Source organism: Pieris napi, chromosome 5 (genome assembly GCF_905475465.1).
Source record: "Pieris napi chromosome 5, ilPieNapi1.2, whole genome shotgun sequence".
NCBI lineage: Eukaryota > Metazoa > Arthropoda > Insecta > Lepidoptera > Pieridae > Pieris > Pieris napi.
This window is the reverse complement of record NC_062238.1, coordinates 5,764,918-5,897,328: the sequence shown is the minus strand read 5'-3', so window position 1 is coordinate 5,897,328 and position 132,411 is coordinate 5,764,918. Positions and strand designations below refer to the sequence as shown.

The window sequence follows — 132,411 nt, the reverse complement described above, 5'->3', positions numbered from 1 at the left end:
ATTTAGGTTTAGTCTTAATAAAAATGGTGGTTACGACAACATTATTATTTCCGCCTAGCATGTGATGAAATAAATTCCTTAAAAAATATTATATTATTATATTATATCTATAACACATCAACATGTAATTAGCAACAATATTAATAAAATTAAACTTATAAACATAAACTAATAATAATAAAATAATATACATTAAAATAAATAACGAAACTAAACATAAACTAAAATATATCATTAAAAGGAGTCCCTTTAGGCAAGGTTCCGAAGATACTGGCAGCGTTCCCCCTTTGAATTGCTAGACTAATTCTTTGTCCGAGGTAGCTGCCAGATCTTCGGTCTCCTGTGATGTCGACTAACCTTTTTGAAATTTCTTTAAAAAGCCTTAAAGCTCTAGGACCCCACGGACCAAGGGTCTCGACACCGAATGGGACAAAATCATATTCAGAGCCCAGACCCCTGTATTTGCATGCTTTATTTTTTTCAGCCGCTTCACAAGCCGCACCAGCTCTGTAGTTGGTTCCATGTAGATGGGAAGGGGCCAGCGTGTCTGAACAGGTTGCATCCCATACCAGTACCCGACCCATCTTCCATGGAATCAAACTCATACCGTCCGGTCTCTTGCCATCGTCTCTTGCAATACCACTTGGCTCAAGAAGACTTGGCACGTTGACGGTGGCAAGGGAACGGCGTATGATATCGTTAAGTGCGGCATGTCTCGAGAAGCGGCCTGCACTTTTTTGGCATGACAGGCCGTGATGTCCTAACTTGTCGACATCACTGCCACAGGGACATATATGAGGAGCGCAGACCGGAACCCCAAGCCGTAGACAGGTTGCGATTCGAAGCGTGTCAGGCTCAAGAAAAGTTCCTGTATTTGACGATGGGTAAGCGTGAAGCCAGTAGCCGGCCTCATGCGTACCCACGGCCAAAAGCCTAGCACGCGCCGAACCTGTACTACGACTCAAAAGATCGTCAAAAGTCAACTTGCAGTGTATGTCATCCCAGCTCCTCTGTGAATTTAGAGATAATGGAAAATTTTGACCTGGGCATGCAATCAAGAAAGCGTTTCTAGCTTCTTCCAAGCCAGCAATCTCAAAGTTTGAAGGGGATGCCCTTAAAATTTTACTTATGAGATTTGCTGAACTATGGACAGAAGATAGAAAGGCTGGTAAAGCGACACTGGAAATTTTGCGAAAAATAATAATATATATAATTCCTTAAATATATATATGAACCCAGTTCAAAATGTCCTAAAAAGTATTAAATAACACTATTTACTTTATTTGGATTAATTGGCCTAAGAGAATTCAATGCTTAAAGTGTTAATTAGTAATTTTATATACAAGAGATATTACTATTACCTTATTAGGCAATTTTTTGGTAACCTAGGTAGTAGGTAGGTAGGATTGAATATACACAAAAAAAGGATTGTGTGGTTTTATGAAACCAAGGTAAAAGTGAAACCTTTTTTCGCATTTATAGATATTTAAATAAAAAATTTTGGGGTATAAAAATCGCATTATCAATATTTTTATTATTATTATTATTTATTCATTATTTTATACTTGGTAATTTGGAATGATTATGGGAAATAATAAAAGTAGACTAAGTAAGTCTCCGTCTAATATTTTTATTGAACTCTGTGTCTTATAGAGTACGACATACATAATACTTAACAATTATTTAGATTACATACACATATTAAATAGTAGTCTATACAATACACGTCCAGCCGCTGCGAACTATAGGCGCTGCCATATAGGCCTTGGCTGCTATGACGAGCGCCTTTCACTTTATCCCTACTCCGCGGCCGACCGTCACGCGACATGCAACACACAGACGAAAAAGTTTGAGACGATGTAATAAAATTTTCACTTTAACAACACTTATTCTTGACAAGGATCATTCATGTGATGTACATTAGGAGTTTCTCAAAGAAACATGCAAGACGTTTAATACAATTTAAAAATTACTTTAGTTACTTTTAAAAGTTATAATTCACAGATACATTGAAATAAATAACTAATCTTAACATATAATAACTCAAATATATTATTAAAAGGAGTCCCTTTAGGCATGCTTCCGAAAATACTGGCGTGTATGCTAGATACTTATAATTTAGCCTAACTTTAAATGTAAGGAAGGACCCAGGAGTATAAGAAACATTTCTATGTCAGTTCTTTGTGCTAATAAAAATATCTGGTGTCGTTTTTTCTATTACAAATGTTATTTTACCACAACTTCCAGACACAATCACAATTTATTGTAGCTTCGACATACACTTGATTGTAGTCTATATTTTCTTCAAAACATTTTATTTTACGACGTAAGTAATGTTTCTATTGTATTATAGTACGGGTAAATTGCGGTTACTTAATACTTCGTTACATATGCTTTGATATTTTCATTTTTTATTTAGATCCTACTATGGTAAAAACGATATACAAATTGTTTGTCTAGAAGAGATTTGATAGAACATTGTTTTCGCTGATTAAAAATATATAATATAATACTTTCAGGGTAATATTGACAGTAATATTAATAGTTACTGATTCCTCTTCTTTTGTTCTACGCCTGATTTGAGAAAATAACAATAACAACAGTCTAGGCTGCTCATTAACATGTTTTAATAATTGTAAATATTTATTGTTCTCACATGAATACAAAAAAAAAATATTTTTCTTGTTTTCTCTTTATAAAACCAAAAATATATCTAAAATAACATACATTTAAGAATAGCCAAGTGTCGAAATTGAACGAAACGTTGAACGAAAGCTCTTAAGAAATTAAATTTATTGTTAGGTATCTTCAAACTCAAACATTGGTTCAAAACTTAAAATCTATATTAAGTTCGACAATAATGGCAAACCACAGAGTTTTGCCCGTTTGAAGTGTTTACAAGTTTTCTATTAAATAAATAATACTGTAATCGATCCAAACGGGCGGTAGTCGCGGTTTTTGTTTCTAATCAATAATTTCCAATTAATTCTCCTTTGAAAACTTGGAAATGTGAAACCCGTTGAGGCTTTATTTACTTTGCCTTAAATTATGTTTAATAATCAAACAATTTTATAAGAAAGACCACATATATTTTCCTTCTATTTTTTTAATTCACACACACACACATCGAGAAGTGCACACTGCACAGCCGGTAGCGAACTATTCCTTAGTAATGAACAAAAAAATTACGTATATACTGTATTTTAAAAATAAATGATAGTAAAACAAGCTAAGTGAGAAAGAACATATAGCACTACTACTACCTAAATATATATTTTAAAATTCTTGATTGCTATAGGTAAATTTCTGTTTAGTCTCCTTCGCACCAAAGTCACATCATATAGCCATTTTTGAATGCTATCATTATCAGATAATATGTAGTTTAGAAAATAGAGTTTCTGGACACATAAATTTATTTTCATATTATATTTGGTTTACGATAGTACAATAAAATATATACTTCAAAATGCCAAATATGATTAACGTAACCCAACGTTTCAAAAACTTCTCAGCAATAGTGGTCAACGAGACAGTCTGCATTTAGTTAAATCATAACAATATCAAAATATAATTTTTAGAGCCGAATTACCACATTTTCTATTGCAAAGTTGTTCTTTCGTTAATTGCCTTCTTCCTCCTTCTGTTCTACCTGTTTAAGCTGGTGTTTTATTTAATTTACGAGCTGATGCTTTAATCTCTAATGTGTTACTTGTGAATAAACAAATGACGCTTCAAGAGAAAAATCCAGACCTGAAACAAATGGTGTGTATCAGATAAGCCGCTAAATCGGCTTAATTATAGCTTTCATTTATCGAGATTTCCTCTAATTCAGGTAAATACGCGATATATTAAGCGGATAAGATTCCGCTCAGTTGGTAATCGATTTTTAACGCTAATAAAAGTTTTTGCTATGGACCAGCTGCTTCTTGTAATAAAATTTGATTCTTAGAGGCCTTTACAAAGCCAGGCTTTTGTAATAGACACGTAGACTAACCCTATTTTTTTATAAAATATTACACTCTTATCAAAAGTGCTCCTTCGTTTCTATCTGTCGAATTGTTTTTTTTTTATAAAACAGCATACAGTAAACGGGAGGTTAATACTTAATACTAATAATATTAAAGTAATACCGCCCCCAATAGATACACTCAATGCCAGAGAGCTCGCAAATGAGTTTCAATTTTTGGTATGCTCTTTTTATGACGGACCCTAAGTCGAATTGATTCGGATATACTTCAGCGGATAGCTGGTTCCACGTAGTGGTTGAATTGCGGTGAGCGTCAAACACTGCCTTAAATATCACAATACTCAGTTGTGGAACGAAGGACGTCGAGGTGATACGGGTGGAATTTCGTATTCTGGCTCGACGTCCTATGATGAAGGCAGCCGGTATTTAGTCGAAAAACTCAGTGTTCAAAGACACTCTACATGGTAAATGCAGTAGAAGATGCAGATAGACCCCACATCGCCTTTTGATTGGGATCGGATATATATAAAAGCGATCCTCCAGCACTTAGGGACAATGCCAAGCGAGTTCAGGTACCGGAAAAGGCGCGCTACCTAGACCTGAGCCAACAAAGGAGCACAAATATCCAGCACAATGGGGGGGATGCCCAGGCATTGATGATCAGGCCCGCTTGACTTATGGATGTCTAATGAAGATAAGGCTTAATAGCACGTTTCACACAGCGCGATAATTGAATAAACGCATAAACGGTGGTGCCTTCCCTTGGTCTCAGAACGTCTTTTTTGCGGTATGGGCCTAATGTGTCATCTAATCTACCTTCACATCATTCACATAACTTCACTAACTATAGGTTTAGTGTCTCTTAGTACTATAACTTGCATATGTTAAAATCCAATACGTTATTACGTTATACGAGATGACTCCTGTATACCAATAACATTGGCTTAGTACTGTAACGATAATATTTGTATTTTTGTAAATAAATAAACATAACTATGAAGTTAACTCTAAGCCTACACAATCTTACACTATTGCGTGAGCCGAATCAGTTAGAGTCTAAGGTATGCCGGTTTTCTCGCTTTCTACACCATACAAGTGAGTGTTAACAGAAAGTGCACATAGACAGAAAGCCTATTGGTGCACAACCGGGGTTCCAGTCAGAGATGACAGTTGCTGAAGCCACTAGGCCAACATTGCCCGCATTGTGATGTACGATGTTACCAATATTCGAAAATCACGTTTCGTTCTAAACATTCCAAATTTAAATTACAAACATTTTACTCGTTATTTACTTCCGTCCACTCAATTATACGGGATGCGCCAAACGAAATCAGTTACGAAAAACTTTTACGACGGCATAAAACGAATCGCGTCAGAATGGAATTTTTAAAAGAAATGTCTCTTGAAATCAAACGGCTGAGAACGTTTTACGTCTGATGTAAATTTGTTTTATGTAAGCTGTTTGAATCTTTAAGATATCAGTCTTTTATTTGATACAATATATAGTTCACAAGTGGCAATACTGTTATTCTAATCGTGATTGCTCATTATTTAATTTCAATATTACCAGAAAATTCAAACCGAAGAAAGTTACGTAAAGAAGAGAGAAATACACTCAAAGTAATTGAGCATGATACATTAAGTTGTAACCTGTACATACATAAATGATTATTATTAAGCCTTTATTGCTGAAACCCAGTATAATATATTATTAACACTTATTTAAGTTACATAAAACTTAGTCTATACAGTATATATAAATAAAACCTAATCTAATACATCGTATGACACGTTTTTGGTAATAAGCGTCCTGTGACACATAGGCCTATTCTAGCTGCTTCAATTCTTTTATGATATTATCTCTTCTTGTCCAAGTTGTGCCGTGCCTCCTATTCTCATTATATCATCTGCTCATCTTTTGCTCTGTCTTCCTCTTTTCCTTTTTTCATCGCGTGGCTGCCATTCTGTAATTTGCCATTTCAACATACATAAATAACTGCCTTGCGATTCTGTAACTCACTTTTCGAACTCTCACAGCGGTTTTCGCAGCGGCGGACGCGCTCAAATCAGTCGTGAAGCAGTCATTTTACGATTTGGCATTCTGATGAACAATAAACTACAAGCTCCCTCCTTATCAGAGGAGTGAGTTGCAGAATAGCAAGGCTGTACCTAAGTAGTTATAGATTTGTTCTATAATTGACGTGATTAATCACTAGATGTATGTTGATGTATATTATTGAACTATATAGATCCTTAACTAGTTAGGAGTGGACAGTATATTTAGCCAAAACCGCCCCAGTTTAACAGATTAGGTGTAGTTTTAATTAACTGTTACGTTACAAGGTCGTAAGTAGATGACCTCAAAGACCAGTGTAGTTTATATCCAATTAGGATGGTGATAGAGCAGAAATACTAATCCTAAATCTTATTAGGGTAGTTTTAATACTCGCTTGCAATTGTGGTTTTGAAGATATGATCTAGTACATATTTATTTGTACAGTATCTGGGCCGCTATTAAGTTATAGTAAAGTAAAAAATTATTTAGTAGTATAGGTAACACAATGTGCAGTCATGAACGTCAAAAAAGAAATGTATATGAAATGCTTCTAACTGTACATTTAGTGACAGTTCTCAAATCAAGGGCGTAGAACGGAAGAGAAGAACTGGCAATAAACTCTTCGCCACTCTTTTTAATCGCCATGTTTTTTTACACACCGTTTGTAAGGAGCTGCAACCATTACACCATGTTCCACATGACATCTTAAGTAATTAATAATAATAAAATAAAAAAAAGACTTGTCCTCTATCAGCAGGAGGCATGGTGAAATAGAAGCACGCACTTACATTCTCGTGGGAACAACACGCAAACACATAGTCGAAATAACTAACATACACAAATTCAAGTAGTCACCACAAGTAGCACCCGTTCACGAGTATGACGCATGGCCAGCCATCGGCCCCCTCGCCATATTTTAGGGAGAGAGACCACCCGACGAAATTACAATTTAAACCCAGCCCATAAGAATATACGTGATGAATATAGTTCATTGGCTTATTATACTGTGAGTTTTATTTTATTGATTTGTGTAAAAAAAATGATCACCTTAACAGTTCCGAAACGTTAGTAAATTTAAGAGCAGCATTGGCGGAGTCGTGCCATTAAATCCTGGCTTTGCACAAGACGATTTTTCTTCTACGTGCGCCAATTGTGACTCGTACGACGATGGAAACCATCTAATTAACCTGGCATGTCTTAGGAGTAATAAATTTTACCTATAAAGAAAGATCACCCAAGCCTTAATGTGTATAATAATTATCGCAAGTTGGCACATATGACTTTTTGACTTTTACTATTTTTTCTATATAAAAAAAAGGGTGCGTGGACTTATGTAAGAAGTTATACTGCTTTGGTATTATTAAAAAAAGGTTTTGATTGCATGCAAATAATTAATTACAATTAAATAACCAAAGTCTGGAAAAGAAGTCATTATAGTCAATAAAGTTCAGTTTACATTTGAAAAACTAAATAAATAAATATTTATTAATATTTTCTAATATTAATAAGTATTTATTCAAATATTCAATTTAAATCACTTCTGATTATAATTCAGACGCACATATAAAATTCGCACTTGTATAATGAAAACAAAATGAAAACACGTGTTTTAAATGTAGAAACTCAAAGCATGTGGATAAATATTATAAATATAAATACACAGTGAACAGAGGTGTCGTGCGTGCCAACATGCGCCACTAACTTCATTCTGTTAATTTTGTGTCACGGTGCGCGCGCATCGTAAAATTTCACTCTCATAAAATTTTCATAACGCGCCTAAAGAAGTATAACTTCAAAAACAGACATAGAAGTATATTCACCCCATGCACTATCGAGTTAGGCTTTAAAACAGTTATTAGATTCGTTATTTATTCAATTCCAATAAGTGATTTTTATATACGAAACAATTTCATGTAACTTATCAAATGAAGCAAGAAATAAAAACGAGTGATAAAACTAAATGGTCTGGTCTCGAGGCATATATCAACGAGTTAATTACAGCGAGGAATTATTTCGGACTTAGCAACCTCTCGGGAGAGGAAAAATAACAAAATTCCAAGCTTATGTTGTGTGCCAACAACTCAGCTGAAATTCTTTCATAGTATGATATACATGAGAATGTCCGTATCGCTATCTGATCGCTTGTTGACTTATCTGTAGACCGTACTTGAATGGTATTATTTAGAAGTATTTAAACAAAGAATAAAGTCATACATTCAACAAACGTATAAGTGTGTTATGTGTAAATAATTTATTTATTACTATCTATTGGTATAGGGTATAGATATTATTTATATCACAATACCCTATACTATACCTGTACAGTGTACAACTTCTACATTAAAATAAACGATAAAACATTTATCTAACTACGTCCTACTAATAATAAAAGTTTCCTAATAAAAGCACAGTAGTAGTAGTAATAAAATTAAATCGTAGAGAAAATTATTCTGAGCTACACTCATCTTATAAAGTTGGTCAAAGGTGAGCGAATTTTTTGAATTCATTACAAGTCATTCCGTCTTTGTAAGGTCAACTCGCACTGGTACCAGTCATAAAGTATCTGAATATAACGCTGACACAAGTCTCGCTATCTAAGTTCTCGTTCTCAGAGGTTACGGTTAGGTGAAATGAGATTATTTTCAATGTGAAAATTGTTTAATATTAGTAGAGGTGAAAAAGTATATAGCCCAATATCAATATAGAATAGATCCGTGAAGTTATAATATAGAAGCATAAAAATCTATGTAGCCGTTTCTGGCAAAATAAACATGTTTTCGGTAAATGAATTAAACTTCGTGGGATCTACTACTAAACATAAACTTAGTTAAATGAATTTTATGGTTATGATATTCTGCATATAATTACACGATTTCCTACAAATAATGTGAATACACGTTCGTTAAGAATTCACTTATTTACAAGAGTATGAGCGCGGCCACACGTCGCAGTTACGGTGCGGTGCGGCGCCGGAGCGGTGCTGCAACGTCATCCTACATACAAATTACTATAGCTAGATTACTATAGATATATATTAATATAGCTATAAGTAATGTCATGTCATGTCCACCTGCGACGTAAAATCTGATATTCTAAAGATGCTCATCGGAGATCTTACCAGGCTAGAGAATTCCTAGAATCTGCATCGTTAACGAAGACCTATATTTATTGCTTGGTGGGTTTGGTACCCTTAAGATAAAATTATAAAATACATGTACAGTAGTGCGCGAAAGCCTTTCTTTGCCTTCGATATCTCATTTTCCTTATTCATTGCTGAGACAGCATCTTTGTAGATGAGTCAGTGTGCAACTGCAATATGAACTAATGCTTTCATGTTATAAATGTGAAAAACTATGGAGGAAAATTTATATTACTTATCAATTAATATAGTTTAAGGTACGATTCTCAACCTCGTAATGGAGGAGTTAAATTTGTTAAATATATTCTTCATAATCAAGCTTAGTCTCCTATGGCTTCCAAAGCTATTTTTTATTCACCGGAATCAAAAAATATCATGAAACCCATTGACTAAAAAAAAAGGGTTCGTGTACTTATGTACGCGCGTAAGAAGTTATACTTCTTTGGCATTATTAAAAATAGTTTTTGATTGCATGCAAATAATTAATTACAATTAAATAATCAAAGACTGGAAAAGGAGTTATTATAGTCAATAAAGTTCAGTTTACATATGAAAAATTAAATAAATAAATATTTATTATTATTCTCTTAGAATTTATTAAGTATTACATAATAAATTCTATTATTATTCGAATATTGTTTTTAAATTATGACCAATGCCGTAGCATCTTCCGTGAGCAACTTCATTCTGCTAATTTTGTGTCACGGTGCGCGCGCATCGTAAAATTTCACTCTCATCAATTTTTCATAACGCGCCTAAAGAAGTATAACTTCAAAAACTTACATATGTGTTTTAGCTTCTATTTTAATCAACAATAAATGCTCAAATAACTCTTTACAACGGGCAATTCGTGTTCATCTGTATTTTTTATCAATGTTGCACGTAAAAATTATACACCCTCTGAGGCCTACATTATTAGCTTCATTATGCGTGGCGAAGCAATGCCTATTTATTAAATTATTATTAAAAGCTCTCACGACAACAGGTTGCGTATTCGGTCGTGCTTTAACTATGTTAATTTGTAAGCCCTGCCACATAAATTAATAAGATATGCAGCTGACAGTAACACCGTTGCTGTGACACGTAAACTCATGAATACATAAAAGAGTTAGGTTGCACCATGAAAAATATATTTTTCCTAGCAGACCGGCCAAGCATTGCTATGGCTAAGGTTTTTGTTATATTACATAGTAGCAAGCTATTCAAGGGAAACGGTAGGAGAACACCAGTCATGGGGACCACCATGCTTTTTTGGTGGTTATGCCATTAAATTGTAGCTTATGTGAAACATTGGTCCTACTTTCAACACAGCGCCATCTGTTAGAGTTGGACTATCAAATAATAAACAAATATTTTGCAATAAAATAATATTGCGGGTATAAATTGAGATGTAAGCTATCCTATCTTTTAAGTTGTATCAAACTGATGACTATCCGAAAGATACACCGTGTGTGCAAATTTTATTGATATCGGTTCGGTAGTTTAGGAGTCCATCGCGGACAAACAACGTGACACGTAATTTATATATATTAAGAAGATTAGGAGACTTTTTTAGGAACCCTGAGTATTTACACCACTATAAAATTAATTGACATAATATTTTATTATGTTTGTCACTTTTTTACTACTAGTTACCGATGTTAGGTATTATGTTGAGGAAAAAAAGGGGTCGCCATAGCTTTTAATTAAATACATATGTTTTAAAATTCTAGTTAATGAAGTCATATGTTATCAGTGCACTGACATATAACTCTATAAATTTTTGTGCAATTTATATCACGCCTCGTTCCCAGTAGTGTACTTTGAGCGTTGTTCAAAATAAAATTGTAATTCCACACAAAAGGGAATAAGCTGAAATGAAAAGATCCACTCGTAAATTAAAAAAATCTTTAAATTCTTAAACAAATTTAAATTACAGTAGTATAATTAAGATATTTATGGAAATATAAATATTGTGGTATTCATTATTAAATTGAATCTTCTTTTATCATTTATTAAGACTTTTAAACATGGAATAAATATTATGACAGGTACGTATAATTTGTTATATTATAGTCTATCATGGGCGTCTGTATCCGATTTTAAGGCAAGGCACCAGTAGAACTATACACAAAGGATTGAAAAATAAACTGAAAATGAGAAGAAAGAAACTGAAAACCTTAAAGTGGACTTGAGTGTGCATTAAATACGACACGTCAGTTACAACAAAGGTCGTTTTAAAATTATCATTACATTTGCAGAATTAATATTCTTAAACAGAATCATTCTCTTACTAAAGCCTAGTATTGTCGTTTGACATTTTTAATTTGATTTAGTATCTGCCCTCGGCAATCTAAATAAAATTACTTTTTTATCTACGTCTCAAATAATGGATAAAACAAAAGGTACTTAGGATTAATTTAATGTGAAGTAAGGGTCTTCAATTATTTAAAAACAAGTCAAAGACGGTAAAAACCAGAGGAATCACTTTCTTCAAATTTAACAAATTCACATTTCTTTGTATAAACAAAGCAACGAAACATATGCGTTCTGACGAGGAGTCCTAAGCTGGACATTGGCATGTCGCATGAAAAATAATAAAAATATATATGACGGAGTGAGATAGGCGAACGGATTAAAGACTAAGGCCCGGCACTCATTATCGGCATAGGCAAGAAAAGGGATCCTTCAGCATTCCTACATGCAAGCGCACACCGTCGGAAACTATGTCTTGGCATGCTGCAACGTCCTTAGGGATGACGAGGCGTCCTTAAGCATGCCGCACCGTCCTCAAGTGTTGCCTCGGCGCCGGCAGCACGGCGGGCGATGGTGTACCGAAGGATCCCGAAGTATCCCAAAGCAGCCTCAAGCTTACCGAAGCGGTATTTTTGTTACCTCGATCATATATCATGGAAATTTCTACTTTATTGCCATGAAGTTAATGTATAATGCTTTTTATCACCTAAAATCCTCAGCCGTTCCGATGCCGATAATGAGCGGGCCTAAGAGTCACAGGAACGAGGGCAGCACCTAAATAATGGTGCAGAAAGGTCAGGATTAAGCGTCATGAAAGGAAGGTAGAAAGTAAAGGGCAGGAACTGACAATTAATAATCATGAAAAAGCAGAGTCTGAAGAATTACTAGAAAGCACGACCTGAATTTTAACATAAACAGGACGTGTGGATAAACGAAGATAATGACGTCAACATTGCCGACGTCATAAATTAGATTGTTGGCATCAGCCGTTTAATTTTAACATTAGAGGCTTTTTAAAGGCTTCTGCTTCGTTCGATCGCTTAATCGAACAGTCAGTCAGTGTCTGTATTTATAGAAACAGAGTCTAACGGCAGTTATAGAAACGAGTGTCAAAGATTATTTTCTTTAAGTCTCAAAGGTTTACAGTTGTGATAAATTACTTTTAATAACAACCATCATTCATTTATAGATCTAGCAACATTGACAAACAAAATAAACCACTAGTATTAACGATTTCGAACTAATTTCTCTTTGACTTTATTAAATTATTATGACAATGGCGGCTGACACTAACGCCATTGCTCCGACATTAATAATAATAATGACTGTGAAATTACTTTTACTATCAAATAAAAGGTAATTTGTAGATCTACTTATATTGGCAAATCGAATTTACCAAGTATTAACCGTATAAATCGGTATATAATGACAATGACATTGACACCAGCGCCATTGAACCGACATATTCAATACAGAATACTTCATATATTTATTAATTATGCTTTTCTGTTCGACACGAAAAAGTATAACTACTTCTCTCATTAACCAATTATCAGTATTTTAAATTATATAACCCGCAAAATAAAGTTAATCTTCAAAATAAAGAGTTTTTACTCGCATTTCTGAAGGTGCTTCAATAATAAGTAGGATATTTGCACAATACACAATAACCGATAAAATCTCCATACAAATAGCGTAATTTGGCAAAACCCTTGACAAAACTACGCTTATTACGTGAGAAAAAAACAAAAAATCTTGCGTCCCAATAAACATATGCTCAATATTTGGCATGTTTGTAATAATATACATGATTGTATTGACGACGTTTGTTTACTGTAGTGTACCCCAATTTGCGTAATTTGCCCTTTGCCCCAAATGTCGTAATATTTACGACTTCGGCTGATTGAACGAATGTTATACCATAGAGAGAACTAGTTGGAACTAGAGAGAACATTTATAACTTTCCTTTTTTCATCATATATAAATAATATATTCTTCTGTTTACTTTATCCTTTTTTTAATAATTAATAACAAAATTCTTGATTGTTTTAATTAATTAATTATTTTATATTCTAATTATATTATAAAATATTTATTAATTTTAATGAATGAGTCATAAGTCTTTAAGGTTCTCTTTGGAATACTGTCCTAGAAAAATATTCCTTTTTTGAGAAAGTCCTAACAACCTACCTACGACCAAATTACCGCAGGTGAACCTGCGGGGTACAAATGAGTGTAAAATAAGAAATTTGTATGTATTTAATAATTATTTACACTCAAATTACATTTTTCAATTAAATTGTAAATTAGAGACAGCACAATATTCCCCAATTACAGTTCAGGATAGATTCGAATAATTAGCCATTACCACTCAATCGACCATCGGGGTTATTGAAACGAGCCCTGACGTAATCGGCTTACTGACAGTTAGCGAGGTTATCTACAATTACTGGCAGGTATTTAGGGTTAAGTCCACCACACAGTATCAAATCTCGTCTATGTGAATCGTATATATTATATAAAGGAAACAAATGAGAAAATTGTCATATATACAGCGTTCACTGCATTCAAAATGTTATGCACATTCTAAATTCAAAAATAAATATTTGATTTGAATTGAGAATATCCAACACTGTATAATGCGGAGCGGTCGGTAGTATGATTCACAATTAAATACAATTTTTTTTGGTGTGTTAGTAGTAACTAGTACACTCTTAAAGTCTGCTGTGTCGACAATTTGTTTTACGCGTAGAATGATACAATATTTCTGGCTGTACTACGAGCCAAGGCTCATTCAGGTTTTTAAAGTTTTAAAAACTTGACGATTACCTACCTAAATTGTCTTTGTACGCTCCAAGAGTATTGCCAGGCGCAAGCACGCTCTTCAGTATTTTATAAGCATAGCATATCATTTTATTTCATAGCATATTATTGCATTAGGATTTCAATATTTAGCATTAATTTATTATTTTTGTAGTAATAAATACTGTACATTATTTTAAACACCTTGATCACGAACCGTACATATTTAGATCAAAAAATTTTATAAATAAAAACCAGCCGTAGCAGTTAATTACAATTTGACCATGATACTCCAGGTATCACGGTCTCTTTACAAAACCACTTGGTGTTCAAACGCGGGTCAAAAGCTGCTCCACCACTAGGTTCAAATAATTTAATTAATATATTAATAAAATTAACTGTGAGACAACTTTACCATAATATATAAATTCAGAGCCCAGAATAACTGTTTGGGCAACAGATGGCACGCTAACATTTGTCTTTTATAGATACAGTTATCGTATCTGGCGATGGGGAAGTCAATTATAAAGTTTTATAATGTAGTAAAAATATTATATAATATAAAATAGATATATGGTAAATAATTAAGTTACTGTATCTTAATTTTATAACAATATTGATACTAACAGAAATACTTACTCAATGGATTGAATAAATAATAAATAATTTATTCTAACTATTACAACTATCTTATCTATCTATTATGGAGCAGTGTTGGCCTAGTGGCTTTAGTGTGCGACTCTCATCTCTGAGGTCGTAGGTTCGATCCCCGGCTGTGCACCAATGGACTTTCTTTCTATGTGCGCATTTAACATTCGCTCGAACGGTGAAGGAAAGCAACAACAATGAAAGGCTTACCATAGACCCAAAATGTTGACGGCGTGCGTCAGGCACAGGAGGTTGATCACCTACTTGTCTATCAGATTAACAGATGATCATGAAACAGATACAGAAATCTGAGGCCCAGACCTAAAAAGGGTGTTGTGCCACTGATTTATTTTATTATAACTATCGCTTTTTTTTTCCTTTTTCTTTCTTCTTTTTGACGATCATAGGTGTACATTGTGTTACTTATATGATTAAATGATTCTTGAATTTGGAATTTTAGATCAAAAGGACTTTAGACCTACCTCTGCCTAATTGTTTTAGTGTTCAATAATAATAAAATATCAATATACTTATATCCTTCCTTCACATTTGTTATATAATATTGTTATACTGGAGTATATGAATAAAAAAAATATATTTCTGCGATGCCTCATAGCCGGAGAACAGAACCTGAAACGATAAGTCCTAATCAATGCGATATACAAACTTCAGTATGCACAATTTCCTATCTCTGTGGAGCAATAAGTAAGCGTCGAATAACTTTACTTCCAAAGTTCATATGACACTGGCTCTAAGATTTCTACATCGACATAGTTGATCCTAAATACTTTGAAACTATGCACGGTTGAGGATTAAGCTCAAGTAATTGTTTTATGAAGTTATATTATGAATATGATGCTTTCTGAATTATAAAGTTTTGCCTTTTGTATGAATAGATGTGCTAGATTTTGCTCTCTCCGATCATCTTTTGATGTTTCTTCGTCGTTGTTTTAACAATTTTCAACTCCCAATTCTTTACATAAGTAATGGATACGTGAAGTAATCACCGCGTATATTAATAAAATACCTAGGGTAGGCTAACAAAGAAAAGGTTAAAAAAAATAGAGAAAATTAAGAACCGTTACAAGTGAAGGATTGTGGAGAAGGCAACGATTAAAAGCGAACTAGTTTTTTTTTTATACAACGGTGGGCAAACGGGCAGGAGGCTCACCTGATGTTCAGTGATACCGCCGCAAATGGACACTCTCAATGCCAGAGGGCTCGCGAGTGCGTTGCCGGCCTTTTAGTTCCGCAGATTATATATGACGGAGAGAGTAATAACAAAGAACTAAGAAGAAAAATTACCACCTTAATAATGGTGCAGGAAGATATGCGTAAGATTACGCTTGGACAGAGGAAGGTAGAAAGTCAGAGGTAGGAACTGACAGAGATAGGAATATTGTCGTCTAGCGACAGGAAGGACGGAGGGGACAGAGACAGGGACTGATTGTTAACAAAGCAACAAACGATAACCTGAACAATGTCTCAAAAGCACAACCCGAAGTTTAACAAAAACAGGACCGGCCGATAGATAGTTGAAGATAATGACGTCAGCAATACGCACGTCATAAATTAATTTGTTGACATCAGCCATTTGATTTCGACATTAGAGTCTACTTTTTAAAGGCTTCTGCTTTGTTCGACCGCTCAATCGAAGTAAGGGCCGCAGTCCGCACGTTTCGTGACATTTCGTGTAAAACGGCAGTCATAGGAACGAGTGCCAAATATTACTTTAATATTTATTGTCAGTAAGTTTCAAATGTTTAGAGTTATGATACTTCTATTAATAATACTTTTAATAAATAATGACCATGGAGTCATTATTATTATCGATCGATTTGATGTTATTAAATTATAATGACAATGGCACCTGACACTAACAACAATGCTTCAATATTAATAATAAAGACTATGAAATTAACACAGACTAGCAAAAAGTATGTTAATTTGTAGATCTATTCATATTGGCAAATTTAATAAACCATATAACGGGTTTGAACTAGTTTGACATTGATGTTAATAAATAATAATTACAATGGCTTTATCTAGTCTTTATATTTTCCTATAGTAAAGTCACAACCAAAATATTAAAAGCTTTGAAACTGTATCGCTGCGGAGGAGATGCAAGTTACAAAGTTAGTGATATGGCAGTATTATTCAATATTCCCAGAGAGCTTGCCACTGCACTGTTTTGTTGAAAGGCAATATTCAAAGTGCCAAAGCGTAGTAAGTTTATTTTCATAATTTACTTGTTTTCTGATAAACTGAACGGTTTTAGTATTGGTTCCGTAACAATGGGTTGTAAATTCGTTATTTATGTTTTGTAAGAACGTAAATTTATTCGTAAAGACCTAAGCTGATGAAATAATCTTGTTTAAATTTTTGACTATCTATTTATTCTTAAAATGTAGTATACAACGTTAAACTATTTAGAGACAGTAACATACCATTAAACTTATTCTTAACACGTAACAAATATGGCTATATGTTATGGAGTTAAATTCGTTTTAGTTATTATTAAACTAAAATAATCTTATGTACATTATCATTTACTTTACTCTAGCACATAAAACAGATATTAAGAAACACATACAAAGAAGTGTGTATTGACGGCCTTATATAATAAGCGATCTCTTCGGAAACTGTCGGTATTAAAACAAACGAGTGCGAGAAATATTAAAAAAAAAAACAAGACAATCTTAGACCAAAAATACAAATCAAAGTATTTAAAAAATAACTGTGTAATATAATGTAACTAATTTAATCGTATTATAAAATTTACGCAAAAATCGTGTTTTTTGAATGTATTACAAAAAATTTAAAAGTACGATTTTTCATTTGATTTCGCAAATGCAGATGTACTATATCAAATAAAAGTTTTACATAAAAAATGCCAGAATAATCTAGATAAAAGTTAAAACCTAAATTGGTTTTGGTTGCATTCTATTTATATGCAGATGTGATGCAGTCTCTGCAATGCTAGATACGATTTTATTCTGCAATCAATCTTAACCTCCTGGGAATTTTATGCTCTTCATACAATTGATCTGTCCAACAATTAAAAACAATAAAAGTGAATACATTTATAGAGAGACCAGTAACGCTACAATCATTTATCTTGGCCTCAGATTTTCCTTTATCTGTGTTGTGATGATTTGTTTAATCTAGTAATCAGCCAGAAGGCTGAAGGTGATTGTTACAGAGACATAACACACGCTGTCGATTTTCTCACGATGATTTTCCTAACCCTACGAATAAGTCTAAAATAGACAGAACAGTCCATTGGGGCACAGCCAGGCTTTGAACCTACAACCTCAGGTAAGAGTGTCGCATTTTAGTTAACTAACCATTAAATATTACTAAAAGATTTCATGTGGAACATGGTGCAATGGTTGCAGCTCCGTACAAACATTTTGTAAAACAAAAAACTTGGCGATTAATAAGAGTGGCGGAAAGTTTCTTGCCAGTTCTTCTACGCCGTCCGTGCTACGCCCTTGATTTGAGAACTGGCAGTAAATATAAAATTAGAAGCATTTAATATGTATTTCTTTATAGACGTTCATAAGTGTATATTGTATTACCTAAATAAATAAATAATTTTGAATTTGCACTCGCAAACTACTTGGCGAACAGTGCTCTACGGCATTTATATTACCGGATAGGAATTTTGAAAATATCCGAACCCATGACTACAGAGACGTTTAACAACAACATAATATATAAAAAATAATAGCAGAAAAACTAGACCAGTCAACGGTTTAAGCCGACCCCAAATAAATATGGATCTTAAGCTGACATCACATTTATAGGGGTCCGTGTAAATAAAACCTAAAATTATGACGAGTTGCCATCTCCTAAAGCAGAGAGAGGTTTATAACTTATACATCTTTTATTCATTCTTCCGTTGCGATATATTTCGTAATAAAATGGAAAAATCTTACCGGGAATTCGGTAAGTGTACCCGTGTGGAGTTCATTGCATAAAAGTAATATTTTTTTACGAAACAAGGTTGGAGTAGAGGCTGTATTTTCATTATTAATATGGTATAAGGTTCTGTAAAAATTTGTTTCCCTTAAGCTATGTATATATATAGTAATCCAACAAAATACCACCACCAACTAATAAAGTTTATATTTTCACATCGAAAAGCACACTAAACGTTAAGGTAAATAAATAATATAATCATTCCATGTATATACACATATTAAAGAGGTTAGTATAGGTTAGAATTCATTACACATACATATATACATATTAGGAGGGAAATAATTATGTAATTTCAAGTCAAAATATTACAAAACTTATGTATTTCAGTCACAATATGTCTCGGGTGTATCGTATATGTATATGTGTCGGTATGTACTTTCTTTTAAAATAATTTTGTGTAATATAAAGCCGCAGGTTCATATTATATCTCAAATTATATAGACGAGCTCCAAACAATTGATATACAACACATTGTAACATTTAAACATATAAACCAAAAATGGCACATAATCATGTTATCACCACTAAGTATAGTACCGAAAGGATTCGCAAAGAAACAAATTATCTGCCAGTGTATACGAGCCCTAATATAACTGGGTGTTATCAAATTTCAGTTTCGCTTGAACGCCGGCAGAGAGCGCCCGTGTCCCTGTGATCCGCGCCGAAATCTTTCGTGAGATGTGAATTGTTTATTTTAATGGAATGTTTCAAAGTGCTGCGTAAATAATGTGATTGGATTATGTATGTGTGAGTCGCGGCAGTAAAAATGGTCGTGTTATATTTTATATCTATGTTTGTTGGTGAGTTGGATTTTTGTTAGTTTTAGTTTAAATCCATCGCAAACTAGAATAGACTGAATGTATAATGTCATATGGTATTGATATTTTTGCTACTCAGTCTCATCATGGAACCCATATATGGTAACAATTAAAATGTGCATAAAATTGTATTATGGGTTTGATCAAATAGCTAAGTACTATTAATTAATAATAATTCATCGGTGATTGTTTGTTATATTAATAGAGCATTAGCTGGCCCTTAAACATGTTTAATTAACCCAATTTTATAAATTAAGATAGAAAAATTCCTGATTTTTAATTCGAAGTACCATCATGTATACTTCACATTTATAAAAAGTCAGCCGCAATATTTTAGCGAGATATTTTAAATTAAAAGTAGTAATTTTACTGAATATCATCGTTTGATACGTCCCGTAATTTTGTGATATTTACTATATTCATTTTTAATTTCCTTCTTATGCAATGTTTTGTGTTATAAAAATGGCGGAAATAGTAGCAGTGTTTTAAGTTGGTTGGCTATATAAATACCACATGTTCTAGACAAAGTCATTCATCTTATAGTAATTTATATAATGTATTATAATCGTTGGATACACACTTTAGGCGTTATAATTACGTGTTACGATTCGTTTCGTATATGGTTACGGTGTAGCGCTGTAGGTATACTCGTAGACTAACGACGTAACAGCTACGGGCTACGTGTTTTTTGGTAAAAGCTTCTAAAATTTTTGTTTTACGTTTGCTACGTTTTTTGCACCGTATGTATTGCGCTCAAATAGCGAGATATTCTTAAATGGTCGAAGTAACTAGGTTTTTTATTCAGAATTTTATAATAATCACTAATTATTTTTTTTATAATAATCACTACGATAACCTTCTTTATTCGTCCATTTTAATTGGTAGGAACTAACAATTACTGTTTTGCTATATAAGCTTAATTTATTACTGTTAGTAAAATTTAACAAAGCTTCATTTAAAAAACAAATCCGTTGTTATAAGCATAGGCTTATGAGTCTACGTTTTTATTTTTCGTGGTCAGATTTCGTTATGTGCTAGCACGAAACTTACACACGCTACGTAAGTCATTTTTGATTAATATCACGTGAATTTTAATTTATAATTCGTCATTTGAAATTTCAATAAGTTATTTGGCATATAATATAAAATACTAATATTTCATAAATTCTCCCTTCTCACTCTCTCTCAATCGGTGTCAATCGCTCTTTCCCTTTTCTTCGACAAAAGCGCTGCACATATTCGTGACGTTCCGTAAAAATTACCCTCATGCGCCTAAAGAAGTTTAATTTCAAACAAACTATGACTCTAGAGTTATGTACGAGTGAATCTGAAGCGGGTCACTAGTCAATGTATAATTTTGATATCTAGTCTGGAAACTTGACAAACAAACACCGTAACACTATGCAAATAACAAACACTCAAGGGTGCGTGAACAAATAAGATGAATATGATTAACAAGTTTGGTATAGTGTAGATTGAGTTGACAAAATTATAATTACGCCATTGTGAACTATGCGCAATTTTTGAATATAGCAAGTCTGTTTTTGTTTGAATTTGGAACACATTACAGTCAAATTAAGTTCTTCTTTTAGAAAAATACTATATGGAAGTGTAACTTATTATTTAGCTTCCAAGCTAAGTAGAAAATAATTTGGCGTAATTTTCCTTTGAAGATCAAAAAAACGCGGCTAATTACCCAAAAACAAACTTTAAAAACGTTAAAGCGATAATAATGGTAAGTGTCGCTAACGTTATGTGATCGTATATAACATTAATTTTTCGAATGACCTTTGGACCCAATAAAAGTTGAACTTTGTCATAAATCTCGGGACGTAACTCTAAACTTTAGGGTAAATAGTTTTTGCTTGCGGGTACAAAATAGTTTGAAGTGCACTTAAGTTGGCCTTTATACATAAGTATGTAGCTTTTTCCCGCATCTACCTTTGTGGATTTTTAAACTTTTGAGCGGTAAACTTTTAACCGTATGACATCCAACGATCGAAGTTATATAAAGCTATAATAATGCAATTGTATATTAATTGTTTTGTTTTATATTGTCATTAATTTAGGCAAGTAGGTTAGGTTTTAATGCATTGAAAGACTTATTTTTATTTGAATTTAAACTGGTTCTTTGACATGGTATTGTAAATGTACTTTTTATTACTTATTTAATTCCCCCATATAGAATTCATAGTGAGGAATTTGGTCGCAAGCATTTCAATAGTAATGGTCAAGTGGTTTCAGCGTGCGCTTTTCAACACTAGACCCGAAGGAAAGTAAGGATATAGAAAAACACTATTTTTTACCGGATTGAAGTTATGTATTTTTATAAATTTACAATTATTTTACATAATTCTAAATTTAACCGACGTTTCGCGTGCTTTACAGCGTGCGTGGTTACTGTGACTGAAGACAAAAGGTGTTGAATGTCAAAAAGTATGACAGCTGTAGAAAAAGTTGCATTATCTGTATTTATTTCCCCGGAGTTGGTATCGACTAAAAGATGGAAGGTTTTGGCAGAAATGGCTCACGGTATGCTCTATTTTGAATTGTTTATCTTGGATATTATTGGATTCCAGAAACTTAAATACTTTTTGCACGCGAAATGTCGGTTAAATTAAAAATTATGTAAAATAATTGTAAATTTATAAAAATACTTTACTTCAATCCGGAAAAAAAGTGTTATTCTATGTGTAAAAGTTATGTCAATAAAAGACTATAATAAATACTAAGATATATTTGCAATCAAGATATTTTGAATACAAAAGATCAAAATGTTAGAAATATTATTAATATCTCGTTTAACTGAAAATAAAATTTACAGTCGCTTTACAAGCGTAGTGTCGTGGAAATAAAATCGAAGGTTCGTTATAAAAACTGAGATTCGTTGGAACGCCTGATATTCTAGGAAAGACACGCTTGGATGGTTCTACTCATTTACGATGTAAAGGAAAATAATTATTTATTACTTTTTTCATAAAGTTTTATGATAATTTATTTTTACAAACTGACTGTAGCTACTTCAGCCAGTAAGGTCAACCTCTTTTGTGCCTGACAAGTGGCGTAATTTTTTTTATCTATACCTATAATGAAACCCGCAAAAAATTATATTGATACACATTCATGATTTGAACTCGTGCGTTCAGGAAAACGACGTACCTAAGAGTAGATAGATTACATCAATTTCAAATCCTAAATTATCTATACAATGTTAAAATTCACACTTCCCAAACGCAAATATTTATAAAGGTTCTACCCGTGACCATGTTTGCTGCTGTCGCGCGTCTTACTTTATAAATTCAATTAATACCCATTAAATGTTTTATCTGTTTTCCTCTTGTATTTAGAATACATACATTAGTATAATTTGTATTTACAATTTTCTTAACCTACAAAGTAATAATAAAAATAATGAAAATTATTAAAAAGATAATTTAAACAAATTTAAAAAGTTTTGTCGCTGTGGCAGTGCACATTTAATGCTGGCAGCGGTTCCTCGCTGTATTGCGATACTTATTCGTTGAAAGAGGAAAGCACCAGCTATGGCATCACCGGTACTATCTACCAGGCGCCAACTTAAATCTTTAATAAGCGCCTGTGCACTTGAACCCCACGGCCCAAGAGTTTCTACTCCAAAAGGAACATAATCGAAGTTGGAGGAAAGACTTTAAAAGAATTCAATTAATTATATTTTTATTAAGACGTGTTTTCTAAAATTCTAAATACTATATTACTACATAAATAAGCACGATTAAAATTTTGCGCTTAAATCGCACTTTAGTTGAGGTGTTATGCAGATGCTAAGAGAATCAGAAAAGTATAGTTCGCAAGGTATGGAACAGGCACATTTTTCAATTTTCATTTTTCAATCAAATAAGTGTTCATTAGGAGAGTAGGTCTTCTTTCTATGCCTAACATACAACGACAATTGGCAGTCTATAGTATGCTGATTAATACCTTGTTAAGTACCAGTGACATCTGACGATAAAAGTGATATTTGAGCAAGTGAAAGAAAAATCTTTACCAAAGAATCCATTGGCAATTTTAATATAATAGATAAATTCAAATCTATCTTAATAATTTACAGTACAGATTAAAATGCATTAACAACCCAGATTTAAGAAATAAATAACAGAATAAACTAGGAATAGTGTTAAATAGAATGATAAAAATTTAAATGCTATCTAACTTTGACCTTTTATAGCGATCTATTAGAATCACCGGGGTCAATTGAATGTCAGCATCTTCTTTTCTCTTTTTTCTTTAACCATGTACTGATTAAGATAGTAAAAATAAACCAGGTAGCGTAGAGGATTTAATATGAATTTTCTTAAAAATAACTCACATTTCAGGGTATTTATTTATAAGAACATGGGTTGCCCGTGGCAAGCTATTTTTTTGAAATTGAATAGATTTTTTTAACATTATATCCAATAAGATAACTAATGCATGTGATCTCCCATCTGGTATAACAATATTCTTTTCGGTTAACAAATCGCCGCCTGTATTTTGTTAAAATAACTCTTATATTGTTTGGTACCAATAGGACTTATAAAAGTTTGATGTCCCTAATACTCAAATTCCGTGCATATAAAATTGAATCAGATAGATTCGCTATGATGGAACCTTTGATCCAGGTTTCAAATCATATGCATTAAACACTAAGCTATGGAGGTTGCTTTTAAATAGAGCCAACAATAAATATTTTTGCTAAAGAACCACTCAATTCATGATTTTTACCAGTTGCAAAATGTGTACGGTAACAAAAAACAGATAATTCTCACACAACTAAACAAAGGCACAGCTTTCAATATAGGGTGCGAATTTTAGCTGCGATATTTATTGAGTTATATGTTCACATTCGATAGCACATATTGTGCAGTATTTTATATAAAATCTGTTAGGAATAATTTAATAAACCTAACAATGTAACGGAGGAAGTTCTCTGTATATATTATAATTTCCAGGTACTTACAACGTATAATAAGTTAAGTGCATGTAAATTTATGAGGTTTAGGTGTTAACTGTAGGTGTTTCATAGTTAATCAGTAAGATAGTAGTTGAGAAGCGCTTCTTAACCCTTAGGTCGGGCGTTTTAACAAAAATATTAAAAGGAGATAAGAACGTATATTTTCTTAATACATATTACATATTATATTTAGTTCAAAGATTTTTACTACCTAATCAGGTTGACCCAAAGTATATCAACTTTTAAAAGTGACTTAAACATTTAACAACAATTAAACATATTAAAAAAAACACTTTTTTAACACTTTTTTAAAATTATGTAAAATAATTGTAAATTTATAATAAAACATAACTTCAAATCCGTTAAAAGTGTTTTTCTATGTCTAAAAGTTATGTCAAAAAAAAAAACTAAATAAAACATATATGTTTTCCAATCTTAGGTTTCCTATGAACATTCATACAAATACTTATGCCAAACATATTCTGGTTCTGTCAACTATCTGTTTGTGTGTATCAAAAACTTCAATGTGTTCTGTGAGAGACATTGTGATACAATATCTCTTTACTTGCTTTTCTGGTGTTATGTCCCTAAATTTATTTCAATACTGACGGGTAAAATTACATAAAAGTATCCCTAATTGAATCATGTTAATATCGTAGTCTTAATCATAAAAATCTCTGTTTTAGTTACATGTTCTGGAACACAGTGAAACAGATTCGTAAATCAGAGTTCGAAATTCGAATATACTTACTTAAAATCTTTTGAAAATATTCGTATCATTCAAATATTCAAGTTAAACCTTAACACGTATTTCGTCAAAGGAACTACTTTTCATATTACCTCCGCTCCGTATAAAACATTCAGTGAACTTCTCAATAGCAATGTGACGTACATAGCTGTACTGAGCTTTCGAGGCGAAACTGTTTGCATTATATCGTTCAGTTTTAATAAGAAACACAAATAGTTTTTTTAAATCCTCTTCTAGGGGAGTTACTACTTCACAATTTTTATTGTTGTTATAAAAATACTATGTATAGGTACTATAATTTTAAAAATTAATAGTGAAAACTTGGAGAACATTTCGCTATCGCTACTGACAGCTACGCGGTGACATTACCGTACTAACTGTCAACCTAATCCTAAAATTCAGCCAGCGATATTAAATATGACGATAAACCCAAAAAAAAAAAGTTTCTTTAAACTTATAAAAAATTACACTAAAATATAAAGAAGAATTTGTAACTTCCTTTTAAATTTCTTAACATATTCATTACATGCATAAATAATTCTAAAGCTTTTACATCTTATTAAAGTCAGATGTTTAACATTTTTCAAAGCAATTTTTGAAAGGGTTTTCTTATACGACCGTATGCTTGTGAAGTAGCGTTGCGTTTAGGAATAGCTACAACTAAATTAAATGATTACTTAATTTATTCAACATCTTGCGAACTCGAATATATAACATGTAAGAGTTCGCAATATGCTGATGTCTGATGCAATCTAAAAAAACTATTTATTTTAATAATTAATTATTAAAATCTAAATCTATTTTAATTCATATTATGGTTTATAAAAAAAAAACTTGACAACACTGCACCCTAATTCACGCAGGAGTTTGATCGCCATTATTGACCAGATTTTTGTATACTTGTTGTTAGATAAAACAGGATCATGTCATGTATTTTTTTAGTCCTAGTCTAAATAAAAAACTCAATAACTGGACTACCTGTTAAAAATAAACCTATACTAAATTTAAACTCGACAACGTTAAATGAAAACGGTGACATTCAAACAGCGGACGTGTCGTAGCGGCAAACTGTAAACGAGGTGCAACCTGCTTGTTTGCGTGCTTTGAGAATTCAACTGTATTTTTATTCTGATCTCAAATATAACGCAAGAGTCAATTAAGTTTCAACGATTATTCTTGCTTATCTTTTTTTAAATTCTGGTTTTGACAGCTTTTTTACCGTGTACATATCATTTGCGAGATAAGCCACGGGTTTATAAAATTGAAATCAATAATACTTAACAAGAAGTCTCAAATTTAAAACGACATTTTGCGTTTATATCTGCGTAGGAATAGGTTTCTATTAATGCTTATAAAAGTGTAATAAATAAATTTAAAAATTTATAAATTACCTGACTTTTACTGATTATTTAATAATGTTCTCCAGGCCGATGATGTCTTTTAAGATTAACCTGACTGATTTGATTTCAAATTAAAATTTATTTAAACAATTAGCCTAATCGAACACTTTTAACATCAATTTTAAAATAAAATAAGATCCTGAAACATATTAAAATGCACAATTGTTTGCCCAGTTGGGACAGCGGTTCGACACGACCGGATAAGATATGCTCATCCGAAACATGAGGTTTCCAAACACCACCAACTTCCTAACTCAGAGAACCATTGAATTTTTTTTCACCTAAATGGCAAACGCCTTTTGTTATTTTTCGGAACCCAGAATAATATTACATGTGCTTGATAAAAAGCTTCCTTTTGTATAGTCTGCGTGTTGGGCTAGTGGTTTTAATGGGCGATTCTCATCCCTGAGGTGGTAGGTTCAATCTCCGGCTGTGCACTAATGCACTTTCTGTCTCAATGCGCATTTAACTCTCGCTCGTACGGTGAAGGAAAACATATTGAAAAAAGCGGTATTTCTTCGAACCAAAAAGTTGACGGCGTGTGTCAGTCAAAATCTATTTGTCTATTGAGAAAAATAAATGATCCCGAAACAAATACCGAAATCTGAGCCCCAGACCTAAAAGGTTGTAGGGCCACTGGTTCCTTTTTTTTAGGGTCTCGTATCTTTAATTATTGTTCTGGATTGTACTCTTTATCATAAAAGTTCTCAACAGTATAAGTGAGATTATCTAATGTAAGCTAAACATAAAACTGAAAACATAATTTCTATAAAATTTAATTCACATAGAATCAGTGAAGTTAACCGAATAACTTGTGGAGGAGTTTGCTTGAATATAATTTGGCACTGCATGTTGCTACTCAAAACATTCTAAATGAACGCGAAATGAAAGCGCAGTACCTATTTACTTAATGGAATTTTCATTGAAATTTATGAATTAGCACAGAAAACTCTCGGAATATTTTAGAAATTATTAAGTTACATTACACAATATATATTGTGTAAAGTATGTTTTAATATCTACAAAATAAATAATGCTTTAGTAACTTTTGCATGACTATATTATATTCATCGAAATAGTTGAATAGTTACAATATTATTATACTGTGTTAAGTTTTTTATTAGTTTATTTTAAACTAGCTGCCCCCGCGAACTTCATTTTACTAGCCCATAGACTGTTTGCTTTTCCGGAATAAACATCTAAGTACTAACTAAATGGAACTATTTTTTTTCTCGCTGTAAAAACCTTACTATAAGGAACAAATAAATAAAAAATACTCGAATTGGTCCAATAAAATAACATTTTTTACATATAAAAAGCTTTATCTTTTTAAATTAAATTAAAAGCACAAAAATTTCACACTGTAACAGTCGTCAAAAAATATACTGAAGCCATATAAAATTATTTTATTTTGTGTTCCAAGTAATTTTTGCCATCGGCAGATGTCCCAATTTACGGTATTTTAGTAATTCATTATCACACCAATATTTTGTTTGATATTTATTTTGCATAAAATATTTTAAAACACGACAATACCTTCGTAATAAGTTAGTATTATTATTATGTATCGGGATTAGTTATTCCCGAGTCATTACCGAAGGTACAAGGTTACAGTGCCCGATCCTTTAGAAAGCTTACGTTGGCACACTGGTCCAACATTCCGCTGAATGTAGGAGGCAAAATTGGCTAATGTGTAGTGTAGCACCAGCCTCAGCCTCCCCATGAATGCTCTAGATTATTGCAAAAATATGAAAAATTACTTTGTCTATTGACTTGGTGGACTGGGATTCGGTACTCTTGGAAACTATGGTGTCAACTTTTTACTAAAGTATTAGTAAAAATGAAAATTGGCAGACGGTAACTCGCCATTTCGGTGGATGGGCCCTTGAATCAGCTGCCAGATATGGCAACAGAAGGTAACATCGGCTGAATCGGCTAGAGGAGTAGAGATGGGCATCATCGCGGCCTTATAGAAGACCGGTGCGGGTTTCCCCTTTATTACGCCACGAGACACTTTCCGAGCGTATTGCGCCAGCGATTCCATTCTGGACAGCCTATTAAGTCAAGCTAGAGGTAGGGGTCTTCTCCTAGTCAGACGTTACTCCGGCCGGCAAATAAAGCAAGTCGGAGGTGTTGAATGGCGTTTCCCCCAGGGGTGCAGGGTCTGCAGGGTCGCCACTCCCCGACACCTCACTACAAGGTGCTCTGCGGGCTTATTATTATTATGAAATAAAACCTTTAAGGTCCTATATTTTACATGTATTATTAAAAAGCCGTGGAAACGGAAATAGATAACTGACGCCAAAATCAAAGAATGCAGCAATGGTTTATTATAAATCTCATTTTTTAATTGAGAAAACAATTATTTTATATCAATATATTATTATGTTAGCTATCTTAGAGATTTTATCTGATAATCAAAAAGTTACAATTATTAATTTATTCCTGTATAAGGTATCCATAAACCTTATAAAAATGTTGTTACCTTTTATCATTTAGCGTTTCAGTTTTCTACAGAGCAATTTAACGCTCCGAACTTTTGAAAGATAAAATCTAGTCCTTTCAAAAACTATGTTTCTTGAATGAACTCTCTTGAGGTTATCTATCTTAGTTTAAATAGAGCAGGCAAAATGAAGCGGAGTTGTTGGCAACCCGCGGGAGCCATAACTCACGGTTATGAAACTACCAATATGCTTACATTCAAAAAACATTTCGCTGTGTGAAAACTGAGTACTCAGTAGTATTTCAAAATTGCGATTTTTTTTTGCAAATTATGAAAATGGCCGTGGGTTTGCGTCCCATCGAAATCGTCAGATTAGTGAATGAGAGCTTTTTTTGGTGCACTTAACACTCCCTTAGAAAATCTGACGCGCTCGATAATATTTTTTTTTTTCATTTTCAACCCTTAAATACAACCACCCGCATCATGCAAACGATCAGATTAACATACGTACATTATTAGAAATACGTAGGGCATTGATGCTATCAATATCTGACGCGCTCGAGGATGTCCATGCAACAGTTTTTTTTTACATATTTAACAATCTATAGCCGCTTCCCCCACCGATGAAAAGGTATATATCATATAATTTTTTTCTTCTTATTATCTAAGCTTTGCATCCCAATAGGTCTCTACGACGCTCGAGTAAATCCCCATTTAGCATCGTGGGCTCCCCTACCATTAGAACAAAGATCTCGTTGTGTTATTGATTTACAGATATTTTTAGCTTTTAAGTTCCCAATGTAATGTCCCGTATTATAAAATGAGATATGGCAAACACACACTATACGTACTACATTTTAGCTTGCAAAAAAACAGCGGTTCTACATTTTAGGTCTGGGCCTCAGGTTTCTGTATCTATTTCGTGATCATTTGTTCTTTTCTAATAGGCTAGTGATCATCCTTCAGTGTCTGACACACGCCGTAGAGATTTTGGATATAAGCCATTCGGGTTTCGTCTCGAAGTTGCCTTCACCGTACAAGCCAGTATTAAATACGCAAATAGAAAGAACGTCCATTGGTGGGGTCGGGGATCTAACTTACGATATCAGGGATGAGAGTCAAATAATATAAAATAATATAAAGAATAAAACTAACTAGCTTAATTTAATTATTTACCTAATAATTGACTGAAGAGGTCCAGTAACCTTTGCACTGTTAATTTAGACCTAAAAGAGTTAAAAGCAAAAGCTCCTAACCTTCCTCCGTTCCTTTAGCCCTAATCGCGATTCAATTGGCTATTACGATTCCCTAATACCCAAACTTGTGTATAAAGAAAATTACGGTATAAAATCTTCAAAAATGTACCTAAAACCCAACCTTATTCGTATTCTATCGAAAAGTCGGTAATATTTACTTTCGCCAGTCATTTGGGAATCGAGCAATATTTTCGTTTCACCGGAGGAAAGTAAATAGCCATGATAATCTTTAAATTAATCTACGGGGAGGCTTTGCAACATTTTTCACAAGAATGTATTGTAATAAAAGTATTTTTCGGACAAACGGGTAGGCGGAGTTGACAACCTTTGTAACTTAACATTACATATTTGTCAATCGTACTAAAATATGTTTCCATTGACAAGGGTAGATGTACAAAGAGAATAATTATATTAAATACTAGTAGACTCGGCCAAGCGTTGCTGTGTCTAAGATATTTGTTATATTACATAGTAGTAAACTATTCAAGAGAAACGGCAGGAAAACCCAATCCACCATGCTTTTTTGGTGGTTATGCCTTTAAATTGTAGCTTATGTGAAACGTTGGTAATTATTTTGATAAGGATCAATACCTAGGTACGAATAAAGAGCCTTTTCTAGCGGTGGTATTTTAATAAAAAAAAATTAATAAAAGGACGCTTATTGTGACGTAACTATAAAAGATAGAGACATGCTGTCGCGACATTTTTATAGATAGTGATGTGTCCTGAAAAATTGTAATACATCATTTTGTTCTATCATTAATAGTTTTCGCAGCGCACACGATTGAAGGAAGTTTTTTGTTTATTTTTTTACACCTTGGGTTAGATTATTCAAGTTTTAGTAAGCATCCCTAATTTTTTTGAAAATGGAACATAGCCTATGTCACTCGGGAATAATGTAGCTTGCCAACGGTGAAATAATTTTTGAAATCGGTCCAGTAGTTTCGGAGCCTATTCATTTCAAACAAACAAAAAATCAAACCTTTCCTCTTTATAATTTTAGTATAAACGTAATGTGAATACTAGAGTTCCCTACATATTTTATGTTCTATGTTTATAGCTACTGAACATGAAATACAGTGGCGCTACAAACTTACTGTGTAACTTCCAATAGCCACAGAAATGCTAATCCCGACATTTTTTTTTTAAAGACAATTCCCACCAATTGACCGGGTGCCATGCTAAGCTGGTGAAGCTTGTGTTATGGGTACTAGGCAACGGATATACATACATAGATAGCTAGCTAGTGTTTGCAAGTTCGATGTTGTTCTCTCAATATCCGTAGCGCTGATGTCACACATTAGGATAGCGCGGAACAAAAACTCACTATTCGGGATCGGCAGAGGCGTTGATATCGCTTTTGGAAGTTACTGAGTAAGAATCCCGGCCTCGTCTTTATGTTTAAATGATATTAACTATCTTCCTAAATAAGCTAGTATGTAGCTTTCCGTGACAAACTCACGTAGATTTTTGAGTTTATGACATGCAAGTTACCTCAGAATAGTTTCCTTTACCGTTCTAGAAAGTAACTTCAAACTGACCCAATAAACTGCTCCATTTGTCTATAATTTTATCATACTTGTTGAGTAGAAAAGCATTGAATAAGCTTCTTTTGAAGGTAAAAATCACTAATTAAGAAATATTACAATGATCCTTTGAATTGAATCTAGAAATTAAACATTTCTCTAGAAGGATCAAGAAGAACATATTTAATTTCAAATTATCACTACATGTTCTAACGTAGTAGTAGTACAAGAAAGCGGCATACAATATTCTTTAATGCCGTTAAAGTACGCGATTCTAGTGTTATTGTAGATGTTCATGGCCGCTTTATTACTGAGGTTAGCTCTTGTTCTATAAAACTTAACGGCCTCATCCGGCATTCAAGTTTCAGTATCTATACTAATATTATAAAGACGAAAGATTAGATTTTTTTGTTTGTTTGAAATGAATAGGCTCCGAAACTACTGGACCGATTTCAAAAATTCTTTCACCGTTGGCAAGCTACACTATTCCCGAGTGACATAAGCTATAAGCATAGGATTGCTTACTAAAACTTGAATAATCTAACCCAAGGTGTAAAAAAATAAACAAAAAACTTCCTTCAATCGCGTGCGCTGCAAAAACTATTAATGACAGAACAAAATGATGTATTAAAATTTTTCAGGACACATCACTATCTATAAAAAATGTCCCGACAGCATGTCTCTATCTTTTATAGTTACAATAAGCGTCCTTTTATTAATTTTTTTTAATTAAAATACCACCGCTAGAAAGGGCTCTTTATTCGTACCTAGGTATTGATCCTTATCAAAATAATTACCTACGTTTCACATAAACTACAATTTAATGGCATAACCACCAAAAAAGCATGGTGGATTGGTGTTCTCCTGCCTTTTCTCTTGAATAGTTTACTACTATGTAATACAACAAAAATCTTAGCCACAGCAACGCTTGGCCGAGTGTACTAGTATAATATAAATTGGGATTGAGCAACCTTTTGATTTTTATATACAACTATCATATTACATACGAGCAATGTAATGTTTATGTAATTTCATACCGAATTAATAGAACTTCGTGTTTGAAGTTTACCTACCCTAAGGCTGAAAATATAATTGGTAGGTACATTTTTAGTACTTAAATATATCAGTCCCCTAGGTCACAAGTAAACATAATAATATAGAGTCTGTAGGGAGGCCGATGAAACATTACATCCGGGGCGCAAATCCCTTTATTAATCCCGGCAAAAATGAGGCTAAAATAAATTTTTGACGGCAATTACGCTGCTTATTGTTTCAGCAATGATTTATTTGTTAGTGCAGCCTGTGCTTTCAATAGTTCTGTTTATTGGGACAAATGAAAGCTTTTCGGAATTAACTATTTGTTTATACTTGCGATAAAATCTTTCAACAATAAATCGCTTGAACTTTATTTTAGTTTTACGGTGGTTTTAATAGTTTTAATTAATAATGCCACTTTAATATAAAATAATTATATAGCATTAAAACCTTTACGTCTACAAATGTTGTAATAATTGACTGCCATTCGTCGGTATTGTAAAATAAAATATAATTTAATCGTTTAGTGATAAATGTAATTTATCACTAAATCAAGAACGGACGATAATAACGGGTTCACATAGGCAAATAGTCAGCCTTCTGTATGATAGGCAAAAATATTTGGTATGCTTCTTCACCATACAATCGGTAATAGAGACCATTCAAAAAGGAAAATCAATTACACAGTCGGGTGTTGGTGTATGACCGGATAAACTGTAGACTTAATTAGTTACAACAATCCTATAAATTGTATAGGTTTTATCTTATATGCAGACGAAGTTGAGGTTTTGTAAAGGATTTTTTTACGCAACTAAAATAGAATAAAATCTACGTTTGAACCGTTGTCTGCGGAATTTTCTTTGATCTTGAATAGAGCCAATGTCAATGGCATTCCTTTGAAGCCTGTTTTGTTATGAAGGTTTAGTGCTAAGTGCTTGTATAATACATTTTAAAAGCGGTCAATTAATTGGGTTACCAGCGAAACAGAAATAATAAAGTTAAATTTTCATAAGTTTCATTATGCAGAAATTACAATAAAATAATCATCATCAATGATCCAAAACAAAAATAAATATCAAAAAAATTAGATTTAAACTTCATTAAGAAATATATTTATTTTATTTATTTATTTTATTATAAGTAATAAATAAATAAAAATACATTTTATCCTACACGATCCAAATCGCCTACACAATAAAATATTATGATGATTTAGGCAGAACGGTCAGAACCCTCCTGACTTATGCTTTTTAATAATGTAACATAATTTGTCAAAAGCGACTTATTTTTAAAAAACATGAATTGAAAGGACGAATAATAGAATTTAAGATATTTATCGTGAAATAAGAATACAATCCTGATATAAATAAGCATTTTTCGTCGTATTTATATAGTAAATTTGTTGTGCTCAGCTAATATTAGAACACTACTTATATAAATATAAAAAAATATCAGTGACGCTACAACCTCTTTAGGTCTGGGCCTCAGACTTCTGAATCTGTTTCATGATAATTTTTCAATCTGATAGGCTACTGACACACACCGCGGCCGTCGACTTTTTGGGTCTAAGACATGTCGGTTTCCTCACAATATTTTCCTTCGTTCGAGCGAATGTTAAGTGCGCACATAGAAAGAAAGTGGTGCACGGAAGATCGAACCGACAACCTCAGGGATGAGAGTCGCACGCTGAAACCACTAGGCGGCACACTGCTCTCTTATTTACATAGAGATTAGTATAAATTCTCGACGACATTACATATATAGCCACAAGACATGTAAGTTGGTTAACTGCACATATAAATCTCAACTCTGAGACACTCTCAAGACTTGGCTTATGCGGTCGTACATAACTACATTCTTGGTTATCTGTAATTGTCCTGATTGTTTTATTTTCAAACGATTGTTTGAATGACATAGACCAGTGCAGATAGCCTTCAAAATAAATAAAAAGTGAATAAAATTACAGTAGGATGAAACCCATTAGAAAAGCAGGGGAATATGATCAAAATGAAAGGAAAAATAAATTACGGTCGATCTGAGGTCGGGAAGGGGTAGGGGGGGGAGGTTTAAGGGTAAAAAACGGTTTATCTCGATTTCCGGCAAAACTAAAAGTCCTATCGAAGAAAGTTAAATGGCAAAGTTGTAGGTAATAAAAAGATCTAAAACTTTTGTATTCACACATTTTTCACATAACCTCAAAATTGGTGTGATAAATTCAAAAAACCAAGTTTTTGGTTTTTTATTTTTATCTTTTACAAAAATTTATTTTTTTAAACGAAATTTGGTGAAAACTTACCTTATTATGTCCCAAATATACTGTAATTTATTTGATTAAAAATATTTATTTTTTCACCTTATTTTGAATTAATATCGAAAAAACACCCTAATTTTCAATCGAAAATTCTGACGTCAAAATTTCAGCTTTTTTCAAAAAGTTGGTATGCTTTCAGTTCGTTGAAATCTCTACTTTTCTATAGTAAATATATATATATATATTACCATAGTAAATCTTCTCAGAAAATGCAAACCATCGTATGCAGTAACGCCCAGACCCGTCATACCCTTCCCTACTTCTCTATGAATCTTCTTTAAATTATAATTAGATGCCTATTTATTACTATTTTAAGATAACTTATATATACCTGAGTGACCTAAAAAAAATTTTAGCCTTTAGATGAGCTAAAATTTTCGTATTTCATAGAGAAGTAGGGAAGGGTATGACCGGTCTGGGCGTTACTGCATACGATGTTTTGCATTTTCTGAGAAGATTTACTATGGTAATATATATATATTTTTTTTACCATTGGAAAGTAGAGATTTCAACGAACTGAAAGCATACCAACTTTTTGAAAAAAGCTGAAATTTTGACGTCAGAATTTTCGATTGAAAATTAGGGTGTTTTTTCGATATTAATTCAAAATAAGGTGAAAAAATAAATATTTTTAATCAAATAAATTACAGTATATTTGGGACATAATAAGGTAAGTTTTCACCAAATTTCGTTTAAAAAAATAAATTTTTGTAAAAGATAAAAATAAAAAACCAAAAACTTGGTTTTTTGAATTTATCACACCAATTTTGAGGTTATGTGAAAAATGTGTGAATACAAAAGTTTTAGATCTTTTTATTACCTACAACTTTGCCATTTAACTTTCTTCGATAGGACTTTTAGTTTTGCCGGAAATCGAGATAAACCGTTTTTTACCCTTAAACCTCCCCCCCCCTACCCCTTCCCGACCTCAGATCGACCGTAATTTATTTTTCCTTTCATTTTGATCATATTCCCCTGCTTTTCTAATGGGTTTCATCCTACTGTAATTTTTTTTGGTTTCAAAAATTATCGGCACTGGTCTAACAGGCCAATTTTTGACTATTATTTAATGTAAATTCTTTTGTAACGTATTTGTCTTATCTTTGTGCGTGTCAACGAAGGTTTATCTTAATAAAACCTTATTTTTATGTTGGTATAGCTTGGTTTTAGATTCTCGGCGAAAGAATCATTGTTTCGAATATAAACTTATTTAAAAATTATGTAAAACCAAATTTGAAATACAGTGAAAAGTATAAAATAATAATTTAAGTGTAATAATAATAATATACGTATGAAATATGTTAAGAAAACTTAATTGACTCAAATATAAAAGTATGAAGATATACATTTTTGAGCGTCGGTTTTCACATATGAGCATTTGACGCATCAATCATTAGTATCGACAGAAAATGGTCGTCAATTATAATCCTTCTATAGCAAAAACCTATCGCTTAAAATTATATTAATCCGGACCTTTATATTACGTTTAACCATAAACTAGAGACTTTTAATTTATAACACAAACGCTTCACATAATATACCATAACCACAATACAATTAAAGATATTCCACATACATATGAACGCGTATTTCCGCAACAGTGAAATTAATAGTTCCCCATTCCAGTAAGTAGTAGTATCATAAATCTCAATGTCTGGAATGGAGGTACACTTACGTTAAATATTGTTTTTAATTTTAAATACTTGGTTGTTGTAGTCTGATGATGACTTAAATAACATATGTAACTTACGCTATCTATAAAACTCGTGTGCTTTTCAGCTATCGTGGTCAGCGACTGTCACATCACTCATCAGTTTGACAGATAACTATTTGATATTATGATTAGAATTTATTGAAAGGTTGTAATATTAACGCTATTTATTGTCTCAAAGTTGGTATTTGCAATATTCCACTGGATTTGTTAATAATGTTTCAATAAAAGTGTACTGAAACATTTAAAAAACGCAAAATATATTAAAATTTAAATACGATATTGTAATTCTATTTCAATAATAATCAGAGAACAATTGAATTGACATTAGTTCTATAAATTATACGCCAATGGATTTGATAATCAATATATCAATATTATTGTGAGTACAGTTTTTAATTTAAATTCAATTTAATATAAGTCACTCCGAATGAGCTTGTTAAAAGGTTTTGTACATAAAAATGTATATATGTATTAATAAGCTAATTACCCTATTAACCGGAACTGGAGCTTCTTAAAAAGATAACATTACAGGGCCTCGTTTATCCTTTTTCTTGAAGTAAGATGAATAAACTTCATGTATACACCGGTTCATTTTACATAGGATGAGTATACTAGGAAAATGCTAAAATAAGTTAAAAGCTTTTCTTTGAAAGATAATAATAATACCTATTGTTGAACAAGCAGGTACTGGCAGAGGTTCTCCTTAGGTTTAAGATTGGTCTTTCAGCTTTCTAAACTAAAATATTTGAACTGTTCATAGATAACACACAATGCCCCAGTAATGTCCTTTTAGCGAAGTGCAATGTACAAACAATGACAGTTAATACCTCACACATGACGCTTGACATTTGACGTTTGACGTCCATAGATTTGGCAAGCGCAGGCTATCACATCTCGATCACGCGATAACTGATACCTGCAGGATGGAAACTGCTATTGCACTTCACGAAAATAGTACCATCACAAGATGTATTGTTGGAACTTAACTACGTCCCAGTTCTTAAACGATATCATACGAAAGTTTTAATTATAATCCAAATTACATAGGCCGAGAAAGGTTCATAGGGGCGAACGGTGGCCTAATTATGAAATTAAACTTACCCAATCAGCCTGTTTCAGAATAACATTACACTGATTTAGACAAAGTTATATTTGATTTATGTCTTAATTATATTTCATAGAGGATTGTGATGTCGGTCAAATTTTAATTATATTATGATTTTGTTCTACGTAGTTATTAAAACCTATTTGAAAATTAAGTTGATTATTAATTGATACATAAGATGTGTTTTTTTTAGTATAATCCCGTACAGTAACGTTTAAGAACGTCCATGTATATGTATTTAAAATGATAGCAGAACATTGTAATAAAAAAAAAAAACATCATTTTCCGAAGAAAATATTACTACAATATTCATTAAGGTGAAGATTCAGATGCACGAAGTTTGCAATACCAATAAGTTTTCATTTTTATTTTATGTTTATATTTTAATATTTGTATTAGCCATTTGAATATTTTATATTGTTTTTTATTTTACGTTTAGTTCAAAAGTTTTGTTGTAATGTTTAGTTTAAATTTTACATAAATTAATCTCATCAATCATCTACATAAATTATTTTATGGTTTAATTTTTTTTAAATCAATTTAAGGCTCTATCTACGGATTCTTTATCTCTGTTAGAGGATGAACGAAAAAAGTTCCGAATAGTTTAATCAAACAATGAAAACTTATGTCTAGTATGTGAACTTAATAAAATACATCTGCCCTGCGATTCTGTAACTCACTTCACACACCCTCAGCGCTGATTTTTGCTGTCAAATCGTTCGTATCGGTGTCATGTTACAATTTGGTATTCTGTTAAACAATAACCGCGACAAAAGCGCCGCTCAAATGAGATTGTTAACATTTGGAACTAAAATTTGGCACTGCTACACTTACGCTCCAAAATTGTTCGTATTTGGTATTCTGATACATACCATTTGACATCTCATCTCACTTAAATGTACATTTTGTACGACAATTGACAAATTAAAAGTTGCTCTTCCCTCGCTGAAATCGTCATTTACCAGTGAGTTAGCCATTTTTAGCGAAGTTAAAACTTGTTTTATGTGAAAATATTCTAACATAGGACAATCTATATGTATCTTGGGGTAAGTTTATAAAATAATATTTATCAATACAGCATTATTTTACGAAAAAAATTATATATATAAACATTAAGCTTCGTGAAATTGAACTTTGTTATTGTTACAGAAGGCCCGTTTCCACTTTTAAAGTTTAAACCTCTATTTCAAGAAATAAATGATGTAATCCATTAAAAAATACTTAATATAATATCTATAGATGGCGAAGAAAATGTAGGCATGAAACGACCAATTGGTTTCTCGGCGTTGGTTATTATCGCTTTTTTCCAATACTCAAGAAATTATATGGTATTGACGAAACCTAGAACATATGCTGCTGAGATGAACGAAGAGTCTAGTAAATACTAAATAGATGATCTAAGGTAAACATTTTGATTACTTTAGCATTAAAAATATAATTTTTATCCAAGAACCAATTTTTCGATGCAGTCTTGATCATGTCTTGTCTCCAGCAGAGATAAGTCGAACAAAAAACGATAAATAAGATAGGTAAATATTGTAATATATTTGTATTTTTCTACTATACCAAAATTATAAATCTAATAATTTCAGAGATCCCCAAATGTTCAAAATTCCTGATAGAAAAATACATTCTGCCTTTGAAGAAGAAGAATATTACATGTGTATCATACAACAAGGCCCCTGGATATAAAAAGACACAATAGTGCAGACATTTTCAAATTATTGAATTTCGACTATCCTTCAATTTATAATAAATGATAACACAGTACAATTTCGGTTCCTATATTTTTATAAAGGTTTTGGATAAAAACATTATTCTGCTTTACACAAGTATGAAATACCATCATTACATACATGATGGTTTAAGTACTTATTAAGCTTTTTTAAATTTATCGTTCATAACTATTACTTTTTACAAACTAATTAGAAAATATATTAAAATAAATATATTTATCTACAAAATAAAGTAGATGTTATTGATTAGCTCTATGTGAGGCTGTGTTTTAATTAGTTTTTATTATACTTAAGTTTGTTTTACTGAAAGTTATTTTGTAGTGTGTTAAAAGTTTACTATAATCATTAAATTAAATGTTTAAAGTTATTATATTGTTCTTTTATTCACCTATAAAGTAACATGGCTTATATATTTTTCATTTCGGCTTAGCTATGTATTTAACTCGGTTACTACGTTTTCTATAGGCAGTCATTAAATAAGTGGTAGATTTAATTAATCATTTTATTAATATAATATTATTAGATACAAAAAAAAAATATTATGAAGTACACAATTATCTTAAACACGGTAATACAATTTTTCATATAAAAATCATAGTTGTCCAAACTGCATTCAAAATAGATTAGTGGTCTCGGTTTAATATCTCTTCTTAACATTTCAATAATTGGTCATTTTCTTCCTCATTCTTGACAACTACCACTGATGACTGTAATACAATGATTATCTGTTAAAATTGTAAATAGGAAAATGTGGTAGGTCACTGTACTGACGCAATAATATTGCATAGCAATTTAATTATTGTAAAGTTAAGGTAAATAATAAAAAAACTTGCATAAAACACACAAAAACTTATATATGGGATATCTTTGTATTTCTAAGTAAAGTATCTTAAAAACATGTTTGATAATATTATAAATAAGCCAAATATTATTAAAAGTTTTATGGTAACAAGGCTTAGTAATTTCGCACAGTATTTGATTCAGTACTATGAATAAAAAAAATCTTGAGCAAACCTATATTTAGACTCAAAAATCCATATCCAAGTATGTACTTTAAAAACAATTATTTATTAATGAAACAAATCCAAGACCCATAAAGGGTATGTTTAGTTTTAAAGTGTAGTCAGCAGCAATAACTATCTTTTGATTGCTTCATTAAATAAGTTATGGCAATGTTGTTTCCAACATTTAAAATTAACATTGATCACTTGAAATGGTATGAATTTGAGCAATTGAAAGCTTATATATTTGATCCAACATACCTAACATGATTATTTATACTTGTATTCTGAAATCTGAACAATTAAATTAAATTCAACTTGATCAGTTAAAATTAATACTTCTTATATTTCATGAATGGAATTTGAAGTTAGGAAACCTAAAAATATTTTTTTATTTGACATTTTTAACCAACAATTTCATTATTCTTTACAATGTCGCTTCGATTTAACCTATTACATTTGACTTCAAATTTGCCATCAAACAAACAAACTTTGTTAACTGTTTTACTAGTCACTACTTATTCCTATTTATTTACTATGATAGTTATTATATTTCTAAAATAGTTTTAATAGAATTCAGTTTTTATGAGTGTTAGTAAAAACATAGGTAATATTGTTGTTGTGTGTTTGACCTCTGAATCACTTAAAAAGGTTGCAATAGTAGTTTCATGGCATCTAAAAAGTACCAACACTTGCACTTACACAAATGAATAAATATATAAACACTAATTTTTCTTCTTTATAGATAGGTACCCTTTTATTTTATAATTACTCAACAAAATATTATATGAAAACATTGGTATTAACCTTGGTTACCTTTAGTAACATTTTGAAAATTTAAAACACCTATCCATCCTGTTTACTTTGAATCCGTAGCCCATTTGCTGAGAGAATCACTTTTAGCGTGACATCATCTTTTATCTTTTTGTTAAGATAATATTCTTAATTTTTTTACAATATATCCAGATGTTAGGTATCCCTTGTTTCGTGCTGAAACATAATTAATATTTTTAAGTTTCTGTCGGTTTATCTTTTTTTTTAATTCAAACGTCGACCATTTTGTTTTATTAAAAATATTTTGTTTATGTAAGATGAAAATTTTGACAATTAACTCTTTTTATAAAATAATAGTTATTCCGTGAGTCCACTACGCAGTAACAGCGCTCCCTTCGTCACTGACGTAATTTTTGGAGTCTCATGGTATTCTGTTAATAAATTTTACATTACGTCTTGATAAGTGGAGGGAGGTAACCTAGTGAGTTGTTGTCTATTAATATCGTGACAATTGACTCATTTTATTTTATAAAAAGAGTTAATTGTCAAAATTTTCATCATACATAAACAAAATATTTTTAATAAAACAAAAAGGTCGACGTTTAAATTAAAAAAAATATTAAAAAAAAAGATAAACCGTGAAAATATCTCAAAAATGATTTATCTGATGGAAAATAATAGAATAGCGAGGAAAATTATTAAAACCCATCTGGCAATGGGGCCGCTTAAAGGTAAGTAGTGAGTTTATTTATTAGTCAATCGTAAGTTACGTATTTTGTTTATAACTTCCAATTAAGAGTTTATATTTCGTATTTACCCGACAACTGACCAGCCGTGGTGTATATGAGCGACAGAAACTTAAAAATATTAATTATGTTTCAGCACGAAACAAGGGATACCTAACATCTGGATATATTGTAAAAAATTTAAGAATATTATCTTAACAAAAAGATAAAAGATGATGTCACGCTAAAAGTGATTCTCTCAGCAAATGGGCTACGGATTCAAAGTAAACAGGATGGATAGGTGTTTTAAATTTTCAAAATGTTACTAAAGGTAACCAAGGTTAATACCAATGTTTTCATATAATATTTTGTTGAGTAATTATAAAATAAAAGGGTACCTATCTATAAAGAAGAAAAATTAGTGTTTATATATTTATTCATTTGTGTAAGTGCAAGTGTTGGTACTTTTTAGATGCCATGAAACTACTATTGCAACCTTTTTAAGTGATTCAGAGGTCAAACACACAACAACAATATTACCTATGTTTTTACTAACACTCATAAAAACTGAATTCTATTAAAACTATTTTAGAAATATAATAACTATCATAGTAAATAAATAGGAATAAGTAGTGACTAGTAAAACAGTTAACAAAGTTTGTTTGTTTGATGGCAAATTTGAAGTCAAATGTAATAGGTTAAATCGAAGCGACATTGTAAAGAATAATGAAATTGTTGGTTAAAAATGTCAAATAAAAAAATATTTTTAGGTTTCCTAACTTCAAATTCCATTCATGAAATATAAGAAGTATTAATTTTAACTGATCAAGTTGAATTTAATTTAATTGTTCAGATTTCAGAATACAAGTATAAATAATCATGTTAGGTATGTTGGATCAAATATATAAGCTTTCAATTGCTCAAATTCATACCATTTCAAGTGATCAACGTTAATTTTAAATGTTGGAAACAACATTGCCATAACTTATTTAATGAAGCAATCAAAAGATAGTTATTGCTGCTGACTACACTTTAAAACTAAACATACCCTTTATGGGTCTTGGATTTGTTTCATTAATAAATAATTGTTTTTAAAGTACATACTTGGATTTGGATTTTTGAGTCTAAATATAGGTTTGCTCAAGATTTTTTTTATTCATAGTACTGAATCAAATACTGTGCGAAATTACTAAGCCTTGTTACCATAAAACTTTTAATAATATTTGGCTTAGTTATAATATTATCAAACATGTTTTTAAGATACTTTACTTAGAAATACAAAGATATCATATATAAGTTTTTGTGTGTTTTATGCAAGTTTTTTTATTATTTACCTTAACTTTACAATAATTAAATTGCTATGCAATATTATTGTGTCAGTACAGTGACCCACCACATTTTCCTATTTACAATTTTAACAGATAATCATTGTATTACAGCCATCAGTGGTAGTTGTCAAGAATGAGGAAGAAAATGACCAATTATTGAAATGTTAAGAAGAGATATTAAACCGAGACCACTAATCTATTTTGAATGCAGTTTGGACAACTATGATTTTTATATGAAAAATTGTATTACCGTGTTTAAGATAATTGTGTACTTCATAATATTTTTTTTTGTATCTAATAATATTATATTAATAAAATGATTAATTAAATCTACCACTTATTTAATGACTGCCTATAGAAAACGTAGTAACCGAGTTAAATACATAGCTAAGCCGAAATGAAAAATATATAAGCCATGTTACTTTATAGGTGAATAAAAGAACAATATAATAACTTTAAACATTTAATTTAATGATTATAGTAAACTTTTAACACACTACAAAATAACTTTCAGTAAAACAAACTTAAGTATAATAAAAACTAATTAAAACACAGCCTCACATAGAGCTAATCAATAACATCTACTTTATTTTGTAGATAAATACATTTATTTTAATATATTTTCTAATTAGTTTGTAAAAAGTAATAGTTATGAACGATAAATTTAAAAAAGCTTAATAAGTACTTAAACCATCATGTATGTAATGATGGTATTTCATACTTGTGTAAAGCAGAATAATGTTTTTATCCAAAACCTTAATGTTATATCAATATATTTTATAAAAATATAGGAACCGAAATTGTACTGTGTTATCATTTATTATAAATTGAAGGATAGTCGAAATTCAATAATTTGAAAATGTCTGCACTATTGTGTCTTTTTATATCCAGGGGCCTTGTTGTATGATACACATGTAATATTCTTCTTCTTCAAAGGCAGAATGTATTTTTCTATCAGGAATTTTGAACATTTGGGGATCTCTGAAATTATTAGATTTATAATTTTAGTATAGTAGAAAAATACAAATATATTACAATATTTACCTATCTTATTTATCGTTTTTTGTTCGACTTATCTCTGCTGGAGACAAGACATGATCAAGACTGCATCGAAAAATTGGTTCTTGGATAAAAATTATATTTTTAATGCTAAAGTAATCAAAATGTTTACCTTAGATCATCTATTTAGTATTTACTAGACTCTTCGTTCATCTCAGCAGCATATGTTCTAGGTTTCGTCAGTACCATATAATTTCTTGAGTATTGGAAAAAAGCGATAATAACCAACGCCGAGAAACCAATTGGTCGTTTCGTGCCTACATTTTCTTCGCCATCTATAGATATTATATTAAGTATTTTTTAATGGATTACATCATTTATTTCTTGAAATAGAGGTTTAAACTTTAAAAGTGGAAACGGGCCTTCTGTAACAATAACAAAGTTCAATTTCACGAAGCTTAATGTTTATATATATAATTTTTTTCGTAAAATAATGCTGTATTGATAAATATTATTTTATAAACTTACCCCAAGATACATATAGATTGTCCTATGTTAGAATATTTTCACATAAAACAAGTTTTAACTTCGCTAAAAATGGCTAACTCACTGGTAAATGACGATTTCAGCGAGGGAAGAGCAACTTTTAATTTGACGTACAAAATGTACATTTAAATGAGATGAGATGTCAAATGGTGTGTATCAGAATACCAAATACCAACAATTTTGGAGCGTAAGTGTAGCAGTGCCAAATTTTAGTTCCAAATGTGAACAATCTTATTTGAGCGGCGCTTTTGTCGCGGTTATTGTTTAACAGAATACCAAATTGTAACATGACACCGAAACGAACGATTTGACAGCAAAACTTAGCGCTGAGAGTGTGTGAAGCGAGTTACAGAATCGCAGGGCAGTTTATCTTTTTTTTAATATTATTAATTTTATTTCAAACGTCGACCATTTTGTTCTCTATTTTGTTTTATTAAAAATATTTTGTTTATGTATGATGAAAATTTTGACAATTTACTCTTTTTATAAAATAAAATGAGTCAATTGTCACGATATTAATAGACAACAACTTACTAGGTTACCTGCCTCCACTTATCAAGACGTAATGTAAAATTTCTTAACAGAATACCATGAGATTCCAAAAATTACGTCAGTGACGAAGGGAGCGCTGTTACTGCGTAGTGGACTCACGGATTAACAGTGAGTTACAGAATCGCAGGGCTGTTATCCATTTGAGGAGTCACAGCTGAAATATTGTCCCAGTTTCTGAACAATATAAAGTTGCATGTTATAATTTCCCTCAAGAACAGGGATTTAACCGCGCATTTTGTAAATATTTTTTCCAATGACACAGACAACAAGCTCCGTACCAACCACAGATTAACCTACAACAGAGTTGGTTTTTTATTTTGTGAAGAGAGCCAGTATTGTTTAATAGTCTGTCTGCAGCTAATGAAATATCACTAAGGAAATATACTAGATACATATAGTTTTCAATATTGGCCTTATCAAATAAGAGAAATAGTTTTTTTTATGGCCCTGACACGATTTGTGCATTAGCCAGCGTCAAGTATAGGATTTTTTTTTATAATACGTCAAGCACGTCTTTAGAAATTCGACCGTGACCTCCATGTACGGTTTAGGCACTCGCCCGTTACCGCACAACCCTCCCAAAGGCCGAGAGCAAATTTAAATTAAATTAAAACTTGCCCTCGAACCGGGAACCGAACCCGGTACTCCTCACCTAGCTGCCACTTAATAAGACCGCTAGGCTATGAGGCCCCTAAATAAGTTTTTACATTAAACGGAAATTTGGTATTATAAGGACCAGTGTTTTTCTTTCCTTTACGTTCATCGCATTTGTCTCTCTAAAAATTTTACTCTGTGACAATTGCGTTGAGATTTTCATAAATTAGCATAGTCAGTGGAATGCTCGACGCTCCGCAATTTAGTTTTTGTTGTGAAACATGTATACGTGTTATACTTGTATTATAACTTACGTTCTCATTTATGTGTCTTATAATTATTGCACATAAAAGTTGTGGGTAGAAAGAAACATTTTTGTACATAATAATAATTCATATATGTGTTTAATATATATAGCATAATAGCATAGTTTGCGATTATCGGTAGACTAGAATTCTATGTAGACGTTTCTCCATCAATTTCACTCATCAACTTCTTTGTAGGCAAGTGACAATCACCAGATTATTAAATGGCTTTTCGGAAAAACCTTTTGTTAGGTACGTAAAATAGTATAATTGTTGTCATTCATATTTTTTTTGGTACTTACGTATGAACGCCACCGCGGCAAAAATTTAATGGTTTTTTTGGCGCCGGAGCTGTCCAAAAAACCTTTTTTTTTCCATTAACACGTTCACTGCGTAACAGGCCGATATCAGCCTGCCGCGGTATTTCCGCTGGTGCGGACGAAGAAATCTATGTCCCTCTCGCTGGTGCGTAACGATTATCTCAGGTGTTTGTAAAAATTCGACAGGGACAAATATATATTTCATCTTGCGGTCAAAATTGTAGGTTTTCCCCATCAAAACATAACGGCAGGCTTTTATCGACCTACCACGCACTGACGCTGCTTTGCATCCGCTGAGTGCGGCAGTGGGCCTATTTCAGCCCGCCCACCCAACAGGCAGCTGGCGACCCGATACCGCACAGAGCGCACGCCCGGCCAATTAGTGTTGTGCTATCTTACTGATCTAACGTAGCGTTCGATAAAATCAACGATGGCAAGCAATATAAGAAAAATACAAATTTTGGAAAATAGAGTAATTCTCCTTGCAGTTATTGACAGTGATAGTGACAGCAGTGAAGAAATATTTTCCACTAAGAAAAAGAAAAAGTATTTCTGTTTCCAAGACAGGCATACATAAGTAAAAAAATACATTTTCAGTTCTTTTACGATAATTCTGTTTTATTTTCGATATCCCCTTATTTCTCTGTCCCATCACTACTAAAAATATAATCAAGTGCGGTTCAGGTCGACATCGGCCTGCCGCTTTTCCTGCTTTATTGCTCATTTCCTGTTTGCCAGATCCCGGGGCGAATCAAACCTAAGGAAGTTGGGTTCAAGGTCATTCTAACAATATAAAAAAATATATTATACATTATGTTTCCACAAAGTTATAGCAATTTAATCTATCCTAGTGCTGTTGGGTCTAGAAAGACCTGCCACGCACCGGCAGAAATATCATTGGGGGCGCATTTTGGCCCGCCGCCGCACCTGATTAAGAATTATGATTTTACTTGCCGCAGTGAACGTGTTAAATATCCATGTTCACGACATATTGTGTTTATAGTTTAGTTTAACACGTTCACTGCGTAACAGGCCGATATCAGCCTGCCGCGGTATTTCCGCTGGTGCGGACGAAGAAATCTATGTCCCTCTCGCTGGTGCGTAACCATTATCTCAGGTGTTTGTAAAAATTCGACAGGGACAAATATATATTTCATCTTGCGGTCAAAATTGTAGGTTTTCCCCATCAAAACATAACGGCAGGCTTTTATCGACCTACCACGCACTGACGCTGCTTTGCATCCGCTGAGTGCGGCAGTGGGCCTATTTCAGCCCGCCCACCCAACAGGCAGCTGGCGACCCGATACCGCACAGAGCGCGCGCCCGACCAGTTAGTGTTGTGCTAACATGTGCGTTCGATATTATCAACCATGGCAAGCAATACAAGAAAAATACAAATTTAGGAAAATAGAGTAATTCGCCTTGCAGTTATTGACATTGATAGTGACAGCAGTGAAGAAATATTTTCCACTAAGAAAAATAAAAAGTATTTCTGTTTCCAAGACAGGCATACATAAGTAAATAAATAAATTTTTCAGTTCCTTTAGTAGTAAATGTAAATTTACGATTAATTTAACTTGACGATTCAAAAGTGTACTTGGTTACCCACTTGAATAAAGATATTTTGAGTTTGAGTTTGTGTTGAGTTTACGATAATTCTGTTTTATTTTCGATATTTCTCTGTCCCATCACTACTAAAAATACATTCTAGTGCGGTTCAGGTCGATATCGGCCTGCCGCTTTTCCTGCTTTATTTCTCATTTCCTGTTTGCCAGATCCCGGGGCGAATCAAACCTAAGGAAGTTGGGTTCAAGGTCATTCTAACAATATAAAAAAAATAAGTATACATTATGTTTCCACAAAGTTATAGCAATTTAATCTATCCTAGTGCTGTTGGGTCTAGAAAGACCTGCCACGCACCGGCGGAAATATCATTGGGGGCGCATTTTGGCCCGCCGCCGCACCTGATGACACATTATTATTTTACTTGCCGCAGTGAACGTGTTAACTTGTATAAACTTGTCTCTTTTGGCATTACATATTTCGTGAAAAAAATCTATGAAATGTCAATGGAATCTAAGATTTTACGCTATAAAGTATAAATGCATGTTTATAAAACACAGTTTTTAAGTTACAGAGAGAAGTTACAGATGGAGAGAACTATATTTAAACGTAGTCGCGGATGTGAGACTTCGATCTTGTCAAAAATATGAATTTCATTTTATTAGACTTCTCAACAATCCCCTAGAAAAGTGTTTATAACAGTTTTAAATTAGACTAAGGTGAGATAACTAGATTTAAACGTACCCGTGGAGGGTACGTTTCAGGATTATTTTTATAGCAACTGCCAGAAGGATCGCGAGTGCGTTACCGTCTTGTAGGAATCGGTGTGTCGTTTTCATAAAGGACCCTAAGTCAAATTGTGTTGGAAATATCTAGACGGGCTGATGATTCCACATAGTGATGGTGTGCGTCGGTGAATTTTATAATAAAAATTACAGGATAAAATAAGATTAACGTTTTTATCGTAAAGTAATATTCACGCTCAACACCCAAAAATCCTATTCATTTGTTATGCAGAAATGCGGGAGAAAAATCTTGAAAAATACAGGCGTATTCTCCATAGAATTACCGTTGCCTACATTAACTAATGTTTTTCACGCGGCACCATTTATAAACGGGTCTATATTAAAATTTATCACGTGAACCCGAGCGAATGTATTATAACGTCGGTGGGAATCATGAGCATCTAATTTTTCCTCTTTTATTAAGGTGTCAAGTTTGTATAATGGATATTTTTGAAAGAAATATTTTTGTTTTTATACCGCGATTCAGTTCTGATATTTATTAAGATGAAAGGTAAGTTGTCTGAATTTTAAATTTGGATTGTTTCGTGTACGTGAGCTAAGTTATTAGAAATAATGAGTAAATATTTTTGGTTTTAATTTTTATAAAGTTTTAAAATATGTAAATGTTGGTGTTGCATTTGAGCAGTAATTTTTACAGTTTATATTATAAATGATATGTTTTGTGATAAGTATAATCTTCTTTTGTGATAATATGTGATTTGAATATATAACTTTAATAATAAGATTATTACTTGAACTTTGCGTTTAAGAGATTGATGCGATAATCATTAGATATTTATTGCCGCATTTTACGTTTATTAATTTCTTGTGTACAAATAAGTGTAAATAAAATAATTGAATATTATATTATTATGTTGATTTTGTGTTATTAGAAATCTACGTGATTACTAAGCTAACTAATTTCGATACCGGCGTAACAAAATTCACAGTGAAATTGCACAATCATATTTCTGACAGTTCTTTGTGACAATTTAAATGTCAAGAGTCTTGTCCCCGAATTATTAAGGATAAGGAGACATTTGTATGCTAATCGCGGGAGAGGCAAAAATAAGCCTATCGCTTATTTCAAATGTTATGCTGCGTTTGATTTTTCTTCACAAAAATATTACAATTTAGTTTATAATAATTTAAACCTGGTACCTACCAGCTTCATGGCGTTGGCACATCAGATATGAGGTTGGTATGGTGGATTAATGGCAAAAAAAATAAGCATTGAACAGGAACAGAAATGTAACTTCTTGTTACTTCTCCAAAATACCATCCGTATCACCTCGACGTTCGTCGTTCCAGAACTAAGCGTATCTTAAGACTTCACCACCACTATGTGGAACCAGTTGCCCACTGAAGTAATTCCGAACCAATACGACTTAGGGTCCTTCAAGAAAAGAGCGTACCATTTCTTAAAAGGCCGACAACGAACTTGCGAGCCTCCTGTTACATAAAAAAAACAAATTACATTGGTGATGTTAAGCGTTCTTTTTATAATGTAAAAGTGAATAAAAAGGAATACTAACAAGAAAATATTAGTAAATAGTAAACCTCAATAAAAATATATTTGCAAAAGAACAGATTTAAAAAATTTCATACTTGAGGAATAATTTCTTAATGTGAGCGGTTTGTTACTTGGCGTTAGGAAGGTTACATGTGGAGTCTGTTTTCCGTTGCAAATAAAAATAACATCAAAATGGATTTTTATGAATTTACCCTTTCTGGTGTGTAAACTGTTTCAGTAAATATAGATAAAAACACTTGAGCGAGTTACTGGTTGAATTGAAGTGAATTAGAAAACTCGCTAGATACGTGTTTTGTGTGAAAATGTGGGTCAACCATTGTCATCTTGTGCCTGCGGGGAACGGGCCGTAAAAACCACTCAGTTTCATAAGAAAGGTATTGCTCACTCTTTGTGATAATAAACTGCGCTTCTGTAATGAACACATTTCATAGAAAACCTTTCATAGAACTATTTTCATACGATAGACCGATGCATATTGAGAATTCATAATTCTTTTATACGCATATTAAAAATAGCCCGGCTTCAATTATTCAGATAAAATGCGGCACGTTTGTTGTGGACTATGTTTTATTATTTATCTGTCATATTAAATTTGCTATGAGTAGTGAAGTTTTGAAAACGAAATTTTACTTTTTATTTATTTTTTTCAAAAGTTTGCGTCATGAGATACTCGTATAAGAAATAGTAGCAGCGAATTGGTATGGACTTTGATGAAATGAGTACGACGCCAGCGTGATTTTACTTTTTATTTTTAATATTTTATTTTTCATGTAATAGACCAGTGCCGATAATTTTTGAAACCAAAAAAAATTACAGTAGGATGAAACCCATTAGAAAAGCAGGGGAATATGATCAAAATGAAAGGAAAAATAAATTACGGTCGATCTGAGGTCGGGAAGGGAAGGGGGGGGGGGGAGTTTTAAGGGTAACAAACGGTTTACCTCGATTTCCGGCAAAACTAAAAGTCCTATCGAAGAAAGTTAAATGGCAAAGTTGTAGGTAATAAAAAGATCTAAAACTTTTGTAGTTACACATTTTTCACATAACCTCAAAATTGGTGTGAAAAATTCAAAAAAACAAGTTTTTGGTTTTTTATTTTTATCTTTTACAAAAATTTATTTTTTTAAACGAAATTTGGTGAAAACTTACCTTATTATGTCCCAAATATACTGTAATTTATTTGATCAAAAATATTTATTTTTTCACCTTATTTTGAATTAATATCGAAAAAACACCCTAATTTTCAATCGAAAATTCTGACGTCAAAATTTCAGCTTTTTTCAATAAGTTGGTGTGCTTTCAGTTCGTTGAAATCTCTACTTTCCTATGGTAAAAAAATATATATATATTACCATAGAAAATCTTCTCAGAAAATGCAAAACATCGTATGCAGTAACGCCCAGAGCCGTCATACCCTTCCCTACTTCTCTATGAATCTTCTTTAAATTATAATCAGATGCCTATTTATTACTATTTTAAGATAACTTATATATACCTGAGTGAACTAAAAAAAAAGTTTAGCCTTTAGATGGGCTAAAATTTTCGTATTTCATAGAGAAGTAAGGAAGGGGATGACAGGTCTGGGCGTTACTGCATACGATTTTTTGCGTTTTCTGAGAAGATTTACTATAGTAATATATATATATTTTTTTACCATAGGAAAGTAGAGATTTCAACGAACTGAAAGCACACCAACCCTTTGAAAAAAGCTGAAATTTTGACGTCAGAATTTTCGATTGAAAATTAGGGTGTTTTTTCGATATTAATTCAAAATAAGGCGAACAAATAAATATTTTTAATCAAATAAATTACAGTGTATTTGGGACATAGAAAGGTAAGTTTTCACCAAATTTCGTTAAAAAAAAAAGAAATTTGTAAAAGATAAAAATAAAAAACCAAAAACTTGGTTTTTTGAATTTTTCACATAAATTTTGAGGTTATGTGAAAAATGTGTAAATACAAAAGTTTTAGATCTTTTTATTACCTCCAACTTTGCCATTTAACTTTCTTCAATAGGACTTGTAGTTTTGCCGGAAATCGAGATAAACCGTTTTTTACCCTTAAAACTCCCCCCCCTACCCCTTCCCGACCTCAGATCGACCGTAATTTATTTTTCCTTTCATTTTGATCATATTCCCCTGCCTTTCTAATGGGTTTCATCCTACTGTAATTTTTTTCACTTTTTATTTATTTTGAAGGCTATCTGCACTGGTCTATAAGTGACATGTATGTTTTTAATGAGAATAAACTTCTTTAAATCTAAATATAACTTTGATTCGTACAAATCAGCATCACACATATTACAAGTATATTACAAGTACAATAATAACCAACATAGCCTCGAAAGCGGTAGAATATACTTAGGCATATAGCCTATGTGTGTTTCAAGCTGAAGAATAATTTATAAAATCCTTTCTCCAAGATGATTACAGACACAAAACAGATACGCACGTTCGATAATCGCACCCTATTCCATACTGATTGGCAATCCCGATCCAACGAAGTTGCCAGCTCAATAAACAATTGCCATTCGATAAATCAAGTTTTGTATTCGGCAATATACTCGAGAATACGGCGAGATCCAAATTCCGTCTTGTTTGTCTTAAGCCCCTAATATTGTTTGTTCTTGCCTCAATCTTACGTATCTCGAACAACGGATTGAATCAACTGTTCTTTTATTGATGCGAGGAACGTATTCAAACAGTTTATAGTGTGTATTTATGGGTTTATGTTTATGACATGTACGGGTTTGTATAGTTAAATACACAGTCATATATCATAAACGTACGATTCTAAGGGAACAGTCGTAAGATTTACTATTTAATGGACTGTAGCCATAGCTCAATTCAATCAACACTAACATTTGTCTGATACATGTCTATGAACAATCTTCGGGTACCTTGTATGACTTATGAAGATTGTATATTTTATGAACATTTTTAACACTACTGACGTAATATACATTTTACGTATGAAATGTATATATATAAAAATGAAACCCGTTTTCCGTTGTCACGACATAACATGAAAACGGCTTGACCGATTTGGCCAATTCTTTTTTTATAATATTCTTTGAAGTACGAGGATGGTTCTTACGGAGAGAAAAATTAAAAAAAATGAGTGAAAAAGTCTAAAAACAACACTTCTATATTCCCATACATAATATTCGTAATAATACTTAAAAGTCAATTTGAACTTTAATACCATATCATAAAGTTCAAATGTTAGTGGAGGGGTTCCGGGAAGGTAAATTTTTATTTTTTGACATCCTGTATTTGTCGTCTTATCAACTTTCTTTTTTTTATCTTAGCTAGACCGGTGTCCCGAATAGCAGAATAATGTTCGCCAGGTCAGCTAGTAATTTATAAATCAGCGTTTGGAGACTAAAAAGTCATCATACAATTGTTTATGATGTTGATATTTTCGACAATATTAATGACTGATATTAGCATTCATTAATAATTTCTATTGAATACAAAATGTTGTCTATATTTAGCTTATTTTTAGTTTCGTAATTTTTATATAAAACCTAAAAACAATTGAGAAATCTATTTTTTTCAGCTCGTACCATGTGCCACACGATCACACAGCTTGACGTGCCTCGATGGGCTGACCCTAGGATAGACGCAGAACTACGCTGTCAATATATGCGACAGCCAGACGACCCAGCGCTGCATTCTGTGAAGTGGTACAGGGGGAAACATGAAATCTTTAGATATACGTTTCAAGAAGTAAGTAAATACACACTTCTTTAGCGTAGCATATTGTAGATATATGTATTTTGTTAGGTAAGTGCTAGGGTCTCGTGCGACACTGGTGTAAGAACCGCAAATATACAGTGTTTTTGTATCTTCATAATGAAATTAATTAGTCAATAAACTTTAAAGTAGTTTGAATAGAGGTCAAATATCATTTTTGTCTCTCAAATCAAAACCAACCCTTCAACCGCGTTGATGTGGACATTTAAATTATGAAACGGTAAATATAGAATGTAAAACTTTATAACATTTTATGCAGAAACTTGAAGGTAATATTACAAACTCAGAGTAACTTAAGTAGCTAGGGTCAGATGTATAAGTTTCTAATGAACTTGGTTAAGCTTGAAGTTTCAAACAAAAAGACGCCGGCAGTTGAAATTTCGAAGGAATTTTGACTAGTTGGTACGGTAAACGCTTTTCAAGAGTTTATTTACTAAGTTAGAAAGGAATAAAATAATCATAATCAAGCATTATACTATATCGTTTTAAACTCTGTAGCTGTTCAACATATTTTAAGTTTATAAATTGTTGATGAGGGGATTTTAACTCGGCCGACCGTCACACTTGATTCACTCTTCTTTGTTGTTTTCGCTTCGGTTATGCTAGACGCACTTGAATTTGATTACATTTTAGCCAATTTTAGTTATTGGTTATGCCCTCGATTCTATATTTGTTTAGTGAGTATCGTGTGCGTATTGTGATCTATTCAAAGGTATAAGCTGTTATTATATTATCAATCTAACCTCTCTCATTGTTCCGTTACTAATTTTATCCTAATCCTTAGATTTGTGTGCCTTTTTTCGTGTTAAGGATATATATCGAGACGAGGTATGTTAAATATTGTTAAAATTGTGTAACAACGGCAACCGAACCGTTCTTTGTAGTACAGTAGGTAAACATTAATCTAATATATAAAATTCTCGTGTCACAATCTTCGTTCCCTTACTCCTCTGAAACGGCTCGACCGATTCTTATTAAATTTTTAGGCATATTCAGTAAGTCTGAGAATCGGCTACTATCTATCTTTTAAACCCCTAAATGATAATGGATGTTTCACTCGGCATTGATCATGTGAAGCACATAACAACCATGCGGTAAAAAACTCGCTTAAACACTGGCTATCCCGCCTCTAACCTAACTAAATCATTTTCTTTCTGTCTCGTAATTAGCTCTGCTTATACAGGGTGGCCAAAAAGTCGTGGATCAAACGCAAATAGATGAGGTCATCAGCTGCAAAAATTGTTCTACGGGAGGTCTCTAAGCTCAACCCCTACAGAGTTGTGATTTATTATGTGTTTTTATAAGAAATTGCCTTTTTTTACTAATTCTTATTAAAATTCGAAAATATCTACATTGATGAGATCTTGCGTTAGACATACAATTTATAGTTGTTTATTGAGTGTATTGAAGATAATATTTAGTTATATGATATAACATTTTTTCAAATCATAACTTTTTGTTCACTTTGGACCCCACTGTGAAAAAAAATTACTCTACTGAAAAGTGACTCTGTATTACAAGTTTTCTGACTGGAAGAAATATCGCTTGTTAGCGATAAGTCCGTCCATTGCCTTATAACTTTTGTAACCTGCTTTTTTTGTGTATGTTTTTGAATAAGGTAATAAAGTATAAATAAATGTGCAAATGTAATTTTAACAAGTTTGCAAAATGAACACCAAATACCTTATCTTTGTTTGTGTAACCCACGTGTAATTTATTTACTTTAAGACGACTTTATAAATTAACATATTCAAGTCGTGTCAAAAAGTGTTTGCGATGTTTATGTAAATGTGAAAACACCTCTTTTGTACCTGACTCAGTCGGATTAGCATTACAATTATGTAAACAAGTGTCATTTGTATAATGTTCTTATTTAGCTTCGCAATATTTGCATTATATTTGATGGTTTTTTTTATGTACGTAACTGTGTATGCCGCCGTAGTACTACAATGACCTCGAGACCAAGCGATAAATGTGGCTATATGACATAAGTGTATTGGATTTAATACACGGTATTAAATTAATTTAATATTTAGTGCAAAGTCCTCTAAATCTTACCCTAAACAATTAGAACGACGTGCTATGCGATTTGCTAATAGACGCAATAAAGCTACGAAAGTCTACAGACTCCATCCTTGTAGACGCCTCTGAGAGAATTTGCATTTAAACTCATTCGTAGAAAACTTAAAGTTGCATTGAAGTTTCAGTATAGTAGATTTAATTGATTAATAATAAATACTGTGGTGGCGTAATGTAATGCCTTAATCGATAAATAAACAACTAACAAAAAGAACTTTTCAGTTTGAATTAATAGGTTCCGATTGCATGTTCCACAGTAATAACCTCACTTTAGCTTTATCATTTAAAAAAAATTGTTGCCGTACACTACACAGACTAGTATTCACACTGTATATTGACACAATCTCCCCCAGTTTTATTATACTCTTGCAACTACAATACGCAAACAAAATCCAAATAATATACGGGAAAATAAGACCGCGTACTTACGAAAGTCGACAATTCTCGCGTCGTTGAAACGGATCATCGCCCTGTAAACAGTGTGTGAAAATCCCGCAAAAGCCAAGGCGCGTGCCTTTTTAATGATTTCTTAAACCTTCAAAAGTCGTGACTGGAGAGGAAAGGCATTTTTCTATTAATAAAAAGGGAAAATTATTTAAAAGTATCGCTTAGTTTTAAATTTGTGCTGTTTTTTTTGTGTAAAATTTTTCATGGTATTTTTATTTCTTCAGCTTCAAATTATTAAAGTATTTTAAACTACCATGTCCAAAATAATCGTGCAATAATAATTTTATTTAAACTTCTTAAATTCCATGATAATCCCCAACATCAGCAAACTTATAATATATTAAAATTATGTTGTATTAGTGGTCATTGAGGCAAGACAGAGCTGGTCTCGCTCAACTACCATTCACGAATTAGCATATATCCAATAACGTTTTTACCCATAGCTAATTCAAATTGAATTGCCTCAATCGAGCATTAAATATAATTTAGAAATAAATTGTCATATTTTTGAGCAAAATGTAATTTATTGGAACTATGATTAATACAAATGGTTGTGCTAAGAGAAAAATCTTGCGGAATCCTTTAGCAATTACACCTCAAGTACAATCTCGCAATGTCATTCATCATATTTGACGCAGTACTTAACTCCCGTTTATTTGCAATTCGCTTTCCTAGCACGCGGCACTTGCCTAATTAAATTTTTATTTAAACAAGATTTGTCGTGCAAAGGACCGAGCGTAATCCGACTGTTATGTGTTTTATTTGGTTTCCATTTAATAAAATTAAATCGGTATAATGAAAAAGGAAGCCGTGTTGAACAATTGAAACGTTTGAGCCAAACATAAATGTGTGATTAAATTTAAATATTAAATGATAATTCGTGTTCTATTTTTAAACTCAAATATAGACTAGCGGAAGTTACTGCTAATCATAAACGTAGTTATCCACGTACCTTAGAAGTAAATAAAAGTGTAATGTAACATCAACTTCAGCAGAACGTTTGGTGGTATCATTTTTATTTTACATTTTGACCTACACGCGGAAATGCATAAATATAAATTCATTTCACCTGTGGTCGGTGACGTAAGTTCATGACGTAGAAAAGTTAACAGCACGAAAACTAAAACTAGGCGTGTAGTTGCGGAAGCACGTCATTATTTGAAACGTTGCGCGGCAGGGTTGCCCCCGGCAATTTGGTTAATGTACCGAAACAGGCTCGTTTCTCTGCGCTTGGAACTGAATAGTGTTCTACCTGGGAGTTGGTTGTGTGTAATTAGGGTTGTCAAAATGTCAAATTGTTGTCGATGCTGCAAATTATTGATTGGATTGCAGTCGTTGTGTTATTGTCATTTCTCTGCACAATGACAGTTGAGTACTAGAATTATCGAATGTAAAATCATTATTTCAATGCAAGAACTTTCATAACTATAAGCTAATAAGGCAATTTATTTTGATGCCTTAATAATAGTTATAACAATACCAAACTTTTAAGGTGATTAAGTTATGCCTAATATGTTAGTAAATTGTTAAACAGAGATGTGTTACATGTATTTTAGGTAATTTTCCCTGTAATTAGCTGGTATATTAATAAATGTATCTATAGGTACTAATATTCAAAAGAGGTAAAGTTTGTGAGGTGGCAAACGGTAATCTCTGGATCTACTGGACTATTACTAAAATCTTATACAAATAGAGAGCCACGATATTTGTGATTTTTATATTAAAAGACTTTTCGGGGCAGTCGGACTTTCAAAGTAAGTCGGAGAAAAAACGAGTTGTAGACTTTGAAAAGGCGAACAAAAAATATTGTACATAAATAAGTCCTTAGTCTCATCGTACTTAGGCCGGCAACGCACTTGCGAGCCTTCTGGCAATGTAAGTGTCCGCGGGCGGCGGTATCCCTTAACATCAGATGAGCCTGCTGCCCGTTTGCCTCCTATTACGGTAATTTAAAAAACTTCTACGTGTATGGTATGGTCAACATACGAAGCCAAGGAGGGTCGTTAATTATTCGAAGAAACACTTTTTATATTTGACATACATGCTATTTACCTATTTTACGTTTACACAGCCAAATGCCACGCCTTAGTTTTACAAATATAGCAAAACCGGAATTTGAATTTAGAAGTGCATCTATCTCCTCCGCAGAATAAATTCATTTAAAACGAAGCATTTCAAAAAACACAATCTTTTATTCACTTGTTATTCTGTGGTTTGGTATAAAAGTTTTTGTTATTCCAATGTTTTAAATGTAAAGCTCTGCTTTTGCGGTTGTTAAATTGACGAGTACGTCAACTTTGAAATGATTTTTTGCTGTAATATTTAAAGTACTTTTTGTTTTAATCATGCTCTCCAGTTAATTTAATAGTTGAAAGGAATTCTGAATATTTTACCCAATTTATAGTTTTTTTGTTATTAACAAGTGAGGGTATTTATGTAATAATTTTATTGCAGCACAATACCTTGAAATTAGATCCAAAAGGAAGGAAATCTTTGCAAGTATGTCGGTTTATCTTGAGCTAGCGTAAAATCGTCGAATTTGTTTATTAATTCAGCGTACCCTCGATTTTTAGGGAATACAATTTAAACATAAACCAAACTTTCATAGATACGAATTTCTACAAATATTTGTGTTTTTGACACTCTTTAGTAGATATTACTGAATTTTTTACTCTCCCTCGCTCATGTGTGCGCGTCAGCTAGGTATCATCTGGAGAGGACTATCTGTTTCCACCAGTTTCTGTCCAGTGGCTCTCTTATTAGACAGTGTACAATTTTGAGGACGATGAGTCTTTCACTTGATCGATCCAGCTGGTTGGTGAACAGCCACGTGATCTTTTGACTTTTATCAACCACAATCAGCTTCTCCATGTTCTCGTCGCCTTTTTATACAGAATACATCAAATATGTAAATATTGTAAAATAAAGATTGGTTAAATATTAAATTATTGAAGTGAAACTTCTTTATCGGGGTTGGAAAAATTTTTTTAAAAATAAAAAAAAATTTAAAAAATTTTCGTTACGCGTCACATTTTTCGGTTACGCGCCATGTTGCTTTTTGAAGTCAAACTTCTTTATCGGCGTTGGAATGAAAGTTCTTTATCGACGTATGGGAGAAATTTTGTAGCAAATCGTCACGTTTTTCGGTCGCCATCTTTTTCTTGTAAAAGTAAAAGCCATTTGTTAAACTTTATTTAACGAAATCATTTTTCGAAAAATAAGGTCATAAAGAAGTTTCACTTCTTACGTGTGTACACCTAGTACACGCACACATTTTTTATTATTTATATAGATAGATGAGGGTTAATTGCTATTAGTCAGTATAAATTGAAGAACCCTATTACATTTCGCGATTGATGTTAAAAATCGCTGCGCTAAGCTAACTTATCTGCTGTCAGATACTTTGAAGGATTGTGTTTCCTTTGAGGGCAAGGTAAGTGTGGAATAGGTTATAAGTGATTTATCTTTAGTGAAAAAGGTCTTTTAGTTACAGAAAGTAGATTTTACCGAAACGTGAAACATATTGACTCTTCTAAGAAAAGGATTAGAGGTAAAGTCAGGTATAAATGAAAAATGAAAAAAAAAACATATAATGTTATATGTTTGCTTTCTACTCAAGATCAGGAGCAGTGTAAAACCAAATAAAATTCAGACTGTTTTACTTATTTAAATGAATAAAGAATTTTTTTTATATAAAAACGTAATATAAAGTTATTGGTCATTGGTCTACTGAGACTTAAGGTGCATTGCTCCACAAGCATGAGATAATACTTGTCTGAGTTCCAAGCTATAATATCTCTGGGGTACGTGGCCAGTTGAATCAGCTTATATAGATAAGCCACTGTAGCTAATTTGCCTGGAGAACATAATAAAGTATCATATGTAAGCTCACCCAATTAGTCCTGGAATGCGTGGCTGTGGCTTCCCAACGAACAAAAATCCGAAAAGAGGTCGCTTCGTGAAGCCTTAATTAGCCTGCTTTACGCACTGGCTGGCATAATTAGCCAGGACTTTACGCACATTGGACAAATGAGCATCTAAGTATGGAAATTGAGTTCACACTACACTACCTGTTAAGAAAGCATCAATGTAAAACAGTCGATTCGTTGGGAGTATAATCATCAAACACGTGCATATTTATAAGACTTGGTTAGGGTAAAAATATCCTGCCAAAAGCAATGGGTACGGCAAATTAGACCAGTGCAGATAGCCTTAAAAAAAATAGTGAAAAAAATAATAGTAGGATGAAACCTATTGGAAAGGGTGGATAATATTATAAAAATTAAAGGAAAAATAATTTACGGGCGATCTGAGGTCGGGAAGGGTAGGGGGGGGGGGGAGTTTTAAGGGTAAAAAACGGTTTATCTCGATTTCCGGCAAAACTACAAGTCCTATGGAAAAAAGTTAAATGACGACAACGCTAGACCACACACTGCACAGCAGACGGCTACCAAATTAGAAGAGCTTCAATTGGAATGTCTCAGACATCCTCCGTACTCCTCGGACCTCCGTAATTGCGACAGACTTGCAGGCTTCAGTCATTTAAGAAATATTAAAGGCATGATGTTAAAAGTTTAAATCTTTCCTGTATATTTATTTTGATAACTGTATGATATCTCATAACTTGTACCATACAAAACCACCTGAGTACTGTAAGCAGAATCTTGAGTGATATTCCACATCCTTTTTCCTCAAAAATATTCACATTCCATCTTACTTTGATGCTGATTCTGAGAGAGAAAAACCATCCAGAAATCTGTACCTATGTCAATTGTATCCTAAGATCACAGACCTTTTTTCGGAGCTTATTGTATTTATTTATTAAATAATTGTGAAGCTTATAATTGTTTAGTTATTTAATCATCAATTGAAGTTGTGATTTAAAATATAAAATAGATTAACATTGATGAATATTGTCCATACTTCATTAATAATTCAATTTTATATAGAAAATATTTTTTTTTAAATTAAAACCTCATGAAATGAACCTATAGTAATGAGATTCATATATTGAGTAATGTAGAGACACTACACACACACATTATTTCCATTAAATTATGTTACATTAATAGCATCCTCCTCATTTTTTTAAATCGGTTTAAATTACCAGTTTAGCTTAACTCTAGCACAAACGCTTCGTACCTATTACTGTAATCGTTGTTACAATGAAGATTTAAGCAGACGCCATTGTGGTAAATGATACAATATATTTTTATCTCAAATGTTCACAAAGTGGATATAAGCGCGTATTTACGGAAAATGAACGGATAAAGTGCGTACTTAGATATGAAACTAAGATTAAACTGAATTATTGCGTTGTTTGCTTTTTCTAGGATTATTTTTCTAGTATGGAATATTATTAAGGCATTTTAAGTATATAGTAAACTGTGGCTATTTTCCTTAAACTCCGTTACCGACATACATTTTCAACTTTCAAAATAGGTTTTACTCTTAAACTAAAGGAAAAACGTAAACTTTCACATCCTTATTAGTTCATTGAGATACACTTGATAATATGATTTAACGAATATTTGTATTTAGTTTTAGGTTAAGTTCAGAGTGTTTCAATAATTGGTAAGGAATCGGTAGATGGGATAATTTAGAGCATACACAGTACACACGTTGCTTACTACACGCAATGGGAAACAAATGTTTACCAGCTGCTATAGTGGCGCTGCTTTAGGGTTTTGGTGAAGGTTCCCTAACCTTCTTAATCTAACACAAATCATTTTTCAAAAGCATACACTGACTCTAATTAATATTGAATACGATTAGTACCAATCTAAGTGATAGCTACAAATCTATCATACTCATTGATGTTAATGAAATTACTGCTTAAAACATGAGTAATAAAATGTAATAACTGAGACTTTAGATCGTGATTTGAATGAAAACTTTGCTAGAATTCCCAAACCACACATTATACGGAAACTACAGGAGCTTTGAAAACAATCAAAATTGTTTCTATTTAAAATTCCTAATATTTTAAGAAACTTTACCCCTTATTTGTAAAGATACTGTTGCAAAATTTCTATTGGATTTTTTATTAAATGTTGAATAATAATGTAATAGCACGTAGCTAATTATTAATAAATAATTAGCTACGTGCTAGCACAGAATGGGTAAAAGTTTTATTAGTTATTTAATTATGTGTAACTAATTTTGTAAATAACGGTCAGTGAAAAAAATCTTTATTTATTTGTTATCTTATCTCTATGCTAGTACTTATTTAAATAAAACTTCATTAATATAATTGAAGTTTGTAGTGCTTGAAAGCAATTGTAGTTAGCAATCAAAACTCAAATAAGATCTACTAAAAAACTAGTGAACACAATTTGTAATTTTTGGAAAAGTCCAAAGAATTTTTTCAAAGAACTACTTTCCGGATTTAAATAAGCATGTTAGTGCTATTAACATAAATTATCCATTAATTGTGTCACACTGGATAGTAAATGCTGGCTTTGTATATGAAATAAAAATTCATTGTTTTTATACTAAAGTTTATTCTAAAGCCAAAATTGGTATCGTAAAAGTTAGACGACAAATGGACGCCGAGCTTTGCCAGAGAAACAAATGATCAGGAGATTAATTCCGCTTGTCCTCATCAATTTCAGACGACCTCCTTCCTTAATAGTATTTTAATCTTTACACAGCTTTATTTTATCTTTAACCAGTTTCTGGCAATCTTTGTTTTTAAATCTACAAGTTTTCTAAACTTCCGTTGCGTTTTTAAGGGAAATCTAATCGACTTACATATGCTTTCTTTTACGCTACAAAAACCAATATTTCCTAATGCTGCAAAAATAAATTTTTCTTGTGTATCGGTAGGTGGAAGCCGTTATATTATAGTTTACTTTATACATATAATAATGACATTCAATACAAAAAAGTGCAAATTGAGAAAATATCTAATTTCTATAAATTATAATATATATTTGTCGAAGGTTAAACGCGATTAATAATTACAAAGTTGGTATCACTACCGTCGCCCGACATTATTACTTAGTATTTAAACACAGTCAGTGCACACGACCGGCGCAGGCGCCGATTGGAAGGCAACTCAAGCTCTTCACGACCGATTCTACGCACTACTGACAGCTTGACTTTGACAATTGACACATTGAGACTTTACAACCTGTAAGATGTCTATGATATTGCGTGGTGTTGCCATTGTAACCAAACAAATTACACCGTGTTCTATTATAACCTAATCTCTGACATATTATACGTGCAGTATCATGAACCCCGAATCCATGAGTAGCTAAGTGAATGTGAATCAAACCAAACCCAGGTTTAATATAGGCTGTAATTACTTAAAGTATATCAATAAACTTTTTTATTAATACCACATCAAGTTCAAAATGTGGAAAAGCGTACGTAAATCAAAATTAACGAATCCAATATAGGTACCACACCTGTGGCATTCCTCAATATTAAATTATTCAGAGAATAATTGATCAATATTTTCCAAAAGATAAGTTGTTAAGACAAGACTTATATTTTGTATCGATATAACTTGACAATTTACTCATTAATTGTAAATTAACTCGTGTATTAGGTTAGTAATATTAATTAAACTTCAATAAAGTTATATTTTAATTTATATTAATTTTCAGGTTATATAATACAGGCATCTAACATATCATTCTTACTTTACATTCTAAGGTCGATTTCAGTTAATAAAATAAAATTGTATTGTCAGACGTAGTCTACGTCGTGTAAATTAATACACGTGAAGTGAATTCTGGCAATTGTTTTATTAATTTTTGATGAATTTTTTAAACGATGTACACGTCCAAACAATAAGTGGTCGGCAATAAAAAAAAAGATTTATATACTATTTTAAATTAAATAAAGTTACAAATGTAAAAACCTTTTGCTAAAATCACAGCCTTAATCCTTCTGGACATTCTTTCCACGATCATTTTAATAACGTTTTGTGGAATATGTTCCCACTCTTCTGCAATGACTCTATTTAGTTTTAGTTTATTAGTACTGCCTTAAACTAACCCTTGACACGCCATTCACTTATCTCTGACATAACACCCAAAATCTATGAAAATTGCTCACTCAAGGGTGCTTAACAAGACCTCATTAATATGTATTAGGGCTCATTAATACACGCCCAGTTCCGACGGTAATGAGACCCAAAGACCGATTGCATTTTCCATGCTCTGGATATCTGAGCTTGTCAAGATTAAGGCGAGAGATTAGAGACAAATTGCTACCAAAGATCTTGCAACCAATCCTTTTACAATCCTTAACTGATTTTAAGCTTAATTCAGGAGAGATCAAGCGGATACTTTTATGTAATATTTCTCAAGAAAGTAACACGTTATATTACTGTATTGTCTACTTGGCTTTCCCGTCTGCTGTAATGTTTGTATATAATTATTATTTTCTGTGAAACTGTTGTAGGATACATGTGTATGGGTCCTGGGTCAACGGGATGTTTTAAATGAATTGTTATGCTATGTTAATCAGTGCTGAAGAGGCAACCTGTGTCTGGCTATACTCTCAGGGCAAAACTCCGACAATTATTTAGATAATCGCTTATAAAACTAAGACACAATTACATTATCATAATTTTTGCTCACACGGCCTGCAAAATGTACAGCCTTAGTTCGTACAACATCCAATACTATAACTTTCAATTTTATTTGTCTTTATTTCTGTTTCCATTAAAATGATGTATCTGTTTGTTTTCTGAAAAAAAAAATTTTTTTGCTCGGTATAAATTGTAATTTAATATGGTTGGGTTATATTATTATTATTTGCGTCCTGGCCTAATCCATGTTTATATATATGAATTATAATGTCATAAAGTGCTTATAAATTGTTTTTGTAGCTACAATACGGACACCAAACTATTGTATACTACCTGTAATAATTAATTAATTAGAAAAAAAACCATCTAAATTTGTTAAATATTCCAAATTGTAATCTTATTCAAAACTTCACTGTCTATAATTAAAAAAGTCAAAAGGCATGTCTAAACCTTTTTATAAACTAAAACGTGGGCTAAGTCAGTAAGGTATCTGTGACCGTAATTGCTATTATTATTATGGTAATCTTTTGGTACCATTTATATGGCAATAACTCGGAGACCTTTGTAAAAATTACGATCCAAACTTTAACTACGGTTTCTAATAAAATCTCTAAATGTGGTGGTCCAAAAAATTACTATTATCAAAGACATATATATTCTTTGTTTTTACGAAAATACAAGTTTTACTTAAAATGGTACAAATGTTAAATTTAATGTTACCACTCCTATTTAAGCATTCTTATAAACATCAGCCCTGCGATTCTGTAACTCACTTCACGAACTCACACAGCGGTTTTCGCATCGGCGGTCTCTCTCAAATCAGTCGTGAAGCAGTCATTTTATGATTTGGCATTCTCAGAAAATTCACAGAATCGCAGGGCAGCTGATAATATTTTGCAATAGAACATACAATTGGTGACTGAGGAGTAAAGGATATTTATGAATAAAGAGTTAAGCGTCTGACTTTTAATGTAACTTTTATTGGTATAATATTAAAGCAACATCGGTTAGACCTAATACGAGAAGTCTCAGGTGGTTTAAGGATATTCTCCTCACGAAACTCGTTACATTTTATTATCTCCTTAAAAATTCTCAACTGGCCCTCAAATAAAATGTTGATAGGCCATTACACAGGGGACTTAGTGCCAAGAAATTATTCATAGATCTGAAGTTTAATATCGGAGAAAATTTTTATATTGCGGCAAAATATTTAATGCTAAATAAAGTTTTCCGAAATGTGAATCGTTTAAAGGTTTCAGGATGACTAATTTATAATTATATTTTAAACAGTAAAATATTACTTAAATCAAAACGCGATGATTGCTACGAGCCGTAAATATTACCATTAAATCGACGTAAGTTTTACGACTCGTATATAGACCAGGTAAATTCCCGTGGTACAAGTAATAAATAAAATGCTGAAAATGTGTCTTCTCCTCAATTACATAATATTATCTATATTTCAAGGGATTAAAGATCCTATGAGAGTTTACATCGCATTACAACGTATTTTCTAAAATAAAAGCCAACCCGTTTTGTTATTTGTAGTTTTAATATGTCAACAATATAAGATCTTACAGTCGAAGAAATGTCGAGATACCAAATGAAATGTAGCAACTAAAGTGAACTCCCGTAATCCCCAGAGGGCTGCATGACTGTGTCCGATTCAGTCATATTTGACTTTAGGCAGACAAGTAAATGTCAGGTGTCTGCTGGTATTTAACGTATTTTAACTTCACAACTCAAAGCTGCGACCTGTATTTTTTAGACCCAATAATGTTGCTTACAAAAAGGTATGATACTATGAATTTGAATTAAGAATAATCCCAAATTTTTTTAAAGGTATTTTAACATATAGTTTAACTCCTTTTTAGATGTACTATGTTAACAAGGTTGACTTAAAAAGTTGTAAAATAAAAATCATATAAAAAAATAATTACCCCAAATAAATTAGTATTCACAAGGTAAAATAAAAAAGTAAAAATGTCAAAAATCTACTGTTTAGAAGTCACAAGCATTGTGCTTTAATCGAAACCAATCCTTAGATAATGCTAAAACGTCATTATAAATAAGAACCAACTTTAATTACGTCATGATAGTGTTTGTAACAGGCATATATTTTGTGTATAAAAAAATCTTTATTTATTTTTAAGATATCAATTTTATAATCAGTGAAAACACTATTTACTTAATAATAAAGCAATTGATGAACAAAATACAATACTCTAATAATAAAATTGATGATAACAAGTAGTTGATAACAGAATTTACGATAAAATGAAAGTGTAATAACGCTTAACGGTACTCCGAAATTGTTTTAAACGTGGAAATTGAACATAAATAATTCATAATACAATAAAATTGCTTACAGTAAAACGTCGACAAACAAACCTAAAAACAATTCGCAACGTTTCAACGCAATTAATACTTGTTAGATCTACGAGAAATTTTAATGCTTCCTTTGTGTACGAATAAACGTAATATTAATTTCGATGTTTAGCTTGGTTTATACGTTTCTGAACTAGATGATATTGGGAACTTTATTGATTGGGATACTAATATAATAATTATTTAAAGATTTTCGTCTCAGGCATCAATACGATTTAATATTACTTGAGTGATTGCGTATTTTCAATTCCCTTATAAAACTGATCCAGTCTAATTTGCAAATAACAATCTGTCCCTTTTTACCACATGGAAATCGAATTTGTTAGAAAGAGACTAATACTATAATTATCACAGTGTAGTTTTTTGATTAAGTATATACTTAGTTCTAGTTGAGTAAACACAAAGTTGTTTTCTACTAAGGTATACAAAAAATCAACCATTCGCGCAACAACCTTTTAAGGTCTGGGTCTTATATTTTGGTTTCAAAAATCATTTGTTTTTTCTAATAGGCAGGTGATCAGCTGTACCTGATACACGCCGTCGACTTTATGCGTCTAAGGCATGACGGTTTCCTCACGATGTTTTCCTTCAACGTACGAACGCGTGGTGATTGCGCGCAAAGCACGTCTATTGGTACACAGCGGGGGACAGTCGTAGCCACTAGGCCAACACTGCTCTTAGTATGAGTCTATAAAATATAAAAAGCTGTCCCTTTTCATCACTGCGTAAGCACAATTTAATAGAAACAGATCATTGAGGACTTTAATTAAAGCGATCTAATTTATTTTTTATGTATTGGTAAAGATTTACGGTCTTCAGCCATTTGCTTATTATTGCGTTGTATAAATAACCTTATGACGTTAAGCATGTTCTGATCTTATAAAAGATCGTTAGACTTTAATGAAAAATGAAATAAGGTGTTAATTGCGTAATTGCGTAATATTAATCGAATATTAATTAACGAACATTACAAAAAAAAATGTATTGAAAAATATGAAAAATATATTAAATTTATATATTGTAATATTCGACGCAATATATTTAATCGATCAAGCCGAGTTTCACCATCGGACATCAAGGCCGAATACAAAATACCACAACTGACGTTCTGTCGTTCTACAACTGAGCGTTTCTTAAGACAATTTTTGCCACGCACCACCAAAATGTGGAACTGGCTGCCCACTGAAGTATATCCGAACCAGTTCTACTTAGGGTCTTTCAAGAAAAGAGCCTCATGGCAATGTGAGTGTCACTCATGTGAGTGCCTCCATAAAACGTTACGGTACATTAATCATAAACGTTACATTAAAAAAAATCGAATTTCAAATTCTATTCGCTAGTTTTAATATCATTATTTATATTACATTTACATCAATAATGTTTAAAATCATCTATTACAAAATATCGAATATCATTATATATTTTTGTATGAGTATGAAAAAATTGAAATATTATTAATATTTAAAACTAAGTATTTTGACCACTAAAACTTTTTTTTTAATTATAAATATTTGAAAAGAACCTACTTAGACGTAGGTTAGGTTTAAAGAATTTTCATATGTTGTAAATAGTTAAATACATTTTCGCAATGATGATAGCACTTAGTAAAATATATTTAATAATACACAAATATAAAGTATGTACAATAAATTATACAATTTATTTATAGTAGACTTATTAGTTATTTTTATTATTTCTACCTACATTACAAAGACAATAACTTTCTTTTATTGGTTATGATTGAAAAGTAGATAGTAGGTAATTTAAAGAAAAACGTAGATGCTTTTTGTTTTTTCTACACAAAGTCATAAGCAAGTTTAAAAAATAAACCTTCCCTGCGAAGTTTGAATTATTACTTAGGCATCAAGTAGCGTGCGAACTGTATTGTGTTGCCAAGTATAATTCTCTCTGAATATTTCACGTGCCAATAAATCTTGCGTTTATTATAGCATGCAACCTTTTATGGCTTGTGGTAGTTTCAAGTTTGCGACATATTTATTATTAGTAATTGTTCGATTAAGGAATTTTTTGTTAATTTATGAAAGTTTTATTTGTTTTGATAATGTTATTACTTTCTGTGCTTGTTATTATAAATAAGTTCTCTTGTTTTCAGTGATATAACCATTTAAGTGTTGCCATGTAGTATTAAATTTTACTTACTTGGACACAATAAAACAATAAATCATTAACATGGTTAAGTGCTCGGAGCGGTCTTACCGCTTATAAGCGTTATCGTCCAGGCAATGCGTATTTAAAGTTTAACACAGAGAAGTGATTACCTAATTATAATAATAAAATAGATTTGTTATAAGTTACACTGTCTTATTGTTAATAAAGAATAACATTGATAATAATTAATACTTAATCATCAATCAATCAATAGAGCATTTATTACAATGCAAATAAATAAAACCGTTGGGCATGTGAAATTTCTATCAAGTCCGCTTTAAATATTTACGCTGATGGTGCGTGTAAAATTCAAATTCAAATACTTCGATTTGACCTAAACAGGGCAAATAAAACTGTTTAAAAATATTATAAACTTAAAGTTTTATAAATTCATGCCCTCCAAGAGTTAGGAGGTAGGTAGAAGAAAATGATGTACCAATTATCGGTATATGTCCATATGAATATTAATAAGCCTAATTTAACATTAAAACGGTATAGTATCAGCTATTTAATATTTGAAGTCCCGTAGCGCATGGTTCAGACTTATTATTGCATCGATTTTTAATAAAAGTTAGATCAAGGATAAAAATTAAATTCTCCATTAACAGCTTTATTAACTTCTTACACTTCAGTGATTTGACATATAACTGTATCACGTTAGGGTTACACTAACGAATATATCGTTATAGAATTTGAATTTTTAAGTAAAGTGTTTCTCTATCCCTCCACAGCATAAATACAATTTGATAAAAAGAGACAATAGAACTTATATAAATAAATAATAAAATCTATGATCCTTTTTTAAGGCAAGGTGCATATAAGAGTTTATTGCCAGTTCTTCTCGTACGTTCTACGCCCTTGATTTGAGAACTGGCAGTAAATGTAAAATTAGAAGCATTTAATATGTCTTTTAAAACTCTTCTGTATAATCATTTCTTAACCTTATCCTATCCTGATCAATCGTGACTTGTATAAATCTTATGTTTACTTTTACATCACTATTTGCTGTCCATGTATTTGTAAGATTAGCTTTTAAGTTTTTAGTCTGTTGTTAATTTTTTTTTTTTTTGTATTACTTTAGATTAAGGTACTATGTATATATATATATTTTTTATATAACTTCTCGCACGAATCATGTTTCTTTTTTTTTTAGTTTTTTCTTTTTAACTAGGGTTGCCTGGAAGAGATCGCTTATTAGCGATAAGGCCGCCCGTTGCATCCCTTATAATTTTTTTTTATTGTGTTTGATTTATTGTTTTTTGCAACGAAGTGTTAATAAATAAATAAATAATATGTATTTCTTTATTAACGTTCATAAGTGTACATTTTGTTACCTAAATGAATAAATGATTTTGAATTTATCATTTGTCTTTGCCACCAAAACCGAAACAAATATTATTGTTTTGCCTGGAATGGAACTCAGAAACTACTACTATGTTATGTGCGGCATGGATACGGTATGAAATTTTACGTATTGTTAACGATAGGGCCTCAGTTGACAGCCGCCTAATAATGTACTTGAATTTTGAGCCGAAACGAGTATGCGACATACTTCCAACACATATTGGCATACCAAAGCCGAGAGTCGCATTCACATTAGCAAATTCTTGGAAAAGCCCAAAATTGCTAATAGAAATTCCTAAAAAGCCACAACAGTTCTATTTCGAATAACATTTTTCCATTTGCATGCGATCTCGGTTCTGTTTTGGACAGTTGCGAATTCAATATCATGCATTCTATAGTACCAGACAAGATGAGAATATAAATTTATAATTTTCGTTTTGATTTTGATTTATGAAGTGACAATAGTGCTGAAGTACGCGTACAATAAGTATGAAAGATAGTATACATCTTTGGCCACATAACAAAGGCGGGTATATTAAAAATATATATATTTCTTGTGTGCGTGTGTATGTGACTGAACTCCTCCTAAACGACTGGACCGATTTTGATGAAATTTTTTGTGTGTGTTCAAGGGGATCTGGGAATGGTTTAGATTCACAAATCAGCCCGCCAGATGTTAAGGGTAGTCCAGTCCACCCCTAATTTTTATTTTTTTATTTATAGATAAAATTTTATTTTTTATTTTTTTTATTTTACAGAATTAAAAAATACATACAACCCCTAATTTTCAACCCTCTACGATCAACCCCTATTTTTTTATTATAAATGATATACATGGCAAAACGACGTTTGCCGGATCGGCTAGTTAAAAATATATAAAACGTTTACAAGTCTCCAACCGTTATTCATAAAAACAAATCTTTCTTAATTAATTTAAAATTGTATTTACCATAGCATTGTGAAAAGAGAGAGAAACAATTTACTTAAACTGTCTTAGTAATATGTTCGCGTATATGCGATAAAAAGGTTTTTATTAAAACTTTAGTCAACCTCATTATCAATCTTGAAAAGATAGTTCCGTTAATGTAACCGTGTTAGCTACTATGTTACTTTATGGTGACCATAGTAAAAAAAAACGACATTTTAGCCCATATTTTATAATCTATATAACATTCTCTTTGTATAAAATTTTGTTAAAGCTGTAATAAAAAAGGTGATTAGGTTAAATATAAGCCTTATGATATGCATAACAGGGATACTATTTGTAATTCCCTCACAAAATCATTGAGATAAACAAAAACAAAATGAATATTTCTGAAATCCTTTGCTATTCCTATTCAATTACGTTATTTAAAATTGATGTTGCTTTCAGTGGATTGCGCTTAAATGGTATTTTCGCGGATAAAATTCAAAATAATTAAATTGTGTTTTAAAAGCGGCTAAAACAACGTTTCCGAATTTGTCAAATAGCTCGGATTTTGCAAATTCTAACGAATGACTCAAGGACTAAGTAATGTTAAATGTTAAGGACTTTTGTAAGGTACTTTTATTGGACAAAAAGGAGGTTTATAAGTTTGAGGTGCATGTGATATTATTGAATTGGAGATCATTTAAGTATTCATTAAGGCTTCCGACGTGAGCTGAATTTGTATGTATGTGTTTGTATGTATGTGAGAAGTATTGGCTTAATGGCTTCAGCTTTCGACTCTCATCCCTGAGGTCGTAGGTTGATCACCTGCTTGCCTATAAGAAAAACATTTGATCAACAGATACAGAAATATAATATGGTAGCGCCACTGGTATTTTTATGTTTAAATACCTTAATATATTATTAAACAATTTTGTGTTTACTTAAAAAAAAATTGTTATATAATTCATGTCATGATTGTAAAACAAATGATGAAACTAAGTCGCATTTATAGTCTAATCACAGACACGCGAAACAATTCGTGTTGTCATTTTGCCATAGTTTATTGGACATCCACTGGTAACTCAGTTGTATAACTATTACCTTAGTTAATATTTTGAAATATAAATTTAGAACACGAAATTGTACGGAATTACGCTCTGTTCCATGTTTACTTAACAAGTTTATTATTAAATGCGACTCACCCACTAAAATGGGTTTCCATGAGCGGCTCCCGGAAGTTCGTTTGTCCCCCTATTTTATAAAAGAATGTCTTAATCTAGAAGGAGGTAGTCTAGGTTATGTGTTATTAAATTTTTAACCAGTTTACAACTTAGTGGACATTTTTTAAAAATTACACGGAAGTAAACATATTTTTCACGTGAAATGTACGGAAATTAAATTCTCAGCTGTCCCCCGTAATACAAGCTTAGCGAACAGACATTTATTGAAAAATTTTACCGCAATATTAAGCTGAAGAAGCTATTACGATGAACTAAGTATTAGTTGTATAGAGATACTGTCAAAGACGGCTTTAAATAGTAAAGTTTCTACCTACGCCTTGGTAAACGTGAGTTTGTTACGGTTTTAAAATTATTAAGATACTTGTATATATGTTTCACTCTGAATGTATCTTAGGAGGTAAAGCTTTTAATCCGTACGGCGAAGTTATGAGATGCATTAGTACTAAGTACTACATAGTCGATTTTGTATTTAAAACAAGATAGATCTGTGTAGGTTTTTTCTAACCTACTTATTCTAAAGTTATAAAATAGCAAACGGAAAGTTCTATCCCGCTCGAATTTTACTATACATTTATTTCAGTTTTTTATAGGTATTTTATTAATATAATAGGGATACCATTTTTATTCCATACTCATCCAAAACCTCCCAATATAATAGACACATCGCTTCGTCTGTTTTACTAGTAGCTTTGGTTTTTATATATTGTTTGGTGTTTTTAAACCACTCTTTTGCTTTTAACAAACCTAAAATTCGGTTTTAAATGTAGGAACAATTTCTACACGGATTTCAATGTCACTTGACATGTTAATAGTCAATAGTTGAAGTGAGAATATGGCGAAGTGGTTTAGACATCATATGCGTAAAAACGTGTTCAATTAAGTCCTATCACATGACAGGATTTTATTTTTAAATACATATATACATACATAGAACAAGTGCTTGATAATGCCCACGCCCACCAAAGATCATTAATTGAAAACAGTAATATCTATTAAATAAAGTCATCGTTATTAAGTTTCTTTGTTTACTAAAGTATTTTTTTTTGTTTGCCCGTTAGTTCGAAACAAGATCCTTCAACAGCACAGGAGTATCAGTAATAAACAGTTCCTGTGATCCTCTTCTATGTGCAATCATGGTGAGGCCTGAACCCGGAACTGCGAGTTACACGTGCGAGGTTTCCAGTGAGGGGCCACGGTTTGCTGTTGACAGGCGATCAGCTAATATGACGCTTTCTGGTAAGATGTTTAAAACATTTTTAACTCTTTATAAGTTCAATAAGAAGCTATGTTTTTATAGGTACCATATGAAAATGTACAAGTAATTATTTTATGTTAGCATAAACCTGTTATATTTTTGGGTAAATATTCCGTATCGCGGCACCAGCGATTTTGAGGCTGATTATTATGACTTCGTCGTGAGTTCCCAGCACCGTAACCTAGTGCTGTTATGATGGCGCATGACCTTTTTTGCTAAAAAAAACAAAAAGTCCACGTGGTCTTGTCTGCCTTACCCCTAAGAGTGTATATAAAAATCGGAGGCGCGGAGAAAGAGCAGCCCCCACCCGCTGTAACAAAGCACAGGCACTAAGCTGTAGCGGCTATGGCTGGTCGCATTTCCCGCAGCGCCGGATCTGTCCAAAAAACCTACTATTAATATTGTTCGGTTAGGTTAGTTCAGTATATTAATATTCTTTTTTCATGCGCCATCACAACAATACCTACTAGTTATGATGTTTACAGATAATGACGCGACTGTAAAAAAAAACAGCCTCTAAAGCGCTGGTGCCGCGATACGCAATAGTTACCTGTTTTTTGGTTGCCTGGGACAGATAAAAGGCTGCCCATAACATCGGTTAAATTCGATGTCTTAGTATAATTTATCACATTATTTTTTACATGCCCAAAAGTGAGTCGCTGATTAATAAAACATATTATTTAACTTGTATTTAAAAGTGAACGTTTGGAAAAATTCTCCGAATACTAAACTGCCATCAGCTACTTCAAATATTACAGAAATATTCAACATGAATTCCAATTTCTCACGATACTTTAAAAGTAATATAAAAGTATGATGCGAAAGTAAAAAAAGAATTATACAAACTCTACCAAGAATTCTTTTTTAATATCTCCAATGGAATATATCGAATGTCCAAGTTTATAAAGTATCCACTTCTGAAGAAAATTGTATCTTTAATAAAGGATGCTTAAGAAATATTGTCTCTTATTAAATCTAGGATCAAATATAGTACTGTTAATTATAAAATCTACCTTATAATAATAATAATTTACCTTCACAGGTAAATGTTTTGAACGTTGTTTTGCTTTTTGTTCTTTGCTGGTTTTGATGATTGTGCTATCTAATCATTTTAATAGATTCATAAATACATTGACGGCGTATGTTGGCAGCACCAGCATAGGTTTTTCATATTTGGTACAATTTTCACGAAAAACTTCGTTCTTTATGCATATTTCTTCTTCTGTTTAGCTCCAACCACGCGCGCTTTAACTTTCAGATATAATATTTACAATTTTCTTTTGTGGTTAACAGTTTGATTGTATATAAAGTTTGTGTTATTTATACATCACATTTTGTCAGTATATAATAACAATGATGGTTTATAAAGAGTTCTCAGTACGTAGAAAACGTAAGTAAGCACGTAATTTGAAGCTCAAATACGTAGAACACGTAGGTACGTCGTTTAAGGCTCATTTCATAGATTTTTTTTTTCCAAAAACAGTTTCAAAATAGATTTTTACAAATTATAAACAAACTGTGTCATTAGTTCGGTTGCTTTGTGAATGAGAATGTATTTTTTTAGTGCTGCCGGAGTATGAGCCGCTAATAACGGGATTACCCACCATAGTCCAAGCCGGTGAGCAAGCCTTTGTCAACTGTACATCAGACTACTCGCTACCCCCAGCCAGGATAGACTGGTTTGTCGACGGAGAAATCCAAGAGGTTTGTATGACAATTATTAAAAATTTCTACACGAAGTATAACTGAGGTTACATTAAAACCTATGAAAAATTTTCCCCGTTGGAACGTCTTTTGGTCTATATAACGCGAAATTTGACTGCTACCCGAACTGGTCGAGATTACAAATATAATATGACGTGATTTTGGGTAAATATAAAAATAACGTATTTATTTCGTAATCCTACAGCTAACATAAATTATATATAATAACAAACAGTTACACTGAAAATATAGCCAGATATGAAATACATTATACATTTAACTACAAAAAGGTTCAAAAATGTACAAAAGGAAACAAACAAATAAAAACTATTCAATACATTTAACTAAATGGTACCTAATTTGGCTGTGTTGTATGATGGTGTAAAAGTGAGGGTATATACGTGAAGGTGTGTATGTGGGGTATGTTCATGATGATTAAATAAATGTTCGACGTTTCGTAAACGAAAACGGGACATCAATAATCAATAATGTTTATATCCGTTATAGATGATTTATTTCAATGTGTAGTAAATAAAAGATGAGAAGAAAATTTTAATCTCTCCTGTAGTATAAAAACTGTCAACGGTTCAAATAAACGATCCTCTTTCCGGTAAAAACTCTGAAGCGAATTTAACTTTATATACTTCTAGTAACTGAATGTCAGTGAAGTATGTATTAAGCTATCTTGCGCCGTTTTATTTACTATGCCTCATGAATATCGGCTGGGAAAGGGTTTATATTGTCGCAAGTGTCATACATGGATTATCGTATCTTCGTCAAGTGGAACTTTATAGTGACATTGGAACAATTCAGCTCAAATAGATTTTTATAGGCTTTTTATTTTTTGAAGTAACTTCTGGAAAATACAATCTTTGATTTTAAAGTATCTATATAATTTAAAAACCAAATTAAATTAAATTACTTATATAAATCCTGTAGTCTTTAAACTGTACAAATAATACGGCTTATTGGTCTAGTGGTTAGTACCCCTAACTGCGAATCCATGGGTCCCGGGTTCGATCCCCGGCTGAGACAAGACATCGATGTGATGAGCATTTGGTGTTGTGCTTAGGTCTTGGGTGTTTAAATATGTATTTATATGTCTATCTATCTATAATATGTATGTATATCCATTGCCTAGTACCCATAACACAAGCTTCACCAGCTTAGCATGGGACTAGGTCAATTGGTGTGAATTGTCCAACAAAAATAAAAAAAAGTACTAACTATTTAATTCATAAAATAACAATCATGTTTTGTTCTAAATAAAGCCCATTTGACATTAAGATACCCTTATTGTCGAATTGTGCTTAATTAAACAATTGTTATAACGAATGATTGGTTATTGAGAAATTTTACAGATATTTTTGCTAAATAATACAGTTAAGTTTTTTCATTTGATATCTTCTGACCAGGAGTCAAAACAGTTGTTATCAAAATATATATTATTTATTCATGTAGGTAACTTAATGTTCTTATGAACGTCGGTAAATTATTGCTTCTAAATTTAGCTTTAGTGCCAGTTCTCAAATCAAGAGCGTAGAACAGGCTAGAAGAACTGGCAATAAGCTCTTATATGCACACCTTGCCTTAAAAAGTGATCATATTCGTTATTCTTTATTTATATTGTTTTTTTTATCAAATTGTATTAATGCTGTGGTGAAAAGAGAAGGAAACACTTTACTTAAAACTTCTAATTCTATAACGGTATATTAACAATAAATTCTCCGTCACTCTTAAATTGCCAAGGGTTTTTTTTACAAAATAATATGGAGCAGAGTAAAATAATATACAATGAAAGAACGTTAACTCTGACCGAAGACACCTTTATCACGAATTCTACAGTATGAAGCTTTTATTATCTTTCCACGGCTTTCAACAAAATAATAAGTCTGAGTTATATAGCAATCAAGAACAATGGTGCGAGTCAAGTCCATTACACAAAAAATGTACAAGAAACGTATAAAGAAAGAATGATTATCTCATTCTAGTTGGACCCATTTTGGACATACCATTAACTCGTGTCTCAGTATTTTTTAATCGGACAGAATTCATACTTTTTAATCAAATATAGTCATATTGTTTCACTTCATCAATGGTTATATAGCCCCTTGTGGGCCTAAGACTTCACACTTCGCCATCGCAATATATCTAGTGCTTCCCGCGTCCAATTGTAAACCGGGTTGTGAGTTTAGTAAGAACCTTGGAGTTCTGTCGTTCGCCATTCTGTGCACATGTCCCAGCCACTTGAGCCTGTTGCACTTTATGAATTGGACGATGTTGGCGTCGTCTAGGATGTTATGAAGTTCTTCATTGTAGCGGATACGCCAAACACCTTCGTCGTAAACAGGACCAAAGATTCTTCGAAGAATCTTCCGCTCGAAAATAAGGAGAGAGATCTCGTCTTTCTTGCTAAGGGGCCAGGTTTCAGAACCATAAGTGAGCACTGGTCGCAGCAGAGTTTTGTACAGAACAAGCTTGGTATTCTTCCTGAGAAGTCGCGATTGGAAATATCTGCGAGGGCCAAAGTAGCAGCGGTTTGCCATCATGATGCGTCTACTGATCTCTCGGCTGGGATTGTTATCACTAGTCACCATTGAGCCCAAGTAAACAAATTCCTCACATTGTTCAAAGCTTACATCTTCCATTCCATTCCATCTTTGTTTCACTTAATATTTAAATGTAATTATATAGTGCTATCCTTAAACGTACTTCTAAATATCTGTTAAATGTGAGTTTGTCTTAGTATTAAAAAACTAATACTTATGTACTAGTAAACTTAATATTACATTCATAAAAAAGCCTCTATTGATTTTATATACGGCTTTAATAAGAAAAATGAAGAATGTATTCTATTTCACTCACGTGCTATACGTTTATCTTATAAAACCGACAAGACTAACTTAACATATTTCAGACTACAAAGAACAATAACGCATGGAGGGATTTTTATCACGCACAAAACGCGTGTTAGCGCCGGAAGTGAGACGGTAGAACCGAAAGCATTTTGATTATTTCCGTCTTGGGGAAGGTGGAATTTGGCTCAAATCACTATGTGGCACGTGACGCCATAATGTTTGGGGAAATAAGAATGTTTTGGGGGCATATAAAAAGCTTCCGTTTGAACTTCACACGCATGGTTTTTATGTGGAATTGGTATTTTTAAAATAATACGTCTTATATAGAGATGTGTGGTTGATGTTTTTAAGGTAACTGAGTTGTATATTTATATTTTCCGGATTTTACTAACACCTGAATAGTGCTTTTGATGCATAATAGACAGAAGAAAGAAAGGTTATATTATCTTCTTAATTACCGAAACTTATAAATAGACTTCTGAAATTCTACATTATTTTTTGTATGTATCCCTAAATTATCTTATTTTGTATATATTAAGAAATATTTATTGATAATACCAATGTATATTTAAACCTAAATCAAAGAAAATCTCTTAGAACAATATCATTTTAATATTATCTTTCTGAACATGTCTCAGAAGTCATCTTTTATTCAATTTATCTGTTTATTTATCCGTTGTCGAGACGTGAGCGTTGAAAGTTGAATTACAATAACTTATATCTTGGAGAGATGATGCGTGTTTTGAGAATTATTAAACAAGCAACTCTGTTCAGTTTATGCATTTAGTTTTCTCTATTGCCACGGTGTTCATAGTAAGGCCGTGTCTTATGAATAACGAAATTGCGAAGTGGTCCGATATGGTGCGCCTTATAGGACTCGTACTATCACGCATCTCGCCAATATACAGAACACCATACAGCGTTTGATTAGTGTGATAATTACAAACTTTCGCGGCTGTTGACTTCCTACGCGTACATAAATTGTGTCGGAGTTTATTAATATCATAATTATATTGTTAATTTAGAATATTTTATCACTTCCCAAGAAAATTTTCGTTTCTAGAGAAGTGAAAATATATATATATATATATATATAAAAAAAGAATTATTGTATATTAAAACAAAGTCCTGGAGGTTTATATCATTAGTATTAGAAACCGCAGTAGTTTTATTACTATTGATATTAAGAGTATGTGAGTATTTTTAGTTTAACACGTGATTGACATGCAAAGAGAAAAGGCTTCTTCGTATGCAAATGTAACTATAGTTAATCTATTTAGAAAAGAAAAGAACCAGCTATGTACTTTCGGGCCATTTGGCGGTGTCCTGTCCGTTTGCCACCTGTTGTCTAAAAAAACCTACGTCCTCATAAGCCTTAAAATTAATGAATAATAAAATTATAATATATATACTGTTATAATAAAAACTCTAAATAAAATGAAGAAAAAACAGGTTTAAATTATATCACATAATGTATAAAAACGCCCACAATTCCTTTGTATATTTAACGAAAACATTTAAGGAATTATAAATTAGCATCGTACTTATTTCATAAAGAAAATAGAGGATTTTAATGTCAAAATAACTTTTCACGAAGAAAATACAATTCTTCAAAGAAAGCTACGTTTTTATGTCAGCACATATCATGCAGGTAGTTTCATACGTAGTACATAAAATATTCAATGAGGTGAACGACCTCGGTTCAAAGTTATATGAACGAGCTTAACCAAAATAAAATATATTAACGTAACATAGGTCTTACCATTTGTATGTATATGTCTCTTAACACGTCAGTAGGGCAAGCACATTAATTTTCTTAAGGCATGAAGACAACGCCTTGTGCCTGACACATTTGGTCGACTTTTGAGTCCGACGTGCTAGTTTACTTGCAATGTTTTCTATCATAGGACGAGCAAGTGTAAACTTAAGTGTAAATAATTTTCCATTAATTTTTAGCCGAGGTTCTGACGGATACAGGACAGGTCACTACCTCATGTTAGAGTATCTCAACCATCTAGCCTATTACTACAAACGTTTTTATAATTGATATTTTAGATGCTTTCATTTTTATACAGAAATATGATAATTTAAAATGCAGTTATAAACGTTACTTAGTAGAAAATTCGTTTAGCAGCCTACCAATGGCATTATATGTCTGACAGTAATAAATGTTGGACAGCACTAAATATAATTTTACTTTAAAAAAACCAATGATAGAGACGCAGAAATATGTTATGTCAGCCCACTTGGCAAGTTACGTCACCATTTTTTTTTTCAGAACACTATCATCAAATTTCATTTTTCCTTAATGCTTTACAATTTTCCTGAAACATTTTTCTTATTTTGACGTATTAAGGAAATTAAAATGGCTGACAGTGCGGTTATTAATATCCGGTATTATAGCAAAATGTGAAGCAAAATTAACTTTTGTTGCCTCAACCTTCCTTACTAAAGTCATGTTATGGTTATACCATAGTTTACATAATATAATAAAATATAGTTAATGTACATACGATAAACTTGTATAAAAAGAAATTGTGATAGAATACAATATAGTATATTTTTAGACTGTCTTAGCTCGGAACAATAACTATACTTTGATTGTACTTATATGGCCACAAAATAAAGTTTTGTGATTTTAAAGTATAGACATCTACTTCTTTATAAGTAGCGCGATTCGTCAAGACAAATTGAAAAATCGTATAATTTATTGATGTTATTTGCTTTTATAAAAAAATTAAACAACGGCTGTAATCACGGACTATCGATTCCGCTACGTTAAATATAGTTATTGGATTTCGTTTTATAATTAAAATCACTTAATGTAGCTAAGATCACAATTATATTACTATACACTTCTCATTAATTTTATCAAATCAAAAATTAACTTCGTTTAATAAACTGATAACTATTCAAAAAATTAAAATACTCAATCATCTAAAAAGTCTTGATAGCTGTTAACTTATGGAAATAATGTTTTAATAATGAAAAGGGTTCGGCCCAATAAAGGAAATTAAAGCTCCTAAAACAATCATAACGGCAGCCTTCATTTTCAAACCTTTAATAAATTATCTCAAATCATCATTGGATTACTTAAGTGACAAAGTAACTCAGATTAATTAATTCTCGCTAGTATATAAAGTGTTTTATAGAATTTTATCATATCCATTTCAGTTTCTATTTGCGACGGAACTTTGATTTATAGATTTTGTATGTTTCATTCATGAAAAGTTTTTATAAATCATTTATGTATAAATTATATTATTATGTCTTATATATAATATATTAATTTCCTTACGCCTAAAGTATTTTAACAATCAGAATAATAAAGTAATGTACTGACAGATTGATACAATTTAAAAATTTTATTGTTTGTTGACAAGCTAAGTTAGAGAAAACAATAACTACATAGTTATAGCAGGAATATACTGCAATGCAATTTATTGAAGCTATCGGATTATAGATTAATGACGATATGTTTTTTGTATTTTAAACTGAATAATTACATAAATGATTATTGGGAATAAATAAACAATTTTTAGAAATTACCTTTTAAGCGACCACGAAGCTTGGATAAATTTCTACTAGCTATTATACATAAGCTAAGCCATTTTTTAGAAAATTAAATGCTTTGGGTCATAGTTTAAACAATAAACAAGATATTTATGGGTTCGCTACTCATCCATATTCTAAAGTATTGTAAGAAAGACTCAGAATGATTATAACAACTCTAGTATTAGTAATTAAAATTGGTTTAGCGTTGGAAGCTAATCGTGTCGAAGTATAACCATTTTGATATAATATGTATTGTAGAAATCGATATTAGCAAACAGAAATTCCGAATAATTTAATTAATTGGCATCCGGTAGCTCGTTTAACCTGTGAATTAGGTAATTGATTATTAGAGCACTTGTGAATACAACAATTATTATAATTAAATTAATATAACTGAAACAATATAATTCTAGAATTATTAAAATGCATAGTTAGTTTTTACGAGATTTGACAAATTTATGTACCACTGATTTCATATTTTGAAGTAAATAAAATTGAATTCAAAGTTCAGTTCAGTTTTACGCTACACAAAACTAAACATTGCCAAATGAAAACTTAGTAATTTAAGGTTTTTAAAGTAAATTTTAATAGAGGCCCAATAATTGATATAATATATATTTACCAATTTGTGTGAGTAGAACACGGAAATAAAGCCTATATTCTTTGTTAAGACTCTATCTAGTTCTATAACTTTCTTATTTGGTCTAGAAATTGAACCCGAGATCGATTTTGTGTTGTAAATCCCCGGGCGGAAATTGTGAAAGAAATCATTTCAATAGTCCTTAGTCAGGAAATTTACGGTGTTTGCCGCGGATGAGTACGTAATACTACAGCCGCTTCAGTGGGTACCCGTGTAAGTGATAAGGAATAAAAAGTGAACTGTTATATCTCCTGTGTAAATAATCAGTCTCAATAAAGATCTCTTAATATATTGCTTACAATCGGTGCACTGGAATGAACAGAAAACGCAACAAACAAATACACAAAGCAATCTATGTTAACATTCAAGATTTCCCATTTGTCTCCAGCTTAAATTACGCCTCCTACGGCTTGTAGGAATTCTTATAGCTTCTCACCAAAGTACGGTATTCCATTAAGCGCATACACGGACAATAGTTCCAATGAACCGGACTTCCGGGTCTAATGGACCGGATATGCTTCGATTGAGAGTAATCACTCAAACACTGAGTGATTTGTGGGCAATTATAAAGAGTAATATTTTCTTATCTGTATGATTGAGTTTTTTCTGTTCCAATATGCGGCTAAATAAATGTAAGTCTGAAGTCTTCGTAACCTCTTTGTATATTTATGACATGACAAATAAAGATCAAAGTAAATAAAATATTCTATTCGACTCCGTGACTTAATGTTACGATGACTATCTTTATATATATAATTCTTCTGTGAGTGTGTATGTCACTGAACTTCTCTCAAACGACTGGACCGATTTTGATGAAATTTTTTGTGTGTGTTCAAGGGGATCTGGGAATGGTTTAGATTCACAAATCAGCCCGCCAGATGGCGCTGCAGTCGTTACTTTCATACTTTGCTTTACTAATCGCTTGAAATATCATGCAGGACAACGTCTGTCGGGTCCACTAGTATGATATAAACTAATAATGGTATAGTAGAATAATATTTCGAACTCCAACCCGAACGTTAAGGTTTACAATTTGACACGTAACTTCTATGTCTATCGCATAGCTACCCCATTAAGAATCGATTTTGATACAATTAACGCGAAAACACATATTAAAATACGAAATAGGTCTCGCCTGAGTAGTAATGCCGCTGAGCCCCGAATCCAAAACCGACCCCGGAGCTACACGGCCTTGTAGGAACTGCTCGAGGTGGTCTTAGTGTATATTGCCCACCAAACGCAGAGATTCTGGTAGTATCAGCATACCCTACTACTTTCGGGGGCAGGGAAATGCGCAAATGCATTTCTACCTAGGATATCAAAAAAAGTCTCGCTTGAAATATACTAACCTCCAATATGGGTTATCTAATATATAAAATCGTGTCGCGGTGTTTGTGGTTAAACTCCTCCGAAACGGCCCGACCGATTCTCATGAAATTTTGTGTGCATATTGGGTATAACTGAGAATCGGACAACATCTATTTTTTATCCCCCTAAATGTTAAGGGTAGTCCGTCCACTCCGAATTTTTATTTTTTATTTTTAGATAAAAAAATTATTCTTTACTTTTTATGATACAGCATTAAAAATACATACAACCCCTAATTTTCACTCCTCTACAATCAACCCCTATTTTTTTTATTATAAATGATATACATGGCAAAACGACGTTTGCCCGGTCAGCTAGTATTTCTATAGAAATAAAGTTGTGAGCAAAAAATAAAAATACATATAATATGACAATATGTAACTATGATTTACACATGTATACTATAGAACTGCCATTTCGTTATTAGTGTCATTTCGAGCGTCGTAACATTCGTGAATGTCCATATAACGTTAATGGTATTGCAACAACGATAAAGATAAAAGTAAACAATATCGAGACAATATTGTTCAATCAGATTAACTTTCAATATCGTTAAACCTACGTAGAAATTGTTTTATTTATAATAATTAGTTATCACAGACTCAGATAAATTTTATTTTATTCCGTTTGATACAATACAAGTTTGTTTAAATTCTCTCGTTTCTTCAAAGAGGATGTACCTCTTTGAAATCCGACGATCACTGCCAATATAATAAATATATTTGACCTATATTTTTATTTTAGTCCTAGACTACATATGTGGAATATGAAAAGGTTATATTAAATAAATTTTAACAGGCCTTAACTATTAGAAAAATGGTTTGACTTGTGAACGGAAATTTAAGTTTGACTGGCATTTTTTGTTTAGTAATATCTCCGCCCATGGTCACTCTCAATGCCAGAGGGCTCGCGAGTGTGTTGCCGGCCTTTTAATAATTGCTACGGCCTTTTTTTGAAGAGAAGTCGTATCAAAAGTGTTTCACATTTGAATAACGAGTTTATAAATACGTTTAGCATGATATGATTGTGACAAGAAAATATGATACACGGCAAGATATATGGCGCGGTAAATTAAATTTATGTTACTATGCTAACGCAGCTTGTAAAGTGCGTGATGGTATGCTCTGTGTTGCAAAATACTCACACGCTACCTCTAGTTATCTAAATATCTAAGAAATTCTTGGCCTACATAACTTATTTCCATTCTTAATGTGTAAGTTTTTTTAATTGCTACCAGATTTTATATAGGCATTTCCTCAGAGTCTGTGCGGAAAGAGAATCGTCGTGGGATTTTAGGTTGTAGCAGAACTACATTTTTGTAATGTTGTCCACACTTTTACGTTATTATAGTTAGACCGTAATCATTTTGATGTGAAGAAATTTAAAGAATAACATTTTTAATTGTGTGAATTAATGGAATGAGTAGCAAATAAGAATTATACTGCCCAGATGCTAGTTCGCATAACCGCCACACCAAATCTCTTTCCGCAGACTGCAGTGCAACTTCCAGATAGAGTCCATAGAGTATAGAAATGAAACTGCTGTTCTGGTACAAAATACATTTTAAATATATCGTTTTTACGTGCTTTGTGCCAAATAAAAGCTACTAAGCGTAGCAATTACTGGTATTTTGGATATAATCAATAGGCAACGTAAATATAAATTAAGGTTTTTTATGTGGAAGACACATGGTACGTGTAGAAATTCCATTGAAAGAATGTATATTATAACGCAATATCGCTCTTACAGGATCCCATAATAACTGGAAATACACACGTTTCGGGAGCTGATGGGGATGGTTTGCAGGCCTCGTGGCGCACACTTCACGTGTATCCAGATGACTACTCCACACATCGTGGCTTTCTGTCGCTTGAGTGTCGTGCGACGTTGCCGACCCGACCCCCACACATACGCAGCATGGCCGTACGGCTATTTGTGGCCAGTCGACCTCACATATCCTCTTATATGTTAAGTAAAAATAGTAAGTATCTATTTCAAGAAATATTGATTTTCGCTAGAGGATAAGTTAGTACTTTCTGTCACTTTCTTACTTCATAATGTCATATGTCAATAGTCAATTGTCAAATGTCAATATGTCATTAGGGATATCATTCTGTTTATTGATCAGTTTCAGATTGTTATATTATTTCTTTAGATTGTACAAACAGAAATTCAATTACAACTTAGGGTCCTTAGAGTGTATTGATTCTTAAAAGTCCGACAATACACTATACAGCGATGATGTTCCCCTGTTCTATACAAAATACAGGTAAATAAGCACATGAGGGCAGCTTTTAAGCGAATTTTACCTAGACAAAGGTATCAGATGGTAATATGCAGGTCAAAGTAAGCTAATTAAAACAAACTAGCAAACCTATACAGTATACACACAGTAATAACAGATTAGCTACAAGATTCGTTTTTGTGTGATGTAAAATAGATGTTTCTTTTATATGTTTATGTTTATTTTATGTCTTTGACTACATACATATATATAAGAGACATGTTTTCGAAAGTAAAGGTAAAGGAAACTTGGCTGAGATAATATTATTATAGGGCAATGGGAATGTTCATGATATATTTTCGTTAGTATACGACCTCGCACGATTTTCGTAACGGAAATAAAAGAAAATTATTAAGCTATTTTTAGATATCGAATATTACTTTCACGCCTTTTTTCTACATTAGGTTATTTATCACTAAATTATAGTGATGGTACAAAGACTTCTGAAAATCTAACTGTATTGAAAACCCTATTATATCATCAGGTTACTAATGTCGCACTTTGTACCTATAGCCATAACATTGTGAACCAATAATATATTATTGTAATAATTTTTTTTGTATTATAAATAAATTAGAATCGTATATTAAATTAACTTATTCATCATTTACGAATGCACGACGGAAAAGGTACTCCAATAAAAAACACATAGTAAAAATATCACTTAACATTAGCTGAGCCTCCTGCCCGTTTGCCGTTCAAAAAAAATTTTGTTAAAATTTACAGATTATATTATATATTTATTTTATGTTTATTTATATTATGAATTTTTACAGGTGCTGTATCAAGAAGTACCGTGCATCAACTTCACTGTTATTTAAGTATATGGACGATATTATTATTGGTGACAAGAGAAGTGCCTTTGCTAGTAAAATGACTGTGACTCAAACGAATTAATATCAACTCTCGCGGCGTAGTTTTTTGTTGCTATCGTCAATTACTTTTGTTGTTAAACCACTTACTATACGATATTATAATAATTTTTCTTACTTATTTGCTTAATGTTTATTTGGTGAAACTTCGTGCCGTATCCCACAATTACAAAAGTAAGAAATGAGAATAAAATAAACCGGTCTATAAAATGTTGTATTACGTCATTATTTTTAGTATAATATAAGTCTTTCTAGGCCTTTTCTATGCATTATAAATGCACATTTTTCTACTTTGATCGCGCACTATTGTACATAAATTAGTATATTGGTTGTATAACAACGACTAATTATTGTTTAGTAAAATTAAATGTTATTGAAATTCGGGTTAACGTCGAATAGGCAATTTAATAAACAATTTGTGTGTTAAATGTATTTTGTACAGTCATTATTATTTTGGCTTATTTCTTCATGTGTAATGTAATAATTTTAAAAGATTTGTTTGGCGAATATTTGATAAAATAGTTAAGGTAAAATATAAAATCTATTGTAAATAAATGTGCCAAATGTTAATTCTCCAAATAATAAGACTAAGCGAAAACAATAGGATATACCTATAACTGATGGTTGGTATTAGCAGTCAACTGCTACATCCATAAACAAATTATCGCTTTTTTGCCCGCTTATTTCGTGGGTAAAAAAACATTTGAATTTTTTGTAATTAATCTCGCCAGAGAAGTACAGCAATGTTTGACGAGCTTGGAGGAGGAGAAACTCAAATAGAAAGCTGTCTATATCGTTAGGCAACAGTCTCTTCAGACCATTCACATCAAGCGCCTCGATCAGTAGCATCTTTCATTAACTGATTATCCGTAAAAATTGAGGAATCCAGTAGAAGAACACTAGACTTAATGCAAATTGTGTTAGAGCCGCCGAGAAAAGTATTGTGCTCACTGTAATCTTGTTTTGTTTAAGATCAAATTATTACTTATTATTTACAATGTGAATCATTACGTAAATGGTATCAGTGCAGATCTAAATTTATAATTGTTGAAACATTTTATGAAAATTAAAATCATACTTATAATATTATATAAATATTTTTTTACGTCACAATTACTACGGTTTATTGGATTATAACACTGTTATTAATTAACGTATTTATTTTTCCTTAATACATTCTCTCATTATTTTATGATAATTGATAAAACTTTCCTATCATTTAAATCCATTTAAAAATCTGGAAACTTCTACCTACTAATTTAATAAACTATATATGTAAAGGTTATATGTTAATATTTAAGGGAAACATTATATAAGAAAATTAATCAGAAAGTAGAACACACCTCAACATAATTTTCAAATCAAGGACGTTAGCCAACATTAAAATATAATTTTACCCGTTCACGCTAGCCAAAATTCCATTAAAAATTCCCTTTTTACACTCATTTTCCTTCAAGTTAACCCAGGGCTGGCTATAATCCAACTTAATTTTACTCGAAGAATACTTGCCATGTATAAGATTTATATTCACAAGTTTGATAATCTTTTAAAATTCCTGTTTTGTTTCTAAGCTCGAAACTTTTCTAATTTTAATTTTTTAACTTGACAGTAGCTTTTATGGTCTTATAATGACTATAGCTAGCTTTATATAACTAGTGCCCTTTTCGAATGTGTTGTATTGTGAATGCGAGACATTATTTATATTTATTTAACTGGAATTAAAAACAGACGTATGAGAAATAATGCGAGCGTTTTACAATTCACCTTTTCGTATTTTAAAAAAATAATATATTTTTTTGCAGTTTGTTTTTTTTTAGTTAGTTTTGGCAGTTTTGCCCTGGGGGCAATTCGAAAAGCTGGCTGTGCAACTTATCCGACATTATTGTCTATGATTTTAACAGAATAGAGACGACGCATTCCACTCATTTCTGTAGTTTCTACCAGTTATCTTACATTAAAAACTATAGCTGAGTCAATCGATATCAACATTAGCCTTACTCTTTCATTTTGAATCTTCCATTAGTGCATTTCTAATAAGACTTTCCACCACCGTTGAGTTCAATACAATTTAAATTAGGTAACGATAATAACTGTGTAATTAAAACACACGAAATTGCTTTACACAACAGGCACATGTTTGGAAACAAGTTATGTAATTAATAATGAAAATTAGGCAAATATTAATCAAATAACACGTCATAATATTCTGAGAATTAAAGATAAAATTGGTTTATACAAATGAAAGGCAGTGATCCCCGGGGATTAAGGAATTATCATTCATATTTCATTCATTGTTAACATAAAGCCTTGTTATGCGTGATGCTTTTATTGGAAATGTTGATTTTGATATGCTTATAATTAACGAGCAATGCTTTTAGTACTTGAATTGTTTATAGCCAAGCCAAGACTAGGTAATTTTAAAAAAATAATTCAATAAAATTTATCAATCATTTTTGAATTATATTAACAGCAATAACTTATAACCATAATACGCGATGTATTAGAATCTTATTGTTAAAATAAATAATGGCATGTTTTTGAAAGAATTTAATTTCGTTATCACAGTTACGGGTATTGTGTATTTTAATGCTGTCGTCTAAAATTTCAAAAAAGCTTAACTAAGTATAAAATTAGTTAATTAATATAAGGTAGTAAAGGTAAATATAACCCTCTGTTGAGAAAGTTTTGACAAGCGATTGCAAAACCAAACAGAACTATCTTCTATTTAGACAGTGGCTTAGTTCGAACGGCTACGTGAATGAATTCATTATAGCTTTCAAATAAAGTAATTGTAAATATTTAATAAAAAACCTAAATAAAACAATTAGATATATTTTTATGTTTCTGTATAAGATGCCAATCTAACATAGATTGGCAGCTACGAGTCGTATATGAAAACTCTGTTCATAGTTCTTCTTTTCTAAAAAAGAATGTAACATATTTTTTTAAAGCGAAATTTTCATGAAAGCTAGTATTCTTTGAGTAAAATAAATCTTTAGGGAATAATTTGCATATATAGCAATAATATAGCTCTAATAATATTAACAAGCACTACAAACTATATCCGGCGCAGGTATAGAGAAAATAAATTGAAATTTACGTACTACTGACAGACTAATTTTTGTTTTTTGTTTTGAATGGAATCTCTCTGAGCGTAGCCCGGCCGAAAATGGTCTTTCGCCCACGACTAGCGCCATAGCGTCTCTTGCGCGACTCGGACCTTGGTTTGGGCCGTCACAGGGTGGTCAATCGCCTGAAGGACAGGATGGAATCTCACTGAAGTGAGTAAAGCAAGTAAGGGACCTCGCCTTCCCCGATGAAGGCGGTTTATTACCCTAATCTGAGTTTGCTTTGCCGCGTGGGCGGCTTTTCATCATCGGGATCATCCGGATCCGTTACTGATTGTCACATTGACATTCACAATTCTAATAAAATACGTAACATCGTGTTTCCTTATTAGTTATAATACTTATCTCCATACATTATATTTCCACAATAAATAAACATCCCAAAATCGGGAATAACGTCGCGTGACAAACGCGATATACACTTTCATAGTCGTGCGCACATTTGATTACTGGTTACGTATTTTAATACAAAAAACAAAGAATTAAACGAGAATCTAAATAATGAAAATAGATCTGTACTGGTATATCGTATATTTTTTTTGTAAAAGCCATACATTTTGTTTTATTGTTTAAACTATGTATGTAAAGTTGTACAGAAAATTATCTAAATGTGAATAATAAAGTTTATTAAAAATAATGTTGTTTTTCTTCCGGTCTTCTCTTTTTAATTAAAAGGGAACATTACCAGCTTCATAATCCTTTTCATTTCAACATTGTGTGTGTTTAATTCGGCTATATTTCGAAAACCACTTTTTCGTTCAACAATATTATTTGGCTTGTAAAATTTACCAAGGAACAGGTTTAATACACAAAAGGTGTTTATTTGATACGGTATAACTTAAACAAACATTGTTGATTCAAATTGGAAAGTACTATCAGGGATAATCTGATAGCTAATTCGATAATCCTGTAGCAAAACATATGTATTCCAAACATATTTATCCATAATACATAGAACATTGTTACATTCCTAATATATGAACTGTCATATCGTGGCGATATCGTAGATTGAGATCTATGATAGCCAGTCTGCTAAGTAAGAGCTTACAATGCGTCCCTTTGAGATAAAACAAGGTGCTTCAAGCAAGTAGCGTGTAGTAAAGGTAAGATCACACACTTGAACGTTTAGTCGTATTTGATGAGGAAAAAAGGCGTAGGTCTAAATTGAGAATATTTTTTATGTGAATTAAAATATAGAGTACATCAATTGTTAGTACTACAACCTACTATAAGTCTTGCCCTTACTTAGATTATCTGTATCATATTCAAACCACACACCGTTGATGCCTGTTTTTTTGCGACATTTTGTGCAAATTTTGGGAATAAAAAGTAAAGTCTGATGGTAAAGATGCTTAACCACTCGAATAACAGTGCTTTATTCTTATATTACTCGCGAAAACCGTTTATTTTATAGTATATTATTCGACTTTTCAGCACTTTTCCAACGAATTTATAGAAATAAGTTGCAAGTGGGAACGCAGTTCCCAACCGCTTCAAAAAGAAAATAATAGGCAAGTAGGTGATCAGCCTCCAGTTACATGCCGTTGACTTTTTGGGTTTAAGACATGTCGGTTTCCTTCACCGTTCGAGCAAATGTTAACTGCGCACATTGAAAGAAAGTCCATTGGTGCACAGCCGGGGATCGAACCTACGACCTCAGGTATGAGAGTCGCACGCTGAAGCCACTAGGCCAACATTGACTTAGAGTGGTGTACTAATTCGTAATTTTTTCAATGTAAAGTTTTTCGTATTTCACAACGGTCAAGATAATTGATTGCTCAATGAACGGGTGTACGGGACTAACAATATAATATTATTTATACTGTCTGAGACAGAAATTTACACAGAAGTGGCCATGCAAGCCTCATTCCTTTTTTACATATGAAACTACCTTTAGTATTATAGTCACGTATGAAAAGCCTTACAAACTACAGGTAATCCAATGTTCGTACTTAGACAGGTGCTTCGAAATGAAGTTGAAACTTATTGTTAAGTTAATAAAGTTAGCTATTCACGTTAACATAAGGTAAACGACCCGCATGGGATTATATAAATATATTATATATTTACTATATCATGATTTCTGCAACTATTATAAGCTTTATCATTATTATTTGTTATTAAAATAAAAATGTGTAAGGTGGTACAATCGTAAGTTGGAATATTCTGCCACACACAATGGCGCGCAAATTTGTATTAAGGAATTTTACATGAATTGTACATATGACATTTTATCCAGAAGTTATACACCAAGTCGATTTTTAAAGACTCTAGTCAGAAGATCTTTTAATTATTTTGGTAAATTATAGTAAACCATACTATAATTTACCAAAATAATTAATAACAATGCCATACAAAAGGCGTTTTTCCGAAACATATCCAGATTGATTTTTGGCACAGCCAATTTCTCTTCATGTCTATTTCTTACTTCGACTTAAAAATATGTATGTTTCTGTGCACGAATAAGGACATTTCTAAAATGTAATATACAGTAATAAATATACAACATTAAATCTGTCTCTTTTCATTACGGCGAAACACAATTTCACAGAAAGAGATGAATGATCACTTTATTGTGTTAGACTAAGTTAGTTTTTAAAATTTAATTTAATACAAATAGGAATATAATCGCAAACTCCGTTTCATTTAAAATACGTGAATAAGAGTTTAAGTATATAAAATGCTCTCACAATATGAAGAGCAAGTTAAATGAGAATAGTTTGTGATTAATTTTCAAGAAGCCGATGCAAGCAATGCAATTTAAATTTTTAGTTTAAACGGTTTATTTTAACAGGTTTAAAATAGCATTACAAAAGCGTTGTTTGTTTTATGTAAAAGCATTTATAAGGGAACGTACTGTACAAACAAATGAGCATCAACCACTAAGCCAAGGAGAGGGTATATTACTTATTAGACTTATTATCATGTGGTGCATGATTTATTGGTTGCAGCTACAAGAAAGATCCTAAAATTGATTTGAGAACTGGCAGTAAATGTAGTTTGTAGTATGAACTGGTAATCATCATACTTTGTCATTTAGTAAATAATATAGCCAATAATAAACTAAAATCTAAAATAATAGAAAATTCTGCAGTTCGTAGCAATACCGTCAGGTACTTTGAAAATTGATGACGTAGTTAAATTGAAAAACGACTGGAAAATTTCTAAAACGTAAAGTATACATTTAAGCCAAAAATAGCACCTCCTTCTTTATAAACGTACTATAAGCCTACTAATACAAATTAATTTTAATTTTAATATCAGACTTATATTACGTATCTGAATACACAAATCACAATATTCGGTATAAAATATTACTTTGCGATTACGTTAATGTTATTTGCAATTCCAATGTTTGTCATTTCTGAGTAATTCATCAAGTAAATGGTGTTTACAACTATGTAAACTTATATTGTAAAACTTTTATTAAATTATTGCAATTTTTTTATTAATAACAAAATATAAAGAGAAGAAGAAAGAAAACATATTTTATAACCTCATCCATAAACCAATGCTTGGATATTCAGTATTTCTACATCAAATCACTACACCTCAGGACACTACTACAATAATATAACAATAATAAAAATATGGAGAAGGGAGTGCCTTTTTTTGAGGGTCTCAAGACAGGCTAGAACGCCGTGCAGGTCATAATAAACCTTTTTAAGAATAATAATCTAACTTTGTTATTATTAAGAATTTATTTTTATTTCTCTTTAAACTTACACAATTACAAAAGATAAAAGACGATTAAACTATATTGAGGCTATCTGAATTATATAATGGAAATCCTAAAACTTTAATTAAGACTGGCAAATGCCGCGATTTCTTAGATCTGATTAAACCAGTATAGAGACCTATCTGTTATTGGGGCTGTGTACCAAACTTCGAATTCGGAATTAATATTTGTTTTAGGCTGGTTGAAAAGCGGCCTCCTTTTCATCCAATCCTCTCTTGTTTCTATATTATGTTTCGAAATTAACAGTAGTGTAAATAAATGTATAAAAAATATATTAAAATCCAGTGGTGGTTAGGCCTCTTTTATCCTATTTTTAATTATCCTATTTGATCATTTCGTGATTATTTATTATTATTTACAGGCAAGTAAATCATCGGCCTTCTGTGCCTGACACACGGCGTCGATGTTTCGGTCTAAGGCATGTGGTTTCCTCACGATGTCTACTTGGACCATAATAGCGAGTGTTAAATGCGAAATTGAAAAGAAATATCCATTATGGCACAAATCTGATTCGAACCCACGACCTTAGATTGAGAGGCGCACGCTCAACCTGACCAGTATCTAAATGAAAAATACCTGAAATAATCATTTATACCCACTACTTAGGTACCGCTTATTCCAAATTTAAAATCAAAATGACAAGTGTTCTCAACAATTAAAGCTGTCGGCGTCAAAAATACTTTGAAACGCCCTTCAAGATAGATATCTACTTTGCGAACCACTGCCTTAACGTAATGACACCGATTCGAGTGTCATAAGGAAGAGTGGGCTCGAATTGAAATGAAACCTCTCTTAAGGAAATTCAGCATTATTAACATTCGTTTGTTTTTATTTAGAGTACGCCTAACTGATTATATTTTACTTAGGATAATTAAGTAAACGGCTATAATACATAACTAATTATTTTTTATTACAATCAAATATTAAATAAAATATTTACTGTTTAACTAAACAGTTATTAATATAGTCTTTACCTGACAACTCTTTTGATATTCTAATAAGAATTCGGAAATAATATTTGTTTTAAGTTGGCTAACTACGCTGACTTTTCTCTACTTTTTATAAATATTAAACAAAAGTGTAAATAAACACATGGAATAATTAAGCTGAATCTATACTTTTCTTAGAGATTTAGATAACTCAAAATTATTAACGTTTCGCCGTTTAAATAATTTATTTATTTTAATTTTTCATTTAGTTCGATTTTTTATAAACATTTCAAGTTTACATTGTACTTCGTTGCCGCCCATACTAGTTAATTATTATTTGTATAACTATATGTGACGTTCGCTATTTAATCATTGTTATTTATTTATAAAAAAACGAATTCTATTTCTTTGTTTCTTTAGCGTGATTTATTTTATTGATGAAAGTAATTATTAAAACTACAAGAGTACATTTTTATTCTACAGTTAACATACACAGAAGCATGGTTATATTATTGATCTTACTTGATCTTACATGGTGGTTACACTTCATCATCAACTATCGATAGGACTTATTATTCAAAGCCATATTCGAATACGTTCGATTTTTGAATTCACACCTAACAACCCTTTGATATTCATATAAACCGTAACTGCCTAAAATGTTCAAAATGTCGGCCAAATTCACAATGAAAGAGAATCGTTGCATATTCCACACTGACCCACGGTCCGGAATCAACGTTTTGCATAATACAAGACTTTGGTAACAAGAAAAGAAGGCTTTGGAGGTTTCTTCGTTTCGACTTTACGGTTTACCGACGAGATATCTAGTAAATAGGACACTTCTTAGTAGTATATTAGGAGTTTTTAGGAGTTTTGCAAGTAATTAAGTATATAAAATTATTATAATAGTACGATGTTTAGAGATAGGGAAATGTGTGAATGTAAATAGTAGAGAAACATTAAAACACAACTTTTGCGAACTCTTGCTAATTTCAAGTTGTGCGGTCAAACTTACATTGATTTGATTTTTTTTTCAATAAGAGTTGTACATTTTAATAACATAGTTTTTTCCATACAATATTGCACAAAGATTTGTGGTTAAAAAACCCGTCTTGTGTATAAGAAGCCTAATATTTGTAGCGACATCTATTGGGTGCAGTGGCGTGTAACAATGCTAATGTTATTTGAATAGAAATTGGATTTCTTCGTTTTCGTCTCGCTTTAACCCTTCATACAATAGTTATTAAGAAAATGAAATTCAGTAGAACTGAAAGCTTATGTAATTCAAATGACGAATTCTTAAATAAAGATACTAATCAAAAACACCGACAATATTAATATATTTCTTTGTTTCAACGTTTTGTTTTATATGCGAATATTTGTAGTCCAAAAAACTCAATGAAATTACGTAAAAGTCGACCTTCGAGCCGAACATCAGATCAGGAATCCATTTGTGGAACAAAAACGCTAAATCCAATTCGGGTTTTTTTATCCGATCTTTAGAACAGTGTGTTTTTATAATACATCTCGATGCCACAGTCGAATGGAACAGACCCACCTTTGACATGAGATATACCATAATTGACATATTTCAGCTGCATTTGTCATGAAAGCTTCCGTGCCTTTATATTGCCATACGCCTCTATACATCTGGAAATATTGAAATTTTTGCACATCGAAAGTTCTATTGCAATGTGGCACTGCAATTTCATATTTTATACGCTTTGACTTTTACGAATCTTTGAAATTCAAATTTTGATATCGATGTAGTAGCAATAATCTGCATAAATTTGTCGCATATAATGCAGCTTTGTTCCTTCCAGAAAAGTTTTTATATAACTTCTGTTTTGTCTAATAAAATGTATAATTTACGATTTTATTGCATTATATTTCTGAAACTGACAAAGAGACAGCTAGTTCTAACGAGGAATAGCTTGACGGTGTCGAACAGAATCGTCCAGACTATAAGCAAAAACCTTTAAACCGTACCGAGTTTTTACAAGATCCGGACATGTCCAATTGGTTTTAAGATAGTGATGTTTTTAGACAAAAACAGTAATAATTGTTAAAAAGTAATTAAATATAACACTCAGAGTAGTATTTTATTTATCAAAAAAACTTAAACTTTTTCGTATCACTTACGTCAACATTATGTTTATGTCTATGTGTTAACTTTATTCTTCTATTCTTTAGGAAGAAAACAAGACCAACATAAGCAATTTTGAGTGTATACTTACGTCGTTGGTTAATTATTACTGGAGTGGACACATTTAATAAAACTCCTTCATCGATTGGTGAAAAGCATTTGAAACGTCGAGTCATATAAATAGTTCGTGTTTATTTAAAGAAGTTGTATTTTACCTATGCGCTTTACTGCCTGAAACTTCCTATAAAACGAAATACAAGATACAAATTGTAAACATTCAAAAATATATTTATTATTTATTTATTTATTAACACTTCGTTGCATGACAATGTAAAAATTAAACATTAGGGCAACTGGCGACCTTATCGTTTTCGAGCGATCTCTTCCAGGCAACCACTATGAGAAAAGAAAAATAAATGTATTAAATTAGATAAGGTAGGCAAGAAGTGCAAAAATACATATTACATATAGAAAAAAAAACTAAACAAGAACAAAAAACAAACTAAACTAATAAAGGATGACATGAAAAATAAAAAGTAAAAAGTGCACATGAATTATGATAACTTAATTTAAGATCAGTCTAACGTCAGTTAGTAGTTACTACATAAGTTAGGGATACAATGTGGACAGGTAATGTTTGTACAGTTGAAATTTAAAGGAAGATAGTTAAATAATGCAAGAAATACAACAGAAAATTTAATTTTCTATGATTTTCCTTGTGTCCAACATTCAGATAATTTTTCCCGGTCACTACATTAGCACCCTATCGTGACGGATGTAAGTCTGAGTTATGCGCCCACACTTCCGGTACGGACTATCGCACATGAATGCTAACATTTTTTTATTCTCATGCATAATTCTTCTTTTATCATATGCGAAATTATACACTATGGTAAATTTTTACAAGCTTATATTTCTCAAATAAAACATAGGTTATGGTAACTTACACTAATGAAATTTTTGACGTATGTGTGAATTGAGATCTTACAAATAAAACATCGTGAGGCACCCATCTTACACAAAAATTTGCTCGTCTCGTCTCATCTTACAAAAAACAATATCTTGCTTATAAAGAGAAAATATCAAGGAAACAGATACCGAAGTCTAAAGGTATGAATCTGTACCTAGCGGGCGTCCAGAAATTACGTGAGGTGTTTTTATAAATTTTCTGTACCTCCCTTCCCCCCTGGTGAGATGTCGTAAGATTTTATTTAACCCCCTCCCCCATCCCCCAATCTCACGTGAGATTTTTCAAAATTTGGGTTTCTTACGTAAACGCGTTGGATTGTTAATGTAAAATAAAAAAAAATTTCTTCGTGCTTTTATTTACGACTAAAACAAAATAAGTGAAATGTTGAGAGTTTAGGTATGGAGTAAGCGGGAAGTTGCAGAGATGGCCTTTAGGGTCAACCGTTTTCCTAATTTTTTTTTCAATCAGAAAAAAATTGCGTGATATTTGCCGAGACCCCCCCTCTCTCCATCGTAAGATTAAATGAGATTTGACTCGACCCCCTCCCCCCCCTTAAAAACCTCACGTAATTTATGGACGCCCCCCTACCAATTTCACTAATATTGTAGATTTAATGGAGCTTAATAGGTTTCAGGTACCAAATATTACATTAACATAATCAGTAGCAATAATCTAGTGGCGATACGTGTCGTTTTCACCCTATAGTCTTATTATGTTCAAACCCGAGCTGAGCCTCTATGCAATTTTGAAACAGCTTCGTGAAGTTTGACTGAAAAACCAGGCTTCAAATATTGGCATAGTGAATCATATGTCAATTCTTTTACCCCAGCAGTAGATTAGGGTAATGATAAATATTTATAAATAGCATAGTTAAGTGTGATATACATTATTATTGCTTCGTTATGTGTTTTAGTACCAATTGCAGGTTCAGCGGCGAAGACAGAAACGTAGACCCCCTCGGTCTACTTTTGCAAGTGGAATGCAGCGTAAAAATATGGAAGTCTCACCGTGAGTCCTCCGTCTCTTCACTTGTCTACGTGGGAGAAGACCACAAAAAAGTAAAAGTAAAAAAATCATTTAATCATATAGGTAACATAATGTACACTTATGACTTGTCAGTAAATAAATACATATTAATGCTTCTATACTAATTTTACATTTACTGCCAGTTCTCAAATCAAGGGCGTAGAACGGAAGAGAAGAACTGGCAATAAACTCTCCGCCACTCTTTTAAAGTCTAGTTAAGTCTTCTCGGCAGCGCGCAACCATGTGGAATGGTCCCCTCCTCCTTCACTAAGTAGAGAAAGAGATACTTAGTGGTGTTTAAGGATAGAATTTATGAACGGAGAGAAAGATAGTTGGATGGCGTGAACAGCACGTAAATGAAATTTTCTAGCTAAAAGAAATGCATTTTGTTTACCTAAAAAAGCTTTTACCCACGCAATATTCAATTCATATAAAAGTATTATTCGCCACTGCGGATTTCATCAAAGTGTTGCTGACATATCAGATAGTAATTGTATCAGTTGACCGATGAGGCTGCAGTGACCGATTACGTAGGAATTAGGTAGCAAAAAGAAAATGCTTCGTCACGCCTTTAATGATAAATTACTTCGAACATCTGCTCTTGAATGGGCTTGCTAATATTGGAAATTTGTTTTTATGATTAATTTTGTAAATTACGGTAAAACTTGATGACAAAGAACCTACAAAAAAGATAATTTATTAATCTAGGAAGGCATTGTATTAGTAAATATCTCTGTAATGATACCATGACCCAAAAGCAGTGTATTTTAAGTATTGTGCAATGCATACTACGCAATCGTAGAACATTTACGAGATAAAACGATGCAATGCTACGGGGTAGCACTGCTTAACGTATTACTCCAACTACAAGAAATTTCATTTGTCAACAAACTTAGACACACTAACATTTGCTATTTGTGTAATGATGCAAAAGCTAATTTCAATAATAGTTTGATAAATAGAATACGTTGTAATCATCTTATTCATAACTCTCCTTTAGCGTAAACAAAATTTTAATGAAGAGTCGAAAGAGTAATTTTGTGAAAATAATGCAATAAGGCTAAGTTTTTATGAATGTGTAAGTATAACTTTTTTATGGAGGACTCTCATGAGGTCGTAGGTGCGATGATAGACTATGTGCGCATCAAACACTACATCAAAATACATCGTAAGGCAATCTGCTTGTCTCAAATCCAAAAATCGATGACATGTATCACTTGCCAAGTAATAACTATTATTTATTATCGTTAATAAATTTAAAGTTTTCAGATGTTTTTCCTTTTTGTAATAAAATAAAAGCCACTCAAGGTTGTTTATCTTTTTAGGACGACATTATTACATGTAAACATATAATGTTTACAAGTAATCAGTCCCGGATTATGCCGGTATTGCCCCTTTTTACTTGCGACCATAAACCTTAAATTCGGAGAATGACATTTTGCGTACAATCTAAAGATAACAACATCTACATACAATTACTATTAAATTTCACGACACAGTTATTGCATATTATCTTTCAACATAAATATACATAGATTTTAACTCACAGCTATAATTAAAGTTTAACTAAAGGTGAAACAATTATTTTTTTCACTTGCCTAAAAAGTCAAATATAAATTAAACTTTCAATGAAATATCCACTTACTGTAATAATTTCATTCATTCAGTTCATTAAGCATTGCATTCCAATTTAGTTACAGATAATAATAAAAGGAGACATACTCTAAGTTGTAAATCAATATTTGATGGATTGGTGTTCACGGCGAAACACAGATTCATCATTTGCTGTCAAGAGCCATCTGAAGCTAAGCCTCATAGATGTTTGAACATCTCTGTAATGTCAGTACACTGTGTTGTGATTAATTAAGATTTATTACTTTAGCCTTGTTGACCGATCTTGATGTTACAATTTCACATAACACCTTATTGACGCACCTTCATACCTTCATTGGCTCACCCACTTGATTTATTTTATGACCTAAGCTTTGCACAAATTAAAGAGCGTCTACAGATAAGAACATACATTAAAACGTTTTAAATTATGGATTATTCCGAAAATTTCACCATTTAGCTATTCGCAATTCTTCATTGAATTTATCGACATCAATCCTCTAAAAGTTTTGGTAGCCGATTTCCTTAACAAATTATTGAATCAAAATCAAATTTCAAAAGTTTTAAAGTGTTCCCTCAGCAAAGCATCGTCTTACACAATCGACAGTCTTCTAAAACGCTATCCTTGTTCGTAAATTGAGTTTCAACACCAACTTGATTGACCTAGAAAGGAAATCTGACGGCACTATTTTTGAAACAGCATACTCAGCTTGAAAGTTGAAAGGTATCAGATATTGAAATAAAACTAAATTTAATAAGAAAATGTATTTTAGTCTATCGTACAGGTTGAGCGTACGACCCTCAACCCTGAGTCGTGCGTTTAAATCACGGTTGGACAGTAATGGACTTTCTATGTGCGCAATCAATATTCGCTCGTACGGTGAAGGATAACCACGTGAAGAAACCAGCCATAGATCCAAAAATTCGACGTCGTGTGGCATAGAACACTTGCCTATGAAGGACAAAGTACCAAGAATACAAGTACACAATATACATATCTGAGGCTAAGATCAAAGGATGTAGCGCCATTCTTTTTTTTGTTCGATCAGGGTGTCTTGCGCTTGCTTAAGAGAGAAGCTATTACATTATTTCTATAAAATTGTTTTAATCATAACAAAATACTATGAATTATTTGAACCGCGCAATTTGGGAAATAAATAAACAAATGGTTCTAATGCAGCTGGTTTTCTTAGCATGTTTTTCATCACCGTACGAGCGATTGTTAAATGACAAAGCTGGCGTCGAATCTACTTAGTGGTGAGATACGCACGCTTAAGCCTCAAGGATGAATGATAATAAATCTTGAATCAAATAATTAAGTCATATTAGCTAATGGCTCTAAAGAGAATAAAGAATACTCTAAAGAAAATATTAAAGCCTATTTTTATTAGTTATCATAACCATCAAGTATACAGTATTTACAATTTTCTTTACATACAAAGTAATAATAAAAATAATTAAAAAGATGACAAAAACAAATTTAAAAAGTTTGGTCGCTGTGGCAGTGTACCTTTAACGCTGGCAGCATTTCCTCGCTGTATTGCGATACTTATTCGTTGAGCGAGGAAAGCACCAGCTCTGGGGTCACCGGTACTATCTACCAGGCGCCAACTTAATAAGGGGTTGTATACATGAGCCCATGGGGTTCCAAGAAAATATTTATATTCAAACATTTTACAAATTATAGATTAAATATCCGCTAACTTAAGTCTACTAGAGATATAAACTAGAACATACTCGACCAAGAAAGGCGTCCTTATCTTGCATATACAATGTATAGTTGAAATATGTACGCAATATTCCAATGCAGATTGTAAATAAGACCTGATATCATCTTCTGGGATACCGCCAAGATGCTTCTTAGCACCTGTGAGTCCACAAATACTTAACACTTAACTTAACAATACATATCATACAAACTAAATAGATGTTTTTGATATAGAATTAAATAAATAAAGGCTTTTTACGAAATCCAGTTTCGTTTACATAAATGTGGGTTTGTGTTTTAACGAACGAGTAGGCAAGTAATACTGCTATATAAGTGTGTATTGAGTTTATAGACTTTGCACACAATACCGATTTTTAAAACTATGTATTTGGTGCAATATTACCTACCATTAGTAAAAAGTAAAGAGTGCGCGTGTAAGAAGTTATACTTCTTTGGCATTATTAAAAATAGTTTTTGATTGCATGCAAATAATTAACTACAATTAAATAATCAAAGACTGGAAAAGGAGTCATTATAGTCAATAAAGTTCAGTTTACATTTGAAAAATTAAATTAATAAATATTTATTATTATTCTCTTACATTTTAAGTGTAACATAAATTCTATTATTATTTGAATGTTGTTTTTAAATTATGTCCAACGCCGTAGCATCTTCCGTGGGCAACTTCATTCTGTTAATTTAGTGTCACGGTGCGCGCGCATCGTTAAATTTCACTCTCATCAATTTTTCATAACGCGCCTAAAGAAGTATAACTTCAAAAAATTATTTCTAGAAGAAAAGTATGCAACTGTATGTGAGTTATATTTAAAAAACAGGATATAAACGGGCTGGACACTCACCTAATTTTAAGTGGCTCCGCCGCCCATGACACTGCCAAAAGGCTCGGTAATTTTATTTTTTAAAGCACCGTCAGTCATATTGTATATATTCTAATATATAAAGTTCTCGTGTCACAATGTTCGTTCCCTTACTCCTCCGAAAAGACTCGACCGATTCTTATGAAATTTTATATTCATATTCAATAAGTCTGAGAATTGACTGAGAATCGAGAATCCAACCCTATTTTTTTTTCTATTTTTTTACGATAGTTTCACCCCTAATTTTCACCCCTCTAGGATCAACCCCTATTTTTTATTATTGTAGATACCTATGTTTATTAAACTAAAAAAGTTTCCTAAAATAATATACTTATATGGCAAAACGTTTGCCGGGTCAGTTAGTAAATTATATAATTGTCGTGGGAGATACCGGTAAGTTTTGCGTCCGAAAATCAGTTTCGAATCGATCTTACTTCAGCTCTACTTTTATCTTCTCCATAGAGCATGTTAGATGCGTGCATATAAATACCCATTGTTGCACAGCTAGATATAGAACACACAACCCTAGGGTTTAAAATTGCACGCTGACCTAGGCTAACCACACTTGTACTTTTAAAAACATTTCCTTTATAAACAACCACGATTTTTCTAATATAAGCCAAGTGAGCCGCAAATTTTAATAATTTTTCGTTTTAATCGCAAACTTTGAACAGTAATTTTCTCACTAATGAGCTTCACCTCGTTTGGTCCGTTACCACATAATTGAAAGTCGGCCTGTTTTGTCGAAACTGTGTTTAGTTAATTAATGTTTAATTTTGTTGTCCTTTCATTTATAATAGTTTGAATATAAATTACTAAAGCTACGGCTATTCATGAAAAGTACGTAAATAATGTTCCAAATTAGAGACTACTATCAATTTTATAAAGTAAAATAATAAGCTACTGTAGAAACTAATTGACATTTAAAAATGTTACTAGGCCGTTTTGTAAGAAGATTATACGTATATATATCTATATACACTCGGTTATAGATAGCTGGAACCCATAATAACACTTAATTCGCAGAAACCAGCAATATATATATACGACCTTCACAATTCCGTATTTAGTATATTACCTATAGTAACTAATGTACGCAGCATAAAAAGTATTCTGATTGGGCATTGCTGTTTATAATTAAATTTCAGATATTTTATATAAAATGCAAACTGGACTACGACATCGTTCGCGGGGAATTTCTTTTGATTCACACACACTCATCGATTTTTTTTTTATTGATTTGAAATTGAAACAAAGCCCAAATTTGATTTCTACTTATGATAAGTAATACTTACTGTGGAACATATATTGGTTAAAACCCGAAAACAGGCAGTGAACCTAACTACGTATATAAAAATGTTACGCGTTATTTCTACTGATTTATTACATATATACTTCAGAACAACATTATATTTGTGACTAAGAGATACCTTTTATCTTACAACCGAGTCCCTGCTAGTCTGTGACCTTTGAATTAAAACGTGTCTGCTTTCAACATGTCATTTGCATTAATGTCTCAAGATCTCCCTAGAAATTATAAACATTACACCGTCTTAGCTTCAAGAAAATTGCTCTTAACCACTTTTCGAGTTGCTTTTTATCATACCCATGTTTGCTTAGTTTTTGTTTTAAATTGTAACACAAACATAGCTATTTTTATAGAAAACTAGCGGACCCGACAGACGTTGTCCTGTCTTAACTATGAATATTGATTTCAAATTGGTATAATTATGTAATTAGAAAATATTTCAGAAACAAAGTGTTTATTATTCTAATGCTTTATGTTATACAACATTCTGGCTCGCATATTATTATATTATCAATATAATTACTCCGATCGAAGCATTTATTTTAAACGATATTCATTTTTCTTACATCCTCTTTGACGATATTTGCAGCACGCACTCTGTCAATGGTATGTCAAACGCCATAAGGTTACATCAAAAAGTTCGAATTTTATGGTGGTTAAGTATTCTTAAATTTTCTAACTTTCCGCGCATTTTTTTTATTTTTTTATTTTATAAGAATCTTCTCCTGACAATTACAAACACAACAAAAAAAATCAGACAAATCGGTCCAGCCGTTTTCAAGTTATGTCGTGACAACAGAAAACGGGTTTCATTTTTATATATATATACGTAGATATTAGATATTCTTAAAATTTACTTAAGCTCATTTCACATTGGAGACTTAAGGAGCAGACTACAAGAGCTTACAACATTCAGGGGAGTGGAATAAGATTACAAATATATTTTAATGTTATGGTGATTTATAACACTTTTCCTATCGTTTTGTTTAATAGTATTGTGAAAGATAATTAATGAGAAAAAGTTAAAATGAGAAATTAAATTACCAAGCGCTCAAACATCAAAAATAATAAATATATATTTACATTGCACACATTAAACAGACCGTTTAATTATCTTTGTAATCAATTACCTATCTAAAAATGTATTTATATCCTTCTACTAAGCTTTTTCATTTCGAAATTCTAGCTAACGTCGATCCCATTAAATAAATTGAGTTTAATATTTTCCAAAGCTTCTTCAGTATTTGTCCTATCTTTTCATAGTATAATTTGTTTTGAATTAATTCGAGGAACCAGTTATCCTAAAATAACAAACTTCGGAGATCTAAGGAAAGATTTGTTAAACAATTTGCGAAATGATATTTTTTCATTTATTTATACACTTAAAAACTTTTAAGAAAAATTTTGGCTGAGAAAAATCACTGAGTTGGAATCAAAAAATTTCGGTTGAAATTCAAGCAAATAAATATAATTGTAAGAAATTATAAAGTAATTTTAATTTTCGCCTAAACTATTTATGTAACAGACGCAGAAATGTGTCTGATATTGTTAATACTGTATTGCACATCACAAAAAATAATAAAGAAATAAAAGTTACGTTATGCAGCTAACGACTTCACTAACCATCACTAACGAAACAATATTCTATTTTATTCTATCTCAAAGTATAATTCAACATTATTTTGCCTATTTTTACTTTTATTGATCATTGTGTTTGCTCATATGATATCAAGTAAGGGTATATGATGGGTGGTCAAAGACAAAAGCTTATGACGACAGCAGTCACTAACCATCACTAACGAAACAATATTCTATTTTATTCTATCTCAAAGTATAATTCAACATTATTTTGCCTATTTTTACTTTTATTGATCATTGTGTTTGCTCATATGATATCAAGTAAGGGTATATGATGGGTGGTCAAAGACAAAAGCTTATGACGACAGCAGTCACTAACCATCACTAACGAAACAATATTCTATTTTATTCTATCTCAAAGTATAATTCAACATTATTTTGCCTATTTTTACTTTTATTGATCATTGTGTTTGCTCATATGATATCAAGTAAGGGTATATGATGGGTGGTTAAAGACAAAAGCTTATGACGACAGCAGTCACTAACCATCACTAACGAAACAATATTCTATTTTATTCTATCTCAAAGTATAATTCAACATTATTTTGCCTATTTTTACTTTTATTGATCATTGTGTTTGCTCATATGATATCAAGTAAGGGTATATGATGGGTGGTCAAAGACAAAAGCTTATGACGACAGCAGTCACGAACCATCACTAACGAAACAATATTCTATTTTATTCTATCTCAAAGTATAATTCAACATTATTTTCCCTATTTTTACTTTTATTGATCATTGTGTTTGCTCATATGATATCAAGTAAGGGTATATGATGGGTGGTCAAAGACAAAAGCTTATGACGACAGCAGTCGCTAACCATCACTAACGAAACAATATTCTATTTTATTCTATCTCAAAGTATAATTCAACATTATTTTGCCTATTTTTACTTTTATTGATTATTGTGTTTGCTCATATGATATCAAGTAAGGGTATATGATGGGTGGTCAAAGACAAAAGCTTATAAATAAAATGAAAAGCCTTAATTTCGGGGTCAGCAGTAGGTAAGCACCTTCTGGCGGGTATTGCAACCGCAGTGCTACGTGACTTGATGTATTGAGTGAGGGCCAACCACTTTATAATGCACTCAATTCACAGGAGCAAGCTTTGGGTATTAAGTTCCAGATAGCTTTCTTTTGTTCATTACTACAGGACTCTTGAAAAACTGTAAAAATGTAATAAATATAGATGTTTGTAACATTAGTGAATTCGATGTGTAATAATTTTTTTTGGCAAATGAGCCTACGAATAAGCCATAAAAGGCAACTGATGCAGCCCATTGACACCCATTTTAGTGTGTGTTGCCGGCCTGTAAGAGAGAAATCTCTATATTAAAATAATATTATCATTTAAGGATTTAAAACTTTTGTACCTTTGCTATGTGAGTCCTTTATTCGCTGATTTACTGAATTACCCTAAGGTTGCTACGATAAATGGATAAATTTCTTAACAATAATTCGAATTCGAACGTATAGAAGATTTATCATCTATTATTTGAATAAACCATATATTAAAACTATTATATAGAGGTATGTATTCATTTCTTCAGTGTAGAGACGGAATTTAATTTATTCTCATTGTAAATTTCATTGTGAACAATATAACATAAAAGAAATATGATAAAATTCTAATCTATTATCACATTTTTTAAAACAAATATACGTATTTTGGATTACAGTGGAATTTTGTCAATACTTTGTATAAACGGCAAGATTTAAGGATTGTCTTATTGTAAAAAGCGTAACGACAAGTTCACAAAAGGTATTCGTTACAATTCGTTACTAAATGCAGAGTACAATAGATAAAAGGTAGTTACGGCCTTTGTCGCAACTATTGATTCATCAAAGCTTTTCATTTTACTAGCAATTGTTAAAATTTTGAAGGCTGAGAGTCATTTACCGATATCGGTTTACTGATGCAGAATATAAAAAAACAATAGCTAAAATTGGAAAGTCAATTATAATTTTTCATTATTGTAATTTAGTAATAATGTTTAATCTATTACTGCGCCTTATTTAGTCAAGGAAGGGTGACTGAAGTGAAGGAAGGACCCTTCCAAATAACTTTTTTAATATCTCCAGCATTTAATGTAGCGTTCACGTTCTAAATTCAAACTATTCAAAATTGCGGAGCTTTTTCTCTGTGCACGTTTAACCTGAAACTTGAGCGTGCGACCCTCATCCCTGAGGTCAAAGATTCGGACCTCGGTTGTGCACCATTGGACTTTTCTGAGAGAAAACATCGTGAGGAAACAGGCATGCCTTAGACTTAAGTAACCGGCGTACGGTATAGAAGGGTGATCATGTGCTTTCCATTAAAAAAACTGATATTGCCTACTAAGAAAATAATCACAAATAATGGTTGTAGCGCCACTGGTTTTTTTGCCAAATTCTTCTCTGTTAATACACAATAAATGTCAATAGAGTTTATTTTGTGTTCCAACGCTTCCTATAAGCTTCTAGCGTATTCTAACCCCGTAAATTCTGTTGAGTCACGCGCTGCGGTGCCAATATCCGTCACAAGGGACTCAAGGGGAGTAATCAATTGAATACTCCTCTAGCTTTTGTTTATAATAGCGAGAGGATGGAATAGGTTAAACATTTCTGTGACTAGTTTACTTGATGCTGGATTTGTGGAACACAATGGTATGATGTAAGTCACGTGTATAACAAAAGCGTAGTATCTATTGCGGCCTTTGTGAATGACAAAATTGTGAATACGGCTGTGTTGTAAACTTCCAGCTTCCATATAACAATCAATAGAACACACTAATTTCCTTTACAGTTGATTCCTTCTATGGCTAGATTTAGCCAAACTATTTCATTCTTGCAGTGCTACATATTGTTAACAAAGTGAGAAACTTTAAGTAATACAACGAACGAAGTAAGAGAATGTTGATGTGATGAAACAGGTAATGTTATAAATATACAGTATATATTATAATGATAGTTTATTATGATAAAAAAGGGTGCGTGTAATTATGTACGCGCGTAAGAAGTTATACTTCATTATTAAAAATAGTTTTTGATTGCATGCAAATAATTAATTACAATTAAATAATCAAAGACTGGAAAAGGAGTCATTAGAGTCAATAAAGTTCAGTTTACATTTGAAAAATTAGAGTTAAAATTAAAGTGTAACAAAAACTCTTAGCAGTAGCATCTTCCGTGGGCAACTTCATTCTGTTAATTTTGTGTCACGGTGCGCGCGCATCGTAAAATTTCAACCTCATCAATTTTTCATAACGCGCCTAAAGAAGTATAACTTCAAAAATATAATTCTTATAGAACAAACTAATTATATAATTCCATACAAGATATTGTAATGAACTAGTCAGATGTCGGTAATTTGAGACCCGTGACGTCACGATCGTGCATGCACGTGCGAAGTGGTTATTTGTCACGAAATCCCTGTTAGTACTCCAACGTAGATACCATAGTTTATAGACGTGTAGTAACCCTTTTAGCCAGAATTAAACAAGCTTTGACAAATCTTAACCCAAACTATATTTCGCGTTCTTTATGACCCTTTTTCCGCGCACCACCACTATGTGGTGTATCAGTTGCGCATTGAAGTATTTCCGAACCAATTCGACTTAGGGTCTTTCAAAACAAAAGAGCGTACTAATTGTAAAGAGCAAGCAATGCATGAGCGTTCATGGTTTGCGGGGCGGTATCACTTAACATCGGGTCACTTTTTCCACGACTGTTATGGCCATATAATATTTTTACAATGTAACAAACTATTACAATATTTATTTGTCACAATTTCGAATTAAAGCACTAAGAAGATCACAGCTACATTTCATTCTAATTCTACACAAATATGGATTGTAGGAAATTTGTCAGAAGTAATTACACTGTGGTAACTACCGATAGTGTATGACTATTCTCCTATCTAATGGAGGCACGAAGACGTTAGAGTTTGTCTAGATATCAATTTGATGGAATATATGCATTGAGATTCTATGCTTTATAACTGGAAATGTTTTTAAGTTTATTTAAAAAAACCTAATACATGAATAGAAACCTCGTAAGTATAAAAGTCTCGTGGGGTTCTTAGCAGTCTATTGGACCATACTGACCATTCCTATTTAGGTCGTAGGAATGTGTTAAAACTTTTTCTTTTACTTAAATATTACTTATTGAAAAATAAGGTTCCGTGAAAATAACATTTTCTTAAGCTACATTATGTAGGAAAATTGTAAATTCTGAATATTTTTGTGTTAGAATTAAAGATCTATTTAGTATCAGATATCGCACTGCCTTCTTAATCACAATAATATGTAGTATGTACATGTACATAGTAACAAGTTTATATGCAACGTTAACAATAATATAAAAAATCTTTTTCTAAAAATTCAAAATAAATTACACAAAATATTAGTCTCAGGGTTTTAAGTGGTTGTTTAAAGGGTTGGATATTTTCTTTTTACTGAATTAGATTGTTATTAACTGGAAATAAAAAAATTATGTAATGGTGTAAATTACACCATTGGACAACGCTTGTTTTATTCACGTTAATCGTCCAATAATAAAATGCCATATCATATTTACATTTTTATTCAATGCTTATGACCCCATCCAAGTTATACAATAGCCAATACGAAGTGTAGTTGGACAGAATTTGTTGCTCAGTCTACATACATAGATCAACAATAACAGTTGACAACTAAAACAATTGTGTCCCTGCTAGGCGAGTTTCTGAACAACACAACAACAAAATGATTTTAGGTGAAATAAATGAATTTACTTTCCAAAAAATTGTGTGTAAATGAAATTATGACCAAGAACATCGTCAAATGTTTCAGAATATACATGATCCCAAATGGATCATACATGGTACCCTAATCTAAAAGATTTATTTCGCACCCGAGTATTGACACGTACGGTCCACGCTGATTTATGTCAGGTTTTTACATTGTATAGGGATTATAATCTAATATTTATGGGGTCACTTTTTTCTGAAAAACCCAAGAATGTATGTTTAAACAGATGGGTTCTTCGAACATAATATAATTATGAGTTCGGTGCTACGTTTCGTGCTGCGATCACAGCGGGACTTTTATTTATCACCGTTTTTTTCCTGAACCAAAACAAGCGATTATATTTCTATTTAACACCTGAATTTGTTTTCAACTTATATGGTGTATATTCTGTACGAGTTCTAGGCGAATTGTATAAAAATCCAGGCATTAAAAATATCTTAATATAATTATACCTTTTCCTCTATCTACGAACATAGACTGTAGAAATTCATAGACACTGATGCATTTTTTTTTTATAAATCAAATAGGTCAGTGTGTGGATATCTAAAAATTAGGCGCAAGACTTGAACGTTAATAGTATTCAAAAACATCTCTTTAATATTTACATAGTCCTCCATGTAATAGAAAACATTTTGTTCAAACCCAGTTTACTTAATAGAAAATTCTGTCGCTTTTCAGCCATCGATTTTCGGAGTCGGATCTAAAGATTAGATTGACGGAGTAAAAATGTTTCTGTTGTACGAAACAAGTTTTTGTATGTTACAATAATCCTTGAGCTTATCATATTGTGAGTTTTGTTAGTTGTTTGCGGACTCATATTGTGAACATCAAAGATAGAAGAATGTTTTTTTTTAAATGTTTATTGTAAATGAATAATTCGTTAAATAATTTGTTGAAGTCATCAATTAACCATTTCTGGTATTACGTTATTTTGGATATCTTTATATATATAATTCTTCTGTGAGTGTGTATGTCACTGAACTTCTCTCAAACGACTGGACCGATTTTGATGAAATTTTTTGTGTGTGTTCAAGGGGATCTGGGAATGGTTTAGATTCACAAATCAGCCCGGCAGGTGGCGCTGCAGTCGGTACTTTCATACTTTAATATCCTAATAGCTTGAAATATCATGCAGGACAACGTCTGTGGGGTCCACTAGTTATTTATAAATTTAAAATAATAAAATATATATTTATAAAGTTTTAACATCAGTTGAATATTAATTAGTAAGATATAAAGCTCCATTTTACATTCAATATTGCTTTAAACCATTATCAATTTTGTTTATATATTTAATATAATTTTACACTGATTGTGGTTTGCTTATTGGAATCAGAGGCTCTTTTAAGGTATAAATGTATTAATAAAATACCTAGTCAGTTTAAGCTCCTTAATTAACCACTCTTTGTCCCTCTTGAATAAAACCAGAATTGCGGCAAACCATTCCTCCCTTTCGAACCACTGACCCATAAATAATAGAACAGTTGACTTTTAAAATCTCCAAGCTTCAAACCAGCTTCTTGGCAAATGGAATAGAAAAAATTCGTTTGAAGCGAAACGATTTCGAGATCGCGCGGGATTTTCCAATTTTTCGGTTGAAAATCTAACCGTTCCAAAGATTGAATTCTTGATTAATGGTAAATGAATTACTTAAGCCGATTAAATAATTGGAGTTTTACTAGTTTAATTAAATGAAGTATCTTAGACAAAAGGTCCTTTATAAGTTCATTGATGGCATTTGGAAGCAATTTTTCATAGAAATACCTAAATATGTTGCACAACTAACTATATTGTATGTTTATAACCTTAGAATGTAAGTACAAAATGTAATTGTTTTTTCGTCAAATAAAGTGATTTTATTTTTTTATTATAACAGCTAATACGAAGTAGTGCACCATGAAATTATATATTTTGAACAATTGTTCATTGCTGTGCCAGTACTCTGTACCTCTTAATAGGGATCCCAACTATAATGTTGACTTTTGACACTGCCATCCCTAGGCAGCAACATCAGCGCTACGGAGACTGAGAAAACAACATCAAAACTTCAAAAAATGTCAGCATTGGTTGCGCTATTGCTATCGGAAGTTACAAATTATCGGAGCTGATTCAATATTTTTGTAGAAAATAAAACCTTGAAATATTTACATAGCACGTCGTGTTAAATGCTTTTCATTCTTCTAGTTCCTACTCTTCCATACGCCGTTTAATACATCAGCTAAATCGATACGCATATTGATACATTAGCAGAACATTTGTCGATATCGGCCGCCACACTCGCTCTAATGGCGCCAATTGTGACTGTTTAATATCTGCTAATTACCCCTGCGATGGACAGAGCTATTTCCAGCTATTTCGATGCCAGATTCACTATTAATTACGCATTGGATCACGACCAAATGTCAGGATGGATTGCAATTTTCATTCAAGAGGTATATATGGTAACATTCCGACACAGTTACGAAATAATGTTAATATACGTATTTATTAATTTCTTCACAGTTACACAACATTTGAAATGAAGGTTTTTCGATTTAGTTTATAACTTACTTGATTTATTGTCCTATATCCCCAAGGTGGGGCAAAGGGCGTCCACTGTGCACTTAACTTAGGGCCGCGTCAACCCGATGGCTCGTGATTCTATTGCAATTGTATTATTTTTCGCAATTGAAGGACCATTTTGCGAACACACCATTGCTTGTGTTGTTGTGGTTTTACTTTTTAAAACTAAATGTTCCCGACAATGCCACGAGTATTGAAGCTGACTTATACGTCAATTACAATTAATAGTGTTGTTTTTATTGTCTTTAACGGCGTCAAAATCTTTTTTAATGAGAGCCCGGACACTTATTATAGAGTTAAAAAAGTGTTAAATCAATTTGAGACATGTTCATACGGGTCTTAAGAGCTATTTCTGTCAATATGGTACATTATTCCATATGAATAAATTATATTTCGATTTTCTACTAAATCTTAGTAATCAACGTAAATTGTGAATTACTTGTTTTAGGATTTTTAAATAATTCTTACAGGAATAATGACAACTTGAATAATATTTTGCGAGCGAAATTATATTTTGTCACTTGAAATAGATCTTACTTTACACTTAAATTTGAATAACATGATGACCTCAATCTGTTATTACGTTTATTTCGAGATTGTCGAGTTATAATTCTAGGCGAAAAAGGGACTTTTTAAAATTATAAGGATAAAAATTTCATTGAACAAATCTACAATCACCTTGATGAATACCGTACAAAAATCCGTTCGGTGAGTTTATCACATACATACAGACACGTAGAGATGTAAGCATTTTTACGCATTCAAAATCCCATAGCTGACGGAGTACTGGGCAAGCACTTAGGCTTAGTGGCGACACAGATGGCGTATAAGCCCGTGGTTCGGGGTTTGATAATTGTTTCGGGTATGCACAGAATACTCACGTAGTTCTTACGTCTTAAACAATATTCATTAAATGCACCCAACCCCTATTATTCTGCAAAAAGTATTCTATATTCGTACTGTTATACTCAGCTTAAATCAGTATTACAAGCAGTCACCAGTAAAAATGAAAAGTAGGTATGAATAAAACTAAATCTATGAAAATTCACAAAAGCTTTATAATTATGACCTATTTAGACTACATTCAATGTAATTTAATGTTTTAATGCTGCCAAGTTAAAAGGCAACACTCAACATTTCTTGAGAAACTCGGAGCTTTTTAATGATGTTACTATTTAAAATTATTTACTTTTATATAAAATGTCAAAGTGCCTCGTTATAATTTGAATTGTATACGGATTTATGTGTGTGTAACCAGCTGAGTTGGTAACCCATCCTTGACCTCGGCTATGATCCTTAAGATCGTGTGTTTGAGACCCGACCGAGAAGAAGCTGGTTTTCTTTCTATGTAATATCACCTGCGCGTACCAAGAAGACAAACATTGTGAGAAAACGGGTACGTCTTCTACCAAAAAATCGATGACGTGCGTTCAACGAAAAAAAACACATTGCATAAAGTGAAATGATATTTGAAACAGCTCGTAAAGCTTTGAAGTACTACGTAAATAAATCAGAATAGTTAATGCTGTTTAATAATATACTAGTAATATTAATAAACGAATCTTTCTGCAAGGCAAAGTTTATAATTACAGGTTAGGAAATAGGAACTAGAAAGTCTAGTAATAGTATTAACCTCGTTACAAAAGTAACCTGAAATAAACGCAATAATAGCAAGCTGTAGCAAAGTAAAAACTGCACGAACCGTTCCCAATTCTCGTAGCAACTATAAAAGGGAATGGACGATCCAATTTTATTACCACCAAACTAGCGATGAGCCAGAAAATCTAACAAAACACACTTATGTCCGGATCTTTATTGAAACGAGGTTTTAACAAGATTAACTTAACAGTTTAATCAAGGGAGTATCGGTTTTTTAATGGAATGTAAGTATTACATAGTTTAAAACAATATACAAGCGAGAAGTGTAACAAAAATGAGTTACACTTTACACTTAAATCTCTTGATTCAGTAAGCCAAAATTTAATAAAATTATATACCAAAGTTCTATAATACACTTAACTATAAGTATTCACTTAATATAATATTCTTTCTGCCATGTTTATTTATGTACAAAATAACACGAGACTTAACAGAAAGATTACAACAGCTTATTAAATGTGTATGATTAAATACAAAGTATGCACTCAACGAAATTTGTAGGTTTGAAATAATAGTACGAGTAATATTTTTGTTCATAAGCGAACAATAATATTTTAACAACGTGTTTGAACCATGAATATCTTACATTATTAATAACTATTGTTTAAAATCGAAACTGGCCAAGTCCTGTAGGCGTAGTGTATAAAGCTTTTATACTTATCTATATATAAATAAAAAATCTCAAAGACGGTTGGACCAATTCGAGTATAAAGTTTTAAATTTATTCCTTGAACTCTGAGTTTTATAAGGAGAAAAGTTGTTTTTAAATTAGCTTAACTTTATTTAGGTTTTTGTTTCGGAAAAACGAATAATCTCTATGGGATAACTTAGTAAAATATTTCATATGTCGGTATGTAGCTACTAAAAGGATAGGGCCTAGCTAGTAAAACATAAATTAGTTTAACATTAATGCTCTCTTTTACTATTTATGAAACAGTATTTAGTCAAACGGTAATTAACTTATGTACTTCCGTTAAAAGTAATATAATGCGACACTAAATACGTGTGAAAAACAAATAAATTTATATGGATAGATAACTATTTTTAAATTACATTTCAGAAGTCAGTTGTAACGTACAATTATTGAGGCAAAGTTCCGGCTCGAAGTTTACCAGAATCCGGAACAAGCTGGAAAGTTTTCGATAAAATGTTTTGGAAACAAGTCGAGTTCATTCAACTTTTATTAGGGCTAATGTTTTAGAAGTCTGTCGCTTCTGCTCCAATTAAGTTTATATCTAGAATATTTACACAACTTGGTTTAGTTTGGCAAATACGACTATCATAAACTTGACTCCCAGACTAATGACAGACAATGTCGAAGTCTATGATTGGTTAAGAGGAAATTCTATATTGTAGTTACGATTCGAAGCTTCATAAACCAAAAGAAGTTTTTAAAAATAACTTAAGTTAATATTGAGTGGATTTTTTATTTAACTATCAATATTTATTGTAAAGAACAGTAGGATCATTACTGTATTAAGTTCCGTACGAAATGAATAATTTGACTTTAAATAATAACCTTCATGATTACTTATTTTCCTATATCCCCTAGTGCGGAAGAGGAAGTCCACAATGCTTATAAAAATATATTGAATAACATTGAAGATAATAAACCCATCTGAAGAGATCTGAGTGGGCCTCCCGCTGATACGGAAAAATTCGATAAAAATGTGATATTGTTAAGTATAGATCCAATTTGTATAGCAATATTAAGAATATAGTGTTTTTCTATAAGATAATTCAAATAATATAATTTTACTTTTGAGTTCGTGCGACCGAATCACAGCCGAAGGACCACTGGACTTTTCTTTCATGTTGCCATTTCGCACTTGCTCGTACGGTAAAAACATCGTCATAAACCGGCATGCTTTAGAACCAGACGGTGTGCGTCAGGCATAAATGTCTGACAGAAATCTGAGACCAAGACCAGGTACGTTACGTACAGTAAAATACGCATCACTTTTCAAACTCTTTCTATTTTGTTTAAAACTTAAAATATCACAAACAACAAACAGAAAATAGTCATAAAAATCACTCGCTATGTTTGCAATACGCAATAATTTCAAAATTTCTATTAGAATGCAACATATATTTATGTTTATGGCCACATTCTTCCGTTCTTGTAACTAGAATGTGAAATATATCCACTGTTCTATCTCGGCCAACACACATACCTTACACACAATACGATACGATTATGTTAGGAAATATAATGATTTAGGTATTTGGTTAGTTTTAAAATTATTTCTGAATATTAATTTTATAATTACAACGATTCTATATTCCACTGATACAAATATTAATTATAATTGCTTTGACTCTAAAATTACTAAAATTTTTGTTAACGTCTTACAATATTGCTAAGTCCTTTTCTTTTCTACTCTACTTCAATTAATCCATAAATCTATATAATAATAATAACTGTATGCTAGGCCTCAGACTGCATTTGCGGCTTTTCTTATAGCCAAGTAGGTGGTCAGCCTTCTGTGCCTGACAAATGTCAAAGTTTTTTTAGGTTCTCATGATGTTTGCCTTGACCGTATAAGCAAGTGTTAAAAAACACATAATAAAAAAAAAACCATTGGTGCATTAGCGTGATTCAAACGCACGACCTTAATTGAGATTTGCCCACATTGATCAAAGCATCTATACATATAGGTTTATACGAAACGTATTGCAATTAAAAAAGGGTGCGTGTACTTATGTACGCGCATAAGAAGTTGTACTTCTTTGGCATTATTAAAAAATAGTTTTTGATTGCATTAAAAAAAAAAATCAAAGACTGGAAAAGGAATCATTATAGTCAATAAAGTTCAGTTTACATTTGAAAAATTAAAAAAATAAATATTTATTATTATTCTCTTACATTAAGTGTAACATAAATTCTATTATTATTCGAATGATGTTTTTAAATTATGTCCAATGCCGTAGCATCTTCCGTGGGCAACTTCATACTGATAATTTTGTATCACGGTGCGCGCGCATCGTAAAATTTCACTCTCATCAAATTTCTTAAGGCGCCTAAAGAAGTATAACTTCAAAAAAATACAAAGTCGGCTCATGTAAATCGAAACTGTTTGTGGTGCGATAAACGGCAATAGTATTTGTGCGTGTTGCTGCGGGCGATAGACGAAGCGTCGTTACATGGCTAGTCCTTTAAGAACAATAGCTAGCATATTTGTTGGGTAATATTCAGCATAAAATAGTTTGTATCTGAGTGATAAAGTATACAATTTTCGCCCAACGTTGTGTATTATAAGGACTACGGGTTTGAGAATGATAAAAACGTAAACTGTAGATCAAACAATTAAAATTAAATTATCTTTTCATAATGCGACAATGGTTTTTTATTTGTGATAGTGTAATATATATTTTTATTATGGATTTCACACAGACTCCAAGTCTTCGTCAACCGCTGTCTTCGCTGTCTCTGAAAAATCTCTAACAAGCAACTTTTGGAGCGCTGCCGAGAAACCCCGATTAGTCAGCAGATCAAGCGACGCAAGTGGAATTGGATATGGATAGGTCATACACTTCGAGGGGATCCCAATCATATTCCCAAACAGGCGCTTGATTGGAACCCGCAAGGAAAGCGGAAGCGTGGCCGTCCCAAGCAAACCTGGCGCCGTACAGTCGCAGACGAGGCAAAGAGAGCCGGAAAGACTTGGAGCGAGGTGATGCGAGGCTCAAGACCGAATGCGATGGAAACTCACTGTGGACACCCTCTGCCCCGTCTAGTTATAGGACATTAAGTCAAAGACAAATGGATTTCGATTCTTCCTTCTTCGTTCTAACATATGTTACCCAGATTTAGCGCAACTTTCTCTTATTACATTTCTTTATCACGTTTTCATAAGGTTTTACTCGATATTTAATGAAATTAAACTTTTGGATTACTTTTTGTTTTTTAATTAACATTTCTTTTGACTTTAGTAGTCGGACTTTTCGGCTTCTTATTCATTATTTTCTGCCTTCATTTACCTTGATACGACGTGTTGGCGTGTTTTTCCACAGTAATGTGAGTAGTGAGGCGCATGATGTAATGGTTACAGGCGCTTACAAATATTTAAAAAAAATATCTCATGGCGATTTAAAAGAGTAAATGAGAGTTCTTTGGTAGTTCTTCTCGTCCGTTTCACGCCCTTAAGGGCAGTTAATATAAATTTAGAAGCATAGTTCTTAGGTGTTAATTAAGTTACATGAAAAAATCATATTTTTTAATTTTGATTTTATTTTAAATACATTTTCCTACCAAAAATGTAAAGAAATCCAAGAAGGACTTGTCTGGTCAGAGAGTCTTTCGAAAGAGTACTTTAGTATAAAGAGCGATGTTGATTTAGTTTTTATGAATAATGCTTGGTCTTTAAGCCTAAAAATCTCCTACTGTGTAAATAATAATGGCAAGAAAAGTCCCAGTAGACGGAGGCTGCGTTTGTGGGATTCAGTTGTAAAGACCTCGAAACAATGGTGTTTGGAATTGGAAGCACGAGATACATTGCAATGGTGTGAGGTTTTGCTGAAACAAAAAAATAATTAAATTACTGTAGAAAAATAATTCAAAAATACAGAAATAATAACTGAACACTATAATGCTATGAGTAAATCACTATTAAAGCGTGCGGCGAATGTGGTCGAAACACTAATCGCTTGCACAGTACTGAACTGATGCATTGTTGTGCCCAAGCTGTATCTAATGTAAACCTATTTTAAAGCCTGTAAATCGGTAACCGTTTATTAAGCTGTTACGATAAAAAATAGAAATTATCTTTTATTTCGGCAAGACGTTTTGAGCTCTCGGCGTATGTGCGATTGGCGGAGCAGCTCACAAGGGACCTACGACATCGGTTGACTATTATGGCTGATTGGCTAGACCAAGTTGGTTATGTAACTCTGAAAGCGATGTCGACTTCAATATTGAACATATGTACATAATTTTTATGGATTTTTTCAATATCACTCGCACTGGTGTCGCTTCGGACAGCGTGGTATCAAAGTAGGGATCGCTATCGCTTTTCAAAGTTACGGAGTACTGGTACCGGAAGGAAACATGCCAGGCATGTAAAGCATAAAATAAAGAAAGGAAAGGAAATACATAATAAAAAGAGATTTAATACTTCACATTTAAATTTGTTTTATATGATGATTGAATGATTTAAAAACCATAACTTTCATGTGAACATTTCTCTCGTTATACACCGAGTTCCAATTCAACTCAGTAGCACCAGCAGAAAATCTGTCTGTATCTATGTAAAAAATCTGGGCACGTAAATAAATAGCAACACCTCCCCCAGACGGTCGTTCCGTAGAAGATTAAAGCCAGGAATGGGAAAGGTAGTAGAAGGAAGACGGGTTTTAAGCCAAATCTCTGAAATAAAAATGGCGTGAGTATTACAGTATTAAAATGATGTAAACAGAACGTTATAATGCGAGCTAGAACTACTTAAATTAACTGACGATGAAGTCCACTTTAAGCTATCTTCACTGACAACCATTAAGATAACGTTGATAACGTTTACACTTATCAATAACAATAACGATAAAGCTAATCTACAATGTCACAAAAAAATGTAAAATAAATCAAATTAACAATATAAAATAATAAAGATAAAGATAAATTACTACGCTTAATAAATATACTACGAATAATGATTTCTTCGCTGATTAAGTACACAGTACCAACTGGCCTCTTCTTTAAAAAAAAATTGGAAAACATATAATTACAACAAAAGGTGTTTCAACACCACCAACAAAAGATGTTTTCCTATTTCAATTCCAATACATAAGTAAAATATTAATATAAGAAATTATAATGATAATAACTATTATAAAAAAAACATCAATGTCCATGAATCAAGCAACAAAGCAAACATTTTTTTACTTGTTTACCAACAACAACAGTCCACAAATGACAGGTTACCAACTAATAATTAACTAAAGTTAACTTTAAATGAACTTATTTAAGTTTAAATATATATTTACAAAAATAAAATTATGAGGAGTATGATAGATATATAAAGGATAAAGCTCTATGTTATGAAAAAATATTTCCAATTGATGGTGCAGTCAGTTGGATGTTTTATTCATTGGACAGTGGACACCCAGCATGTTCAGTACAGGAAAAAATTACCAAGTCAACTGTTACAATTATTACACTATAAAGCAATTAATGAAATTACGACAATACAGTGATAAAAAAGAGTTAATATAAAGTTCAAAATAAGGTTCAAACAAGCATCTGAAAAACATAAATTACATAAGAGTTGTGAGACTGCAGACAGCAGACAGTCCACAATGGCTCAGCAGTAAACCCGCAAACGACAAAGCGACTTCTAAGCCTTAACAGAACTAATCTCAAAACAATGATAGGGACAATTACGGGTCATTGTCTCCTTAATAAACATCTATTTCTCCTAGGTGCGACAGACAGCCCTATGCGCAGAGGCTGTTTCAGCGCAGAGGAATCAGTCACCCACGTACCTGCAATGCGAGGCTGTGGTTAAACAACTTGGAGAAATCCTCGGAGTAGTGAGGTCGCTTCTTGAAGCCTGCGAAGTGTCCAAGACACTTCTGTGCTTCTGGAAGGAGCTAGGCTGACTTAGTTAGCCAGGACTTTACAACGTACCGAGTACTAGTGATAAAACCGGTCGTATAAGTGCGTAAACTGAGTCCACCAAACATACCCTTCCATTCTTCGTTATCAACTTTGGTCTCCGGCCGTCCACGGGGCTTGTCTGCAGATCGAAATTTCTAGAACGAAAACGTTGGAAACAAAACGCATTGTGCTTTCTTTTGCGACACCGCCTCCATACACATTATTAATAATTCGAGCCGTTTCTGCAGCACTGGTGCCACGCTGCAACTCATACTCAATAACGCGATGTTTCATGTTTTCCATTTTATAAATAGAGTGACGCAAAGAAAAAAAATAAAAGGGGAAAATGAAATGAATCATCGACGCAACGGCGGTCGCGCTCAAATCAGTCGTGAAGCAGTCATTTTACGATTAGGCATTCTGATAAACAATAAACTACAAGCTCCCTCCTTATCACTCGTGAGTGTGTGCAATAGGATATCATGGATCGTCGTCATTCGCCAATGTCAGTTCACTACCTGTTGTTGTGTAGTCCAGTAATCAGTGTGATAAGATATCAGATTATTCGACGTTTTAAAATTTAAAATAAGTTTAAATATGTGAATTGATGTAACAAACTTAAAGTATATATTTGAATATAAAAACGCAATAGAAAAAAGTAATATACGGAAGTAAATACAAGAACAAGTAAGTATTCTAATATTTCGTGTTCACGTCAGTATAACAAGGAGTTCTTATCACTTGACCAGTTAGGTATTTTGCACTATGCGTTAGGCTCGTAACATAATATGTCTCGAATAATTTTAAAATTATCGTATGTGTTAACATGATAAAACTGGTAATTGAATTGGAATTTCTTAACCATTTACAGCTGAACGTGTTATAATGGTTAAGGCAAGAAAATACGTCGTAAAAAGGCATTTTCAAGGAGTTCCCAAAAAGGATGACTTTGAAATTGTCGAATATGAATTGCCGCAGCTGAAAACCGGTCATTTCTCCGTTAAAGCTGAATGGATCAGTGTCGAACCTTATTTTAGAGCCTACAACTCTAGAATACCCACTCCCTATGACCAGTTCGGCTTTCAAATAGGTACAATTACAGAGTCAAAGAACCCAGACTTTCCAGTTGGCTGCAGGGTGGTTACTCATAAGGGATGGTGTGACTACAGCGTGGTTACCAATTTAAAAGAAACCTTCGGTAATGTACATTTATTGCCAGATCTTCAAGGTCTACCCTTTGAGTTGGTATTGGGAGCTTTAGGCATGCCTGGAGTCACCGCTTACTTTGGTTTTCTTGAAATCTGTAAACCAAAAGCTGGCGAGACCGTGGTTGTATCGGGAGCAGCGGGTGCCGTCGGATCCATTGTAGGACAGATTGCAAAGATCAAGGGGTGTAGAGTTATTGGATTCGCTGGCTCCGATGACAAAGTGCAATGGCTTGAGAAGGAACTAGGATTCGACAAAGCTATAAACTACAAGACTGCGGATGTTAGTAAAGCTTTAAAAGACGCAGCTCCAAAAGGCGTAGATTGTTATTTTGACAACGTAGGCGGGGAGCTGACTGCTGCTATTTATAGCCAAATGAATTCGTATGGAAGAGTTTCTCTCTGCGGTTGCATTAGTTCGTACAATGAGGACCCAACCACGTATAAGACATCATCAGTGCTGCCGCTCATCTTATTCAAGCAGCTAAAAGTGGAGGGTTTTATAGTTAGCAGGTGGTTAGAACCAGAAGACAGGAGGTCAGAGGCGATCACTGCTCTGGCACAGTGGATAAAACAAGGCAAGATAAAGACAAGAAGCCATGTGACCGAAGGATTTGATAAAATATATGATGCCTTTGTAGGAATGCTCGCTGGAGAAAATACGGGAAAGGCTGTTGTAAAAGTTTGATAATGGGTTATTAACGTAACTATTTCATAAATAATTATTGTAATTTTTGGTTGTATTGTGCTTAATATGGAATAGGACTTGTTATTCTTTTAAATAAAACACTATTTTGACCGGATTGAAGTTATGTAATATTATAAATTTACAACTATTTAACATAATTTTAAATTTATCCGACGTTTCGCGTGCTTTACAGCGTGCGTGGTCACGGTGACTGCTGTACGGTGCAAAAAGTTATGTCAATCAAATACAATACTTGTTATTCTTACCAAAACAAAGTAATTACGATTTTCAAGAAATCAATAATGTAATGTTTTCACAAAAAAAATGAATGGATATAGTCTATATATTTATTTATATCCTTAAAAACAGTACAATAACTTTGGACTAAAAATATGTTACACTATCATATTTATATCTTGATATAATTACAAAAAGAATAATGGAGTCTACTGCAATATCATTGTAATTTTTTCTAGATCTATAATTATGAAACTGTCCTTTACCGTCGCCGCACACGGGCCACACGACACAGCCACAAACGCCGCCACGAGAAGCTAGAAGCGGCTACAAAGGTAGCTGAAGCGCGCGACAGCCACTTGTGGCCGGTGGTCGACACTTGCGGTCGGTGGCTGCTACTTTTTTTAACCCTTGCCTGCAGTATCATAATGGACTCTGACGAAGAAGGTTTAATTGCGCTACTTTTTATATAAAGACGTCGTCGTAGAAGTCGAAACCGTAGTTATTGGATACACAGAAAGACATTAAATATACCCCCTCACCACGACAGGTCGGTAATCGACAACCATTGAACTATATATGATGAAGCATTTGGCCTCAGTGAAAATATGATGAGGCCATATTCTGGAAAATATTTGGACTTAGACAAAAAAGTTTTCAATTATAGGTTAAGCCGTGCCAGACGTTGCATTGAGTGTACCTTCGGCGTACTAGCAAACAAATGGAGAATATTACATCGCCCATTAAACACTTCTGTTCATTTCTCAGAAGACATTGTGAAATCTTGTTGCATTTTGCACAACTTTATTCGCAAAAGGAATGGTTTCAATTTTCGTCACACTTTGAAAATAGTGGGACTCGAAAATATACAAAATACAGGCTGGCCAGTAACACGAGATTTCTTCCCAGGCCTTCACTTTTTCTCCTCTATTACTAAAACTATCACTTTTTCAATCCCAAATCGCAGGACGGGATTGTATCTCTGATATAAATAATTCTATATCCATATTTATCTACCTATATGAAACACAGACTACGTGCGTGCGTTACCGTCGACTTCAGGTTAACTGAGGTAAGGGAGAGAGGGGCGCGGAATCGCGCGAGTGGCGTGTGGCGGCTTTTTGTGTCGGCGTTTAGTGGCCGGTGCGAGCAACAAGAAGCAAGCTGCGACGATTTGTAGCGTGTGGCCGCCACCGGCGCCAACCGTGTGCGGCGAGTCCATAAAATGTATGAAAATTACAGGAAATATGCCAGTGGCGGCGTTTTGTGGTTGTGGCCGGTGGCCCATGTGCGGGGACCCTTAGTATTGGGTTGCTTCTCTCAAGTATTTCATATCCTTATATATATATATAAGCTTTTATTCTTTTACAAAAATTAACCGGCAATAGTATATAAAATATTATACACTCATAGTAAGATTATTATCAACCTCCGTTCCGCCTAATTTTAGCATACCAATATACGAGTTTTACCCATATGTTGGCGTTATTTATTAATTCTTAATTTAATTATAAAAATAAACTGCTTTTAATGACGAGGAGCATGATGTAATGGGTTCTTACAAACAATTTTTTTTAAACTTAGCGGTTTATGTATTGCCAGTTCTTGTCGTTCTACGCCGTTTTTGAGAACTGGCAGTAGATTTTAATGAATTCGTCGATATTTAAATTTGATTTAACCACTATCGGCCTTGGAACATATAATCTTACACGTGTAGCGCAAATCAGTAATTAATATCTAATTATTGTGTAAATTTAAAAATAATTAGTTTTAGTGCGTATAATATTGTTATCAGGTCAACATTTATGATAGTAAGTAAGAAAGTATGTGGTAACAAAACATTTTCAAGGCCTTCCAAAACGCGAAGACTACGCTAGTTGAATGATCTTTTGCCGATTAAAAACGGAGAAATGCTTATAAAATACGAATGGATAAGTGTAGATCCTAACCTTCAAGTCCACAACCCATAGTGCCATACAACCAGTTCAGTTCATAGATTATATTTAAATGGATAAAAAAACACTACAACAAAATTATATCGTTTCATTAAAATTCGCTGCTCCGTCTCATATTGAGTTAATTGGGTTAATTAAACATTAAAATGGAGAGCTAAATGCTTGAATAAAATTATTTACAGAAATGAGGGGCATCTTCACGAAATGTTCAATGAATTTTAAACATTGTTTCGGAATAGTCCAAGCCAGAAAAATAATTTCAAATGATTGTTGAATAGTTAAAACTCTTTTAGTAAATAATTTAGTAATTTACCTTTAGCAATTAATTGGTACTGAATAGATTAATTATTTTATGCTGTTTTATGAATTCATTTAATTTGTTTTTCGTTGTTAATTTGTTTAGACTTTGGTTTTGTTATGTTCGAACCTAGGTAATAATAAATAAGGTACGTATAGTATGTTTAATAAAATATAGATCTGCGTGTAATTTATACGCAGATCTATATTTTATAAGCTAAATTTATACGCTTATGTCATTAATTGTTTCTGTTTCTGTGTATTACTTGTCGATGAGAATCAATTATGTGTAAAAAACTGTAAAATTGTAGCTTAAATATAGAATCTATATCATACTCAAATAATGTACATGTACAGTACTAATGTTTCTCGTAATTTCACTCGAAACTACATTTAATCATATTATTTCAAACATATGGTAACCAGAAATAGTCATATGGAAGATGGTGTAATGGTTGCAGCTCCGTACAAACATTGTGTAAAACAAAAAACTTTGCGATTATAAAGAGTGGTGGAGAGTTTATTGCCAGTTCTTCTCTTCCGTTCTACGCCCTTGATTAGAGAACTGGCAGTAAATGTAAAATTAGAAGCATTTAATATATATCTATGTTTTGACGTTCATAAGGTAACACAATACCTATATGAATAAATGACTTTGACTTTAATAGTACACAAAAGTGCTATTTACCCTATGGCCTCACCTATAATATGCACGATCCTTAAATTTGTTATTAAAACGTCAAAGCAACAACAGTTTTAATAAAACATCGCAATGCAATTAAAACTACAATAAATTAACTAAACCATCCATTAAGAGTAATGACTAATGCGGTTTAACACTAAATAAAACAGAGTCCGAACATTGGCCAAAAACTTTGTATGGACAATTTGAGCGGGCTCCAACAAGACAATGGGTATGCCCGAAAGCGTTTTACGTCTGCCAACAACCACAATAAACACGCTTGGCAATTTTGTCACAATTCATTGGACCTTATCTTGACCGCGAAGCCCATATCCGAACACCAGGCAATTATAACGGTAGCTACTCTCTTGAAAAACTAGTTGACCATCGCTGGTTTTGATTGCAATCACTCGGGGGCTTGAAGCAAAACCCTCAATGTACGCAATGAATTAATTATATCAAATATAAGATGTAGATAAAAGTAACGTGGAAATGGCCATCCATAACGAAACACGATCGTACCGATTCGTATCTATTTCTTAATAGAGCCGAACGTCTTTTAGAAGACAATTGGACAGTATTTCCATGAATAATTTCGTTTCATGGTTATCTTGATCTGCTTGACATTTGATGGGGGTATTAGGATGACAAAAGGAATATTAAACATGTTGAAGAAATGTAAGCTTTATCCTAATAATAAAAAGATATTTGTAACTCTAACTTTGTTGGATTTACAAATAAAACATGTTTTTTATCCATTCTATAAGTGATATTAAAACTAAGATACTACTAAAAGCTTAGAATATAATCTAAACCTCAGCTGTGAATAAATATAATTAATGCATAATGATAATTGCTGTTTATACTAAGTTTTCTTATTAAATTTAATCACATGTTGATTTAATTTTTTTACTTAGTAAAGCCATTTCCGTACGTAGGTAAACTTTAAATAGTGGGTTATTTAGTCGAAATTTCATGATTATATCCCTTTTAAAGAAAACATTAAACAGTAAAAATTAGGTATTTCGCTGGCGTTAATTCCGTCACATCGTGATATTACTAATAAGACAATCCAATACAAATATATTGTTTTAATGCGAACCAACAGTCCCTGAAATATTCAACCAAACCAACAAGAGCTTTATTCTATCAAGTATGGCTTAAATGTTAGGACTTGCGTAAACTAAAAACCATAATGTAATGGTTACTACGTTCCTTATATACCTTATAGTTACTTAAAAGTATGATTATTTTTTAGGGTTTCACAGCGTAACAAGGCATCTGAGTTCAATTCGACGTGATAATATCATAAGTAATGTGACATTTTAGTGCCCATAAACTTGCGTACCAGGGATATATCAATAAAATTAAACAACTTACATTAATAGTTTGTACATAGCAATTTATACTACATCATATTATATGCTTATATAACACTTTCGCTTGGCTTACAGAACTAGTTATACATGGTTATAGCACAGCCATCTGTGCGAAACTCTTTCACATAAAGAAAACAGACACATCAATATATGTCCCAAAATTTAAGTAAGTGTATAGTGTATTTGTACAGCTAAGCTATTTTCTAAGTCAAAGCTGTTGTAATGGTTAAGGAACTCAGTTGTTTAACCCGTAAAAGAAAGTATCGAGACGTAACTAGACCTCGTTAAAGTTCAGCAATTAGCAAAGTCAGGCAAAAACTAGTGTCTGAAAAAGATTCTTGAATGTAATAATTAAGAAATCGAGTTTCTCTAAATACAAGTGACGTGACAATTCCTTCTTCTGAACTTTTAAGTGTAGCAATCTCTTTAATCGATGTCTTAAAATTTATATCTAATACTATACATTATTTAATACAATCTCTTTCCTAGATATTAGAGTATTAGATCTAGCAGTAATAGTAGTTTTAACCTGGCCCTAGACTGTTTGAGACTTTAATAATTTTAATAATTATTATATATTGGTAGCCATTCTTCTCTTTATTGCATTGCACAAATTCTGGAGTATTGTTTATCAGATGTATACTTAAATATTTAATTTACATCTGTACTTATAGCTGAATGGCTCAAGGGCCTATATTCCTAAGGTAGTAGTTACGTAGTTAGGGAAAGACATTTATTTTTGCCATTTTAAGGTTTTTTGCCTTCTCTTTATGCTTGTCTGAGAGATATGCGGTAACACTATTATTGAATATTTTTGTATTAATTTCAATGGTAAATTTTCTAGAAATCAATAATAAATCTTATTTTAAATCACTCAGTATCAGTAATAATCAGTTTAATGAATCGATATTTGGTTGAGAGATTTAATGTAAAATGCTATGTTTTTTATTTAGTATGTCATTATAATTGTATCAATTTGGTCGCAGGAAATATGTTTATGTGTCTTAATTCTGCACGTAGCTTAGGTAGGTGATTTAGGCGTGACGCTCATCTCTTCCATCTTACGCAATCCTTTTTAATCCTCTGAAAGATGCATTAAAAATTCCATCTCACATCTTTTTCTCATAAATGTATGATGTATGTATGATACGGATCTCCGAGGATTATGATACACGCTCAATCATGACTTTTGTAATTCATGTATTTTCTTATTGAATTTTGGAACCTAGCATTAATTGTAGTTTAGTTTTCATTGTTACTGATAATTTTATTTTTGTGTACCCTAAGAATGTCTTTTTTTTTTAGTTTTTTTGCTTCGGTTAACGATTAGGCCGCGTGTTTTGAACCCTAATTACCTGTTTTATCTGTATTTATAATATAACAAAGTTTCATTAAACAAATATATAGTCAAAGATTTTGTTCGTATATTTATTTTGTAGTAAAATATTGAAATAATTTCAATCGAAAACCTTCGTTAAAATTATTTAAATTGCATAATAAAGGTGAAGGAATTATTATATCTGAAACGCTCTTCACATTTTCCAACCTTCAGCTCACCTGTCAGGCATTTTGAAATCTGATTTTGATTATAAATTAAAAATAAACCGAATTCGCGTTTTAATGAACGGTGTATTCAGCTAGAACTTGGACAGAAATTTAATGAATTGCATCCTTCACTCAGACGTTAATCACGGCTTTGATCTGATGTCGAATGAAAAGGATAGCGCGACAACCAATCAAAGCTTTGTAATTAGTCCACTCGCTATGTACATTTCGACGTACAGAAATATATTTTTTTGGAGCCATTTAGCGAAAAACCATATAACCTTTCGCCGAGTCGTTTTAGCAACCATACTATGTTTATTACTAACTATTATTTTTGTTTTCTTTTGCTTTGTTATATTTCTACCTTTATGTCTTTATATTGTATATTCGCGAATGCCTGGAAGACCCACGCGACTCCTTCGATACAAAAATCTCATCGGGAGCGTGCTGCAATATTGCTGGCTACTCGATTGTGAGGAAATTGCATTGATCTGGTTAGCGCTGCGACTTCTCAAGTTCTCATATCATTGTCACACATCCTTTTTTAACATATTTTCAGAATCGTGTTTGATTATCTTCATCAAAAAAATATATATGGGGCTTGGGCTAAGTGCCTGACATCGTGGGTTAAGATGACGGTTTCCTCACGATATTTATTACGTGAAATTGTGAATTGCGCACATATATAGAAAATCTTCAATCAGCTGACTTCAGCGGTAAAAGTTGTACAGTTATATGTTAGCAGTTTACGATTATAATACTCTGCATTGAAACATGAATTTCCTATAACGTCCTTCCACAAAAATTCCACAAAAAACATTTGAAAAACAGTATTTAAATTTTAGTAACAGTAACAGTAAGACAGATTTTGATTGCAGGATATTTAGAGCAATTCAAACACCTGAGCAAAATCTTTGCTATGGCAGTAAATATCTCTATTATTTGGGAAAAATTTACAAGCTAGCCACAGGATTTTTGGGGTTTTGGGGACGGGGGGAGAGGGGGGGTCTACTGCTACCCCCCTGTACCATCCCCAACATGCGGAACCCCATGGTTATGGAGATATTCATGGTTAAAGTTTTGAGGTTAGAATAGCGCTATTTAGTTATTTACAATGGTCTGTGGGAGGAGGTCTAGCTCTGTGACATCTCCGGCGCTGCAGAAGACCACTCCCTCCACCCCAGCGTAAAAAAAATATTAATACACAATTAACAACAGGCATTTTATTCAAGCCTGTGCAACCTCGGCGTCTTGGTCGCCTTCGGCGAATATATATTCATATACTGACCTAACTTAACCTAACCTAACCTAACCAATCTAAATAATATTTGTTTTTTTGGACAGCTCCGACCTAAATAATAATTGTTTATTCAAGCCTCGGCAACTCGGCGTCTTGGTCGCCTTCGGCGATCAAAT

At 32.3% G+C, this 132,411-nt stretch overlaps 2 protein-coding genes and 1 long non-coding RNA gene across 4 annotated transcripts; all 3 read left to right on the top strand.

Moving 5' to 3' along the window:
• Positions 1 to 42,407: 42,407 nt before the first annotated feature.
• LOC125049923 lies at positions 42,408 to 43,864 on the top strand. Of its 2 annotated transcripts, none has more exons than XR_007117071.1 (2): positions 42,408 to 42,726; positions 43,835 to 43,864. It is a non-coding gene; the product is annotated as an uncharacterized LOC125049923 (long non-coding RNA). The 2 variants fall into 2 exon arrangements; XR_007117070.1 differs by having other exon boundaries at positions 42,408 to 42,735.
• Positions 43,865 to 54,473: 10,609 nt separating this feature from the next.
• LOC125049945 lies at positions 54,474 to 89,938 on the top strand. The gene is made up of 5 exons (XM_047649489.1): positions 54,474 to 54,652; positions 74,864 to 75,041; positions 76,625 to 76,764; positions 86,935 to 87,166; positions 88,246 to 89,938. The coding sequence occupies exons 1-5, from the start codon at positions 54,491 to 54,493 to the stop codon at positions 88,344 to 88,346; spliced, it is 813 nt and encodes a 270-aa protein (XP_047505445.1). The 5' UTR covers positions 54,474 to 54,490; the 3' UTR covers positions 88,347 to 89,938.
• A 33,569-nt stretch (positions 89,939 to 123,507) lies between these two features.
• On the top strand, positions 123,508 to 124,983 carry LOC125049836 (prostaglandin reductase 1-like). Its single transcript, XM_047649304.1, has 2 exons — positions 123,508 to 123,694; positions 123,879 to 124,983. Exon 2 carries the CDS (start codon positions 123,893 to 123,895, stop codon positions 124,898 to 124,900), a length of 1,008 nt encoding a protein of 335 aa, XP_047505260.1. The 5' UTR covers positions 123,508 to 123,694; positions 123,879 to 123,892; the 3' UTR covers positions 124,901 to 124,983.
• The last annotated feature ends 7,428 nt before the right edge of the window (positions 124,984 to 132,411 follow it).

Excerpts from the sequence above, each read along its gene's own strand:
- LOC125049836 (XM_047649304.1), top strand. The coding sequence starts at position 123,893 with ATGGTTAAGGCAAGAAAATACGTCGTAAAAAGGCATTTTCAAGGAGTT.
- LOC125049945 (XM_047649489.1), top strand. The coding sequence starts at position 54,491 with ATGTGCCACACGATCACACAGCTTGACGTGCCTCGATGGGCTGACCCT. Across the intron at positions 54,653-74,863 it reads TTAGATATACGTTTCAAGAA|TTCGAAACAAGATCCTTCAA; the intron begins GTAAGTAAATAC and ends TTTGCCCGTTAG. Across the intron at positions 76,765-86,934 it reads TCGACGGAGAAATCCAAGAG|GATCCCATAATAACTGGAAA; the intron begins GTTTGTATGACA and ends TCGCTCTTACAG.